Source organism: Chamaea fasciata, unplaced genomic scaffold, assembly GCF_029207755.1.
Source record: "Chamaea fasciata isolate MVZ Bird 193981 ecotype frontalis unplaced genomic scaffold, bChaFas1.0.hap1 SCAF_33, whole genome shotgun sequence".
In the NCBI taxonomy this organism is placed as follows: domain Eukaryota; kingdom Metazoa; phylum Chordata; class Aves; order Passeriformes; family Sylviidae; genus Chamaea; species Chamaea fasciata.
This window is the reverse complement of record NW_027094118.1, coordinates 2364885-2507753: the sequence shown is the minus strand read 5'-3', so window position 1 is coordinate 2507753 and position 142869 is coordinate 2364885. Positions and strand designations below refer to the sequence as shown.

The following is a 142869-nucleotide window of genomic DNA, read 5'->3' as shown; positions in this document are numbered from 1 at the left end:
CCCCTTCCAAGCTGCTGCCCCCACTGAGGACACGGCAGGATTGGCTTGGAGAGCAGACACACCCAGGTGCACGGCAGTGCCCTTTTGTGCCAACAGGTGACGGGAGACAGAGAGTCAGCTGGGCTCTCTTCTCAGCCCCACCAGCTCTTATCTGAGGGCACAGGACCGGCAGCTGCTCTGGGCAAGAAGCAGCTTCAATGACTTGTGCTGTAGAATCACAAAGGGCTTGATGTGTTTTCCTAGAGACTGATCTGAGCAGGGCTTGGGCCAGTGGGTAGCATTCTAACAGTCATGGGAATGACTGGGAATCAGGTAGGAAAAAGTGTCATGGATCTGAGGAATATACAGCAGAGGGGCTGGAGGCTCACTCCTGAGAAATGCCTACAGTGCACTTTTATCTGATCATGCCCCAGGCCTGTGTCTCTTGGAGGTATCTTTCCTAGGAACAAAACTAGGATATGAAATACAGATTATAATAAAAGGATCTGTTTTTTTCATTGGGGGCACAAAAAAACCAGCTCTTGCTCTCTGTTTCTGCTGTCACCTGATGTTCTTTCCAAAGAGTCCTCACTGACAAATATATAATATTCTCATTAAAAACCCTGCAGATGTAGTAGTGGTAAATAAGAACAGTCATCAAAATGACGCCACTGAGACTCATGGGGCAGAAGAACTCCTTCAAGATGGAGAAAAAACCTCTACCCAAAAAAAATCTGGAAAAAACCCCAAACTAAAACCACAACCAAAAGACAAAATGCCAAAACCAATCAATTTCCGTGAAGGTTTTTTTTGCTCGGATGGCAGATGAGAAGTCAGGAGTCTAAGGAGAATTTAGGAAGCTGACTATTCTATCCAGTTTGGCCACTAGCACACAGGACTTGCCCAGATCATTTGCTAGCTCACAGCCTTCTGCTGATGCAAGGACAACCCCTGCTTCTGCCTTTAGCAGCTGGGGAAGCTCAGGCAAAGCCCAGGCACGTCCAAGCTGCCCTCAGAGGCAGCGGGAACACCCAGAGCACTCTCTTGCTGCCTTGGAGCACAGCCTCTCCTGTGGGGAGCCCTAAATGCTCCTGGGACACCAAAGTGAGGAGGATCATTGGGTCCAGCTGTGCTGGCACGTGCACACAATACACTGTCCCTCAGAGAAGAAAGACACAAGACATACTCAGGAGCTCCAGGGACTCATCCTCATCATCCTCCATCGCCTGTTGCTGAGCAGAAGCCCTGTCAGTGCTGGAGATGAACGAACTGCCCGGCTTCCACTGCACAACTTGGCCAGCACTAGTGCCTTCAGGTGACACTGCTGCTCCTGCAGGTTCAACAGAAGAGCCTGTGGAGATCTGAGACAACAAAGGAATTGGTGTCAGAAAGAAAAGTGGCTGGCAGAGATTAGCCCCAGATCCCATTTCAAGTGCAAGCCCTTAGCAAGATGCTGTCAGCCACATGCAGGGCTCTGCCATGGGTTTGTTCTGATGTCCACTCCTCAAACTGGATGGCTCAAAGCCAAAGGCTGGTTTGACTGGAGTGCAAGGCCAGATTCATTGTCCATTTTCTCCAAAATGCATTTGCGTGGGTTTTCTGAAGGGTGACTGCCAAAATGACCATTCCGCTTTCTCCCAAGGACGCTTTTCCCCTTCCAAGGGCTGCAGACACACTTGCAACTCTTTGTTCAAATGTTCTACCTTCTCCCATGGAGTCCTCTTTTCTTCCGGCATCTTCTGAACGTGCCCAACCGGCAGCGCTGCTGCTTGGGACAGTTTCTGTGCCTCACAGGAATCTTGGGGCTCCTTGCTGCCAGTCACTTGATGGAAATCTTTGCGGGCTGCCAGGCGAGATGTCAACACTTCCACCTCAAGTCAAAGAGAACAAAGCAGTCAGAGAGTCCAGCTTGTCCCTGTCAGCCAAGAGTCATCGACTGTGAGGAAAGGGAGAGGACCAGATTCACAAGGGATACAGACAGCTTCTTTCCAGATCCATCTGGGTCACCGTGTTCACCTGCAAGAACACCTCAAGAAACAAGGAGAGCAGGAAGAGGCCAGCAGGAATGCATTCAGATGACTGCTGGCCAAAAGGCCAAAGCACTAGTGCCACTGTGCAGGGCAGCAGCTGAGATTCAGCAGAGCAGGGAGTGTCCTTCAGAGTGCCTGTGGCCAACACTGGAGCAGGATGGCACTCAGAGGCATCACCCCACCCCCCTGCTGCTCTGCAGGGGAAAGGCACGAAGGGCAGAAAGCACCAGGTTGGTGACTGCAGTGGCTATTGCTCATTCACTCACTTGTTTCTGTAGAGCCTCTTGCTTCTCAAGGAGGAGACCAATTTTCGCTCGGTCTTCTGCTAGAATCTCCATTTCTTCCTCCAGCCTCTTCTCCCATGCCTTGATCCTAGCCCGAGTTTTCTGCAGCTCTGCCTGCAGCTTGTCTCCAAAGTTCCGTAAAGAACAGGAGACAGAACCTTCCATCAGGGGAGTGGCTACTACTCCTCCGCTTACATGGTTTTGTTGATTGCCCCTCTCCTGATGGAGTTTCCATTGATCCTCAGTTCTTCTGATGTCTTCCCTGCTCTTCCTCCTTGCTGCCATCGTGTCACTCGGAGGTTTGGGCGGCTCTGCTTGTGCCTCTGCCTCAACGTTCTGTACAAACAAATGCAGAGCAAGTGACTGGGAGATGCCATCAGGCTCAGCTTTTTCCTTTTTCAGCGTACAAATCATATTCATTCAGCCACTTCTTTCTGCTTCCCTGCCCACCTCTGCTTCCATTGTAACCCTCCTGTCCCAGTGCTGATCTCTGCAGATGACAAGGCTCTGTGCTTTCAGTGCCTGGGGGACTCCTGGCCTCCTCAGTCCCAAGAGCTCCATTGAATTCCCCTCTCCCTGCCCTTCACTCTGTTCCATTGTGACACTAGCAGTACAATCAGCCTCCATCTGGGGCTGAAGCTCCAACAGCCTCTTTGGAAGCTGACAGGGAATGTGTCTTTTGCCACACAAGAGAAGAGTGGCCCCCCAAAGATTCATGGACAACACATCATCTCTTAGCAGCTCTTTAAAAGCCAAAAGACAGGTGGACTCCGAGTGCCTGCCAGCTCTGCTACTGACTGCTCTGCCTGAAGAGGCAAAAGAACAACCTGGCAACAAAGGCACCAAAATCCCTGTCTTCAAACAGCAACTCCACGTCCCCAGTGTGTCTCTGAAATGCTCCCGGGTAAGCACAGCCAAGAAGCTCACGGGCACGAACCACCCCAAAGAGCTTGTGTTCTCAGATCAAGACTTTTGGTGCCTGTGGGTACTTGGCACGTCTGTGGAGAGGGACAGGTGTCCCCAGACCACAGCGTCCCCTACGTATCCACCAAGGCTGAGCACAGTGCCTTTGACATGCTCCCTCCTCTGCAGACAGGGAACCTTCCTGCTCCAGGCTGGCCCCTATCAGAATCCCAGCAAGCTGGGGCCTAAACCCGGCAGCTCAAAGCCCATTTTCCAGCTGTCACTGGCTGAGGGGAATGGCTAGGTCTGGCAGGACTGCAGCACTCAGCATCCTCAGCCACCAACAGCAAGAGCTGGCTGCTCAGAAACTTGCAGCTCTGCCTCGCACTAAAGACAGCACCCTCCAGAAGTGGCACTTACTGTCTGGGAAAGTTCCGGCTGTGGTGTGACGACTGCTGGAGCCTTGTGGTCATTTGGCTCCGCATTGGCTTCTTGTCCAGGAGCAGAGGAAGCCAGAGGAGAGTCTGCTCTTGGTTCTGGGATCTGTGGACAGACAGGAGCGTGAGACACAGGCCATGACCTATCATTTAGAACCTTCTTTCTCTTCAGCTCTAGAACCAGCTCTACTAAGCACAAATCATCAACTTGCAGAGCAAGGGGATTCTAAGTCCCTCAGACTAAATTCTAATGGGCTGATTCAACTGGACACTGCAAATTGCTCGAAATTAGATATTCTCCCCTGACTACTATCAGGAAGCACCATTCTCTCTGCAAAACTGATCTTTTAGTTCTTTTAAAGCTCTGGAATGGAAAATTAGGAAATAGGCAGTGATGCCTCTGCTCTTGCTGCTGCAGACATGGAAATGGATTTTCTTGCAGCCTACTCAGCTGGCCCTCTACACTCTACTGCCACAGGCCAAGCTCACAGCTTGCTGCACAATTCTTAAACACCAGGAACATCAAATGTTCTTTCCTTACTCACCTCGGGATCAGCACCTCTGAATACCCGGCTCAGGTGACCTGCAGTGGGCAAGGGAAAATGAAGCAGATGCTTTGAGAAAACTGGAGACAACCAGAGCATTTTTAGAAGACCTTCCAAGAAGGCCTCCCAGTCTACATTTTCAAAGTTGTCCTGCTTGACCCAGCAATGGAGGAATTGGCAAACTCTGCTGCCACAGACTCTCCCACAGAGGGAACGCAACCCCTGCAGGCTCCCTTGCAAATGCTGCCCGCATGGCCGTGGCTACAGACACCCCCTTTTGAGCTGAACGTGTTGACAGGAGCTTTACCCAAGCGGCATCCCAATGGCCTTTCTGTTTCCAAATCAACTCAGTCACTAAGAAAGAGCAGGAAGACACAAAAACCAGGTTAGGTGACACCCAGGGAAAACCTCTACTTACCTGCCAGGTGAGTCAGGAAATAGCAGGAATAAGTAACTCCATAAACAGTGAAAACTGCAGCGGCGAGTTGCCCAATCATTGTGGCAACTGCTGTGCAAGTTTGCAGAGTACGCTCTAACGCTAGCTAAAAGGAGTCTCCTGTCAGTCAGCAGCTGCCCACTGACAAAAGCCTCAAGCACAGGACCAAGTTCCTGCACCGAGCAAGGCCAAGAGCTGCTCTGACACCCCTGAGGCCTTCCGGGCACCAAGGCAACCTTGCGATGTCACCATGACCACGTGGCAACCGTGCCCTGACATCACAAAGCAAAGCCCTGTGACGGTCTGTGAATCGATAGAGACGGATAGAGTGATATTTGTGTTGGTCTAGGCTGCATTTTTACCTTTCCCCCCTCAGCTGCCTGTTTCAGCTCTTGTTTCTCCCCCTGTGCCCCCTGTGTCCCCTGTGGCTGTGCTGGGTCTGAGCTGGCGGCCGGGCCGGGCGGAGCAGCAGTTCCAGCCCCGGCTGTCCCTGGAGCGCTGGGAGCTGCCGGTGGCCCCAGGCACTGTCCCCTGAGGAGCTGCTGAAGGACGGGGAGACACAGGGGGCTGAGGGGGCCGAGGAGGCGCTGACGCTGCAGGGACGGTGACCTTGAGCTGCTGGGGGACTGAGGGCTGTGGGGGAGCGGAGGGCCATGGTGGCACTGAGGTGACAGGGAAGGGGCGCAGGCTGAGGGGGGTCTAAGGGGCCGGGATGGGTCAGAAGGGATTGAGTGGGGTGAGAGGACTGGCAGGGGCTGAAGAAACCAAAGGGGACCGGGGGTTTGCCGAGGGGATGGTGGGGCTGAGGGGATGGAGGGGGCCAGCAGGGAGCACAGAGGGCACCGGGCCTGCAGCTCTGCCAGGCCTTGGAACCAATTCCAGAGGCTCCACTTTTGCCACGGCTGCCCTGCAGACCTTGAGGACAGGCAGAGAGTGACAGGAGGCAGCAGGGAGAAGCTGAAGGCCACCAGCTCCAGCAGGGACCAGGGAGCTGCTGCTGCCAGCCCCGAGCCCGGCTGAGGCCGCAGGGCCGGTGAGGCAGCTGGGGGTGAGGGTGGCCTGGGCTTTGGCCGTGGGCTTTGGCCAAATTTTTTCTTTCTCACCCTCCTGGGGAAGCGCTGAGATTTTCCCTTCCCTGACTGAAGGGCAGGTGCTGCCAAGGGAAACATCTGGATTCTTACTCAGTGTTCCCTTTGCTTTCGCACATGTGCCATCTGCTGTCCTTGTCCAGGGGCGCTGCTCTGCAGGGGAGGAAGCAAGAACAGAGTGAAAGGCTTTGAAGATGGGGCGGCGGGAATCCCTCTGCTTAGATTTCTGTTTAAAGATATATGGACTGTAGCATAGAGAGGAATAACTTCATGGATATTTACATATGCGGGTTGCTTATTGTATAGGCATATTTCTGTATGTATCTTGGTATATTTATAAATGTATGCTACCTATATATGTGTCTGTATATATGCATACATCTTTGTAATAACATATGTATATATGGATGTAAGTATATGTAGATGTAAGTATGCTGTTCTATGTGTGTTTTAATTCTATTTCCTATGAATACAGTTGTGTAGGTATTTCTGTTTATGCAGTTGGAGTTATATGGCTCTTTAAATAGGTATATTGGTATTCCTAGAAGTAAATAGATCTAGTTTTCTATTTACATCTGTGTATTGACTTCTGTATTTTGAGGTGGGTGTATCTGGGTGTATCTTTCTATTTAAACATGTTTGGAGATGTATAGTTGTGTCATTGTATCGATTGAGATCTTTGTAGACGACTGTTTAGATAGAAATACTGATATTTTTGTATTCCTAGATGGGCTTTAGGCTTGCAGTAATATGTAATAAATTAAGTTGCTAAACATGTAATTGATCTTTGTGTCTAGTGAGTTGTTGTAGATGTTGGCAATAAATTAAGGTTTTCTTAACTGAAGTGGATATTTCTATATTTTTACATAGCATTGTTGTAAAAATCGAATCAATTCCTTTTTTTAAACTTAAATTGACATCAGCATAGTTCTGTATTGTCAGCGCAGGTGTAGCGATTTGTAATAAATGACATTTTCCATGTGAAATCAATTCTGGTGTATTTGTCGATCAGCAGCGCAGCTGTAGGAATCTGCGAGAAATTACAATTGTCAACTGCGATGGGTGTTTTGTGATTTGTGCTGTCCAGAGCAATGAGCAGTTGTAAATACTGGAGGATTTTGGCCATGGAAATCTCCATCCGTGCCCAGCACATGCCCCACTTGCACTCAGGCTGGCCAAGGCAGGTGCAGATTTGGGATGGCAGCAGAGCCACACCTTGGCTGAGAACTCGCTACAAAGGCCGCTGAGAAAACTCCGGGACTCCACGGAGCCTCCAACTCCAACCAGAGGCACCCAGGGAGGGCAAATCCACCTGCCATGCCATGGGCAGCTTTTCAGGAAGCGCTCCAAGTGTCCCTCTGAAGGTCATCCTGGAGCCCAGGAGCCAACAGGGATCCTGAGCCAGCTCCGCTGCCTTTGGCAGCACTTTGCAAATGAGCTGCAGCAAGGGGGAGGCCGCAGGGCTGTGAGTGCTGCAGGCCGGCGATGAAGGAAGGGCCATGGACACCTGTGCTGACATGCTCCAGAATCCACAAGGATTCTGGGGGAGAAATGGCAAGCAACAAGGTCCCACAGCCACGACAGTGATGGAAGCCCTTGGTGTGAAGTTCCCTGGAGGAACTAACTCCCAGGGGAGCTGGTGCTATAAGAACTAGTACCAGAAGGCACAAATGTAGGAACACTAGGAGATGGCCTCTAGGACCCACAGGCAATAGCTTAGGAAAAGATCAACTCTATATTTGATATATTCTATTGATTATGGCATATCAAAATATAGAATATGCAGCATTCTATTTGATCAGTTGCATATATGATACATATAAATATGTACCATTGAGTGCATTTTCATAAATATTTTCATTTCATATAGATTTGATATATTCTTCCCACTTGGGGGAGTGAAGATGTACTGCTGTTGAGAATCTTCTGCCCACACAGCAGTCAGCCCACAGGGCTGTGCGTGCACACCCACCCACCGTCCTTGTTCTTCTCGGCATCTTGGGGCTGCTGTTGGCACAGAACTGGGATGAATTGAACTCGACACACCTGTCCATGTCCAGCCTGTCATCAACGCTGATGTGGCAGGGCACAACACAGAGCTCTCAAATCACTCACATTATCATACATGCTTTCATTCCTGCTGGGGAATGGGGAACTTAGAAACACCAAAGACACAGAAAAGAGGTGGAAAAAGTTGGGATCTTTGGGACACTGCTGGTACCCTCATGTAGGAACATTTGTTGGGTTTTTAAGGTGATAACTTTCCAAAACCTAGCAAAGCTGCTCAGCATCGGTCACCCAGTTGTGAATGGTTTTCTTGGCTTGGCAAAACTGCAGTGTTAACTGCGGACTCCGTCCTTGGTTCAAACCACCTGCCCGGACCTGCAGACAGAAGCACCAGCACCAGCAGAAACTACATCAGCCACTTTTCTCCAAAAGCTCTCTTCAATATGCCAGAGGAAAGGAAAACATGTCAGACAGTGTGGACTAATGACAAGACTCTGAGCAACAGTTAAAAAGCCAAGGGCCGCAGCTTCTCTGGGACACTCCTCGTGCTCCAAGGCAGCCAGGCCGCCCTGGCTGCCCGGGACCCTGCGCTCCACGGGCTCTGCAGAGCTGCACAGCGGGGAGGCAGCCTCGGGCACCTCAGGCCCTGGGCACCAGTGGCCTTCTTGGTCTGGACGGCTGCCTCTGGGCAAATGCAGCCTGCTGGCCCTCTGCTCTTGGCCCTAGCCCGGCCTTGCAGGGCTAATCCTGCTCCCGGTCTGAAACGTGCTCAAGCGGGATTTGTTTGTTTCCAGCTTTCCAGGGCATTGATTTGCACCACAAAATACTGAAGGACTAAGGCCTGAACAACAGGTCCTGAGCTAAATCTGCCCTCTGGATGACCCTTCCAACCAAACGTTCGATGGATCTGCTCCTTAACCAAGTGTTACTATCAATAGGATCTATGCATTCACTACTTGGTGAAACACATCTTTACCTTTCAGCATGAAGAAACCAGACAAGGCCACATCTGGCCTTGGTTCCTCTTTGAGCCCTGGACAGGCTCAGGGAGAAAACCAAGAGGAAGATGAAATCAGATCTCCTGCCCCAGAAGGTCTGTCAGATTGCTCGTTCACCACTGTCAAAGCTGGGCTACACTCACAGTGCAGTCAGAAGCCTGGTGGCCAAGAAAGGGGCAGGCAGTGTAGGATTTCCTAGTTCCTCACAGTGACTTTCCCGAGCTTTGCTGGGACAGCTTTCCCCACCTGATGAGTGGATCTGGATGAAGGATAAAGCAGAAGGGTGTCTGCTGATGTATCTTTCTTAATCACTAGAGGCAACCTTTTGTACCAGTGATGAGGTGCATTGCTTACCTTCTTCTTTTCTGATTTGTCTTTGCACTTCTGCATGATAGTAAATTACACTGTTCCTTCAGCTGGTGTCTGTGTCTGTGACTCTCCCTGCTGCAGACAGGTAAAAAATGTTATTAAAGAAAGGTCTTATGGAATATGGATGAGGCCATGCTACTTTAGCTAAGCAGCTAGCAATAGCTTGCAAGTTCCCAGTTGAAAACTGTTTAGAGAAGGTGAAGTTTGTTCACAAAACAGCCCGTTCCTAGGGAGAAAAACAAGTGCATCTGCATAAATATTAGCTCTGTTCCATCAGAACCCACCAAAGAAAAATGTAAACAACCTGAAACTTAGCACATACACACAAATGACCTTCTGACCAATAAATGCGGCAGTAAGAAAACTACCCGCCAATGGGTGTGGTGCATGAGGTCCCTGAAAAATGGACAAAAGAAGCGATGTGAATAAAGAATTGGCTTTTCCTGCATGAAGGCTATGGAGTCTCGGCTGATTCATTACAACATCTCCCCACCACCAAAACAAACACACAGCCAGTTGAGCACAAGACCTGCCTCTCTGCCAGCCCATTTCTCGGAAAACACCCCTGATTGCCATCTCTGCAAGTGCAATCCCCACTTTCCCACTACCTTTTCTGCAGCCAGGCGAGAAAAGTAGTTGCTCCCAGCTCCGGACACCTCCAGAAACCAACTGCTTTCAGCAGTCACAAGCCTGAAATATCAACTTCCTTACTGAACCAGCCCACTGGGAGCTCACACAGGGAGGCCTTTTGTCCAAGGATACCCACACAAGAGCTCGAGGCTGGAGCAGTTTGAAATGCAACAGCTCCAGAGTTTAAACCTCCCTTTATCAAATGAGCACATACCAACCTGCCCCAAAGGGAAAGCCGGGAGGAAAGAGAAGCTCTTCTCCCGCAACAGCAAGCTCTGTGCTTCTTTCTGTTCCAGCTGGAGAGTGGAGGCCATGGGCTACTCCTCAGTTTGGGAAGGAACCCTGGGAAACGGCTGGATCTGGGAGACCAGCAGACGGAAGTTCCTCAAAAGGTACGAAAAGGTTCTCTGCAGGGGAGGGGAAAAAAAAGAAAAAAAAAAGGCATTTCAAAAAGTTCTCAGACATAAATTTCTGCCCCAACATGACAACCCCAAAGTCTCTGTGGTCTTTAAGGACACAACATTTTTGTCAGTCCCCCAAAGCAAAATCAGCTCCCCAACAAGACTTCAAGACTAAAGGACAAACCTTGCCCCCTCACCTCTCCACACCAGCTCTAGGGAGTCTCTGTCCATTGCAAGATCTCCTTTGTCAGTCTGCATTGGCAAGAGCTGGCTGCAGGAGGCATTTGCATTGGAAATCTCCCCAGATGGGGGGAAAAACAGAAGAAGCGATTCCTGAGGAAAGAAAATGGCAACGTCCTTTGGGAAGACACCGGCGTGAGCGCCCTACAAGTGAAGGCCTTTCATCCCTTGCATCAAGCAACATCCATCCATGGGGCAGCACTAGCGTTTTGATGACAATGCTGACAAAACCACTGCCCCTTCCTGCTTCTGCTGCTGACTCCAAATCATGAAAGATGTTCCAACTCTGCAAAAAACAGGCAGAGATGGCGAGAAAAAAACAGTTAGTCTGCTGAAAAGGTGACCAAAAGGATGCTTTCTCATGTCCCCTTTTCATCCTTTCCCCAGCCAAGACAAAGCAATGTCCTTTTCCCCCGTCACCGACGGTGACCCAGGCACAGGATGCAGCGTGGGGACAGAGTCCACCACTGCTCCCAGAGCCCACCCTGGCCACGGGCTTCCCGTGCCCTACCGTGCCGAGCCGAGTTGTGCTGATCTGTGCCGAGCCGTGCTGTGCTTGGCCGTGCCGTGCCGAGCCGAGTCGAACCGCAAAGTGCCGAGCCGTGCTGTGCTGTGGCCGTTGCCCTCCGGCCGTTGTGGCCACTGTTGGCGATCGACGCCATGGCGGAGCTGCCGCTGCCCGCCGGGCTCAGTGCCGGCACCTTCCCCGCCAAGCTGTGGTGCCTGGCAAACAGCCCCCGCTTCCGCTCCGTGCGCTGGGACAGCCAGGCCCGGGGGCTGCTCATCGACCGCTCCCTCTTGGAGCGGGAGCTGCTCAGCCCGGGCGGCTCCCAGGGGCCGGCCCCGCACACCTTCCGGGCCACGCAGTTATGCAACTTCCTGCGCCAGCTCAACCGCTACGGCTTCCGCAAGGTGCCGGGGTGGCTTGGCGATGCCGGTGCCTGGCTCCACTACAGGAACCCCTGGTTTCGCCGCGACCGCCCCGACCTCCTGCTCCGCATCAGGTGCCGGAGCACGGCCAACAGGCAGCAGCCGGCAGCGGGGCAGGAGAGGCGCAGGCGCCCGCCCTGCGGCTCCCAGCAGCTCCCCAGGGCGCGGCTGCTGCCGGACGGGCGGGACGGGCGCGCTGGCTTCAAGCCGCTGCCCAGGGAGCGGCTGTCGCTGCCGCCCGGGCGCCCGCCCTGCGGCTTCCTTCTGCTGCACAGGGACCGGCAGCTGTCCTGTTGTCCGCGGCAGGACTTTGTCCCTGGGGAGACCTGCTGTCTGCGGTCGGACTTGGTCACTGGCTGCCTAATGCCCTGGGGTAGACCTGCTGTCCGCAGCAGGACTCGTTTCCTGGGTAGACCTGCTTTCTGCCGCCGGACTTGTTTCCTGGGTAGACCTGTTGTCCGCGGCAGGGCTCGTTTCTTGGGGTAGACCTCTTGTCCACGGCAGGCCTTTGTCCCTGGGTAGACTTTTTATCCGCCGCCAGACAGTCCCTGGGGAGACCTGCTGTCTGCGGTAGGACTTGGTCCCTGGCTGTCGAATGCCCCGGGGTAGACCTGTTTTCCGCGGCAGGACTTGGTCCCTGCGTAGACCTGTTATCCGCCACCGGACTTGGTCCCTGGCTGCATAACCCCTGCTTAGACCTGTTGCCTGCGGCAGGACTTGGTGCCGGGCTGCCCAACCCTTGGGTAGACCTGTTGTCCGCGGCCGGACTTTGTTCCTGGCTGGTGAATGCCGGGGTAGACCTGTTTCTGCCGCCACTCTAACTGGCTGCCCAAGGCCTGGGTAGACCTGTTCTCTTCGGCCAGACAGTCCCTTGCCGGCGAATGCATGGGTAGACCTGTTGTCCGCCGCCGGACTTGGTCCCTGGCTGCCGAATGCCGGGGTAGACCTCTTCCCCCGCGCCGCCCGCCAAACCTGGCTCCAAAATCCTGGCTAGACCACTCGTCCCATCCCTGGACCTCCAGGACCCTGGGTAGACCTGTTGTCCGCTGCCGTTCTGACCCAGGGCTTGGCTGGTGAATCCTGGGTACACCTGCTCTCCTGGGTCGGCCTTCGGACCTGGTTGGTGAAGCCCGGGAAGACCCATTCCCTTGTGCCAGCCCCGGCCCCAAAACCCCGCCTGCACGAGTCGTCCTCGTCCCGCCCCCGGACCGGACCGCCGCAACCCTGGCTACACCTGATCCCCCGCGCCGGGAGAGATGACAGTGAGATACAGCCATGGAAATTCCACGGCAATTCCGCCATTCCCAAGTGCCTCATTTCTCAAGCCCACATTCCCAGAGGAATTGCCCTTCCTCTCCCAAACCCACCTCTCTGCTCCACGGCTTCCTGACCATATCTGATGCCTTTTAGGGGCTCTTCCACACACGTGTGTTGCAACTAATGCTTCATCTGCTCCACCATCATCCCTTTGCATTCCCAGCACCTTGGGGTCATCCAGTTGGAACCATGGGACACTGCAAGGCTCCTGGATCCCAGCTGGAAGGAGATCAAATCCTACCCCTTGCAGCTGTACTGGGGGGATCCATGGATTCTTCATTGGAAAGGAGGTCACAGCTGGAAACCACCTGCACCGTGTGGAGACCTGGGAACAAGAAGAGAAGGGACCCACGGAGCTGTGTCCCAGCCCTGTTGGAAACCAGACAGAAATCTCCCAGGACCCCGTGCACACAGGCTAAAGGGGCAGAAAAGAATGCAGGGCTTGCTTTGAAACTCTCAGAAAAACTGAGATCCATAAAGTCACACGGGCAAGAAGTGGGAATGGAAGTTTTAGTTTTAGGTGAGTAAAAAGCTGCCTTAAGTGCCTTAAGCACATCGGACACTGTATTAGTTGATAGAAAAGCCCTGAAGTCCAGTTTAAACTTCAGTAGCATTACCTCGCGCAAAGTTCACTAAGTCCTAGACATATCATAAACATAACAGAGCATTGCTGACATTGCTAGACTGAATCGAAAGGCTGTAGGCGTAGGCCCTTGTGTAAGAAACGACCACCATTGTCCCACAACTGTGTTAGACCAGGACAGGTGCAAAAAGACAGGAAGAGCATCGTGTTTGTAGCAGATTGGATGATTTAGGAATAGAATGCATTGGATTGGGGGTGCTGCTGCTGCCGCTTCTGCTTGGCACATGGGGACTCTGTGCTAGAAGCCATTTTGCAGAATGGCACAGACTGTAACGCTCTGACCTTGGTGAGACTGGTGTAACCATGTCAAAAACTACTTCTACAACAAGCAGCAGCCTCTCTTGATCCTCGCTTGGCCCGCTCCAACTTGCCAGCTGTCCCCACCAGCAATGTGCCCGCTGCTCCTGCGCGCTGCCAGCCCTTCCCTGGTGGTGACAGCAGCAGCTGCTCCTGCCACCGGCCAGCTCCTGTGCCTGGAGTCCCTTCCCGTGCTGGCAGCACAAGCTCCTTCTTGCCTTGAGCCCAATGCCAGCCTGCAGCTTGGGCTGGCTTTGCCAGCTCTCTTTTCCCAAGCCTTTGACTCCCAGACTTCTGCCCCAGCCCAGGGACATTTGTTATTTCCATCACCTGCTAGTTTGACACCATGAACCATTCTGGTTTTACCTAAGAGGTGAATCGTGAGGATTTGGGGGCTTTTTTTTGTCCACAATGTCCTGTTAAGAGCAAGAACACACTGTTCTTACACCTGGAATTGTGGCTGTTCCTACACCAATGATTCCGCACTGCATGACTAAAGAAAAATCTCTCCTTTTCCTTACTAAGCTGAAGCTAGAGCTTAGTGCAAATAGGTGTTAAAAGAGAATGAATGCCATAATCCCCCTTTTCTATTTTGGTCGGTTGTGGATACCTCCTCGAAGGATCCAGAACAACTCCAAAACGTTTTGCATACAGTGAAGAAAAAGCAAGCCAAAATTCCCTCTGGATGACAAGGTTAGAAAACCTGTTTGAATCACCGTCACTGTTTCTCACCACATCTGCTTAAACTGACAAGAAATTCAGCTGATTTTCTCTGAGAAAAACACAGTTCAGTTTTTGTTAAAATTTTAAAAGTTTAATAATAAACAATAAGAAGAGACATAAGAAAAGCAAAACTACAGACGTCTGGGTGCCTGGTGTTTCCACCCAAAGCACAGCTTGCTAACAAAGGATCTTTCCTTTAAATACCATAGGTTATTGCGTATTCATAAATTTCGTATGTGATTTACACATTCCTTTTGACTTTAGGTGTTCCTGCTTAATTGCAACTTTTCTCTCCCACCATTCTTTCTTGCACATAAATTTTTCACGCCTCCACAAAGTCGTAAATCTCTTGATAACGAAGGCAATAAATTCTTCCCATTGGAGTCGTCGGTGTCCTTGCTATTGTGTCTATCCACATGAGATTATGTGAGGAATTTCTTCATTGCTTCTCCAATTTTTTTGTAATTTTTTTAACTAGTTACAAAAAGCATCTGCTATAGCCTAAAAACTGTATTTATCCCACTACTACAAGAGGGTATATTACTGTAGCATAACTTTCTACCATAACACATCTAAGATTCATTTTCATATTTGTAAAAAGACAAACACTTAATATGTATTTATAACAATGCTGAGGCAGTTTTGCAATGAAGCAGCAGCGTGTCATGGTGCTAAATAGGAATTTGGCATTACCTCTAATGTTCACTGCTGCAAAGTATAGTAGTACACAGCAAGGCAGACTGGGTTAACACAGTCATTCCTCCCCTCCCCTTCCTCCTGCCCATCCCATTGTCTCCTCTGCAGAAGATGCAGGCTATGAAAACAAGGCAAGGTTGTTACCCATTTTTCTTCTGCCACAGGACTGGTTAGACACTGTGTTTTTTCAAAGGACTGCATGTGCCTCTCCCCAGCTTGCTTCTTTCTCATTCTACAGAAGAAGAGAGCTGAAGGAGTTTCAGGCATGTGAGTGCCTGATCTGTCTTTCCCTCTAAAGTCTGTGCCTCCCAAAGCTCTGGTTACCTGCTGTGCTTTGGCATGAGAGCCATTCCAGCCCGAAACACAAGGGCAGTGGACTTCAACTGCAAAGCCTCTCTCTGCAATGGGATTGCTTTGAGCCTGCAGCCTCCATGGGCAAGGGCTTTGTGGGGCAGGGGCCATCACAGCCTGTGCCCTGCACACAAAGCCAGGAAAAGGAGCAGATCCTGCTGGCTTCTGCTGCTGCTGATCCGAGCAGCAACTCCCTTGGGAGTTCCCCCAGGGAACTTCACACCAAGGGCTTCCGTCACTGTCGTGGCTGTGAGAACTTGTTGCTTCCCAGTTCTTCACCATCCTTGTGGATTTCTGAGAATTTCAGCCCAAGTGTCCATGGCCCTTCCTTCATCCCCAGCCTGCAGCACAGTCCCTGCGGCCTCCCCCTTGCTGCAGCTCGTTTGCAAAGTGCTGCCAAAGGCAGCGGAGCTGGCTCAGGATCCCTGTTGGCTCCTGGGCTTCAGGATGACCTTCAGAGGGACACTTGGAGCGCTTCCTGAAGAGCTGCCCATGGCATGGCGGGTGGATTTGTCCTCCCTGGGTGCCTCTGGTTGGACTTGAAGGCTCCGTGGAGTCCCGGAGTTTTCTCAGCCGCCCTTGCAGTGAGTTCTCAGCCAAGGTGTGGCTCTGCTGCCATCCCAAATCTGTGCTTTCCTTGCGCAGCCTGAGTGCAAGTGGGGCATGTGCTGGGCACGGATGGAGATTTCCATGGCCAAAATCCTCCAGTATTTACAACTGCTCATTGCTCTGGACAGCACAAATCACAAAACACCCATTGCAGTTGACAATTGTATTTTCTTGCAGATTCCTACAGCTGCACTGCTGATCAACAAATACACCAGAATTGATTTCACATGAAAAATGTAATTTATTACAAATTGCTTCACCGGCGCTGACACTATACAACTATGTATTTAATTTAACTATATATCTCAATTTAAGTTAAAAAAGGGATTTTTAAAATTTTTACAACAATGCTATGTAAAAATATACAAATATCTACTTCAGTTAAGAAAACCTTAATTTATTGCCAACATCTACAACAACTCACTAGACACAAAGATCAATTAGGTGTTTAGCAACTTAATTTATTACATATTACTGCAAGCCTAAAGCCCATCTAGGAATACAAAAATATCAGTATTTCTATCTAAACAGTCGTCTACAAAGATCTCAATCGATACAATGACACAACTATACATCTCCAAACATGTTTAAATAGAAAGATACACCCAGATACACCCACCTCAAAATACAGAAGTCAATACACAGATGTAAATAGAAAACTAGATCTATTTACTTCTAGGAATACCAATATACCTAATTAAAGAGCCATATAACTCCAACTGCATAAATAGAAATACCTACACAACTGTATTCATGGGAAATAGAATGAAAACACAGATAGAACAGCATACTTACATATACATATACTTACATCCATATATACATATGTTATTACAAAGATGTATGCATATATACAGACACATATATATGTAGCATACATTTATAAATATACCAAGATACATACAGAAATATTCCTATACAAATAGTAACTTGCATATATAAATATCCATGAAATTATTCCTCTCTATGCTACAGTCCATATATCTTTAAACAGAAATCTAAGCAGAGGGATTCCCGCCGCCCCATCTTCAAAGCCTTTCACTCTGTTCTTGCTTCCTCCCCTGCAGAGCAGCACCCCTGGACAAGGACAGCAGATGGCACTGGCTCAGGGGACAGTGCCTGGGGCCACCGGCAGCTCCCAGCGCTCCAGGGACAGCCGAGGCTGGAACTGCTGCTCCGCCCGGCCCGGCCGCCAGCTCAGACCCAGCATAGCAACAGGGGACACAGGGGGCACAGGGGGAGAAACAAGAGCTGAAACAGGCAGCTGAGGGGGGAAAGGTAAAAATGCAGCCTAGGCCAACACAAATATCACTCTATCCATCTCTATCGATTCACAGACCGTCACGGGACTTTGCTTTGTGATGTCAGGGCACGGTTGCCACGTGGTCATGGTGACATCGCAAGGTTGCCTTGGTGCCCGGAAGGCCTCAGGGGTGTCAGAGCAGCTCTTGAGCTTGCTCAGTGCAGGAGCGTCCTGCAGCTTGAGGCGTCTGTCAGTGGGCACGTGCACACTGACAGGAGACTTGCTTTTTGATAGTGTTGGAGAACAGTTGGCAAACTTGCACAGCAGTTGCCACAATGATTGGGCAACTCGCCACTGCAGTTTTCACTGTTTATGGAGTTACTTATTCCTGCTATTTCCTGACTCACCTGGCAGGTAAGTAGAGGTTTTACCTGGGTGTCACCTAACCTGGTTTTTGTGTCTTCCTGCTCTTTCTTAGTGACTGAGTTGATTTGGAAACAGAAAGGCCATTGGGATGCCGCTTGGGTAAAGCTCCTGTCAACACGTTCAGCTCAAAAGGGGGTGTGTGTAGCCACGGCCGTGCGGGCAGCATTTGCAAGGGAGCCTGCAGGGGTTGCGTTCCCTCCGTGGGAGAGTCTGTGGCAGCAGAGTTTGCCAATTCCTCCATTGCTGGGTCGAGCAGGACAACTTTGAAAATGTAGACTGGGAGGCCTTCTTGGAAAGTCTTCTAAAAATGGTTGTCTCCAGTTTTCTCAAAGCATCTGCTTCATTTTCCCTTGCCCACTGCAGGTCACCTGAGCCGGGTATTCAGAGGTGCTGATCCTGAGGTGAGTAAGGAAAGAACATTTGATGTTCTTGGTGTTTAAAATTGTGCAGCAAGCTGTGAGCATGGCCTGTGGCAGTAGAGTGTAGAGGGCCAGCTGAGTAGGCTGCAAGAAAATCCCTTTCCATGTCTGCTGCAGCAAGAGCAAAGGCATCACTGCCTATTTCCTAATTTTCCATTCCAGAGCTTTAAAAGAACTAAAAGATCAGTTTTGCAGAGAGAATGTGCTTCCTGATAGTAGTCAGGGGGGAATATCTAATTTGGAGCAGTGTCCAGTTGAATCAGCCCATTAGAATTTAGTCAGAGTGACTTAGAATCCCATTGCTCTCCAAGTTGATGATTTGTGCTTAGTAGAGCTGGTTCTAGAGCTGAAGAGAAAGAAGGTTCTAAATGATAGGTCATGGCCTGTGTCTCACACTCCTGTCTGTCCACAGATCCCAGAACCAAGAGCAGACTCTCCTCTGGCTTCCTCTGCTCCTGGACAAGAAGCCGAAGAGGAGCCAAATGACCACAAGGCTCCAGCTGTGGTCACACCACAGCCGGAACTTTCCCAGACAGTAAGTGCCACTTCTGGAGGGTGCTGTCTTTAGTGCGAGGCAGAGCTGCAAGTTTCTGAGCAGCCAGCTCTTGCTGTTGGTGGCTGAGGATGCTGAGTGCTGCAGTCCTGCCAGACCTAGCCATTCCCCTCAGCCAGTGACAGCTGGAAAATGGGCTTTGAGCTGCTGTGTTTAGGCCCCAGCTTGCTGGGATTCTGATAGGGGCCAGCCTGGAGCAGGAAGGTTCCCTGTGTGCAGAGGAGGGAGCATGTCAAAGGCACTGTGCTCAGCCTTGGTGGATACGTAGGGGACGCTGTGGTCTGGGGACACCTGTCCCTCTCCACAGACATGCCAAGTACCCACAGGCACCAAAAGTCTTGATCTGAGAACACAAGCTCTTTGGGGTGGTTTGTGCCCGGGAGCTTCTTGGCTGTGCTTACCCGGGAGCACTTCAGAGACACACTGGGGATGTGGAGCTGCTGTTTGAAGACAGGGATTTTGGTGCCTTTGTTGCCAGGTTGTTCTTTTGCCTCTTCAGGCAGAGCAGTCAGTAGCAGAGCTGGCAGGCACTCGGAGTCCACCTGTCTTTTGGCTTTTAAAGAGCTGCTAAGAGATGATGTGTTGTCCATGAATCTTTGGGGGGCCACTCTTCTCTTGTGTGGCAAAAGACACGTTCCCTGTCAGCTTCCGAAGAGGCTGTTGGAGCTTCAGCCCCAGATGGAGGCTGATTGTACTGCTAGTGTCACAGTGGGACAGAGTGAAGGGCAGGGAGAGGGGAATTCAATGGAGCTCTTGGGACTGAGGAGGCCAGGAGTCCCCCAGGCACTGAAAGCACAGAGCCTTGTCATCTGCAGAGATCAGCACTGGGACAGGAGGGTTACAATGGAAGCAGAGGCGGGCAGGGAAGCAGAAAGAAGTGGCTGAATGAATATGATTTGTACACTGAAAAAGGAAAAAGCTGAGCCTGATGGCATCTCCCAATCACTTGCTCTGCATTTGTTTGTACAGAACGTGGAGGCAGAGGCACAAGCAGAGCCGCCCAAACCTCCGAGTGACACCATGGCAGCAAGGAGGAAGAGCAGGGAAGACATCAGAAGAACTGAGGATCAATGGAAACTCCATCAGGAGAGGGGCAATCAACAAAACCATGTAAGCGGAGGAGTAGTAGCCACTCTCCTGATGGAAGGTTCTGTCTCTTGTTCTTTACGGAACTTTGGAGACAAGTTGGAGGCAGAGCTGCAGAAAACTCGGGCTAGGATCAAGGCATGGGAGAAGAGGCTGGAGGAAGAAATGGAGATTCTAGCAGAAGACCGAGCAAAAATTGGTCTCCTCCTTGAGAAGCAAGAGGCTCTACAGAAACAAGTGAGTGAATGAGCAATAGCCACTGCAGTCACCAACCTGGTGCTTTCTGCCCTTCTTGCCTTTCCCCTGCAGAGCAGCAGGGGGGTGGGGTGATGCCTCTGAGTGCCATCCTGCTCCAGTGTGTGCCACAGGCACTCTGAAGGACACTCCCTGCTCTGCTGAATCTCAGCTGCTGCCTTGCACAGTGGCACCAGTGCTTTGGCCTTTTGGCCAGCAGTCATCTGAATGCATTCCTGCTGGCCTCTTCCTGCTCTCCTTGTTTCTTGAGGTGTTCTTGCAGGGGAACACGGTGACCCAGATGGATCTGGAAAGAAGCTGTCTGTATCCCTTGTGAATCTGGTCCTCTCCCTTTCCTCAGAGTCGATGACTCTTGGCTGACAGGGACAAGCTGGACTCTCTGACTGCTTTGTTCTCTTTGACTTGAGGTGGAAGTGTTGACATCTCGCCTGGCAGCCTGCAAAGATTTCCATCAAGTGCCTGGCAGCAAGGAGGCCCAAGATTCCTGTGAGGCACAGAAACTGTCCCAAGCAGCAGCGCTGCCGGTTGGGCACGTTCAGAAGATGCCGGAGGAAAAGAGGACTCCATGGGAGAAGGTAGAACATTTGAACAAAGAGCTGCAAGTGTGTCTGCAGCCCTTGGAAGGGGAAAAGCGTCCTTGGGAGAAAGCGGAATGGTCATTTTGGCAGTCACCCCTCAGAAAATCCATGCAAATGCATTTTGGAGAAAATGGACAATGAATCTGGCCTTGCACTCCAGTCAAACCAGCCTTTGGCTTTGAGCCATCCAGTTTGAGGAGTGGACATCAGAATAAACCCATGGCAGAGCCCTGCATGTGGCTGACAGCATCTTGCTAAGGGCTTGCACTTGAAATGGGATCTGGGGCTAATCTCTGCCAGCCACTTTTCTTTCTGACACAAACTCCTTTGTTGTCTCAGATCTCCACAGGCTCTTCTGTTGAACCTGCAGGAGCAGCAGTGTCACCTGAAGGCACTAGTGCTGGCCAAGCTGTGCAGTGGAAGCCGGGCAGTTCGTTCATCTCCAGCACTGACAGGGCTTCTGCTCAGCAACAGGAGATGGAGGATGATGAGGATGAGTCCCTGGAGCTCCTGAGTATGTCTTGTGTCTTTCTTCTCTGAGGGACAGTGTATTGTGTGCACATGCCAGCACAGCTGGACCCAATGATCCTCCTCACTTTGGTGTCCCAGGAGCATTTAGGGCTCCCCACAGGAGAGGCTGTGCTCCAAGGCAGCAAGAGAGTGCTCTGGGTGTTCCCGCTGCCTCTGAGGGCAGCTTGGACGTGCCTGGGCTTTGCCTGAGCTTCCCCAGCTGCTAAAGGCAGAAGCAGGGGTTGTCCTTGCATCAGCAGAAGGCTGTGAGCTAGCAAATGATCTGGGCAAGTCCTGTGTGCTAGTGGCCAAACTGGATAGAATAGTCAGCTTCCTAAATTCTCCTTAGACTCCTGACTTCTCATCTGCAATCAGAGCAAAAAAAACCTTCACGGAAATTGATTGGTTTTGGCATTTTGTCTTTTGGTTGTGGTTTTAGTTTGGGGTTTTTTCCAGATTTTTTTTGGGTAGAGGTTTTTTCTCCATCTTGAAGGAGCTCTTCTGCCCCATGAGTCTCAGTGGCGTCATTTTGATGACTGTTCTTATTTACCACTACTACATCTGCAGGTTTTCTAATGAGAATATTATATATTTGTCAGTGAGGACTCTTTGGAAAGAACATCAGGTGACAGCAGAAACAGAGAGCAAGAGCTGGTTTTTTTGTGCCCCCAATGAAAAAAAACAGATCTTTTTATTACAATCTGTATTTCATATCCTAGTTTTGTTCCTAGAAAGATACATCCAAGAGACACAGGCCTGGGGCATGATCAGATAAAAGTGCACTGTAGGCATTTCTCAGGAGTGAGCCTTCAGCCCCTCTGCTGTATATTCCTCAGATCCATGACACTTTTTCCTACCTGATTCCCAGTCATTCCCATGACTGTTAGAATGCTACCCACTGGCCCAAGCCCTGCTCAGATCAGTCTCTAGGAAAACACATCAAGCCCTTTGTGATTCTACAGCACAAGTCATTGAAGCTGCTTCTTGCCCAGAGCAGCTGCCGGTCCTGTGCCCTCAGATAAGAGCTGGTGGGGCTGAGAGGAGAGCCCAGCTGACTCTCTGTCTCCCGTCACCTGTTGGCACAAAAGGGCACTGACGTGCACCTGGCTGTGTCTGCTCTCCAAGCCAATCCTGCCGTGTCCTCAGTGGGGGCAGCAGCTTGGAAGGGGCTGGGTGTGGCCGTGCCTTCTTGCCATTGCTTGTCAGTGCTGGTGCCTGGGCTTTGGCAGCTTTGTGGCGGTGGCTGCCCTGGCCCTGAGGGCTGGTGTGAGCGCCGAGGCTGGAGCCTTCCTTAGCTGGGAGAGTCCCGCTGCCGGCCGGCCGCTGCAGCGCGGAGCTGCCCCGAGGCAGCAGCCCCTGCTCTGGGCCGGCTCCTGCACGGCCTGGGCTGGGCTCACAGAGGGTCAGCATCTCCTCTGGGCAGCTGTCCGTGTCCCGCCGGCACCTGAGGAGCACTGCTGTCCTTGCTGCCCTTGCCCGCTGCGGGAAGGTGGGCACATGTGCGGGGCTGAGAGGGCGAGTGCAATGGCAGGGACTGATCCCTGCTGTCAGGGGGAGGAGAAGCAGTGTGGTTCTTCACGTGGGCCACGGGCAAGGGCGTCTTCCAGCTCAGCCTGCTCCTCAAGGGTGAGGGTCCTGCTGCTGAAGGCCCCTTGGGATTGGTTAGAGCATGAGCTGCTTGGGTTTACAAAGGGAAAGGCATTCTTTTGGTAAAGTGCTGCAAGGTGGGGAAGATGCCCTCCTCTCCTGGGAATGCATCTCCCTGTGCTTTGTTTGCTGTCAAGAGATCTCTTCAAAGGACTGTAGAAATCAGTGCTGGCCTGCTTGTACTGCAGAGCTGCCTGTCTTGTTGCAATTCTTGCAGTTGTTGTTGTTACGCAGCTGGCCACAAAGGACTCAGAAGGCCAGACTGTACAGCCCCAGCAGGGCTGCCTTTTGTATCTCCTGGATAGTGGGATCTCTGCTTTCAAGTAAGCATCTTGCATTTTGTTTCCCTCAGGGCAAATGGCGAGCATGGAAAATCCCCGAAGGAAATACATTGAAGAGGAAATTGTTGGCAGAGGGTGAGTCCAACCACAGTTACTTGTACGCAATCTTGGGGCAACGATTTGCTGCTGGAATATCTGTCAAGGGTGAAGTCAGGCAAGCTGCAAACATATTCAGACACTGGGGTTAGTCTGCCCCATCTCTCAGTACCAGCCAGAATTTGGAAGTGTGGTCAGAAGGAATTGTCAGACACTTGGATTTCATTGCCAGAAACAGCAACCACCCCTTTTCGTAGCAGGCAGATAACTGTTTGAAGGAACATTTCTTCCCAAGAGTTTGCTGAAGGAAATAGTGTGATCAGGATAAAAACTGCCCAGTTTAGAAACTGAAATCCAAGACGAAAGAATCACCTGGCCTTTTGAGCTGAGGCACTAAAGCCCAATGCTTCAGAAACAGGCCCAGTGCCCATGCACTGGAGAGGAAAATGCATCATCTGCATTCTGGCAGAGCCCTCCTGCATGCTGCAGGTTGGAGGCATTTCCAGCAGACATCTCCTGTCTGGGCTGGCTTTCACTCCAAGGTCTAAATGGCTTCTCCTTTCTTTGCTGCTGTTTTGTTTCTAGGGCTTTTGGAGAGGTTTGCAGAGCCATCGACACTGCCACAGGAGGACAGGTAAATGTCAAGAGCCCCTGCAGATTCTGCTGCTCTCCAGGGCTTGCCTCTCTCGTGTCAGCTGTGGCTGCAGCTGTGGCTAGAGCTGTGCTGCAAAGGCACAAGAAGCACAGACTGGTGCCAGCCTGCCAGCTGCATTTGGGACAGTCTTTGTCCTGCTCAGCTGCCAGAAGGAAGGCAAGGGGGGCAGCGGTTCCTTTCAGAGAAGGACGCTCTCCCTGGCTCTCAATTGCTCCAACAAAGGTGGTGCCTTGGAGCATCTCAGTGCTCTCTGGGGCTACGGCTTCAGAGTCCTGAATTCTCATTTCTGGTTGCCAGCAAATTCATCTGAATGTTCCTGGCAGTTCCTTAGCCACCTGCAGTGCTGCACTTGGGAACTGCATGTAGGGGAGAGATCTGCAAGGCGTCCCTAAAAGTCCTAAGCCCTGCCTAAAGCCCGAGATGTATCCACAGAGTACCAAGGCACGCATTTCTTCCTCTGAAGTACGGACAGAGAAACAGAGAGTGTGCTCAGAGCTTTGGGGGCTGAGAGTTGAGACACCATTTTTAACAAGTGGACAAGGCAAATTGTGGTCAGTGGCCACGTGTCCTGGAACTGGCCCCCAAAGGAGCAGAGAAATGAGCTGTAGGAATGTCAGTTCCTAATTACTCCTTTGTCTAATCACAAGGCACTTTGGCAGAGCTCACCTGTGTCATTGCAAAATCACTCGCTCCATGTGTGTTGTGGTCTCATTCCACCAGCTTCTAAAGTTACTGATTTTCTGTGTCATTCTAGGTGGCCATCAAGAAAATCAATCGTCAAGGACTGAACAGGAATCAACAAGCGCTTAATGAAATCATGGTCATGAAGAAGAATAAGAGTCCCCACGTTGTGGATTATTTAGACAGGTGAGTGGTCATGGTCTCTTCCCATGAAGCTTTGTTTCCATAGTAAAAGCATGCGAGGTTAAAACCCCACTTTGGACACTGGCAGAAAATAGAGCTGTTAATAATCAGTTAATTATTATTTCTCTACTCATCTCCAATGGATGGGAAGAGAGTGTATTTTGCCTGCATGTGTCTTCCCTGGCTTTCAAACACTGAGTTGGAACATTGGCCAAAAACCTGAATCAACCCTCCCATACTAAGTCAATACCTTGTAAGCTCACTGCCTCCATGTTGTCTCAGGATTGATTTTTTCAAGTTTCTTCAATGCTGATGAAGCATGCTCGAGAGGATTTCCCTTGGATTGTTGCCCCTCTTTTCCATGACTGGTCATGCCAGGAACACTAGGTGCTCCTTTCCAGAAATACCATGCGGGACAGGTTTTTCATCTTGGCTGATACTAAACTGTACTTTTTGCTTGCTGGCCATCTAAAATATCTCCTTTCTCACAGATGTGCTGTTCTCCTTGAGACTGCACAGACTGCAAACAATGCACAGCCTGGAGGGCATGTCTATTCCTTGAATTCTGTCCTTGTCACAAAGGGACCCGGAAACAAGAATCAAGCAAAGAAACCAATGTATGCATGTTCATCTGCATGGCCTTGTTCCCTTCTTTCAGCTACCTTGTGCTCGACGAACTCTGGCTGGTGATGGAGTACATGGATGGAGGCTCTCTGGATGATGTCATCGCTGAGGTTCGCATATGTGAACACCACGTGGCAACCATCAGTCGAGAGGTGAGGGATCCCATCTGTGCGTCCCAGGGCTTGGGCAGTATTGTCTGGGAAAGGGGCTCAGGACAGGAGCGATTCCGTGAGCCAGGCTTTGTTTCTGTGTGGCTGATATGCTCTGGGCAAGCAAGAGCATCTCAAGCGAACTGCCTGCCAGTGCCCCTGCACTCACTGGACTCTGTTCTTGTCCTCTTCTCTCCCGCTGTTGCACTTTCACTCTGGCTCTTGTATTTGCTCTTCTCCATCTTGCCTCTCTAAACTTTGGCCTGTCTGCACTGCATTCCTTGCCTGTAAAAGCAAAGGTGGGGGTGGCACTGTTTGAAAGGAGCAGCAAAGAAGAAAGACTCATTTCTCTGAGTCCTCAGCTGGAAAGGTTAGCAGTGCAGCCAGAATGCTCTGTACTTCTGAGCACATGCACTGCAGCAGCAGTCGTCCTGGCTGGTTTGCAGGGCAGAGTCTACACCAGCAGTTGCTGTTGCTCTTTGGCAAGCTGACATGCCTTTCTTTAGAAAGGTGCTGCCCTGCCTGTGTTGGAGCAGCGAGCTCTTGCCCTCAATGGCACTGTCTTCTGCCATTACTCCCCATTCCCCTGCAGAGGGAATCTTGGAGAGCTCTTTCCTTTCTTGTGTGATGAAATCACATCACTGATTTTTGCCCTCCTGTTTCTGGTTTCTCTCTCAGTGCCTGCAAGGACTGCATTTTCTCCATTCCAACCACGTGATACACCGAGATGTGAAGAGCCTCAACATCCTCCTCAAAACGGATGGCTCTGTCAAGCTGGGTCAGTATATTCTTGGGCAGGTGCAGCGTTCCAGGGATATGTGGGCTGTGGGGCTGCTTTTGAGTGAGTGCCAGCCCCCCCAAAACGGTGCTGGTGGCAGTGCAGGGAGCCTGTTGTGAGCTGACCACGCGGTGGCAACGTGCACAGACCTATGGCAAGGATCGAGCAGTGCACAGTGGCATTGCTCTGTGCGTGTCCCTTCCAGAGGGAGGGGGCTACAAGTCTAAAGCTTCAGGGGAACAAAAGACACTGCTGGAGGCCGTGTAAAAAATGTGGGGATTTTTGAAGCAGCCAATGCCATATTTCCTTGGCTAAAGTCCTGAGGAAACAGAGCAGGGAGAGTTGTCCAGGAGATTCAGCAGCACATTCTCCAAATTCAACTGGGCAATTCTTTTCCTTGCTTTCCTAATTGCACAGGATTCAAATCAAAACCTTCTTTTGCTCTCTCCCCAGCTGATTTTGGCCTCTCTGCTCAACTCACCCCTGAGCAGAGTAGACGGAGCTCGGTGACCGGGACTGCTTGGTGGATGGCGCCTGAAATTGCAAAAGCTGAGTCCTATGGCCCCAAAGCAGACATCTGGTCTTTTGGAATTGTGGGCATTGAAATGGTGGAAGGAGAACCTCCTTACGGGAATAAAGGTCCTCTCATGGTAAGGTGTAAATACTCTCTGATCCCGCTGTCTTTCTCCCCCATCCCACGTTCCGTTTGCCATTGGACAAAATGCCATTGCCATCTGCTGGAACTACTTCCACCACGGTCCCTTTCTGAAAATGTCCCTGCAGCACATCAGCATCTGCTGGGGTTTTGGTTGCATCCGTGGGGGAACTCAAGCCTTAGCCCAGGCAAACAATCTCCCTTCTCAGGCAACATTGGGCTTTGGCTTAGAAGTCGTTCCAGCTCTTTTGGCCGTGTAGATGGCCCTACTAACAGGAAACAAGCATCTTAGAGCTGCTGTTATCTTTCCTGAAATGAAGGAAAGAAACCCAAACCCAACAAAGTTTCTAAAGCAGTGCTTTGGAGAGAAGTGTACCCCCATTCTTCTCACAGGGAAACTTGCCTTAACTGAGGGATTTCCTTTCTTTACTTTTAATTACCATTGTTTTCAAGAACCAAGGAAAAAGCTTGATGACATTTATAGCAGCTGTGCTTAAGGGACCAACAAGTGCTGCAGAGATGCTTTTCATGTCATACTCCTTGGAAATACTAGAGTGAGTTAGTAGAGCAAAGTCCCTCTTCCAACTAGCCTGTCAAGCTGGTCAGGTGAATCCTCAGAGAGGCAAAGGTGCTTTTGCTGATGTAGTTTCCACTAAGGAGGTCAGTCAATGAAATCAGCTGCCAGGGCAAGATCTGCTGGATGCTGGAAAAGCTGTGACTGCATCAGGCTTTGGGTTTTTTGTTGGTCCAGGAAAGTCATCTCTGCCTCTGTGCCACAGCAGAAACTGCCACTGCAGAGTGCAGCTGAAACAATGGGATCTGGGAGAGCAGTTCCAGATGTGAGAGAAGCAGCTGAGAGACTCGTCTTTCCTTTTCTCCAGGCTCGATTCCTGATAGCCACCAAAGGGATCCCAGAGCTGCAGCAGCCCAAGCTCCTCTCCCCTTTGCTGCGTGACTTCCTGAGCTGCTGCCTGCAGAGAGACGAGGAGCGGCGCTGGTCTGCCAAGGAGCTGCTGCAGGTAAAATGCCAAGGGGCTGCAGGGGAAACAGTGTCCCAGGGACGGGCTCCTCCTGCACTGAAGTGCCAGGCATCAGATGAGCCTCGTCCTCCTCACCTCCACTCTTGGTGCTGTTCAAATGAGAACAGCCAGGAATCCTAGACTGGGCTGGGCTGGCAGGGACCTGTAAGGGTCATCTGGTCCAAATGCCCTGCAATGAGCAGGGGCGTCTTTAAAGAGATCAGGATGGTCAGATCTGAAATATTTCCAGGCCTGGGGCATTTAGCAGCTCTTGCAGTAAGCTGTGCCACTGTTGTCCCACTGTTGCTCCCTAGACCTACTCTGACTCAATCCCATTTTCATTGAAAAAAAGATTACCCTGCCTTTGGGGCTCTTAGCTTGGAAAGTAATGGTTCATTCTTGGCTTTTTTGTTTTCCTTTGTGCAGCATCCATTTGTAACATCGGCCAAGCCTACATCCAGCCTGGTGCCACTCATCCTTACCTTTAAGAGGTGGAAGGAGTTGACAGGAATGGACCAGTCACTTAAAAACTTTTTCTTCCATCACCAGCATTGTAGTGGATTGTAGAGTAGGATTTTAGCCTAGGATTGTAGGGTAGTATTTTGGCCTAGGATTGTAAATAAAGTTTCTGAAACCTCAAGTCATTTTGAAGATTGTCCTCCTTCTGAGCCTGTGAGAATGCTCAACATTTCCTTCTGAACTGTCCATTTTTGCTTAGAGGTGGAAAGTGACATTGATGCCTTCTTTGGTACGGTTTGAAGGGGGAGTAGGCTCTTCTTTCGTCATGCTCTCCGGACCGCAGTGCCTTTGGAATATGGCCCAGGGGCTGGGTTTTACCCAGCTGTGGCACTTGTGTTTGAGGCAGAAAGGGCAGTGGCATTTGCAGGCAGAACCAAAGGACGAGTGGGGCAGCCCAAATACCCTGTGCAGATGCAGGCCTTGAGCTCTGACTCGAGAGCATTTGGGTTGCTGCCACTTGCATTTGTATCCCTAAGTGCAATCTCTTTGTCTGGGGGAGAGTTTTGCCCAAGTGAGACAGCAGAAAGATCAGGGAGGCTGCTGGGAAAGGCGCGGAGCTGGTGCAGAGCTGTCAGCGGCTGCAGGGTGAGCCCAGGCCCCGCCTTGCCCAGGCTGGAGCCCCAGCAGAGCCCTGGCAGAGCCCGGAGCAGCCTGAGCCTGGGCAGCGGCAGCTGCAAGGAGGCACTTGGAGCTGCAAGAGGCAGCAGCCCGGCCCTGGGTGCCTCTTGGGGGACCCGGGCGAATCCTGCGCTCTCAGAGCCCAGCTGGCAGCCGGCTGCTCCCGAGGGGAAGCGTGGCCGTGCTGGGCACAGCACAGCCCGGTGGCATCGGCCGTCCGGAGCGTGCACAGGAGCAGAGAAAGGCAAACCACAGCCGAGGGCTGCAGGCCTGGCTGAGGATTGCCACCCTTGTGCCGGCTGCCCTCTAACTCCTGGCCAAGGCGAGCAGTGTGTGCAGCGCTCTGGGCACAGGGGAGGGAGCCGGGCTGCTCCGCAGGCTCCGGCACAGGGCAGCCTCCTTCAGGCACGGCGCTTCTGCCGGGGGAACCGAGGCCAGCGGCAGGCAGGGACAGCTTGTCAGGTCACATCTGCAGGAGCCGGGGCCTCACGCGGCTCTGGGAGGAAACGCCTGCAGTGCTGGAGTTGTGCACTGAGCCAGAGCAAAGGGGTGAAATGCAGAGTGTTCTGCAGAAATATTCCGGGGTGCCAGGCCAGCCTGCTTTGAGCTCTCTGGCACACAGCAAGCACTGTGCAATGCAGCCCTGAGCTGCTGGGAGAGGGGTGTTAGAAAGGAGCCAACTCTTAGATGAAATTAAGTGGGAACAAAGTCCTCAAAGTCAAAGAGAACTGTTTCTGAGGAAGGATTCACCTGAGCTGGGTGTGTATCTCCCTCTCCCAAGAGCCAAACACACACAACACACACACAGAAAATGCTGCTTTTTACTGCCTTTCCCAGCCCAGGGTGAACCGTGTCCCCTTTCCCTTTGGCTGGGTAAAAGGAAACTTGTATTCTGTCCCCACCGCCTCCTTTTCTGTCCCCTCCCCTCTTACCCTACTTCCCTTTTGGTCTGGTCTTCAAGTTGGCCCCTCTCCCAGCTCACAGCAACACCCAACGAATTAACTAGAACAAATCCAAACCCTAAACAACAACACCTAGAACCAACAGCTTTCCTTCTTTCTTCTAATAACCCTTCAGCTGAAGCAAAATATTACCTCCTATCTCACTGAGGGAATGGGGCTTGTGCTTGAGCAGTGAACTGATTTGGAAGGGAGTAGAAAGGTTTCAGTCAGCAATTTGTGTTTTCTTTCTGAATTGCTGAAGGAAAGACACAATGTGGCTTCAGTCAGCAAAAACATTTTCAAGGTGCATTGAGGAAATGCTTGTGAGCAATTCCCAGAGAAAGAAAGGGTTGAGAAAATGCTGAACTGCAACAAATCATGGATTCCCTTCCCATTAACAGTGTTGAACCCTCTATTCCCCCAGTGCAGTGATTGATGTGTGCAAGTGGCTTCTTTAGCCTTGAGAATAGAATAGTCCTCCTAAGAATGTAGCTGGAACGCATTCAAGGCAAAAAGAGTGGTTGCAGGAGGCTCTTGAGCATCGGAGGAGAATTGCAGCAATGGGATGTTCCCCAAATGACCACCAGAGACTCTCAAGAGAGCCCTACTCTCCTATCAGTAACTTCTGAGAAGTGATTTAAATATGTCAACTAATTTGAGGGAATGCTTAACCAGCAAAGTAATGAGTAGGTCTTATTTCCATGGTTACAAATGAGTAGGTGAGATTTCTGGCTGAGCACGTGTTAGGAAAGTGATTCCCCACGCACCCAGCACTGAAATAAAGTCATGCCTCCTTTCTCACACCGAGCTGGCACCAGGGATCGAGCCCTTCTTGGTAACTTTGATTTTAGTTGCTTCTATTGAAAGGTGAAAATGAAACCGTTTCCAGCTGTTCCCCTCGGGTTTACCTTTCTGGGGGCCAAAGCTCTGTGCTGCAGGTGGCCCGCGTGTGTGCAGAGCAATGCAGCCTCCACAAAGCCCTTGGTTTCCCCACAAGTCGTCATGATTTGTTGCCAGGTGTGCCCAGCTGTGGCAGGAGAAGGAGCCCGCAGTGCAGTGGGCGCCGTGCCCTGCCCAGCCAGGGCTCTCTGGCACAGAGGAGCAGCAGCAGCACCTTTCAACCCACTCCTGCCCTGGCCTCACCTGGGACACAGAAGCCTCTGGAAATCAGCACCACCTGGCCCCTTCCCAGCCTGGAGCAGCTCCTGCTGGTGGGCACATCCTGCACTTCTACTGCTTCCGAACAGGAATCAAGGCACAGGGGGAGACGGACATACAGAGAAGCCCTGGGCTAGTGCAATAAATGGGCAAATGCATGGGGGAATGTGTTAGGAATCATTTCAGCTGTCATGCCAATCCTGCCTTCTCTCCTTTTCTCCCTTCACGTTTCCTGTTCTTTTCCCTCTCACATTTCCACCCCTTCCCCCTCTCGAGTCTCACAGTTTTCCTGTCATGTTTGCCGACCAAGTTTTACTCATTTTCCCCACCCTTTACAGCTCCCTTTCCTCACACTTTACCTCTCACATTTCCCCACCTTCCCACTTTTTCCTGCTTTTTTGTTCTCTCATGATTCTCACAATTTTTCCCTCATTAATCCTAGCATTTTCTCCCTTCATGCTTTTCTCCTTTCATCAGTCATTTTTCTCCAGGTTGTCTCCTCATGTTTCTCCCTTTTGCCCTCGTGTTTCCCAGCGTTTCCCTCTCCCATTTCTCCCACTTTTCCCCTCACATTTATCGTTCTTTCCCCCTCATGTTCCTAATACTTTTCTTGTGCATTTTGTGCCCTTTTTTCACTCTTGTTTCCTGCCACTTTTCCCATCAAACGTCCCACCCATGAAAAAATGACTGTTGGAAGTATTTTTCCACAGTGCTCAGTTGTTCTGAGACAGAAATTGTCGAGCCTACTAGGAAGGGACACCTAGAAAGTGAAAAGATTCTCTGCCTAGTTTTCTTGGGCGCTTCCTGTGATGCTTTAATCCAAGGCAGCAATAGAGCTCTGCCTTGTCCCAAGGCCACATTCTGGAGCCTGACTCACGTGTTTGGATTCTTGCAGCCGCACCGGGCCCTTCAGCCCCTCATGCTCCAGCTGGCAGGGCTGGCAGTGCAGCATCAAGGGCCTCCAGCTCAGCGCAGAATGCACCTGCGGAAGAGGAATCACCACCGCTGGATCTTGGCCTTGAAGTTGCAAAAATGATCTGGGACATCAGGAGCTCCCTGCCTGAAAGGTCTCCCTCTGCTCAGGTAACCCCATTGGATGGCAATGAAAGAGGCTGCACTGAGAGCTTTTGAATGTTGTTCCATGGCTGAGAAGCAAAGGGTTCTTCAATTTCATTCTTTTCCTTCTTAGTTAATTAGCTAACTGTTCTTGGTCAAGCAAGAGTTCCAAAAGAAGAAGGGATGAAAAAGTCTTCCCTGACAGTGAGGATGAGAGGTGTGAGCCTGTGTTGGCCACATTTGCTTGTTCCTTTTCCTTGAGAAGAATGCCTCATGCAGGGCTGTTTGTGGTGATGCTCTGTAGGTTCTAACAGGCTTTGTTTGGTGGGAAAGAAGAGAAGAGTATTGGGAGAATTGCCACTGAAGGCCAAGAGTCCCGTGCAGGGAGGGGCACGTGAGAGGTGTCTCTGTTCCAGCAGCAGATGTGGGTTCTGCCTCTTTGAGGACTTTGTCCCCATTTAATTTCATCTAAGAGTTGGCTCCTTTCTAACACCCCTCTCCCAGCAGCTCAGGGCTGCATTGCACAGTGCTTGCTGTGTGCCAGAGAGCTCAAAGCAGGCTGGCCTGGCGCCCCGGAATATTTCTGCAGAACACTCTGCATTTCACCCCTTTGCTCTGGCTCAGTGCACAACTCCAGCACTGCAGGCGCTTCCTCCCAGAGCCGCGTGAGGCCCCGGCTCCTGCAGATGTGACCTGACAAGCTGTCCCTGCCTGCCGCTGGCCTCGCTTCCCCCGGCAGAAGCGCCGTGCCTGAAGGAGGCTGCCCTGTGCCGGAGCCTGCGGAGCAGCCCGGCTCCCTCCCCTGTGCCCAGAGCGCTGCACACACTGCTCGCCTTGGCCAGGAGTTAGAGGGCAGCCGGCACAAGGGTGGCAATCCTCAGCCAGGAAATATGCAAGAGTCTGGTTTAATAGGCCAGAGCATTAACTAGAAGCGTGACATGTAAGATTTGATCTCTTCCCCTTTCCCTCCTCCTACATTTGACAGTCTGGAACTGGGAGAGTGGCAGGGTTGCCCTCTTTAAAGTTTCACTGAAATGAAGTCTACAAAACAAGCTCCCATTTTTATGAAATCACATTTCCCCACTCCAGATAAATCCTGTTTCACCAGGAAACCTCTGCTCAGCTCCTTTTGTACATCTATTCTATGGGATATCTGCTTTCTGCTCCAGAAGCACTCTGGACTGAAGAGGTAAAACAGGTGAGAGAAGAGATAACGAAGACTTAGTAAAGGAAGACCTTGCCAACCCATTTGAAGAGTTAGACATAACTAACAGCATCTCCCACGTGAGCATCAATTAAAAAGTGGTAAAGGGACAACACCTGAAAAAAAGCCTCCAGCAGACTTTGCCTGTCAGCCCCATCAGCCTCACTAACATCATTTTCATAAGGAGGACAATTTGTGTTCAAGGTTGCTTCCTGAACTCACTTCTCCAAACTGTCTGACCTGCAAAGGTGATGGCTTTGTTGTCACTGACCGCACCAACTGTCCTGATGGATCACTAAGCTCTCCAGCAGCTTCTCAGTATGTTTTAATAGGCACAGAAATGGGAAAGCAAATAAACTACAATAAAAAATTTAAAACAAACAAACAAAAAAACCACAAACAAACCATGGAGAGTCTTTGACCTTCAAAAAAAAGAAGGCAAATTGTTGTTAAAAAACCATAGCAAGCACCCAGTGCCAACCAAACTAATGCTTAGGAAAGCTTACAGAGTCTAAAACACAGTATTATTCTGGCTTCCCAATTCAGTGATACAGAGTCAAAGTTTCTATTTGACATATCTCACATAACTGCACTCAGTTGTAGCACTGCCATTCAACAGAAGCCAAGGATCCAGAAATGGAAAGAATTGCCCAATGTGGTATATTCAAGAATCTCTCCTTAATATTTAACCAGCTCCATGGCCTATGTTCTCATCACTTATGCCATGTGTTATATAATGCACTTAGGCTTAGAAAGTATTATCAGGACAGCTCTAAAAGTAGTATTTCTGAAAAGAAAGGGAAGAAGATGAAGACAAAAAGAACGTCTCTTCCAGGTGTTCCCAAACAGGGCCCAACTCTTCCGACAGACACTTCAGTTGGCTGCCTTTACCTTGGTTTGGTTTTTAAGCAGAGATACTCATTCCAAGCTCTTCACTTCCCTCTAGCTCCAAATAATTTTTTCATTAGTGAACGGGACATCATTTTTATGCAAATCAAAGGCCCAAAGGAGTTTAGTTTATCACCAATACTTCTATCTGTACAACAGGTATAAAGAGAGCAATACATCCACCCTAAACCTATCGTCAAGGTGTCCTGCTGTGCTGCTGATCAATGATGCTCTCTCCAGTTCTGCCTCTCAAACAACACAGGGAAGAGTATTCCCAACCAGTTGAACTTCTTCAGGAGTAAAGTTGTCCTATTCCTTCCAATAATGAACTCTGGATCCCTGGTGAGTAACTCACATTTAACCGGCAGCATTCTGGGCCGCTCCTATTAACTGCAACAGCCTGGACAGTTTGAACCTCAACAAAATGTGCAGTCAGCGACTGAGCTAATTTAACCTCATTAATCCTCAAACCAATAGAATAATTTGATGTCCACGCTGCAGCCTGTGCACCGCCTCCAACAGAAACATGACCCTGCAGGAAATCCACACCAACAATGTGCTGCAGCCCTGCTGCCAGAGCTACCGGGGCTGGGAGAATCACTGCACAGTCTCCGAGCCCCCTCGCCAGCTGCACGGCATGGGTCACACACTTTGTTTGTTCTTGTTAACAGTCAAGGGCTTGTTTCCAACCTGGATGTATCCTGACATCTCCCCAGTGCTGCAGTTTTATGGAGGAGGCTCCATTTTATCTGTAAACTGTTTACCTCCACTTTCGACGTGAACACAAAAAGCATTGCTAGGAGAGGCAAACACAGAAAACCAAGCAGCACTGGCACTTCTCAGGCAGGTACTTAGCTGAATTTAAGCTCCCTATTAATCATTAATTACAGCAGCATTTCAAAAATTTAGTTTTTGAAATAATTTCAGCACCGCTTAATCACAAAGGGTGTAAGGTCTCCCTCAATATTTATGAGCATCTACTTTCAGGGAGGCATTTTAAGGAATGTTCTTTATATATACTAATTGTTATTTAAATCACTGCTGAAAGCCAGGTGCTTCATTTTGTTCAATACAACACATTTAAAACAATAACATGAGATTTTGATAGCAAAATCACCTAGCCCACAAAACACTGTTCAGTGTTGACTAGGGTGGCAAAACAAGGGTAGTTTCTAAACACAGAAAAATAAATTTTAAAAAGGATTTTTTCTAAGCATGTAAATGCAGGTCTTGGTACCACATCCAAGAACTTCACTTGCAAAGGAACTTGGTCTTGCTAGAGTTTTAAGTACGGTGGTTTTTTATCAGACCTGGCCTCGCTCATGCTTTGTGCCACTTGTAAAATGGAACCGGGCATTTTAGGAAAGAAGTAACTCCCTTCAACTCCTAAATGCTGTGACTGAAGCCTGTTAAGTTTCAGTGGCATTTCAGATATACCAGGGCATCCTCAGCTTTACCTTGTTCACAGGACAAGGTCCAGAAACCCACTGGCAGTTAGAGGAGCCACATAATCAGTCTTCAGGATTTCTACCAACCAAATTATCCCTGGTAAACAGATATGACCTAGCATGAGAATTCACTTTTCCTTCAGCATATTAAAAGTTATTTATTTGAAGGATAAATATATCTTTCTTTCACAACTACATTGCAACACGGACACGAGTCCAACAACAAAACAGCAGAACAAAAATACATCCCCCTAATATAGCATATCCACTGTTTTTTCTTCATCAGCCATACAAGATTGATGGAAACAGGAGAGATTTCTCTTTCCTTCTAACACAGCAGGTTAAGCGTCTTGAGAGAAGTCAGATGTCACTATTATCTGCAAGCACACAAGAAAACAAACTCATGCCAAAAAAAGGGATAATACAACTGAAGTCTAAATGGAAGTTGAGAGAAAAAAAAGTCCTGCTCCAACAGGTTAATCTCTAGCTAATTCCTCTTGTGACAAGTAGCTTGAAATAATCATTTCACTCAAATTCTCCTACAACAAGTTTTCCTTGGAAATGAAACAATTTCTAGAACAAGCATAACTATCTTGGACCACACAAAACAGCATTACATTTTGAACTACTCTAGCAAAAAGTCAACTTTTTAAAAAAGATTTACTAAGAAGACAATTTGAAAAGTAACTTTAGTCAGAAGTGATAGAATCAGCTGTAAATACTGGATGGGAAATTCCTGAAGAGACAAGTTTTCCCTTGGAGAGAAATGAAATAATACAGCAATTTACATGTCCCAACAACAATACTGCCTTTCTTTCCAGTTCATCCAGAAAACTCGGAGTATAAACCAATGGCACAGATTTGGCTCTTACACACACCCAACTCCCAGGACATTTTGTCACGCTCATCGTGCTGCATTCACTGGCTCTCCCAAATATTAATTGCCTTCTATCTTCGATATCGACTCGTGACTTGGGGGATTTTGCTTCAGGTTTTAATGCTTGGGATTTTTTTACACAGGACTATACACCTCAATAATTGTATCCAGGAAAGACTGGGTTTGATGCCATTTTTACAGTAGAACCCAAATTTTCAGTACTTTCTACCTACTTGTCCATTAACTGTTCATAAAACAGAAGGACAATAAAAGCCATAAACCTCTTACTTTCGTAGACTTCTGGAGGAGTAATTCAATAACTTCTTGCAAAATAAAACAGCAGCTTATAAAAATCAAAAAAAAAATGTCTTCACCACAGTAATCATTACAGCAGGGCAGATGCAACAACTATGCATTTGTTTAGTCCATCTAGACGTGGAAAAGGATTAACACATGTAGACAGTAGCACAAGTCACCAGCACTTATTATCTAAGCCATAAACCTAAGCATACTTCTGTGGGAAAATTAATTACAGACATGGGGGAAATCAGATCAGTCACTATCAGGCAAAGTGAGCAGAAAATACAGCTATGTTGTCCACTCCTGATTGAGTTGCAGGATCAAACAGCACCAAGTGCAAGTGAACTGAGGGGGAATTATTATTATGCCTTTTCATCACTGGAATCATGCTGCCCCAGACAACCCCGACTCCTGTGTCTGGGCTAATTACAGCCTGTTAAACGTCACAAGGAGACTGCAGCACAGCAGCACCTCAGAGGAAGGAGAAAGACAGTTTAAGGAGGGAACAAGCCAACGAGAAAATCCTGTCCTACAGCTGAAGGAGAAGGAAACAGCCAAGCTAACAGGACACCTGCAGAACAAACAAGGGTCCACACCAGGCTGTGTGCACACACCCGCATGCACAGCCACACCAGCACTGCCTACTGGAAACACCTTCCCCTGTGAGAAAATATCAATGCCAAAGGTCAAAGGCTTTGAGAAAAAAAATATAAATTCAGTGATAAGGCAACTATTCTAAATCCATTTCTCAAATACTTGTTATTTCAAGCCTAAAGTTACAAGTGGAGCGATAATACAGCAGACTCGGAGATGTAGATTTATGCAATTTGCAGTTACTTACGAAAAGGGCTTATCTATACCTGTGTGTTTTTACCAAACCCAAGAACTGCGGGTGTCATTAAGCTACACTAAAAACTGCTCCCCCTTCAGTGAAATCACAGCCATAATATTTTCACCCCTTTGATGGGAGGCTTCTATTCATAGGTTTTTGGGGGTTTTTTTTTGTAAACGTACATGGAGTTTGCTTGTTTGGATAGGTTTTGTTATCTTTGTGTACTTAAGAGCAATTTTAAAACATTCCCATCCAAAGAAGTGTCATACAACAAAATAGGATTTGAAAGGTTACAAGATCCTCTGTTCTGACTATTACTTTCTGAAACTATTCCAGCAGTGCTTTCACTGGAATATTTCCTTAGTACTGATAGTGTTCTTGTGGCTATTGAAACAAAGCACCCAGGATACAATGCCTTCCCATCATTCATGATGTTCAGTCATGCTCTAAACATTCCTGCCCATTCACAAGGCGCTCTCACGAGCCACAGGGACATTTCCCACTGCTCCTTACTTACGCCTGATGCCTTCATGTCTTCTAAACGCTCCCAACATTTAATGCTTTTTACAGCACTTCTGTCAACATCCAAGTTCCATATTTGTATTTAAAGTCATTTTCACCTTCCTTAATATGGAGTTTTCCAACTGACACATCTGTAAGTGCGCACTCTCCTGTTTAACTACTGGTCACCACAAATGTTTAAAGGAATTCAGGCACGCTTTCTTCAGCAATCCCTTGAAAAGAAGAAACCTGGATTATCAGTCACAGGCTACAAAATGGCACTGATGATCTGGCTCAACACTGTGCCCTGAAGGCTGTTGCAGGCAGAGTAGTTCAGCAGCAAGATCATCGCCCCTTTCTACATTAGCTGGAAATATTTCTTTAGCTCAACAGGGAGACAAGCTACACCAAAAATCCACACCTTATTGCCTATTTTCATTGTTTGTCTAACAGTTCTTTTGGTGGCTCTTCCCCAGCATAACACCTAAATTCCACAAATACGGGAATTCTATTTCAAACTGCACCCACTTCTCCTCATACCACATTGCTCCATATTCAGTAAAGCAAATGAAGTTCTGATGTATTTGAAACAAGACCACTGCCTGCAGGAGCTGTACTAGGGTACTACTGGTGCCTAAGAGAATCCAAAACTCCCTCAGAATAATGTCACTGCCCAAAAATACCTGGATTCCACTCAAATCTTCCCTAACACGTTACCAAGCCCTACAAGATCAGATGCTACTTAGATGTGAATGTTCCAGGGTGTTGCTCATTGCTCAAATTGTGACTGAACTTCAATCACAATTGAATCGGAGTGTTTTCAAGCCTCAATTTCCTCACTCGTATTTCCACAGAGAAATTTCATTTCTGCTGGAGTCTACTACATTTTTTCCAAAGGCAGATAGAATACTGGTTCCAACCAACTTGGAGCTGCAGTAAAGAAAAACACTGGAAATACTTTAAGCAACTGCAGATGGCCTTCAGGACTTGTGTACAAATGCTCCTGGATCATTCAAGGAAGTACATTAATTCAAGACCTCTGGAAAAAGGTACCAGTTAAAATGTCTGCCATCTCTCCTTGCACTCACCAGGTGTATGTTTGGTGGCTACTTGCTTGACTTCAGCACAAGGAAGAGTTGGCATTTTTAATTTACAAGCTGCAGGTAAACTTTGAAGATGTTACTGGCTGTTGGCAATATTGGCTGTTCAATTTGCTCTCTTCATACCCACTTCTTTCTTCTCCACCTTGCCCCACACAGGGGAAAAAAACCAAAAAAACCTACCTAGGTGCTCTTCAGAGAGGAGAGACTAAATCACAAACACTTCAGGGCAGGAAGCTTGAACAGCTGAAGCTCTTATTTGCAAGTTCTGTAAATGCCATTTCATACAACTCGATATATTCGCCACCCCACCTTTTCCACAGGCAAACACTGCATCCATCCCTCCACCCCTGAAGCCCACCAGGGGCACTCCGGTATCTCTGCCACCATCTTGAGGAGACACAGACTCTGAAACATTATTTTTAAGGAAACTGACAATTATACACACAGCATACGCTGTTTGCCTCTGCAAGTCACAGCCAACATTTCTATTCTTTCCTCCAACAATAAATTTAAAGTGTGTACTACATTTATATAAGAAGAATATATAACCCAAGAGTGCCGGCTGCAGCCCCACAGAGCCACCAAAAGTTTATTTGGTCTCGCAAAAGAAGGCAAGCACCTTTCAGAGGCATCACCATTTCCTTCTCTCCTGGATACAGAGCCCTTCAGGCAGATTTGGCACACACGCTTGCATTAAGAGGACAAGATGGAGCAATTCTGTCAGTGCAGCAGATTAAAAAAACCTGCCACCAAGAGGCTTTATTCCAAAGGCAATTCTCCTCTGATTCACAAAAGGTCTGCCTACCATACAGCCAAGCAGAGGCTCCCAGATGGTGCTGGCAAAGCAATCTCCACTTTCTCCCAACAGCACAGCAGCATGTCGATGTCTAGTAAAAAATATTTCCCGCCCTGATCCCTTTGCTGTCAGTTCTGTAACATGCACTGCCCTGATTAAATAAATAAAAGCCTATCAACCACCAGCAGTTTCAAGACTTACATGAAGCCCTCCTACTCTTAGGGGAAAAACCCCATGAAGTCAGCATTTAAAACCAAGAGAAAGTGCTTGGAATTATATCTCTTTCTTAATGACAGTCCCACTATTCCCTAAAGTTTGGGGAAGTTCTTTAAAGCAGCAACATTTTTGGCCAAGTGATCAATAGCTTGCTCCAGTACGAGACAGGACTAACACTGGACAGGTACCTCTAAAGTCACCAGAAACCAGCAGATTGCAGTTGGCTTCTCTCACAGACACACCTCTAAGCGATCTTGGCTCCCAATTCCAGCCTCCTCCACCCTGGCATCCACACATGAACAAGTGGACTAAGCAGCATTGCTCAAATCCTGCTGCACTTGCTTAACCTCCATAAGATTTCCCAGGAGAACTTTACTTCGTGTCACTTCTGCTCTCCTTCAATCCTGCAGCTCTTCTGCAAGTTTCTGCTCAAGACTTAGCACAGACTACTAAAGAAATCAGAACACAGGAACTCAGAAATATTTCAACAATTAAGCTTTCTTCTGGAGTAGAACCAACCATATAAATCATACAATTAGAATATTTCCCTGATTTTTATTTTAAACTTTAAAAAAAATCCACACTAATAAAAGGACTTTAATACATTGATAAAGTATTCACCGGATCAATGAATAAAAAGGTTGAAGTTTCTCTCAAAGGAAAAAAAAAAAAAAAAAAAAAACAAACCAACCAAACAAGTCTAGGTGGGAGATAACAGGCACAGCACCCTGTGTCACATTTTCTGTCTTGAAGAAAAAATAATGGGGAGGTTTGGACAAGTATTTATCAGAACAAAGCCTACAGTGGTCCCTGAGGGTAAAGTCAAATTTTTTCAATGCCAGCTAGTCAGTAGCTCATTGTGACTGTTAAAAAACTGAACTCAAGGACACTGGCAAAAGCAAGATTGGAGAACTGCAGATATACTATCAAATTTCTACCATGTGAAACCTATTTTGATGGCCACAACAAGCAAGACACATTCCCTCATGAACACATTTGTCATACTCGGATTTGTTACACCAGGTGATTTAAAGTGACCCTGCAGAAAAACTGGTTTGCAAAGACAGCAGACAAGAAAAACTTAGAGGCCATGAAGAGCAGAAGAGGAAAAACTGAACTTGCTAATGATAGTTCAGTTCAGGCACTTGTGTATGCAGACCCAGCCAAGCCACCAGAAGGTGAATGAAAAATCTGAAAGCACAATTGAGCAAACCTTCAAAAAATATCTATCACTTAAGAGGCCAATTTGTTATGCACATCATGCTGAAAATTTAGAAGAATCAAAATAATTGAATACTGAAGCAGGAGGATAAGAGTCCATACCATTGACACAAGATCATTTTTTCCTCTTAAAACAATGGGAGAAATGTCTTGTATTAAAACACTTGCTTTCTTTAGGACTTCTAAATTGCACTAAATATTAACCTTCCTAAAACTGCACAACGGCAAACCCAAATTAAAAAAAAAAAAAAAAAAAAAACTTGGGACAAGAAGAAACAGTGATATATATGAACACAGTTCAACAGATCTCCATAGACACTCCTACGTTTCAGAATTGAGTTCATCTTGACTATCCACACACATTAATCTGAAATTCCAGCTTTAGTCTTTCATACAAGTTCTACTTCTCAGTACTTTTAATGAGGAACTAAGATCTTGATAAAGCCATTCATTTCATTGTATCCGAAAGTCCTTTGCCTGCTGTACATTTTCTCTGCAGCTGTAGGCATGCATGAGGATGCCTAGCATGTGCATCTGCGTATTTCTATTTACACTAGGAGTGCTTAAATATTCATCTGCAGTTATGTATTTATGTACACAGCTAAAACCACACAGCTATGTCAGATCTGATGTATTTTAATGGGGTCAAATCTTCAGTCCATGCTGGGATTTTCTGCTATTTAAGAGAAACAGGCTGTGGAGCATTTGACCTTTTTCTCCAAGAGCAAGATAAAATGTCCCAGATGTGCCAAATTCTCAAATGCATTGTTTGTATCTCTTGTAAGAACAAGTCTCCAGGCACCTGAGCAAAGGTAACCCACCTTACATGGATACCTCACAGACCGGCAGCAAAGTGCTGTCATCTTACCAACCAATTTTAAAAGCAGGCTACTGCATGAGGCTGCCAGAGAGGCTTAGGTAGTGCTGTTACAGCTCACATTTCCCACTCGGTTTGCTACAAGAAGCAGCAAAAAACAGTTTCTTTGGCTCACCAATATCAACAGGAAAAGACCAAGTGCTTTCCATAAAGAAGGATTCTCACCTGACACCAGGAGCCCCCTGGAATCTTGGATACAATCAAGCTCTATGAAATACACTGCTGATATACCTTGCAGATAAGACAGAATTTTACACCAATCTCAGTTTCCCATCTTAATATTTTCTCTTTGCTGTGACAGGTAATTATGCAGAGCAGGACAGCCCTCTGAATCGCTGTCTTGGAAAACAAACATCACTTTAATTAACATAACCAGTACAACAAAACATTTTCTAAACTTGCACTCAAGACGAAAGATGCCCTTCACAAAGACAGCAGCTTGAGGGCATTGAGAGGATTTTTTGGACTTGGGGACAGGGACAGAGCAACATTACTTGTTTGTTTTCAGTTTTGCGCAGCTCCTCATCTGGTTCACCGGCTATTGAGAACTGACAGAAATGCCACCTATCTTATCTAAACAGTTCTTATCTGACCTTTTTTGCCTTCTCTTGAGACAGACAGCAGGACTCTGGTACTGCTAAAGGAAAAAGTACTGCCTGGTATCTCTAAAAACACAGATTCTCAGAAAGAAAAGAACAGTCGAATGCATCAAACAAGAACACTTTATTCCTTCAATAATGCTTACGTATTTTCACTATTTCAAAGTCTCCAAATAAAGCTTAGAAATTAAACACGTCAATGCTACATTCAAATATTTCTCTCTTCTAACCTAAGCCAGAAAAAAAAAAGAAAACCAAATCAGGAAAAGAAATCCTTATTTTTACTACAAGAAGTCTCGGTTTTCCACATGAGAAGCCACATTCTCAACAAACCGATGCCAGAAGAGTCAACATTATTGAAGAGGGTTAAAGTGAGCTGTCAAATTACCTTCCATCCTCTGAGGATGTGCACTACACTGCCAGCATGTTTCCAGCTCTCACATTCTGAGTAGGAGAGCCAGGACTAAAACATCTGCTGGGCCTAACAAGGTCCCTGTCACATCTCTGTGATAACACGTTGCTCATGTCTATCACGTAACACAGGCAGAACATATTCTCCTGGTTTTAGCCCCTTAGATTCCTCGGTCTAAGCAAGAAATTGGCAGCCTGCCAGGCTTCCTATGGACCATTCTGGGGTGGGACCACCAGGTAAATCTCCCCGAGACAGGGCATGATATCCTAAAGAGAGACACTGCCCTCCTTCCCCACGGATAAATGGGATGATGAGCAGTACAGCAGGAGCAGGAAGCTCTGCCAAGTTTCCACCACTGCCATGCATTTTCTCTTCACTAAACATCCATTTACTTGCAGGAAGAAAGGCTCCCCTAATAGAACCTGTTCTTTTGATGGCAACCAAGAGGGAAATGGGCAAAAAATAGCTTGAAACTATACCAGTTTCAAGCTATTATTAACTGGCAGGCATACACTGAAAGTAGGAGAGATGAGCTGGCAAGAGGGCTTTCAATAGCCAAAGAGCCCTTTCATCATCTGACCAGCTTCATCTATTGTATTCAAATAAGTGTTAAAATACAGAGAAATCACACATATCTAGTGCCTTTACAACGAGTATCCAGGTGCAGATTTCTTTCTGCACGTGACTAAATTTAATGCATCCTTGCCGTGTACAAAAAAAAAGCCTTGTGAAATGAGAGGTGCTAACATTTTCTAACAGATGGGATGACATTACAGAACAGGATCCTTTTTGTTACTCATGAAAACAACATGCTCTTGGTGCAATTGATTTCACACGTAAACGGCAACAGTTTCAAAGCCCAACATTGCTATTTTGGGCCAGTTAGTAGAAACCCATTTCTAAAGCTGAGAGCAGCTCTGACAATTAATTACAAGCTCAAGATCAAGCATGTCAAATCCTTGGGAAATCCCTAGACATCAATCAGAATGACTCCTGAGGGCCTCCACAGAGTTCAGAGCAAGTATTCTCTCCTTTGGCAGATCATCTTTCAGTGCCTCTGAGCTGCACAGATTATCAGCATGAAGATTTTATGGAATAAGATCAAGGTAAATAGGGCCAGGAGGTGTACAATTTCCTGAGTTTAGGTACAACAGACTTGCCACAGGTAAATAACTGCTCACTTGGGCACTTATACATGTTACAGCCTGGTGAGGGGTGGGGAAACACTCACAAAGGAGACTAAAATACACTGCAGGGCAAACTGCAATTCCACCAGTCCACACCTGCAAAACTCATTTACCACAACCCTGCTCAGCACTCCACAAAGACTCCTAATGAATTTATGCAGCAGCAGTACAAGTTGACAAATACATGAAAAACATTTAAAAAAAATAACTATAATGTCATGATGTTCCTCATGCTGATCTGAGTCAGGGTAAGAGCTGAAGGGCATTTCCTTGTGAGCTGACAGGCCCACAGCAATAACCCAGCCACGACTGTCCCCAAGGACAACAAATGGGGCAGACCCCACTCTTCCAACAGGCTGAGCTAATCAACAGATCTGCACATCTACTGCAGAATCTGCAGAAGAAATCGATTGAAACCATTGGTTGGTATGGATTCATTCTGCCAAAAAATTAACTGTGACGGGTTGGCACGGTAATGATTTGAACTTTTCCACAATACCATGAAGTACTGATGCTTCTGGAAAAACAAAGTAGGTTCTGATGTACCATTTAACCTTCCTAGAAAGAAACCACGCCAACAAGATGAGGTAATCTTGAAATTGCCATCTCCAAGCTTCCTAAAACTGGAGAGAAGGTTCGTAATCTATTCGGACTCTGATTAAACTCAGCAAGCAACACGGTAAAAAATATATTAAATAGAGCTTTCAAATAGACAAACTGCAACAGTATTTACTTATTTTCTTCTATTTCTCCTCCCGGGAATCCAGTACTCAGGCAAACTTCTCACTTCTACAACAGCATATTGACTTTTTGACACTATGATCATTAAAGTCAACGTGGAAAATACATGCCCAAATACAAAATCTAGATGCTGAAAGGAATATCAACAAAGTCAAATCCAACTTCTAAAAATAAAATCCTCAAGAAGTGAGTCACCCACCCCCAAAACTGTACCACTTATAGCTACTTTAGAACAGAAATACAGGAAATATCAAAGGCCTTTTTCCACTTTGGAGGTTTATGCACAAAGCAGAAGTCCAGCACATGTTTGTTTGTTAATGGTTGAGACCTCAAGCAGAAAAAACCCCACAAATAATCCCCAGCCAACAGTATAAATCAACATAAAGAAAGCTCATCATTTCCTGAGTATCATGACCATAAAGCTGCCCAACAATGAGAGCGCAAGACAAACTTCATACTTGTATAGGAATCTAAACTGAAAAGCATCAAAATATACCACGTGGAATCACTGGTGCGACAGCCAAGCCAAAAACAATCTCTGCTATCAATCTTCAGCAGCCAGCTCCCACTTTTTTACCCTGTTTTAGAAACCATTTCTTCTTACAGAGTCACTGCCAGGCCCTCACTTTGAGTCTACTGTGTTTGACAGATCAGCTACAACATTTTTCTTCTGTAAAACAACAGAACTTAGACCAGATTTTACTCACCCACAGACTCTGCAAGCTCAGGTGTCGTTGCTTTACACTCACTGTGTCAGGTTCTCCTACCACCAAGCCCGAAGGTGCCACAGTGAAGGAGCTCTGGAACTTGCTGCTCTGATGAAGGCACTTGGTCCAACTGCAGAGTTTCCACTCTGTCTAACTGAAACCTTGACTGATGCCAGCTGCACCTCATTTGTTCCATCACCAGGTTTTCCTGAAGAGCAGCACTCATCCTCCAAATTTTAGCCCTGTAGGGGACAAAATTAAATTATATAAAAATATACAATGAACATCTATATTATTTATAAACTGAAGCATTTATGATTTATTTAATGAAACTGTAAAGTTTAGGCCTCTAGGGGCTAAAATTAAGGGGACAACAAGTAGAAAGACAAGAGAAGCACGGTCTGCCCAAGAAGTAAAAATCACTCAAGGCCCATCAGGAGTTTGAAAGTTTCCCTCAAATAGTAAAGATCACACAAGCAAAACAGAAGTCTCCAAAGTATCTAACAGAATCATTTTGTAGAGATTACATCAGTACATCCACCATTTAATTAATTCATTAACAGGTGCTAAAACCCCTCCTTTATCTGTCCAAAGACCAATCATGCACAGAAAAGAGGAACATATGGAAATGAAATAGAGTCTTGCAACATGCAGGCATGTGGGAGACAGACCTTTTGGGGATCCCCAAGGTGGCAGCACAATTACTAAATTACCTAAGCAAGAGTCAGCCGCCAAAAACTCCTGGGGAAGCACCACGGCCCAGAGCTGCCCCTGCCAGTGTCACATGGGACAGCTGCAGCTTGTTTGGAGGAATACCTAAAGGTGATCCACCCAGAAGGAAAGGGATCCTGCTTTAAGAGAAGTCTCCAGTTCTTAAAGGATTGCTGAAAGTAAGAGTATGTTTATTTGTATGTTTTACGCTTAATACTTGCTTGAATACCCCTCCAAAAATGTTGTTAATCTGATAACTAAGAACGTGCCATTAAAAAAATGGCATGTTTTTGTCTCTTTCTTTCAAAAGTCAAATATTCCTTGTTGTTTAATGGAACAGCTGGCTCCTCTCCAAACACATCCTGTGAGGCCTTTTCCAGTGAAGCAGTGTGCATAATGATAAATGAAAAAGGGAAAGGTTCTTGCAAGTATTTTTATCTGTAGTATGCAGGGGTTGATCTGTTACACCCAAAAATTATTTTCAACTTAAACAATTCACCTTTGCCAAATCCCTAACTCACTCTAAAACTCTAATAGGTACACACAACATTTCTTGTGAATAAGTTTGCAACAAATCCTACAAGTTCACCCTCAGGAAAGGTGGCAAACACCCCAAGGGAGTATACAACGCACAATATACACTCCTTGGAAGCGGAGGGAGTGAGATTTGTCCTTCCTCCTTGTCTTGGTTTGGGAAGACAGGTGTCTGCCAGGTAAAATTACAATCAGAGGCTCTTTGGCAAAGATTTGGGAAATAGGAATAGCAGTTCTTTACTAGTATGTAATACAAAGCAAACAAACACAAAAAACTCCCCCCCCACCAAACAACTACAGCATTAATAACAAACGACAACAGTACCAAGAACCTTGAGGGCTTTGTTTCACAAAACCCAGGGCAGTTTGGTTTCGCTGTCCCTGCAGGATCCTCAGAGCACCAAGCTGAAACAGTGGAAAAGTCCCGGGCTGGTCGCTGGGATGGCAGGGTGTCCCGGCAGGCAGGGGCAGGATGTCCCGGCAGGCAGGGGGTGCAGGGTCACGCTGGAGCAAGAGGAGCAGCGCCGAAGGAGCCGAAGGCGAGGCAGGGCCTGGACCAGCTCCCGCAGGTGGCAGGGAAAACTCAGGATTCAGGCTGAACTGGTGATAGTAGATTTCCCAGGACTGGATCCCTTTGGCCACAGTGAAACTCCTCCAGCCAGCAACAGCCGTTCTCTGCTCGGCGTGCTCTGCGGCGGCTGAGATCCTCGAGGAGCGGCAGACACGCGTCTCCCCGAACGCCGGAGAAAGAAAAGCACGCAGCTGCCTCAAGCTTTGTCTTTTACCTGCGTTATCTCCCCCTTCCACCTTTGTCCACTTCTTTGTTTCGGTTAAGTAAACCTTTGTTTCCCGATGTTGTCCTGCCACACGTACAGATGTTACCCCAGCACCACGGGGATCAGCTGGATGAAGGGGGATGAAATCCGGGATCATTCCCAACAGTGACGGCGCCTTCCCCCCCCGGGCCAGGATCGAGGCGCTGCCGGAGGAGCAGGAGCAGCACCGGTGCCGGGTGGAGCATCCCGGAATGCCGGAGCCTGGCATCTTCTCCTGGGCTGAGGCGGGGAATGTGGAATGTGGTACCTGGGAGTTTGGGAATGTGGCGCAGTGGGATGGAGGTTCCCCTGCCCCTCCTCACCATCCCGTGCTTCCCAGAGCCGGAATCCAGCAGGAATCTCACCCTGGTGGTCGTTGTGTCCGTCATCGCTGCCATCGTGGTCATTCTCCTCATCGGATTCAGCGTCTGGAAGCTCCAATCCGGTTCTGCCCAAACCCATCCTGGGGGCTCACCCTGTTCTTCCCCCCCTCCCAAGACTCCTGGAAATCCCCCCATGACCCCACCAGTCCGCCCCCAAATCCTCCTGGGTCCCCCCTAAGCCCCTCACGGGGATTCCTGGGATTGTCCCCATGTCCCCTCCTCCAGGACTCTGGGGTTCCACCCTGACCTGTCTGTGCCCCCCTGGTTTCTTCCACAGCCCCCCCATGATAGTGGGGGCAGGGGCCGAGTGCTGGTGTCCCCCTGCCTGCAGCAGATCCAGGGGTGAGGGAGTTCAGGGGAGCCCTTCGTATTTTGGGTCCCCTGGGAATTGAGGTGACCCTCGGGGTCCCCCAGGATCTCCCTGAACACGCTGACGCTGCCCAGTGAGAAGGTTCGGACCCGGCACGGGGTCCCAGCTCTGTCACCTGCCCTGCCCAGGTACCCCCCAGCCCCTCCCTGGGAACCTCCAATCTCCCCGTGACACCCCAACCTCCCCTGGAACCCCAAAAACATCCCTGGGGCCCTCCAAAAACTCCCCAAGATTGCAAACGCCCCGTACGAACCCCCTAAACCCTCTCAGGACATCAGAATTCCCATGGGACCTCCCAACACGCCCCCAAGCCCCCTTGAGAAGGTTTATACCTGGCACGGGGTCCTCATCACCACCATCGGCATCACCCAGGTAGCCCCAGACCCCCCCGGGACCCCCAAACCCTCCCGGGACCCCCAAGCCCCCCATGGGGGCTCCACTACCGGAATCAACGGGAGTGGTGTCGCCCTGCCAAGGGGAGTTAAAGCGGCGCCTGACTGTCGGGGGTTCTTAAAGCCGTGATGGTGGGGAGACCCCCAAAACTCCACCCTGGGGGGCACTCTCCCATTTGCTGCACTCGAGGGAGCCCCAGACAATGACGGGTCCTGGGCTGAGCCCCCCACTCAGCCGGGGCTGTGGAGGGAACTGTGGGCGCTGGGACAGGGCTTGGGAGTCCTGGGGTTTACTGGGGGACCCCTACTGGGAACTCCCTTCCCGCTGTCCCACCTCCCCCTATCCCCCCCCTCTCACCCCTTTCCCATTGTTCCCCCAAACCTCCGCTGCCCCCAGCTCGGTTTGGGGGTGACCCACCCCTTTCCCATCGTGTCCCGGCCCGGCCCCGCTCACCCGAGAGCTCCCGGCCCGCGGCCGCACGGACGGAGGAGGAGGAGGAGGAGGAGGAGGGACAGAGGAGGACGAATAGGAGGGATGGAGGAGCTGGAGCCGGCAGAGGAGGCACTGCGTGACTTCACTGCTCTCTGGATCTGCAGCTCCTTCGCCCCGGGACCATCGCCCCCGTATCCTGCGGGTGACCGGGGAGGGGGAGCGCGCCCCAAATATCCTGGGCGGTTTTTTTGAAGTGGGGAGGGATGTTTGGAGCTCACAGAAAATATATTTATGGCTCCCGGGGCTTTTTTCTGTCGGGGCCGGGCAGCTTGATGTTTGGATCTGGCAGGGCTCCAGAGCTGAGGCGCAGATGCCCCTCAAGGGGACATGGGGGGTCCCCGGGAGGTGTTTTTGGGGGGTCCCGGTGGCGGTGCCGGCAGAGCCCCGGCGGGAGGCGGGTCCCCCCGCGGTGGGGTTGGGCTTCCTTAAGTTGGTGCGTGTCTCTTTGGTGCTGACCCTGCCCGCCAGCTAAACCCTGCGGGCCCCATAGAACCAAAGGTGCCCTGGGAGCCTGCAGGGCCTTGTGGAGCCAGGGGACCGCAGTGACACTGTGGATCTCCTCTCTGCACAACTGTTTTTCAAACTGCAATATCAGTAATTGCTGCCACGCCATAGGCTTAAATAATCCACTCTGTTCACTATTGTTTCAAAGGATGACTTTGATTTCTCCTTGACAATCTGCATCAATTCCTTCTCCCATGACATCAACGCTTTTCAAGGCCAAGCTCCAGTGAGCAGTTCTCAAACCTCCAGTGTCCTGGAGAAATCTGAGTTCCTATTCCTGTATTGATAACTCTCATTTGCTTCTGATTTGTCCTAATTAATTCTAACGCATGAAGGTCCAGCCCTGCAGCCTCTGGGGTGGCCCTGTCAGGGGCCATCACACCCAGAACAATTTCCCCAGAAATCAAAGTCTCACTGTGCACGGTTGTATTCGCAAACTGGGCGCAGCTGTGCACATCCAGGGGTTTCCATTTCCCCACTGGGTCCATTGTTAAGGGTATGGAGAACATCTGTGGGATGGGTTCTCCATCAGGACAGGTTCCCATCTCCTCATTTTTTCACCTGCTCCTTCAACTGCCCCTTTGTCTGTTTGATGATCCTGCAGCTTGTGAATAGTCTGGTACATGAAAACACCAGCAGTCCAAATCACTGTATTTTCACAGTAACAGACAAAGCATTCCACACCACAGTATCAGCAAACCCCATAAAAATCGCCAATTTCATCCCTTCCTCCTTTATTCCTTGCAAGCAGTCTCACAAAGTTTAGCACTGACATTTGAGTCGTGGCCAATGCTTTTCTGTAGGGTATTTAGTGTCACATCCCTGAGCAGCCAAAGGTGGCAAATCAGTATTGTCAGCATTACTGCACATTATTATTATTGTTTCACATATAAAGATAGAGATATAGATAGAAACATAGATTTAGACATAGTGGAACACGAGGCTGGTGGGTTGGAGACAGACACACCACACAGTATCTTCTTGAGTTCTGACCAACAGCCACAATTTATTGTTCCAAGCTCCCTTTTATGGTGAGTTTGAATTTCCCGGGCTTGGAAAGCCAACTGGTTGGGAATCTCTGCACTGCCCACATCTCTGGCCAGGGGTGTGTCTGCAGCCAGGGCTTGGATGGGCTTGGCTGAGCTCTTTGTTCCCCCGGGGACTTCTAGAACAAGCCAGGTCAGCCCAGTTGGGTCTGTTATGATCAGACTCATTGTGCCCAGCTGTGAACCAGCTGGACCCTGCTACATCTCCTGCCTTTGCTTTTATTAAAATGCAGATTGTTTTCCGTTATCCCATTTGCAAGGGCCCTTTTGCAGACAGGGTAACACAAGACAGCATGGGTTTAATTTGAAGGAGGTTTTGACAAACTTAATTCTGCTCAGCCAGTGATGTGTCCCATGTACCACTGGAGCTGCAGCACTCACTCCCAGGAGCTGTCAGGCGAGATCACAATCTTCCGGGCTGGCATGTTACAGGTTAACTGCTTATGGTTCCAAACTACAACTTAACACTAAAACAAGAAAACGTTCAACTTTTAAAACCCTGAGAAAAACCAATTAACAGAATTAACAAGATTAACAATTAACAGAAAAACAATTTGTAAACAGAAAAAACCACTCTGTAAACAGAAAACCAGTTTGTAAACAAACAGAATCCTTAAATGCACCGTCACTCTAAGAGTCCCAGCTCTCCACGAGGTCGGTGAACAAGCTGTTTCCAGCACTGTTCCACACACGGCTCCACACCGTCTGTGGAGGGGCCACCAGGAGAATGCTGCTGGTGGTCTTGGACAGGACGTAAGGTAGGACAGACATGTCGGGCAGGTGCCCAAAGCGTTCCAGTGTCCTTGCAAAGCACTTTGCAAGGCTGTACTGTTAGCAAAACACCATTAGAATTGCTCTTGTGTCACGGAGACAAGACAACTTTTGAAGCATCCGTAGCATTCAACTGTAAACACCTGCGACAACATTTGATAATTAACTGTGCAGTTAGTTCAAAGACGGTGGGTGCCGTCTTTTTTGCTTGATGAGGTGGAAGCATTCATTCTGGAATGTGCAAAGGATCAGGCCAGCGTGGATTCCACTGCCCAAGAACACCAGTAGGATGAAAACTAACAATGAGAATAAACACAGTGATCCACACCTCTGGGCATATCCGGTGGACTTGTCTGTTGGTGATAGCTTGCTCTGCTGTTTCAACAGCAGCTTTTGCCTCTAGGATTAATTTTCTGGGGGAAGTTAATTCAGAGTCACCCTTTAGGAGGTCAAATAAAGGTGCTAGTTGAGAGTCAGTCAGTCCTAGGTAAGGTGTGACCCAGTTGATGGTACCCAAGAGTTTTTGTGCATCGTTTAGAGTCAGAATTTTGATTGGAAACGGAATTGTTTGTGGCTGTATGGTCTGGTTCATTATTTTGAGTCCCAAATATTTCCAGGGTGGTTGCTGCTGCACTTTCTCTGGTGCTACTTGCAGCCCAAGTGGTTTGAACGCTTGCAACAGGCTTGGCTGAATCAGTGAGAGTTCTTTTCTGGTTTGGGGTGCAATCAAAATGTCATCCAGGCCATGGTAACAGTGTGCCCCTGGAAACTGTTCTCTCACTGATCAGAGTACCTGAGCAACACCCCACTGACACATCGTGGGGCTGTTTCCCACGCCTTGGGAAAGTTCTTTCCACTGGTAACGTTGCACTGGTGCAGTGTTATTAATAGAAGGCACGGTCAAGGCAAACTTTGGGGTATCATCTGGGGGTAATGGAAGAGTGAAAAAACAGCCCTTTAAGTCCACAATCAGGATGTCCCAGGAGGCAGGCAGCATTGTGGGACATCGATGGCACACCAGGCTGCAATGTGCCCATTCTCTCCATCGTGGAATTGGTTTTTCTCAGGTCATGGAGTAACCTCCACTGAGCAGATTTCTTTTTTATAACAAATACTGGGGTGTTCCAAGGGCTCATAGATGGCTCTATGTGTCCTTGAGCCAGTTGTTCCTGTACCAGGGTTTTCAGGGCATCTAAGTCTCTCCTTTTCAAGAGACCACTGTGGTACCCACTCAGGCTGAGTAGTGAGCCATTTCAGAGCCAGTGTGGGGTACTTTACACCCTCTAATACAGTGGCCCCTGTCAAAAATCTGTTCCCACCTCAGCCCACTCCAGAGCCAGAGAACTCTAGGGAAGGGCTTCCCATCCGGGAATTTCGGATAGGACTGATTCCTCACCTTTAGATTTAAAAAGTGTCATTTTGTGCTGATCCGGCCAAGCTATGCCAATTTTGTTTTCGCAGTGGGCAGGCTCAGCACCAAGGACACAGACACCACCTGAAGGAATCAGTGAAATTTACTACAGTTCAAAGCAGCAAAGGAGCACAGAAGGAGCAGCTCAGCAATGCAGCCAGCCGTCACTACCACGGATTGCCCGCAGTGATTGAGAAAGATCCATCACCAGTTACCCTCAGCCTTTCCCATCACCCACACCCACACAGCAGCTGGGGAAGCTGTCACAGCCAAGGACTGCAGAGCCTCTCCCGGACACTGGGAATTCCTGCAGCTGCCTCCAGCCACAGCTGAGGCTCCAGCCTGGCTGGGAGAGGGCCCAGCTTTGATAGTGCTGAATAAACAAACTGCCAGCAGCACTCCTAGTGCAGGAACATCTGGTTGCATCCTCCTCTTGCGTTTCTCCCAAAGCCTGGCCAGGGCCCAAGGAGGAACCAGGGGAGTTGCCTTTGACCCTACAGCCCCGAACAAGGCCAGTTGTCAGACTTCATGGCCTTGTCTGGCTTCTAAATACAGAAAGGTCAATACATGTTTCACGGAGGAGAGGATGCATCTATTACAACGCTAATGACGGTGCCTATTTTGTTAACGAGCAGATACAAAGATAACCTTTGGCTGGAAGGTTCATCGAGAGGTCACCTTTGGCTCAGGGCCGCTTGTTCAGGCCTCAGTCAGGCCTCTTGTCCAGGCCTTGGCACTTCAGGCTTTAGTGCTGGGCTTGACACTGCTGGCTTAACACTGGGACTTGATGAGCTCCCAGGTCTTTCCCAACAGAAAGGATTCTGTATTTCCATGATTTTATCTGCTGGATTCAGTCAGGTCCATGTTAGCAGCATTACTTTGGTCAAAAAGTTCCCTCTTGGTCAGCTCTTGTGGCCTAAGGCTTCAGCTCCTTCAGCTCCTGGTGCTAAGCTGCTCACGCTGAACGAGACGACTCAGAGAGAAGAATACAGTTCATCCAGTTCCTTCTGGGACACTGAGAGGGGAGGGTGTGCAAACAGGAGCATTGTTTGGTGTCCCCTCCTCTCTGCCCTTCACGCCTTTCAGCGCTTAGAAACAGCCGAGAGCTTTCTCCAAGAGTGCGATGAAGCAGCTGCTCCTGCTCCCAGGTCTGGCTCTCTCCAGTCTCTGACCTTGCCTGCTTTTGTCCCTCTTGCTGTGCCCTCTGTTCCCCCGGGGCTCGGTGGCTGCTGCCCAGGACTGTGGAAGTGGCACAGATCCAGGGGTCGAGACCCTCCTTCCTCTGCCCTTGCAGCTGCCTGCTCACAGCAGCCTTTTCCATCTGGAAGCTCCACGTGGAGAGGGAGTCCTCACCTCTGTCCCTTGCACAACCCCCAGGAGCCCAGGGCTGCCATCTCAAGTCCCTGCGGGCCCTGAGGGCTCCCGGGTGCCTCAGGCTGCTGTGACACCGCTGCCCACGGGGAGGGAACAGTGGCGGGGGCTGTGCTCAAAGCCAGCTCCATGTGCTGCTGCTGCTGCTGCTGTGGGGGTCGTTTGTCCAGCCCTGCCCCAGACTGAGGGATCGGATCCAGGCCCTGCTGCTGCTCCCTGGGGATCAGGCACAGTTTGGTTGTCGCCGTCAGGGCCAGCAGAAGCCGTGGCCGGAGCAGCGGGTGCTGACAGTGCCCCGAGGCGCGGGGCCGGAGGTGTTCCTGTGCTGGGGGCTGGCCGGAGCTGCCCCTTGTTCTCCCTCTGCCTCCCGCAGAGCTGGGCCGGGCACAAGTGGGGCAGCACAGCAAACAGGGAGCCTGCCAGTCTCTTCCAGCCCTGTCTGCTCAGAGTTTGGGCCTTGGAGCTGCAGCTGGACACAGGCAGCTGCTCCTGCACCCTCTGCGTGTCCCCGTGTTCAGCAGTGCTGCTCCATCAGTCTGTGCCCAGCAACGGGGAAAAGCCTCAGCCCTGCAGGGCCAGGAGCTGCCGGGCTCTGCCTGGGGAGCTGCTCCACACGGGAACCAGCAGCAAAGGACATTCCTTCCCTAGGACAAGTTTTCTATTAAGGAAAGAAAAAAAAAAAGAAAATTAAAAACAACACAGAAAAAAAGTGGAAGATAAAAACAAAACCCAAGTGCAGCGTAGTAAAAATACTTTATAGCTTTGGATAAAGAGATAACTGAACTTTTTCAAATGAGATCTCCGTTATTTACTCCATAAATGTGCTGATGGCATGGATCCATCCTGCTGACCTCAGCAGCCTTTCAAAAAAGATTTTGTGGTTTGTTTCCAGTATTATTTTAAATTGTGATTGAAGCAATAGGAAATTGCTTTGTGCCCCGCCAGCTCCAAGCAGGACTGGGAATCTAAACTTTGCCAAACCCCAAATCCTTTACAAGACGACCTTCCTTCTCACCCTGTGAATGAGCTGCACATTCCCTTTGAAATTGTCAGGGGTTTCTCAAAGACGCAAAGTCCCACTTACAGCTTTTTGCTCTGCTTGCGAAGTGCAGAAGGGCAATTCTTCATCCATCCGCTCCAGACTGCACTGCCTTAGGAACGCCGTCCACTCGCCAGGTTTTGCTCACTTGTGGCACTTCTGGAGGAGGAAGAAAGGGCAGTTGCACGATTCCAGCCAAAAAAGGAAGGAAGAGCGGGACAGACAAAACATCCTGTGGAGATCCAGGCGTTCAGCTGGAACTGTGGAGTGCTTGGGTTCTTGCCAATTGGATGTGGATCCCTCACTGCAATCTCCTGGCCTGCAGGAGAGTCTCACTCACCTGCAAAAGCAGAAAGCTCACTCGGTGGGCTCAGAATGGGCTCGTCTGATGCAAAGCTGTCAGAGCAATGTGAGGGCAGAGCCGGCCCAGCCGTGCCTGGGGCTGAGCCCAGCAGAGCCCTGGCAGAGCCCAGAGCAGCCTCAGCACCCGCAGAGCCCGGCTGGAAGGAGAGAAACCAGGAAGTGCCCGTCAGCTGAAGGCTCCTGTCCCCTCGTCCCGAGCGCCCGCAGTGCCCAGGCCACGCTGGCCGTGCTCAGAGCTGGGCCCAAAGCTGCCCATCACTGCTGCCTTTGGGGGCAGAGCAGGAGGGCAGGACACGTGCCCAGCCTGCAGCCGGCCACGGCACATCCAGCCCTCAGCAGCTGCGCAGAGCCAAAAGGCAGCTTGACGGCCGAGTGAAGAATCTGTGGCGTCTGCCCCAGCAAAGGGAGGAACCTTTGGTGCCCGGCCAGGCCGTGCCATGCCCACATCTGGGAGCATCCCCCCAGCTGTGGACTCACCTGCAAATTGGGCCCCAGGGAGCGTGTCTGAAGAAGGTGCCAGAATCCAAGTCAATCATCTTCAGCTGCCGGTGGCCAGGTCGAGGAAGAGCTTGGCATCCTTGGGGTTGTCCTTGGTGTCTCCAGCAGCAGCCCCACCTGATACAGCTTCTCCAGGGGCTCCTCCTTCCCTGGGGGCCAGACCAGGCTGTCAGTGCTCTGCCCAGGGCCCCAGCCACCAACGAACCAGGACAAGCATAACTAGGGTGGATGGTGGCCACCAGTGCTTGCTACACCAGGTCTCCAGCTCCGCCCCAGCACAGATGTTCCCATCTGGTCATCCCTGCTCAGAGCTACAGGCAGGACAAAAACACTCTGGTTTTCTTTAGCACTGATTGCCATGAGATGTGTGGAGCTCTTACCTGTCAGGTCTTTGGATCAAACTGTGCACATGGACCTCTCCCATCTTCTAGGGCAGATGAACACCCTGCAGCCAAGGATCACTGAAGAGGTCTTCTAAGGATGGCCTGTCCAAGGGTTGCATGGACAAACACCTCCTGATAACATTTTGGCACTCTGAAGAGAGAAACCAGAAACCAGCAGTCAGTTGGAGAAGGATCCCGTCTGCTTTGCCCCTCCATTCCCGTGCCCAGGCCATGCTGGGTGTGCCCAGAGCTGTGCCTAAACTTCCCCATGGATTCTCTGTTTGGAGGAGAGCAGGACATGTGCCACCTCCTCAGCAGCTGCCAGAGCAGGCTGCTCATCAGCCTGCTGCTGTCTCCCAGCACCGGGATTCCCCTGTGCCCAGAGATGAGGACCCACCTTGAGAGAGCCATCGTGGGAACAAGATGCGCCCCCAGATGAACTGCTGGCCCCTCCTGAACGGGTGCTTCCCCATGACCAGGTGGTACAGCAGGAGGCCCAGGGACCAGATGGTCGCTGCCTCGCCGTGGTAGCGTTGGTGGTGGATCCACTCTGGTGGGCTGTAGGGCAGGGTTCCTATGGAACACAGACGGAGTTCATCAGGGGATGCTGCAACTCCTAAAGCCTCGCCCCGGCATCCCTGGGCGTGTGGGGGCTGGCCCCCTCCCGCCCCCACCCAAAAGCAACTTGGCTCAAGAAATAACGCCGCTCCTAGCAGCGAGAGGGGGAAGCCGCGGTGCTACAGCCAGGCTGGGCCGTGAGATGCCCAGGAACATCCCCTGAGAGGGCTCACCTGCAAATTGCCTGTAGGCTGTGTCTTGGAGGAAGGCGCCACAGCCAAAGTCGATCAGTTTGAGCTGCCCGGTGGCCAGGTCGAGCAGGACGTTCTCGGGCTTGATGTCGCGGTGCAGGACCCCGCAGCTGGTGCAGTGCCGCACGGCCTCCAGCACCTGGCGGAACAGCCCCCGCGCCTCCTCCTCCGGCAGGAACCTCCGCTCCGCCAGGAAACCCGAGAGGTCCTGGCACCGCTCCGGACGCTCCAGCACCAACAGGAAGCTGTTGGGGAGCTCAAGCCACTCCAGCAGCTGAATGATGCCACCACATCCAGAGGACAGCCTGTCCAGCAGCACGATTTCCAGGGGCGCACGGGCGCCGTTGGGCTGCCGAAGGACCACGATGCCGTCAGTGGGGCTGAGGCTGTGCCAGGGCTCGGGAACCCCTCACCCAGCCCCGGATGCTCTGGGCCCCCCGCTCAGCCCACGCCCGCTCTCCCTGCAGGGCTCCCGCCGGCTCTTCCCCTGCCGGGCCCCAGCTTCTCCCGCCGGCCCCGCTCACTCACCAGCTCGCCCCAGTGCTGGACGCGGGCCCGGGGCACGCATTTGATGGCCACCTGCGAGCAAAGGCCAGCAGCGGGCTCAGCTCGCCGCCTGCCCCGCCGCGCCCCGATCTTCTCCTCCTCCTCCTCCGCCCTCCTCCTCCTCCTCCGCCCGCCGCCAGCCCCGCCGCTCACCGGGGCGCCGTCCGAGAGCCGCGTCCCCGAGTAGACGCTGCCGAAGCCTCCGCGCCCCAGCAGCGAACCCAGCCGGTACCGGTCCTGCAGGGCCTCCCGCGCCTCCCCTGCGGGCGACACGCGGCCCTCAGCGCTCGGCCCGGGGCCAGACACGGCCCCCGAGCGCCCCCCGAGCGCCCCGGGCCGGGCATCCCCACCCGCCCCGGGCCCCGGCGGCTCGAGGCCGGCGGCTGCGCTGCCGAGCGGCGGAGCTCGGGCCGGGGAAGCCGCGGCGGAGGCGGCGGGAGCGGCCGCGCCGCGTGTGTCCTTAGCGGGGCCCGGGAGGAGCCGGGGCCGGGGCCGGGGCCGGGGCCGGGGCCGGGGCCGGGGTCGGGGCCGGGGCCGGGGCCGGGATCGGGGCCGGGGTCGGGGTCGGGGCCGGGGTCGGGGCCGGGGCCGAGGCCGGGGCCGGGGTCGGGGCCGGGGCCGGGGCCGGGGCCGGGGCCGGGCTCGGGACAGGCGCAGCCAAAGCGCAGCGATGCCGCCCCGGCCCCAGGCACTGATGCCCGCCCAGCACCGCCACAGCCAGCACCGCCAGAGCCGGGCGGAGCCCAGACCGCGGCGGGACGCCCGGGGCCGGGGGCGGGCCCGGGGCATGGCCCAGCCCTGCGGGGGGAGAGGGAGAGGCCGGGACGGGGACGCCGAGAGGGGCCGGGGAGGTCGGGAAAGGGATACCGGGAGAGGCTGCGGGACACCGAGACAGAGTGCGGGACAGCGGGAGAGGGAGAGGAGGAACAAGAGAGGGACGGGGACGGGTCGTAGACGCCGTAGACGCCGTAGACTCGCTGCTGCCGCTGCTGCTGCCGCTGCCGCCGCTGCAACTGGAGCCCTGGGGCCGTTTGTCCGCGTGTCCGTTCCACGCTCCAGCCCCGCGCTCCCCGGGGGCAGCCCCCGAGCCGCTCCAAACACGGCAACTTGGCCGTGCTGAGCCCACATCCAGAGGCCTGACTCCTGCGCCGCGGCAGAGGATTTCCCTCGGTCGCTGCTGTGCATTGTCCCTGCTGAGGCTCAGACACTGTCAGGACACATTCCCTGGTTGTAGGATTCGTGCCCGACCCAAGCACTACGCTTATGTCTCCAGCGTTACTTTGCAGCAAAAACAGGGGAAGGCAAACTCTGTGTACGGCTCATGGTATTTTCGAGGGTCTAAAACTCACTAAGTCATCTATCTGAGAGGTGAGATCCATTTGGAATTAATGGCACGGAGAAGTAGTGCAACACGGAAAAGGGAAGCATAGAAATAAATAGAGGAAAACCTCTTGGTTTATTTCTTGCGTTTTCATTTCACTTCTGGAAAGCTGTTGCAGTTTTCCAGCAACCTTCACCACAGTCCCAGCTGCTCTTTTCAAGAACCTTTGGTGGAGAACGAGGTCGAGCTTCTGGCACAAGATGTTCCACCAACTGCAGCTTCTCCTGGATTTCCATACTGAGTGCAGCACAACTTTTGCAGCAAAGCAGGACAAATGTTTGGAAAACTTTACGATTTGTCCTTTCTTTTTTCCTTGTGGGCTGGGGAGTTGTGCCATTGGTAAGGTTTTCCTTGTTACTGTTTTAATCCAAGAAAACAGGAGGTGGCACCAGCACTTGTTGGGGAATGCAACCCTGACTGAATCCAGAGACAGAATCTCCCTGACACTGTGTGAGCTCCCCGGGCTGGGCTCAGGTTCCTGCTGGGACTCTGCAGAGAGCTCCAGCTGGGATCAGCAGCAGCTGGAAATACCTCTGGGCATCTCCCTTTTCTGCTGCTCGCAGGAAGCAATGAAGTGAGTCAAGAAGTTCTGGTTTTTCTTTCTCCGGGTGCATTTTTGCATTGTGTTTGACACCCCAGTGGCAATTTTTGTGATGGCCTCTCTAAGTTGATTCTATTTCAGCAGCACCAGCAGCAGGGCTGTGTTGGAGCGCTGCAAATGTGGCCTGTGTGGCTTTAATTCCCCTCGACTTAGTGCCCGGGGACTTGGGAGCATTTCAATCTCTTCTTTGCACGGTGCCGGCAACAGAAAGACTGAGTTCACTGTCACAAAAGCACAGCGGGTAGCAAGGATGGAAAAAGGCAATTGCAGTTGTCCTGATAAAATCCAGTCGGCAGCCAGAGGGGTGCAGCAGCCGCCGCGATCTCCAATTGCCAAGGCAAAGGCAGCAGCAGCCTCCTGCCGTCACCTCGGGCTGAGTGAAACAGTGCTGAAAACAGCGCTGGAAGCCGACCCTTCCTTTCTCTGGAGGCTGGGTCGGGGCAGCACAGGCGGGCCCTGAGCAGTCTGGGCTGTTGGCGGGTGAGCGTTGCTCCAGTCCGCAGTGGAGCCGGACAAAGGCCTTGGAAGGCGAGGCAGGAGCAGGTGGGAAGGGGCCGGCGCTGCTGCTGCTCCTGCCCGGGAGCCCCGGCCGGGCCGGGCCGGCGCCCGCTGCGCTGCGGCTCCTGCTGCTGCCAGAGCCGGGCGGGCCTCGGGGACAGGGAATGGACACGGGGGGACAGCAAAGGCCGGCGGGGCTGCGGGGATGCTGGTGCTGGGGCCAGCGCCGGCACGGAGCTTCGGCCGCAGTTGACCCGGAGGGAACCGCTGGGCAAAGGCTCCATTTCAGCCTTTCTTTCCTCACGGCTGCGAAACGACCGAAATAAAAGGAGAACCAGCAGGGCCCGGCCCCTTCTCCTTCAGGAGGAGCTCCACGCCTGGGGCCGGGAGTGGCCCTGAGGGGCCGGGAGGGGCAATGAAGGGCCATGAAGGGCTGTCGGGGGCCAGGAGAGGTTCTGTGTAGCCAGGAGGGGTTTGAGGGGCCGTGAGGAGCCTCAGCCCCGGCAGCAGCGGGGTCCCACCGTGTCCCCAGGGCAGGGCAGCCGTGAGGGGCCGCGAGTGCAGACGTGGCAGCAGAGCGGGCTTGGGGCACCTCCGGGAGGGGGTGAGAGCCTTCCCCAGCTCCAAACCACACCAAACCCACCACTAACAGGATTTCCCATCTTTAGAATCCACTGGCAACTTGGAGTCGACTGAACCGTTTAATCCCAGTGGAAAATGCAAGGGAATTTTCCTAATGACTTACATCCAGCCTTGGTTCATCGTGTCTAAGATTTAAAAATCTGACCAGTGAAAAGTAACACTAATAAATAATAAGAACAATAGCAAGAAATAAACTCCCAAGTCCCAACTCAGCACCACACCAAAATGACCAACCTCATTTTTCTTTACTAGCACAAGGTTCATGAAAACAAATGCTGTTAACTTTCTCCACCTCACATCTTCCCCGCCAGACAAATGAGGCCGTTTGCAGTGTTTAATACAAGTCACAATGGAGGGCTGGAGGGAAGAACGGGGAGACACTACCAATTTACATGTCAAACCCAGCGGTCCAGCTTCAAAGTGGAGAGAATAAAATGGAATGGGGGCAGGGGCTGGTCAGATGTTCCTCTAAAGGATGGCAAAATCACCTCCAAGTGAACAGGAGGGGAAAATCAATCCCTATAAACCACCCAGTGTGTTCAGGGACTCAGCTGTGAGGAGCTGGACATGGACAGAGGCATCTGGAACAGTTCTTTCCTCAGGCTGAGCTCTCCAGCCTGGCCCTGAAGTCAATCAAGTGCTTTCCCAGAGCATTCCATGGTTGCCAACCACCCTTCAAGATGTGGCTCACAGGAGCAGAGAACCTTTCTCAAGGTTCTGAGCAGAAAAAGTGGCAAGAGATGCCCAATTCAGAGCTCTGTTTAAAAACCTGGAAAATAGAAATCAGTTGAACTCTGAAGCCCAGCGGTGGCTCCCAGAATCTCAGAGCCAAGGGAAAACGGGAAAGGCTTTTTACAAGAACCAACGCTGAAGAGCTCCCAGATGAATGTGTGTGACATTTTGAGAGGCTTCCAATTTTCCACAGTTTTCCTTGAATTGTTGAAATTGATTTTGCCTTTGCCTCCTCTTGCACTAAAGGAGCCTCATTTCAGCAGCCAGGAAGGCAAAGCTCATTCCTGGCCCTGGCTGCTGCTGTCCGTGCAGCATTTCCATCCCTCCCGTGGCCTCTTCCCTCAGGGTCCCCAGCAGCAGCAGCAGCAGCTGCCGGAGCAGCACATGGAAGCTGCAGATGGAAGTGCTGCCCACCCCAGCCTGAAGCTGCACAAGGATCCTGCTGCCAGGAACCCCAATATTCCCTCCCAGGGGCCCTGCAAACAGTCACCAATTTTCAGAAGAGCAGTGTGGACAGCAGCTGCACCTGGCCGTTATCCTCTATGAAAGGAAGAAAAAAAGACCTCAGCATCGGCTGCTCGGGGCTCAGCTGGGCGTGAGCCTGCAAACCCACAGGGCACCAAGTGTTTGGTGGGCACACAGTGGCCGTGGCTGGGGGCACAGAGCCTTGCATGGTCAGAGAGTGGCAGGAGCACCGCAACCAGCTGCAGGGCGACAGGGCTGGGTCTCAGCATGTCCTTGTCCAAAACTGCAAAGCTGAGCATCACGGCCGTCATCCTGACTGACTGTTCATCTGTGTCCCGCAGGAGCTCCACAAAATGTTCAGTCAGGGGCCACACTTTTTTGGCCTGTGAGGAACACAAGTCATGAAACGCCACCCTGGTGCCAACAGGGCCCAGAGGCCAAAGGCCTGTCCCGAGGTACTCGGGCAGCCGTGCCAGGAGGCAGGAGAGCTGGGAGCAGCTGCCTGAGCTCTCGAAGCCCAGCCAAGCCCAAGCGACTGCATTCCCCAGCTCAGCTCCAGCCACTGCCCCCTTGTCACCATTGAGGGAGGGATCCTCAGTGAGCTCGAGAAGGGCCCTGAGCGCAAGGTTACACCTTTCCCTGCACTCACTCCGCAGGTACTTTGGGGGAGCGCCAGAGCAGCCGGCTGGCAGGAACATGGCAGCTCCCCGGGGGCTGCTTGTGGCCTCTGACACCCAATTCCTCAGGGCTTCCCACCAGCCCAGCCCCTCAGAGTCTCCCCCAGCCCGGCCAGCCTGCCCGGCAGCAGAGGCGCAGCCCCACAGCAGCTCCAGAGGAGCCCGATCAAGAGGCACCGCGGAGCCCTCAGCAATCCGGCCAGCAGCACACGGGCAGGAGGACACAGACGGCGGTTCCTGGCTGGCACAGGGCTTGTGGCCATCTCCAGGCTCCGGCCTCGCAGGGATGCCCACAGCTCCGGCCCCCGCCCACGCGCTCTCTCGGCAGTGCAAAGGCTTCTGCAGGACCACCGAGGGCCGAGGGGCTTCTGGCCATTTTCTCTGCAAGGCTGCACGCCTGGGCAGCTTGCTGAGCACAAAGCACCCTTTTCCCCCTCTTCCCCTGTGCACCCAGGGCAGCAAAAGAAAAATCCTGGGAGTCCGTGTATTGTAACACATATCCTATATTTATATACTGAAGAAAAAAAAGAAGAAAAGAAGAATCCTTTAGAAGAAGAAAATCCCCGCTGGCTCAGTTGGCCCCAGCAGGCAGAGTGTCCCAGATCAGCTCTCCGCAGAGCTCCAGCAGCGCAGCCAGCCCAGGCCCGACAGTCGAGGCCGTGTCTTCCGTGCCCTGCGGAGCTGATCTCGCAGCTTCCGCAGGATGGAGTACGGAGCTCTCTGGACTGCCCGGAGGACCAAGGCTGTTTCAATGGCCAGGTTTCTGATGGCAGGGCTGCTGTCATCTGCCGTGTCTTCAAGGGCTGCAAGACAGAGGAACACGGGGCCATAGCCCTGATCAGCAGGGACCCGAGGAGAGCCCCCTGCCAGGGCCAGCCCAGCCCGCTCTTGCCATGGCCACGAGGGAGCAGGGACCAAGGGGATTGAAACATTAATTTTGAAGAATTACAGACTTTAACTGGATATTGCTGAAGTAAGACAGATAGACTTCCCTTTTGATAAGCAGAAGCCGGATTTAAGGAACTGATAAATCATGGGGCCTGTCAACTTATGTTTGTGTGTTCTGACTAATCAATAGGCTTCAAGAAGGACAATGAATTCAGAAATCAAATACTCCTGGGAAAACGGGATTCAGTCGTCACCTTCGGGCTTGGTGGTAGGAGAACCTGACACAGTGAGTGTAAAGCAACGACACCTGGGCTTGCAGAGTCTGTGGGTGAGTAAAATCTGGTCTAAGTTCTGTTGTTTTACAGAAGAAAAATGTTGTAGCTGATCTGTCAAACACAGTGGACTCAAAGTGAGGGCCTGGCAGTGACTCTGTAAGAAGAAATGGTTTATAAAACAGGGTAAAAAAGTGGGAGCTGGCTGCTGAAGATTGATAGCAGAGATTGTTTTTGGCTTGGTTGTCGCACTAGTGATTCCACGTGGTATATTTTGATGCTTTTCAGTTTAGATTGCTGTACAAGTATGAAGTTAAGGCATTAAAAAAAACCCCTCAAATCTGTCTCTTCAACGGGCTCTAGTACAATTACGTGGTAGTAAATGCATCAACAAATATTGGTTTTAGTTATTTTTTGAAATAGCTCTTAAAAAGCATCCCACATCTTGAGAATTCATTGGAGCCTTCCTTAATTGTTTGGCATTTCAGTGTGTGTAGGCAGTAGAGCATGTGAGCAGCTGTAACCACGTTCGTGCGGTCAGTTTTGCAAATACATGAAAAAACTTGCTCATGGGAGAGTCACAGCCCACTTGTGTTTACAACCTGAGACTGGTACAGTGAGTAAAAACAAGCTGGGATACTTGTAGGAACAACAAAAACCCAGGAAACCTTGAGAAATATTTGGAATCAAAATTATTGTGTGTTTATGGCCAATGCAGTGCTAAGAGAGCCAGGACATGTGGCACGTTAATGTTTGGGTTTGGTTTTTTAGTGTCCACTTAAAATTAGTAACATGGCTCAGATTTTTCAATACAGATCTCTTAGGTACTGGAGGTAGTTAAGTGTGTCATACTAAACACTCTTGGAGTTGAAAATGTTGCTTTGTGTGAGTATTTATATTTTCTGAAACTCAGCTGTGCATGCTTTTTGTTGGCCGTTGAAATGCTGTAACCACAGCTGAATTGAAATTGGTCGGTTCAAAGGAGCTGATACAATTTTATCTGTTTGCTCATCTAACTTAGAGCAAGAAATAGGCACAGACTCTGGACTGAGGGATGTTCACTGGTATGTTTGAAAATTTGTGTTTGATAATTGAAGTTAAATATCATGAGAAAACCTCATAAACAGGGGTGAAATTCAACATGTAAAGTGCTTGTTTTCCTTTGTGGCCTTGTGTGAACTGTCTTGCAGATCAAACTTCTAACTCCTTCTATGTGAGTTAGCATTAGCAATAAGTGGCAAAGTCCATCCTGTTGTTAAGAATTTGGATGCTGTGTAGGGTAAATCCACCTTTTCCCCCTATTGTTTGGCCTCTCTTCTTACCATTTCTGTAATCATCAATGATTGAGTAAATCCCCAAGAGCATTTTGTGGTAGTGATGCAACCACACTTGCCATTTTGTGAGTGTGTGATAAATACGTATTAAATGGTACCAAATGAGCTCAGCAGAGATAATAGGTTGTGTGCTTTTCTCTAGAGGCAAGAACACCAGGTGTGGCCTGGTGTTGGGATCGTGGCTCACAGGAATCAGTCGATGACCTCAGTTTTAAAACACCAGGCTGGCTGCATTTGGTCTGCTCTGCTCTCATCTGGAATCTCTGCTGTATGTGCAACTACAAACCCTTGGTTTATAAATTTGCTTAAAACATTACAAATCTCATACTGATGTAAGACTGCTCCTGCGAGGAAAGGTTTATTAAAGAAACAAATCTTACGTGAGAAGAGTGCAGAGAAGAGATGCATTTTGCCATAGCTGTATGGCTGAACCTATGGGGGTGGACAGAAATTCTGAATCTTTTCTTCCGGCCCCTGTGTTGGAGGAAGGGTTAGGTTGGAATCCTGCAGTTTTCTAAAGTAGTGTCTTGGAAGAGAGAGGAATGAGTCCCAGGCTGAGCCTTCCTTTAGGAGAGGAACTGCAGGTATCCCGTCATTCCCTGTGGCGCTTTGCGCCTCGTTGTATCCCGTCATTCCCTGCGGTGCCGCTCTGCGCCCCGGTGTATCCCGTCATGCCCCGCGGCGCCGCTTTGCTCCTCTGCGTACAAATGACGTCACCGGCGTTTATTTCGCCTCTCATTTGCATAAGTTTACATAAGGCTGGCGCCTCGGTGAGGTGGGCGGGGTCTGAGTCACGCCCAGGCCCCTCCCAGTACAAACCAGTAACTCCCAGTCCCCGTGGTCAGTGACGTCATTCGCGTTTATTTGTGCTCTCATTTACATAAGTTTGCATATCGGCGCGGTGGGCGGGGTCAGAGCCGCATTGGCCCCTCCCACTCCCTCCCAGTAGAACCCAGTAACCCCCAGGCCCCGCCCAGTTTGCCCCGCCCTTGTTGTCGATCTATATAAGGTAAGGGGGCGTGGCCTGATGAGGGGCGTGATCGGTTCACATGTGGGGGAGGGGCAAAGGTTAAACCATGCCCAGAAACCCCGAAACCAGTTTAAACCAGTATAAACCAGTAACCCCCAAACCCACTCCCAGTCTATCCCAGTAGAAACCAGCGACCCCCAAACCCACTCCCAGTCCATCCCAGTAGAAACCAGTGACCCCAAACCCACTCCCAGTCCATCCCAGTATAAACCAGTGACCTGAAACCCACTCCCAGTCCATCCCAGTATAAACCAGTGACCCCAAACCCACTCCCAGTCCATCCCAGTAGAAACCAGTGACCCCAAACCCACTCCCAGTCCATCCCAGTAGAAACCAGTGACCCCAAACCCACTCCCAGTCCATCCCAGTACAAACCAGTGACCCCAAACCCACTCCCAGTCCATCCCAGTATAAACCAGTGCCCTCCAGTCCTCATTCCAGTGCCCTCACCTGTCCGTACTGGTTTGAACTGGGATCTCTCGATGCTCGGCGACCTCTAGGGGGCGGCTCAGGGCCAGGGCCCAGCGCTGGGGGATACTGGGAGTTACTGGTTTATACTGGTTTGTACTGGGTTATACTGGTTTGTACTGGTTTGGTGGTTTTCCTTACTGGTTTGTACTGGGAGGGGCTTTAGGGGTCACTGGGACGAACTGGGATGAACTGGGAAGGGATTTGGGGTGACTGGTTTGTACTGGTTTATACTGGTTTATACTGGTTTGGGGTTTTTCTTTACTGGTTTGTACTGGTTTGTACTGGGAGGGGGTTTGGGGGGTTTTTTGGGATTTTTGGGGAGAATTTGGGGGATTTTGGGAATCTAAAAATTCCAATTTTTCGTGGGAATTTTGGGGTCATTTTCTGGGATTTTGGGGCTCTGAAATCCTGATTTTTAATGGGAATTTTTGGGGTGAATTTTTGGCGTTTTGGGTGGGAATTTTGGGGAGAATTTGAGGGATTTTGGGGCTTCAAAAAACCCCATTTTTCAGTCGGAATTTCGGGGTCATTTTTTGGCATTTTGGGGCTCTGAAATCCTGATTTTTAGTGGGAATTTTTGGGTCATTTTTAGGGCATTTTCGGTGAATTTTGGGGGATTTCGGGGCTCTAAAAGTTCCAATTTTTAGTGGGAATTTTGGGGTGAATTTTGGGGCTTTAAAAATCTCAATTTTGGGAGGGAATTTTGGAGTAAATTTTTGGGATTTTGGGTGGAAATTTTGGGGTGAATTTTTGGGGATTTTGGGGCTCTGAAAATCCCAATTTTTAGTGGGAATTTTGGGGTTTTTTGAGGGATTTTAGGTGGGAGTTTTGGGGTGAATTTTTGGGATTTTGGGTGGAAATTTTGGGGCTTTTGGAACTTCAAAAATTCCAATTTTGGGGTGAATTTTGGGGATTTTTGAGGCTCTAAAAATCCCAATTTTTAGCGGGAATTTTGGGGTAAAATTGAGGGATTTTGAGGCTTAAAAATTTTCAGTTTTCAGTGGAAATTTTCGGGTCATTTTTTGGGATTTTGGGTGGAAATTTTGGGGTGAATTTTTGGGATTTTTTGGGATCGAAAAATTTTAATTAAAATAATCAAATAATTAATTATTTAATTATTTTAATTAAAATTAAATTAAATTAAATTTCAATAAATTTTCAGCTCGCCGGTTTTTGTTGTTGTTGTTTTGCTGTCGCCGCGGTTTTCTTTTTCTTTTTTTTTTTTTTTTTTGTTTGTTTGTTTGTTTGTTTGTGGGAGTTTGAGGTGGTTTTTGGGAAAATTTTTCCCCTCAGGTTTTGCCGATTTGGGGATTTTTTTTCTTTTTAAAGCGATTTTTTCCCCAAAAAATTTCGTTTTTCCCTCTAAAATCCCCATTTTCCCCCCTAAAATCTCCCTTTTTTCCCAGAAATCTCCATTTTCCCCCCAAATTTCCGTTTTATCCGGCAAAACCCCCCGCGCGCCGCCATCTTGTACGGCAACCCCGAGCGGCCAAACCACCCCAAACCCGACAAATTTTCCCGTTTCCCAACCAAAATCTCCATTATTCTCTCTAAAATTTCCTTTTTTTCCCTTAAATCCCACTTTTTTCCCCCAAATCTCCATTTTCTTCGTTTTTGTACGGCAAAACAAACCCCGCGCGCCGCCATCTTGTACGGCAAGATCCTCAGGGCGCCGCCATTTTGCCGCCCGCTCCTCACCCCTCACACCGCGCCGCCATTTTGTACGGCAACCCCCAGCGGTCAAACCACCCCAAAACTCCCTAAATTTTGCCCTTTCCCCCCCAAATTTAGAGTCGGAGATTTCCATTTTTATCTCTAAAATCCACTTTTTCCCCCAAATCCCCTTTTTCCACCCAAATCTCCGTTTTCTCCATTTTGTACGGCACGATCCTCAAGACGCCGCCATTCTGTCGCCCTCACGTCTCCCTCAAACAGCGCCGCCATTTTGTACGGCAACCCCCAGCGGCCAAACCGCCCCAAAACCTCCCAATTTTATCCGTTTTTTCTCCAAATTTAGAATCGGAAAATCCAATATTTATCTATAAAATCCCCTTTTCCCCCGAAATCCCCTTTTTTCCTCCCAAATCCCTGTTTTCTCTATTCTGTACGGCGAAATCTCCGAGCCGCCATTTTGTCGCCCTCACACCGCGCCGCCTTTTTGTACGGCAAGCCCCGGAGGCCAAACCGCCCCAAAACCTCCCGATTTTATCCGTTTTTTGCCCCAAAAAACGAGTCGGATATTTCCGGTTTTTAATTCTTTTGAATTTTTCAGGATCCCCCCTCAGCCCAACGTGTCTTTCCAGGGTCTTTTCGGGGTGTCTGAGGGCACGGCCGGAGCGGCCCCGGGGGAGCTCAGCGGGTTTTGAGCGAAGGTTTGCCGGAGAGGGCCTGATTAAACAAACAAAAAAACCCCGAAATAAATAAAAAGGTAAAAATATCATTCTGGGGAGGGATTCCCCCTCCCCCCAAATTTTTTGGGGTTTTTTTTGGGGGGGTTTTTTTGGTCACCTTTGGCCGCCAGCTGCAGGTGGTTCCGGAGGCGCCGGCGGCGCTGATCGGCCTCGTGCGTGGCCTTGGCAAATGAGGAGACGGGGGAAGGAGGCAGCTCTTAGGAACAGAATTATTCCTTTTATCCTCTCTATGCCTGTTTAAGTACTGCCTTCCCTTAGGGGGATAACTCAAGCAAACACCTGTTGGATGCCATTGTGTTTTCAGGGATGATTTAGGGATGGCTGCCCATTTCTAGTGATCCTGTTCAGAAGTGGTTTAAAATGTACAGTAGTGTAGGCAGAAAGTCAAGCTAGAGCTGCTGTGACAGTGCTTCCATCATCTGTCAGCATCCTGAGTGTTGTGAGCTAAACCTGAAATTTGATTTGAACTGCCTGATATCTGCCAAGGGGCAGGATATCATTGCTGGAGAGAAATCCTCTCATCTTCCGCGACTCCATCCCCAGTCAGATGGAAGAACAGGTTGGTATCCAGAGGTGAATGGCACTGGACCTTTACGGGGCACAGAAATCATCCATATCCCCGTGCTTTTAAGGAAAAGGATTCTGAGCAGAGGGCCCTTTGGCTCTGCGGCAGAAACTGTTTGGAAAAACTTGCTTTAATAATAAGATTCTGACTGAAGAGTTTTGCAGAGCATGGTTTGCTTATGGAAATGGTCAAGCGGTCGTTCTGGTATTTGGACACCAGGTTACAAAAAGAGGAAAACTACTGTATCGGTATACACGAAGTGAATGAAAAAGTAGATTAAAGGAAAAGTTCAGAAGCCAAAGCTGGAGAGAGGTTCAGAGTAACCCAAAATTGCCATCCGAGATCTTGGGGAGGAGGGTTGTAACCTTTCTGAGGTATTACTGTGCGTGTACTCCCTAACGAATACATTGGGTGTGTTAGACCAAACCAGACAATTAATTTTTAACACAGAAGGACTTTGAGGACAACTCTGACACCCAGAGGAAAGAAAAGGCTTTATGGAAAGTTTCCATCTTCGAATCACTGCTAAAGTAGAAGTGCTGTTTTGTTAGTGGAAAATGTCAGTGACATTTCAAATAATTGTGTATTCCTGAGAGGTGTCACTACAGTAAATCCCCTTTGTGGAATAGTTAAGTCACAATTGAAATTTGGTGCTGTGCAGTAGTCCATTGTTCTGGTCCTGAAACTCTTTAGGGAACAGTCCCCATAAGGGGTAGTGATTTGCTGGTGGCCAAGAAATGTATTTTCTGTATGATCCAGGTGGAGAAGTAAAGGAAGAAATGCTGTGAAATGGACACATTTTTTGTACACCTGAAAAGAGACTTGGATGTGATATGCAGGCAGATATCAGCTTTAAATTCGATGTAGTCAATGTTAATGGTATTAACATACAGATCTTTATCAGCAGAGGTGTATTCAGGCTTCTTCTATTTTCCTGTCCATTTGCTTCAGTGTAGCAGTGTGAGATGAAAGCCCAAGGCTTTGCAGACTGGCTCCTCATTTGTGCCCCTGTTTGAGGCAGGGAACAGGTAGACCTGAGAAACAGTGAGAATGCCAGCACAGGGGCTCCTGCTGCATGTGCTGATGCGTCCCTTGTGTGGGATGGAGACTGCCCACTTGGTTTGAGGATTTGCTTCCAGGCACCTGATTTCTCTGAGATGGTGTCATTTTCTCTGTAAATGTGCCTCTATGGCTGTAGCTGCCAACAGTTTAGTCTGAACAGTATTCATCGGTTTGATTGTTTCCTGCTCCCTCTGACTTTGTGGTGCACAAGTCGACCTAAATGTCTCAATAATGAATTATTGCTGGGTAATTAATCAGCTTCCCCTGCTTTAGACAGTTGCCTCCTAGAACTTACCATTATTCACCTCCATCAGCCAAGACATACAGACATTAATTGCCTCCTAATATTGTCAGGAAGATGTCAGGTAGTACTGACAGGGTGTGAGTGCATCTCTTTGATCTAAGCAAATTTTGTTAGTGTTTTGCCCCTAATCTCATTCTACACATTTATCTTGCCAGTGCCACGAGCTGGACTGAGGACACATCATCAGGGTGCAGTCAGGAGCAATCTGTCCAAATGAACAGTGATTTCAGATTTGCAATGGGAAGTGAGTAATTCCCCAGCAGGTAAGTCACAAAACCGGTTACTGACAGCTGGGACAGTGGAAATTCTCCTTGCAGTGGCCTTGTTTTAAACACCAAGACGAAAATATAATGCATGCTTAGAAGGTGCAAACAATGTCTAGTCTCATTTCACTCAGTGAAATTTGCTCAGCTTCATCTTGGAGCACTGGAGATATTTTAGTATTTCAAAGTGTATCAAACTATTTGCCCAGTATTTGGAAAAGCTACTCAGATTTAGTGGAAATGTTTCTATTTCAGACCCAAACCACTTTGATATTTGTTAATTTTATTAGTGTATTGAAGTTCATTGACACTGGGAAAAGTGATCCTGTTTCTTCAATTGATAACACCACAGGAATTGCCTTTTTATTAATCTTTATTTGGATGCCTCCCTGTCCCTATGGAACAATGGGGTTGAAGATGCAGTCAGGTAGAACACTGGAAGGAAAAGGCCAGGCTAAATATTCCTTGAAATAAATAGGTCTCTTTCCCTTGACTTCAAAGGAAAAAAAAACCAACCTAATTAAATAAAATTGAGGGGAAGAGGAAAAAAATGAGAACCTTTGATTTGAACACACTTTGGAGCAGAGCATGGAGAGATAGGAGAATGATCTCTGTGAGATGAATAAGTTGCCTCTCCTGCTGCATTTGTTTTGGGGTGGGTGAATCATTTCTTGAGGATTCTGTTTTTAAAAGTTGGATTTGACTTGGCTGATATTCCTTTCAGCATCTAGATTTTCTATTTTGGCTTGTATTTTTCATACAAGAACCATGTTGTTAGAGCAGATAGCTGGTCCTGCAGTACAGGCAGATCTCATAAGGGTAGGAGGATAAGGAAATACACCGGAAAGGACAATATTGAAGATTTTATCAAGTTTGACCTCCCGGCAGTTGAAGCAAGTTGTCCCTCAAGGTCTTGTGGGAGCTGTTTCAAGTGAAGAGAGCACGAGTCACAAACACAGTGAAGTTCTCTGACTGATTCTGAGCAGGGTAAAGAATTAGCCCCTTCACCATCACGCCTGGATTTTTACCTGGGGAGAATGTCTATGGAAAAAGATTGTGGCTGTTGTGAAGGAATAATGTCCAAGGCAGCCGAAAATCTGCGTTGGCTGATGTGTTGTGTGTCCTCCCTCCTCCCAGTGTTTTCAGTCAGTGTGTCAGAGCCTTTCCTGGCATGTGAGACATTCCTTGAAGTGTTGAAATGGTTCCTTGGGACTCCCTCACTCTTGGCAAAAAAAGTAGGAGGAGGAAGGACAAATCTCACTCCCTCCACTTCCAAGGAGTGTATATTGTGTGTTGTATACTCCCTTGGGGTGTTTGCCACCTTTTCTGAGGGTGAACTTGTAGGATTTTTTGCAAACTTATTCACAAGAAATGTTGTGTGTACCTATTAGAGTTTTAGAGTGAGTTAGGGATTTGGCAAAGGTGAATTGTTTAAGTTGAAAATAATTTTTGGGTGTAACAGATCAACCCCTGCATACTACAGATAAAAATACTTGCAAGAACCTTTCCCTTTTTCATTTATCATTATGCACACTGCTTCACTGGAAAAGGCCTCACAGGATGTATTTGGAGAGGAGCCTGCTTTTCCATGAAACAACAAGGAATATTTGACTTTTGAAAGAAAGAGACAAAAACATGCCATTTTTTTAAATGGCACGTTCTTAGTTATCAGATTAACAACATTTTTGGAGGGGTATTCAAGCAAGTATTAAGCGTAAAACATACAAATAAACGTACTCTTACTTTCAGCAATCCTTTAAGAACGAGAGACTTCTCTTAAAGCAGGATCCCTTTCCTTCTGGGTGGATCACCTTTAGGTATTCCTCCAAACAAGCTGCAGCTGTCCCATGTGACACTGGCAGGGGCAGCTCTGGGCCGTGGTGCTTCCCCAGGAGTTTTTGGCGGCTGACTCTTGCTTAGGTAATTTAGTAATTGTGCTGCCACCTTCGGGATCCCCAAAAGGTCTGTCTCCCACATGCCTGCATGTTGCAAGACTCTATTTCATTTCCATATGTTCCTCTTTTCTGTGCATGATTGGTCTTTGGACAGATAAAGGAGGGGTTTTAGCACCTGTTAATGAATCAATTAAATGGTGGATGTACTGATGTAATCTCTACAAAATGATTCTGTTAGATACTTTCGATACTTCTGTTTTGCTTGTGTGATCTTTACTATTTGAGGGAAACTTTGAAACTCCTGATGGGCCTTGAGTGATTTTTACTTCTTGGACAGACCGTGCTTCTCTTGTCTTTCTACCTGTTGTCCCCTTAATTTTAGCCCCTAGAGGGCTAAACTTTACAGTTTCATTAAATAAATCATAAATGCTTCAGTTTATAAATAATATAGATGTTCATTGTATATTTTTATATAATTTAATTTTGTCCCCTACAGGGCTAAAATTTGGAGGGTGAGTGCTGCTCTTCAGGAAAACCTGGTGATGGAACAAATGAGGCGCAGCTGGCATCAGTCAAGGTTTCAGTTAGACAGAGTGGAAACTCTGCAGTTGGACCAAGTGCCTTCATCAGAGCAGCAAGTTCCAGAGCTCCTTCACTGTGGCACCTTCGGGCTTGGTGGTAGGAGAACCTGACACAGTGAGTGTAAAGCAACGACACCTGAGCTTGCAGAGTCTGTGGGTGAGTAAAATCTGGTCTAAGTTCTGTTGTTTTACAGAAGAAAAATGTTGTAGCTGATCTGTCAAACACAGTGGACTCAAAGTGAGAGCCTGGCAGTGACTCTGTAAGAAGAAATGGTTTATAAAACAGGGTAAAAAAGTGGGAGCTGGCTGCTGAAGATTGATAGCAGAGATTTTTTTTGGCTTGGTTGTTGCACTAGTGATTCCACGTGGTATATTTTGATGCTTTTCAGTTTAGATTCCTATACAAGTATGAAGTTTGTCTTGCCCTCTCTTTGTTGGGCAGCTGTATGGCCATGATACTCAGTAAATGATGAGCTTTCTTTATGTTGATTTATACTGTTGGCTGGGGTTTATTTGTGGGGTTTTTTCTGCTTGTGGTCTCAACCATTAACAAACAAACATGTGCTGGACTTCTGCTTTGTGCATAAACCTCCAAAGTGGAAAAAGGCCTTTGATATTTCCTGTATTTCTGTTATAAAGTAGCTATAAGTGGTACAGTTTTGGGGGTGGGTGACTCACTTCTTGAGGATTTTATTTTTAGAAGTTGGATTTGACGTGATTGATATTCCTTTCAGCATCTAGATTTTGTATTTGGGCATGTATTTTCCACGTTGACTTTAATGATCATAGTGTCAAAAAGTCAATATGCTGTTGTAGAAGTGAGAAGTCTGCCTGAGTACTGGATTCCCGGGAGGAGAAATAGAAGAAAATAAGTAAATACTGTTGCAGTTTGTCTATTTGAAAGCTCTATTTAATATATTTTTTACCGTGTTGCTTGCTGAGTTTAATCAGAGTCCGAATAGATTACGAACCTTCTCTCCAGTTTTAGGAAGCTTGGAGATGGCAATTTCAAGATTACCTCATCTTGTTGGCGTGGTTTCTTTCTAGGAAGGCTAAATGGTACCTCAGAATCTACTTTGTTTTTCCAGAAGCATCAGTACTTCATGGTATTGTGGAAAAGTTCAAGTCATTACCGTGCCAACCCGTCACAGTTAATTTTTTGGCAGAATGAATCCATACCAACAAATGGTTTCAATCGATTTCTTATGCAGATTCTGCAGTAGATGTGCAGATCTGTTGATTAGCTCAGCCTGTTGGAAGAGTGGGGTCTGCCCCATTTGTTGTCCTTGGGGACAGTCATGGCTGGGTTATTGCTGTGGGCCTGTCAGCTCACAAGGAAATGCCCTTCAGCTCTTACCCTGACTCAGATCAGCATGAGGAACATCATGACATTATAGTTATTTTTTAAAAATGTTTTTAATGTATTTGTCAACTTGTACTGCTGCTGCATAAATTCATTAGGAGTCTTTGTGGAGTGCTGAGCAGGGTTGTGGTAAATGAGTTTTGCAGGTGTGGACTGGTGGAATTGCAGTTTGCCCTGCAGTGTGTTTTAGTCTCCTTTGTGAGTGTTTCCCCACCCCTCACCAGGCTGTAACATGTATAAGTGCCCAAGTGAGCAGTTATTTACCTGTGGCAAGTCTGTTGTACCTAAACTCAGGAAATTGTACACCTCCTGGCCCTATTTCCCTTGATCTTATTCCATAAAATCTTCATGCTGATAATCTGTGCAGCTCAGAGGCACTGAAAGATGATCTGCCAAAAGAGAGAATACTTACTCTGAACTCTGTGGAGGCCCTCAGGAGTCATTCTGATTGATGTCTAGGGATTTCCCAAGGATTTGACATGCTTGATCTTGAGCTTGTAATTAATTGTCAGAGCTGCTCTCAGCTTTAGAAATGGGTTTCTACTAACTGGCCCAAAATAGCGATGTTGGGCTTTGAAACTCTTGCCGTTTATGTGTGAAATCAGTTGCACCAAGAGCATGTTGTTTTCATGAGTAACAAAAAGGATCCTGTTCTGTAATGTCATCCCATCTGTTAGAAAATGTTAGCACCTCTCATTTCACAAGGCTTTTTTTTTTGTACACGGCAAGGATGCATTAAATTTAGTCACGTGCAGAAAGAAATCTGCACCTGGATACTCGTTGTAAAGGCACTAGATATGTGTGATTTCTCTGTATTTTAACACTTATTTGAATACAATAGATGAAGCTGGTCAGATGATGAAAGGGCTCTTGGGCTATTGAAAGCCCTCTTGCCACCTCATCTCTCCTACTGTCAGTGTATGCCTGCCAGTTAATAATAGCTTGAAACTGGTATAGTTTCAAGCTATTTTTTGCCCATTTCCCTCTTGGTTGCCATCAAAAGAACAGGTTCTATTAGGGGAGCCTTTCTTCCTGCAAGTAAATGGATGTTTAGTGAAGAGAAAATGCATGGCAGTGGTGGAAACTTGGCAGAGCTTCCTGCTCCTGCTGTACTGCTCATCATCCCATTTATCCGTGGGGAAGGAGGGCAGTGTCTCTCTTTAGGATATCATGCCCTGACTCGGGGAGATTTACCTGGTGGTCCCACCCCAGAATGGTCCATAGGAAGCCTGGCAGGCTGCCAATTTCTTGCTTAGACCGAGGAATCTAAGGGACTAAAACCAGGAGAATATGTTCTGCCTGTGTTACGTGATAGACATGAGCAACGTGTTATCACAGAGATGTGACAGGGACCTTGTTAGGCTCAGCAGATGTTTTAGTCCTGGCTCTCCTACTCTGAATGTGAGAGCTGGAAACATGCTGGCAGTGTAGTGCACATCCTCAGAGGATGGAAGGTAATTTGACAGCTCACTTCAACCCTCTTCAATAATGTTGACTCTTCTGGCATCGGTTTGTTGAGAATGTGGCTTCTCATGTGGAAAACCGAGACTTCTTGTAGTAAAAATAAGGATTTCTTTTCCTGATTTGGTTTTCTTTTTTTTCTGGCTTAGGTTAGAAGAGAGAAATATTTGAATGTAGCATTGACGTGTTTAATTTCTAAGCTTTATTTGGAGACTTTGAAATAGTGAAAATATGTAAGCATTATTGAGGTAAGAAAGTGTTCTTGTTTGATGCATTCGACTGTTCTTTTCTTTCTGAGAATCTGTGTTTTTAGAGATACCAGGCAGTACTTTCTCCTTTAGCAGTACCAGAGTCCTGCTGTCTGTCTCAAGAGAAGGCAGAAAAGGTCAGATAAGAACTGTTTAGATAAGATAGGTGGCATTTCTGTCAGTTCTCAATAGCCGGTGAACCAGATGAGGAGCTGCACAAAACTGAAAACAAACAAGTAATGTTGCTCTGTCCCTGTCCCCCAAGTCCAAAAAATCCTCTCAATGCCCTCAAGCTGCTGTCTTAGTGAAGGGCATCTTTTCTCTTGAGTGCAAGTTTAGAAAGAGTTTTGTTGTACTGGTTATGTTAATTAAGGCGATCTTTGTTTCACAAGACAGGAATTCAGAGGGCTGTCCTGCTCTGCATAATTACCTGTCACAGCAAAGAGAAAATATTAAGATGGGAAACTGAGATTGGTGTAAAATTCTGTCTTATCTGCAAGGTGTATCAGCAGTGTATTTCATAGAGCTTGATTGTATCCAAGATTCCAGGGGGCTCCTGGTGTCAGGTGAGAATCCTTCTTTACGGAAAGCACTTGGTCTTTTCCTGTTGATATTGGTGAGCCAAAGAAACAGTTTTTTGCTGCTTCTTGTAGCAAACCAAGTGCGAAATGTGAGATGTAGCAGCACTGCCTAAGCCTCTCTGGCAGCCTCATGCAGTAGCCTGCTTTTAAAATTGGTTGGTAAGATGACAGCACTTTGCTGCCAGTCTGTGAGGTATCCATGTAAGGTGGGTTACCTTTGCTCAGGTGCCTGGAGACTTGTTCTTACAAGAGATACAAACAATGCATTCGAGAATTTGGGACATCTGGGACATTTTCTCTTGCTCTTGGAGAAAAAGGTCAAATGCTCCACAGCCTGTTTCTCTTAAATAGCAGAAAATCCCAGCATGGATTGAAGGTTTGACCCCCATTAAAATACATCAGATCTAACATAGCTGTGTGGTTTTAGCTGTGTACATAAATACATAACTGCAGATGAATATTTAAGCACTCCTAGTGTAAATAGAAATATGCAGATGCACATGCTAGGCATCCTCATGCATGCCTACAGCTGCAGAGAAAATGTACAGCAGGCAAAGGACTTTCGGATACAATGAAATGAATGGCTTTATTAAGATCTTAGTTCCTCATTAAAAATACTGAGAAGTAGAACTTGTATGAAAGACTAAAGCTGGGATTTCAGATTAATGTGTGTGGATAGTCAAGATGAACTCAATTCTGAAACGTAGGAGTGTCTATGGAGATCTGTTGAACTGTGTTCATATATATCACTGTTTCTTCTTGTCCCAAGTTTGTTTTTTTTTTTTTTTTTAATTTGGGTTTGCCATTGTGCAGTTTTAGGAAGGTTAATATTTAGTGCAATTTAGAAGTCCTAAAGAAAGCACGTGTTTTAATCCAAGACATTTCTCCCATTGTTTTAAGAGGAAAAAATGATCTTGTGTCAATGGTATGGACTCTTATCCTCCTGCTTCAGTATTCAATTATTTTGATTCTTCTAAATTTTCAGCATGATGTGCATAACAAATTGGCCTCTTAAGTGATAGATATTTTTTGAAGGTTCGCTCAATTGTGCTTTCAGATTTTTCATTCACCTTCTGGTGGCTTGGCTGGGTCTGCATACACAAGTGCATGAACTGAACTATCATCAGCAAGTGGTGGTTCAGTTTTTCCTCTTCTACTCTTTGTGGCCTCTAAGTTTTTCTTGTCTGCTGTCTTTGCAAACCAGTTTTTCTGCAGGGTCACTTTAAATCACCTGGTGTAACAAATCTGAGTGTGACAAATGTGTTCATGAGGGAATGTGTCTTGCTGGTTGTGGCCATCAAAATAGGTTTCACATGGTAGAAATTTGATAGTATATCTACAGTTCTCCAATCTTGCTTTTGCCAGTGTCCTTGAGTTCAGTTTTTTAACAGTCACAATGAGTTACTGACTAGCTGGCATTGAAAAATTTTGACTTTACCCTCAGGGGCCACTGTAGGCTTTGTTCTGATAAATACTTGTCCAAACATCCCCATTATTTTTTCTTCAAGACAGAAAAATGTGACACAGGGTGCTGTGCCTGTTATCTCCCACCTAGACTTGTTTGGTTGTTTGTTTTTTTGTTTTTTGTTTTTTTTCCTTTGAGAGAAACTTCAACCTTTTTATTCATTGACCTGGTGAATACTTTATCAATGTATTAAGGTCCTTTTATTAGTGTGGATTTTTTTTAAAGTTTAAAATAAAAATCAGGGAAATATTCTAATTGTATGATTTATATGGTTGGTTCTTCTCCAGAAGAAAGCTTAATTGTTGAAATATTTCTAAGTTCCTGTGTTCTGATTACTTGAGTAGTCTGTGCTAAGTGTTGAGCAGAAGCTTGCAGAAGAGCTGCAGGATTGAAGGAGAGCAGAAGTGACACGAAGTAAAGTTCTCTTGGGAAATCTTATGGAGGTTAAGCAAGTGCAGCAGGATTTGAGCAATTCTGCTTCGTCCATTTGTTCATGTGTGGATGCCAGGGTGGAGGAGGCTGGAACTGGGAGCCAAGATCGCTTAGAGGTGTGTCTGTGAGAGAAGCCAACTGCAATCTGCTGGTTTCTGGTGACTTTAGAGGTACCTGTCTAGTATTAGTCCTGTCTCGTACTGGAGCAAACTATTGATCATCTGGCCTAAACTGTTGCTGCTTTAAAGAACTTCCCCAAACTTTAGGGAACAGTGGGACTGTCATTAAGAAAGAGATATAATTCCAAGCACTTTCTCTTGGTTTTAAATGCTGACTTCATGGGGTTTTTCCCCTAAGAGTAGGAGGGCTTCATGTAAGTCTTGAAACTGCTGGTGGTTGATAGGCTTTTATTTATTTAATCAGGGCAGTGCATGTTACACAACTGACAGCAAAGGGATCAGGGCTGGAAATATTTTTTACTAGACATCAACATGCTGCTGTGCTGTTGGGAGAAAGTGGAGATTGCTTTGCCAGCACCATCTGGGAGCCTCTGCTTGGCTGTATGGTAGGCAGACCTTTTGTGAATCAGAGGAGAATTGCCTTTGGAATAAAGCCTCTTGGTGGCAGGTTTTTTAATCTGCTGCACTGACAGAATTGCTCCATCTTGTCCTCTTAATGCAAGCGAGTGTGCCAAATCTGCCTGAAGGGCTCTGTATCCAGGAGAGAAGGAAATGGTGATGCCTCTGAAAGGTGCTTGCCTTCTTTTGAGAGACCAAATAAACTTTTGGTGGCTTTGTGGGGCTGCAGCCAGCACTCTTGGGTTATATATTCTTCTTATATAAAAGTAGTACACACTTTAAATTTATTGTTGGAGGAAAGAATAGAAGTGTTGGCTGTGACTTGCAGAGGCAAACAGCGTATGCTGTGTGTATAATTGTCAGTTTCCTTAAAAATAATGTTTCAGAGTCTGTTGCTCCTCAAGATGGTGGCAGAGATACCGGAGTGCCCCTGGTGGGCTTCAGGGGTGGAGGGATGGATGCAGTGTTTGCCTGTGGAAAAGGTGGGGTGGCGAATATATCGAGTTGTATGAAATGGCATTTACAGAACTTGCAAATAAGAGCTTCAGCTGTTCAAGCTTCCTGCCCTGAAGTGTTTGTGATTTAGTCTCTCCTCTCTGAAGAGCACCTAGGTAGGTTTTTTTGGGTTTTTTCCCCTGTGTGGGGCAAGGTGGAGAAGAAAGAAGCAGGTATGAAGAGAGCAAATTGAACAGCCAATATTGCCAACAGCAAGTAACATCTTCAAAGTTTACCTGCAGCTTGTAAATTAAAAATGCCAACTCTTCCTTGTGCTGAAGTCAAGCAAGCAGCCACCAAACATACACCTGGTGAGTGCAAGGAGAGATGGCAGACATTTTGACTGGTACCTTTTTCCAGAGGTCTTGAATTAATGTACTTCCTTGAATGATCCAGGAGTATTTGTCCACAAGTCCTGAAGGCCATCTGCAGTTGCTTAAAGTATTTCCAGTGTTTTTCTTTACTGCAGCTCCAAGTTGGTTGGAACCAGTATTCTATCTGCCTTTGGAAAAAATGTAGTAGACTCCAGCAGAAATGAAATTTCTCTGTGGAAATACGAGTGAGGAAATTGAGGCTTGAAAACACTCCGATTCAATTGTGATTGAAGTTCAGTCACAATTTGAGCAATGAGCAACACCCTGGAACATTCACATCTAAGTAGCATCTGATCTTGTAGGGCTTGGTAACGTGTTAGGGAAGATTTGAGTGGAATCCAGGTATTTTTGGGCAGTGACATTATTCTGAGGGAGTTTTGGATTCTCTTAGGCACCAGTAGTACCCTAGTACAGCTCCTGCAGGCAGTGGTCTTGTTTCAAATACATCAGAACTTCATTTGCTTTACTGAATATGGAGCAATGTGGTATGAGGAGAAGTGGGTGCAGTTTGAAATAGAATTCCCGTATTTGTGGAATTTAGGTGTTATGCTGGGGAAGAGCCACCAAAAGAACTGTTAGACAAACAATGAAAATAGGCAATAAGGTGTGGATTTTTGGTGTAGCTTGTCTCCCTGTTGAGCCGAAGAAATATTTCCAGCTAATGTAGAAAGGGGCGATGATCTTGCTGCTGAACTACTCTGCCTGCAACAGCCTTCAGGGCACAGTGCTGAGCCAGATCATCAGTGCCATTTTGTAGCCTGTGACTGATAATCCAGGTTTCTTCTTTTCAAGGGATTGCTGAAGAAAGCGTGCCTGAATTCCTTTAAACATTTGTGGTGACCAGTAGTTAAACAGGAGAGTGCGCACTTACAGATGTGTCAGTTGGAAAACTCCATATTAAGGAAGGTGAAAATGACTTTAAATACAAATATGGAACTTGGATGTTGACAGAAGTGCTGTAAAAAGCATTAAATGTTGGGAGCGTTTAGAAGACATGAAGTCATCAGGGGTAAGTAAGGAGCAGTGGGAAATGTCCCTGTGGCTCGTGAGAGCGCCTTGTGAATGGGCAGGAATGTTTAGAGCATGACTGAACATCATGAATGATGGGAAGGCATTGTATCCTGGGTGCTTTGTTTTAATAGCCACAAGAACACTATCAGTACTAAGGAAATATTCCAGTGAAAGCACTGCTGGAATAGTTTCAGAAAGTAATAGTCAGAACAGAGGATCTTGTAACCTTTCAAATCCTATTTTGTTGTATGACACTTCTTTGGATGGGAATGTTTTAAAATTGCTCTTAAGTACACAAAGATAACAAAACCTATCCAAACAAGCAAACTCCATGTACGTTTACAAAAAAAAACCCCCAAAAACCTATGAATAGAAGCCTCCCATCAAAGGGGTGAAAATATTATGGCTGTGATTTCACTGAAGGGGGAGCAGTTTTTAGTGTAGCTTAATGACACCCGCAGTTCTTGGGTTTGGTAAAAACACACAGGTACAGATAAGCCCTTTTCATAAGTAACTGCAAATTGCATAAATCTACATCTCCGAGTCTGCTGTATTATCGCTCCACTTGTAACTTTAGGCTTGAAATAACAAGTATTTGAGAAATGGATTTAGAAAAGTTGCCTTATCACTGAATTTATATTTTTTTTCTCAAAGCCTTTGACCTTTGGCATTGATATTTTGTCACAGGGGAAGGTGTTTCCAGTAGGCAGTGCTGGTGTGGCTGTGCATGCGGGTGTGTGCACACAGCCTGGTGTGGACCCTTGTTTGTTCTGCAGGTGTCCTGTTAGCTTGGCTGTTTCCTTCTCCTTCAGCTGTAGGACAGAAGTTTCTCGTTGGCTTGTTCCCTCCTTAAACTGTCTTTCTCCCTCCTCTGAGGTGCTGCTGTGCTGCAGTCTCCTTGTGATGTTTAACAGGCTGTAATTAGCCCAGACACAGGAGTCGGGGTTGTCTGGGGCAGCATGATTCCAGTGATGAAAAGGCATAATAATAATTCCCCCTCAGTTCACTTGCACTTGGTGCTGTTTGATCCTGCGACTCAATCAGGAGTGGACAACATAGCTGTATTTTCTGCTCACTTTGCCTGATAGTGACTGATCTGATTTCCCCCATGTCTGTAATTAATTTTCCCACAGAAGTATGCTTAGGTTTATGGCTTAGATAATAAGTGCTGGTGACTTGTGCTACTGTCTACATGTGTTAATCCTTTTCCACGTCTAGATGGACTAAACAAATGCATAGTTGTTGCATCTGCCCTGCTGTAATGATTACTGTGGTGAAGACTTTTTTTTTTTAAATTTTTATAAGCTGCTGTTTTATTTTGCAAGAAGTTATTGAATTACTCCTCCAGAAGGCTACTAAAGTAAGAGGTTTATGGCTTTTATTGTCCTTCTGTTTTATGAACAGTTAATGGACAAGTAGGTAGAAAGTACTGAAAATTTGGGTTCTACTGTAAAAATGGCATCAAACCCAGTCTTTCCTGGATACAATTATTGAGGTGTATAGTCCTGTGTAAAAAAATCCCAAGCATTAAAACCTGAAGCAAAATCCCCCAAGTCACGAGTCGATATCGAAGATAGAAGGCAATTAATATTTGGGAGAGCCAGTGAATGCAGCACGATGAGCGTGACAAAATGTCCTGGGAGTTGGGTGTGTGTAAGAGCCAAATCTGTGCCATTGGTTTATACTCCGAGTTTTCTGGATGAACTGGAAAGAAAGGCAGTATTGTTGTTGGGACATGTAAATTGCTGTATTATTTCATTTCTCTCCAAGGGAAAACTTGTCTCTTCAGGAATTTCCCATCCGGTATTTACAGCTGATTCTATCACTTCTGACTAAAGTTACTTTTCCAATTGTCTTCTTAGTAAATCTTTTTTAAAAAGTTGACTTTTTGCTAGAGTAGTTCAAAATGTAATGCTGTTTTGTGTGGTCAAAGATAGTTATGCTTGTTCTAGAAATTGTTGCATTTCCAAGGAAAACTTCTTGTAGGAGAATTTGAGTGAAATGACTATTTCAAGCTACTTGTCACGAGAGGAATTAGCTAGAGATTAACCTGTTGGAGCAGGACTTTTTTTTCTCTCAACTTCCATTTAGACTTCAATTTTATTATCCCTTTTTTGGCATGAGTTTGTTTTCTTGTGTGCTTGCAGATAATAGTGACATCTGACTTCTCTCAAGACGCTTAACCTGCTGTGTTAGAAGGAAAGAGAAATCTCTCCTGTTTCCATCAATCTTGTATGGCTGATGAAGAAAAAAGAGTGGCTATGCTATATTAGGGGGATGTATTTTTGTTCTGCTGTTTCATTGCTGGACTCATGTCCGTGTTGCAGTGTAGTTGTGAAAGAAAGATATATTTATCCCTAAAATAAATAACTTTTAATATGCTGAAGGAAAAGTGAATTCTCATGCTAGGTCATATCTGTTTACCAGGGATAATTTGGTTGGTAGAAATCCTGAAGACTGATTATGTGGCTCCTCTAACTGCCAGTGGGTTTCTGGACCTTGTCCTGTGAACAAGGTAAAGCTGAGGATGCCCTGGTATATCTGAAATGCCACTGAAACTTAACAGGCTTCAGTCACAGCATTTAGGAGTTGAAGGGAGTTACTTCTTTCCTAAAATGCCCTGTTCCATTTTACAAGTGGCACAAAGCATGAGCGAGGCCAGGTCTGCTAAAAAACCACCATACTTAAAACTCTAGCAAGACCAAGCTCCTTTGCAAGTGAAGTTCTTGTATGTGGTACCAAGACCTGCATTTACATGCTTAGAAAAAATCCTTTTTTAAAATTTATTTTTCTGTGTTTAGAAACTACCCTTGTTTTGTCACCCTAGTCAACGTAGAACAGTGTTTTGTGGGCTAGGTGATTTTGCTATCAAAATCTCATGTTATTGTTTTAAATGTGTTGTATTGAACAAAATGAAGCACCTGGCTTTCAGCAGTAATTTGAATAACAAGTAGTATATATAAAGAACATTTCTTAAAATGCCTCCCTGAAAGTAGATGCTCATAAATATTCAGGGAGACCTTACACCCTTTGTGATTAAGTGGTGCTGAAATTATTTCAAAAACTAAATTTTTGAAATGCTGCTGTAATTAATGATTAATAGGGAGCTTAAATTCAGCTAAGTACCTGCCTGAGAAGTGCCAGTGCTGCTTGGTTTTCTGTGTTTGCCTCTCCTAGCAATGCTTTTTGTGTTCACGTCGAAAGTGGAGGTAAACAGTTTACAGATAAAATGGAGCGTCCTCCATAAAACTGCAGCACTGGGGAGATGTCAGGATACATCCAGGTTGGAAACAACCCCTTGACTGTTAACAGGAACAAACAAAGTGTGTGACCCATGCCGTGCAGCTGGCGAGGGGGCTCGGAGACTGTGCAGTGATTCTCCCAGCCCCGGTAGCTCTGGCAGCAGGGCTGCAGCACATTGTTGGTGTGGATTTCCTGCAGGGCCGTGTTTCTGTTGGAGGCGGTGCACAGGCTGCTGTGTGGGCATCAAATTATTCTATTGGTTTGAGGATTAATGAGGTTAAATTAGCTCAGTCGTTTACTGCACGTTTTGTTGAGGTTCAAGCTGTCCAGGCTGTTGCAGTTAATAGGAGCAGCCCAGAATGCTGCCGGTTAAATGTGAGTTACTCACCAGGGATCCAGAGTTCATTATTGGAAGGAATAGGACAACTTTACTCCTGAAGAAGTTCAGCTGGTTGGGAATACTCTTCCCTGTGTTGTTTGAGAGGCAGAACTGGAGAGAGCATCATTGATCAGCAGCACAGCAGGATACCTTGACGATAGGTTTAGGGTGGATATATTGCTCTCTTTATACCTGTTGTACAGATAGAAGTATTGGTGATGAACTAAACTCCTTTGGGCCTTTGATTTGCATAAAAATGATGTCCCGTTCACTAATGAAAAAATTATTTGCAGCTAGAGGGAAGTGAAGAGCTTGGAATGAGTATCTCTGCTTAAAAACCAAACCAAGGTAAAGGCAGCCAACTGAAGTGTCTGTCAGAAGAGCTGGGCCCTGTTTGGAAACACCTGGAAGAGACGTTCTTTTTGTCTTCATCTTCTTCCCTTTCTTTTCAGAAATACTACTTTTAGAGCTGTCCTGATAATACTTCCTAAGCCTAAGTGCATTGTATAACACATGGCATATGTGATGAGAACATAGGCCATGGAGCTGGTTCAATATTAAGGAGAGATTCTTGAATATACCACATTGGGCAATTCTTTCCATTTCTGGATCCTTGGCTTCTGTTGAATGGCAGTGCTACAATTGAGTGCAATTATGTGGGATATGTCAAATAGAAACTTTGACTCTGTATCACTCAATTAGGAAGCCAGAATAATACTGCGTTTTAGACTCTGTAAGCTTTCCTAAGCATTAATTTGGTTGGCACTGGGTGCTTGCTATGGTTTTTTAACAACAATTTGCCTTCTTTTTTTTGAAGTTCAAAGACTCTCCACGGTTTGTTTGTGGTTTTTTTGTTTGTTTTAAATTTTTTATTGTAGTTTATTTGCTTTGCCATTTCTGTGCCTATTAAAAAATACTGAGAAGCTGCTGGAGAGCTTAGTGATCCATCAGGACAGTTGGTGCAGTCAGTGACAACAAAGCCATCACCTTTGCAGGTCAGACAGTTTGGAGAAGTGAGTTCAGGAAGCAACCTTGAACACAAATTGTCCTCCTTATGGAAATGATGTTAGTGAGGCTGATGGGGCTGACAGGCAAAGTCTGCTGGAGGCTTTTTTTCAGGTGTCGTCCCTTTGTCACTTCTTAATTGATGCTCACGTGGGAGATGCTGTTAGTTATGTCTAACTCTTCAAATGGGTTGGGAAGGTCTTCCTTTACTACGTCTTTGTGATCTCTTCTCTTACCTGTTTTACCTCATCAGTCCAGAGTGCTTCTGGACCAGAAAGCAGATATCCCATAGAATGGATGTACAAAAGGAGCTGACCAGAGGTTTTCTGGTGAAACAGGATTGATCTGGAGTGGGGAAATGTGATTTCATAAAAATGGGAGCTTGTTTTGTAGACTTCATTTCAGTGAAACTTTAAAGAGGGCAACCCTGCCACTCTCCCAGTTCCAGACTGTCAAATGTAGGAGGAGGGAAAGGGGAAGAGATCAAATCTTACATGTCATGCTTCTAGTTAATGCTCTGGCTTATTAAACCAGACTCTTGCATATTTCCTGGGTGTACATGAGAAGCAACCTAAAAACTCTGCACTCCTTTGGGAATAGTGGCCTTTCTGTGACTCGTGTAACAACTTCTGATCCTCCTGAATTTCATTCCATGTGAATGAAGGCAAGATAAAATCTCGGGCAAAAACTTATGGAATGTTGGAACAGCTCTGTTAAAAGCTCAGTAATAAAAAGTAATAAAACCTTGGGAGCTTTAGTTACAGGTTTTCAAAAGTTGCTCAACACTGTTATATTTTAATTTATATTGACTTGGAAGGAAATGTTTTCTGAACAAAATTTAGCATATTCTTAAGATTTGCAAAAGTCTGTTGGCCTTCGTAGCCACGAGGGCACAATGCTGGATCATGTTCAGCTGCTGTAACAAGCACCCCCATGTCCCGTTTTGACTGGGCACTGTCCAGCAATTCTGCCCTTTTCCTGTAGCACTCCAGGAGGCTGTTGGGGAAAAAAAAAAAAAAAAGAATAAAAAAAAAAGGAAAAAAAAAAGAAGAGAAAAAAAAGAAAAACAAACAAACAAAAAACCAGTGGCCCATGCAGCAACCCACTTGGATGTGCCTGCAGTCCTGGAAGCTTGAGTACCCTTTTTTCTCCTATGAATACACCTTGAGCTTGTTTGGGAGTGGTCTCACTTCCATGTGTCTGCAGTCCTGAAGGTTTGACTACCCTTTTATCTCCTACAAATGGACCTTGAGCTTCTTTTTGGCAGTCTAACTTCCATTTGTCTGCAGTCCTGGAAGCTTAACCACCATTTTTTCTCTAAAAATTGCACCTGCAGCTTCTTAGAGGGGTGGCACTTTCATGTGTCTGCTGTCAACAAGCTTATGGTCAATTTACAAATGGAAAAATGGTAGTCAAGCTTCCAGGACTGCAGACACATGGAGGTGAGACCACCCCAAACAAGCTCAAGGTCCAATTTTTGGAGAAAAAAAAGGATAGTCAAACCTCCTGAACTGCAGACGCAACAAAGTGAGAACACCCTGGAAGTTCGCCGAGATCGCCGTGCAGATGGAGCTGTGGAAAGCCAAATGAAAGATTTTCATGTAAGCACACTGGGCTTAATCAAATCTGTTTAATTTGTTTTCCTCCCAGCCCCTGTTTTCAACAACTTGAATTCCTCAGATATTCAAAGTTATTTTGGAAGTGTTTAACACAGGAAGTGAAAATGCAGCCTGAACAAAAGGATTGTTATTTTAAGAGAGGAATATTTTGGAAGCGGTGGGAACAAACAAAGGTACAAGTTCATTATGACATGAATTTAGTCTCAGACTAAATGGTTTTCTTCTGTGTCCATGCTAGGACAAAGAGATTGCTTCCCCCAGTTTGTCCTCCCCTTGCTGCATGAGGAAACTTCAGTTACCAAATACAGGATCTTGTGCATCTTCATCCGTCTTGGTACATAATGGCAGTTTAAACACTTTGCTTTGTGTAATTTTGTCAGCGGATGGGATAGGGAGAAAAATCTGATTCGGATGATTCCTGGATATTTTTATCAGGTCAGGGCTGTAATATTGGCCACTGGTGAGTGGTAATTTGTGTTAGGGGAGATTTCTTGTGTTTCATAGCTCCCCTAGATTAGTGTACAGAGGATATTGAGAAAATGCTTGGGCTGAGGTTGGCCAGAGTCTCATGGTCAGTCACTAGGTATTTCTAAGGCTTTTCTGAGCTTCTGTGTCTATCTGTGCATCATCCTGTTGCCCCAGTGCAAGGAATTAATTGATCCAGTCAGGATAATAAACTGCCAAGAACAGCAATCCTTTGGTAGATAGACGTACAAAATTCATTTTATCTGTCCAAGCACTGATGAAAAGCAGGACCTGGGCTGATGATTTGCCGGTGTAAACCAATTCTTGTGTTCGGTAAAGATACTTTCTTAAGGCATTAAAAAAAACCCTCAAATTTGTCTCTTCAACGGGCTCTAGTACAATTACGTGGTAGTAAATGCATCAACAAATATTGGTTTTAGTTATTTTTTGAAATAGCTCTTAAAAAGCATCCCAAATCTTGAGAATTCATTGGAGCCTTCCTTAATTGTTTGGCATTTCAGTGTGTGTAGGCAGTAGAGCATGTGAGCAGCTGTAACCACGTTCGTGCGGTCAGTTTTGCAAATACATGAAGAAACTTGCTCATGGGAGAGTCACAGCCCACTTGTGTTTACAACCTGAGACTGGTACAGTGAGTAAAAACAAGCTGGGATACTTGTAGGAACAGCAAAAACCCAGGAAACCTTGAGAAATCTTTGGAATCAAAATTATTGTGTGTTTATGGCCAATGCAGTGCTAAGAGAGCCAGGACATGTGGCATGTTAATGTTTGGGTTTGGTTTTTTAGTGTCCACTTAAAATTAGTAACGTGGCTCAGATTTTTCAATACAGATCTCTTAGGTGCTGGAGGTAGTTAAGTGTGTCATACTAAACACTCTTGGAGTTGAAAATGTTGCTTTGTGTGAGTATTTATATTTTCTGAAACTCAGCTGTGCATGCTTTTTGTTCGCCGTTGAAATGCTGTAACCACAGCTGAATTGAAATTGGTCGGTTCAAAGGAGCTGATACAATTTTATCTGTTTGCTCATCTAACTTAGAGCAAGAAATAGGCACAGACTATGGACTGAGGGATGTTCACTGGTATGTTTGAAAATTTGTGTTTGATAATTGAAGTTAAATATCATGAGAAAACCTCATAAACAGGGGTGAAATTCAACATGTAAAGTGCTTGTTTTCCTTTGTGGCCTTGTGTGAACTGTCTTGCAGATCAAACTTCTAACTCCTTCTATGTGAGTTAGCATTAGCAATAAGTGGCAAAGTCCATCCTGTTGTTAAGAATTTGGATGCTGTGTAGGGCAAATCCACCTTTTCCCCCTATTGTTTGGCCTCTCTTCTTACCATTTCTGTAATCATCAATGATTGAGTAAATTCCCAAGAGCATTTTGTGCTAGTGATGCAACCACACTTGCCATTTTGTGAGTGTGTGATAAATACGTATTAAATGGTACCAAATGAGCTTAGCAGAGATAATAGGTTGTGTGCTTTTCTCTGGAGGCAAGAACACCAGGTGTGGCCTGGTGTTGGGATCGTGGATCACAGGAATCAGTCGATGACCTCAGTTTTAAAACACCAGTCTGGCTGCATTTGGTCTGCTCTGCTGTCCTCTGGAATCTCTGCTGTATGTGCAACTACAAACCCTTGGTTTATAAATTTGCTTAAAACATTACAAATCTCATACTGATGTAAGACTGCTCCTGCGAGGAAAGGTTTATTAAAGAAACAAATCTTACGTGAGAAGAGTGCAGAGAAGAGATGCATTTTGCCATAGCTGTATGGCTGAACCTATGGGGGTGGACAGAAATTCTGAATCTTTTCTTCCGGCCCCTGTGTTGGAGGAAGGGTTAGGTTGGAATCCTGCAGTTTTCTAAAGTAGTGTCTTGGAAGAGAGAGGAATGAGTCCCAGGCTGAGCCTTCCTTTAGGAGAGGAAGTGCAGGTCCTGAGGTGGATATCTGCAAGGAGTTTTAGTAGTGTTTCTAGACAGAATATGTATATTTTAAAACAAAGATAACTGTGTTCTGATGGATTCCCTGTATAATACTTCCCAGGTGTTGATGGTACAGTTCATAATCTGGACCTGTGCAACTGTAGTTGCTTTTCTTGACAGTCTCAGTTCCAATTCTGCGTTATTGGCTTTTATAGCAACTGGAGAGAGCCAAGTGGCAGAGCAGTTTCCTGTGGATGGATGCTGCAAATGTCTGAGAAGAGATTGCTAGTTGGGTTTGAGTTGTTCTTTCAGTTATTCTGTAGAAGATGTCTCCTTTGAAAAATGCAGCTGGGTGAGTGGAGTTTCTCCAGGGTGATCTGGCCTGGGCTGTGGCTGTGGGTCACTGCTTATACTGGCTCCAGCTGCTCAGAGCACCGAGGAGAATTTGGGGTTCAGGCTGGCAGCACACAGGTCCTGCAGGGAGGGCAGGAGTAAGATTCCTGGTGTTTTCTGATCTTCTGCCTGATAGCTGGGCAGGGTGAGTTTTCAGGCCTCTCCTGCTTGGAATACAAGCTTGGGGTATAAGATATTGTTAAGTAGGGCACTCCACAAGCCACCATGCTTGTCTGCTTCTCTGCTTTCTTGCAGGGAGCAAATACAGCTGTTCTTTACAGATGGCTTTGCTACTACCCTTCATATTGGGCCGTGATCTGTTCATTCATTGACATTGGTAGAGGTTTGGTTGTGGGTGAGTTCTTTGGAGAACAATTACTATCCCCAATTACAGACAAAACCAAAATAATTAATTCTCCCACAAAATTGTGCCTCTACAAACATAACTATAAAATGCAGTGATTACTGCTGCTGCTGCTCACTCGGTGACTTGTGTGAAAGCTGGATGTTGGCTCATGGGGCACAGTTTTATTAAAAGTGTATTGGGAGTTGTGGGAAGGTTCCAGGGGGTTAAATGTGGATTTTATTTTGTTTGTCTGTTTGTTTTCCAGTAATGGCGATTTTAGTCTTTGTAGTATCTGGGAAGCATTAAGTTGTCAGGTGCCTTGAACTGTGTTAATCCTCTCTGGCTGGAACAATTAGGCACTGAGAATCCCAAATGGCGAATGGTTTTGGTTACTGTGCTTCTCAAGTACTCATAACAGAGCTTCAGGTGCACAGTCAGGAAAAACAGGAATTGCAAAGTTTAAAGTTTTCATTCTTCTCTCTCCGTTGCTGATGTTTTTGCAGATTTGACAGTGTTTTGAAGAGGCCAGAAAGGTGAACACGCACACCCTCCTCACTGTGTTTGGTTGTGTCTTGTTATCCAATTAGATATTGAAGTCAGTATTTGGGTTATTAATTGTTTAGCCAGGAGCAGAACCCATAATATATGAATTCCCTTCTTTGTATAAATGTTTTTCTAAAGATGTTTGCTGGATAAATATTGTGTTTTATTTTAATTAAGATGAGATTATGGAATCAAATTTAGAAGGAGGAAGATAATTTGCTCAGGGTAGCCCCATTTTCTTCTTAAAATGGTACTTGGGCATTATTTGTAATGGTATTTTTCAAGTACTGTCTGGATAAAATGTACTAAGGAAACAGCATGGCGCTGTCTGTAGCAGTGCCTCAAACTCATTAAAAATCTACACGTAAGGGAAAGAAATAGGAAACAATAGGCAAGCTGAGATCAGAAGTTATTGATCCCTTTGATCTCACCAAAAATGAGTGGGGGTTTTGACTTGTATGTTATTAGTAGCAGGAACTGACTTTAGCTAAATAAAATTAGCTGGTTTTGGGGAAAAAACCCCAAACCAAGTGGTGGTGAAAAGTGGCCAAGTGAAGAAAAAAGTGTAAGTTATTCTGGCCTAAAGAAAGAGGGTTTGTGGTCAGTGGGAACAAGGAAATAACCTTCACTTTTTCGTTTTGAAAAGTGCCTTTTTCAATACTAGTGCAAGTGCTTTACCTTGAGATGTGACCTTTGCGGTGAGCAGTTTTCTGAAACATCTTCCATGTGATGTGCCCTGTGGCACTGGCAATGAAAACGCAGTGTATTTTTAAATACTCTTAAAATAGGGATTGCTAAACTACTTCTCTGAAAGCATCTTCCCTTCAGTTCACCAGAAATTACCAACTTGAGCAGTCAGGTGTACTGTATTACTGTTTCTGCTTAGTGTTCTTAGTTCTCAAAACTGAAATGCCATTTGAAGGGATTGTGTGTTGCTCAGTAATGTCAGTGTTGTTCTAATGTCATAATCTCTGTGTGGAAAGCGAGAAATGTCAGAACTGGAGATAAGTGGTCTAACAGACAGCAGAAGATCAACCTCTCAACTCAGTATGTGCCTTTCACATATTTGGCTTATTTTTGCTCCTATTGTGCAGCCACTGCTTAAAGTTGTGTCAGGCTGCTGTGGTCAAGTTCCTTTTTTGTTTAGGGTTCACCTGGTTACCTGACATCAAAGCAATTTCATTCTAGGATGTTGGATGTTGGTTTTTTAGTATGTGGAATACCAGGCTCGGCATGAGCTGCAGAAGTGAGCTGCCTTGGAGCAGAGCATTGAGTCCCAATCTTGCAGATGTGCAAGTTGCACTCACAATTTCGGCTCCTTAGGTTCAGAAACGATTCTGTGGAAAGTTCTGCCCAGTGTTCTGCTATTTAGAGTATCTGTGTGGAGAACTCTAAGGAGCCCTGGTCTTGGAATGGGTTATTCAGTTATCCTTTAAGTATTGCTGGAGTGCTGCTTGAAGAGCTGGCTGTGCTAGAAATGGCACTCTGCAACAGCGCAAAAGTGATCCATAACACAAGTAACCCTTTGAGACAATGTGATAAAGGAAAATACTGAATCTGTGTGTTCAAGATCATTCAGTTGTAGAGTTTAGTGGAGTTCTCACGTCTGCAGTGCTGATTTATAGGCATCGTCTGTGGCGAAAGGCAAAGTCATCACAGACGTTAAGTGCAGCATATGGTTCTGTATAATAAAATTCAACTCGTGCTCTCCGCTTTAGCCTCTACCATATGGTTTTGACTTAATTTGTAGCCATTTGTTATGCCAGGTAAGTTTAAGAAAAAGTTACACAGTGATTTATCATTCAAAGAAAACCTCCTTGTTTCCTACCCTGTCATTAATGAACTCGGATCAATTATTTGATCAGTCTACCAAAGTTGTTTGGGTTTACCTATTAAACAGTTAAACAGCTATTAAATAGCTATTAAACAGTTCTGTTAAAGGTGTTAATAGCACAAATAAGCATATGGTTTAGCTCGTCAGAGACAATCTGATATAGAAAACTTTGTATGTGATTCTCGTGACAGGATGAAAGAGTAACTTGGAGTTTGTTTGGTAGTAAAAGTACGTAATATTTTTTTAGAATAACTGTGTGGGGGTTGAGCGTGTGTGTTTAAATACTTGTACATGTCTACTCTGAGAAATGAGGGGTCAGACGTGTCTCTCCAGGGCTTTGAACATAATTCAGGTAATAGTTCCATGTTGTACCCCATCTTAATTTGAATGCCGAGGTCCAAGTGAATCTTTCAGTTCTGTAATGTAAATGGTGACGTTTGAGTATTTTTGTTAACTATTGTACATGAAAATATAATGCTGAAGAAGTAAGAGTTGCCTCATTAGGCTGAAATATGGGCGTCCGTTGGTCTAGCAAAGTTTCTGTGCTTATGAAATACACGAAATGTATTTTTCTTTTTCTCCTGTTAGCAAGAGATTCTGTTAGTGATTCCTTTCTGGATCTTTAGGGGGGTGCAGGTCGTCCTGACTGCTCTGCTTTCTGACAAATTAATTTGGTGTGCTTTACCTTTGGTGGAAGATTAAAGGGGAAAATACTCTGGTATATCAGATTTTCCTTGGAGGCAACTCGTGACTTAGTAGTTTGGAACAAATGCTTTCCATGTGGAATAGGCAGTAAAGGGCTCCTCTGTAAGTGTGAGTGATAGTGAAAGAGTGCTTGTCACCTGATGCTTTGTTCCTTTAAGTATTGTGCATTTAGGGTATTTTATATTCTGTGTAAATGTGTACAGAAATGCTTTTAGAGCAACAAGTTTGTGTTAATATGAGCCTAAAAGAAAAGTCCTTACCTGGTGTAAATTTGATGTTTGTTGGTGGCTGTAAGGTAACACAGCTAGATGCGGTGTAATACAGGACGAACACGCTTTCACAGGTGCTGGTTAGATTCTCCTTTATTTCATTTAGAATCTTCCTGACTGACAAGACAGGATTTCTTCACCGTGGCTTTTTATTTAGCATTTATTACATATTGACTGGCACTTTTCACTTAAAACAGCAGTGTTAGCTGGCCCCTTGTAACTGTATGAACATCTCAAACGTGAGGAGGTGAATCCAGTGCTTTGAACAGATAGCCAGAGCACGGAGTGCCAGAGGTGGTGCTAATGTGGGCAATGGCTTCCTGTATGCCTGGAGCCAGATTTTATCTTTATACTTTGTATTGGGATTTATAAAATGTGGCTGAGCAGTGTTTTTCTGGATTTCATGCATTTGGAAGGCAATTTTTCTTCTGAGCACGTCCCCGTGTGTTGTTTTTGGAATTTTAAGATGCCTGTCCTGGTGGGAAGTCAGTAATAAGCATAATGAGAAAAACCCAACCCTGTTCTTCAAATTAATTCATAAGCCCACTGGAACTCCTTGAGTTTGATGAAAAAGTGACATTAGTCAACAAAAATTACCTTCTAGTCTCACAGCTCATGTATCTTTTGGCACACTGCCATGTGCATCCTGCCTGCTGCACAGCAATATTGGGAACATCTGGAAATAAATTCGTGGGTAAAGGTGAAAATTAATTATGTGCCTAACTCATCTCTACATGCAGTAAATGATGATATGAAAGTATTCTCTCTGTTAAATGCTAGGCAGGTACTGGATTAGGTGAAGACAAAATTGACGGGAATTGAATGTTTTGGTACTACCAAGGAGCTCGAGCTCAAAGGCTTGCCAGTCCTGGGAAAGAATAAACATCAGCAGTGGGGCTGCTCCAGTGCATAAGTGCTTCCCAGGAGTAGAAATACTGAAAACTGTACTTGGAACCTTGAAAAGGAATAATATCACCCTGATGCGAGTCCTGTTCTTAGTTTGTAGATGAATATGCCTGAGTAGCTCAAGGGGTAATTCAAATTGGATGACTGAAGGATGGGGTTGCATGGAGGAGCTCTTGGGGTAACATTCAAATGCTGTGGTTAGCTCTGGCTCGTGTTTATCTGTATTTTCTTCCTTCACTCCCTTGAAATACCAAATATTCCCTGTGGTCTAATGAGATGCTGCGGTCCTAACTTCCCTATGTTTGCTGTTGAGTAATATTTTGATTGTCATCATTTCAACAAAGAAAGATGTAGAGGCAAAGAAAGGCCCTCAAAATGAATAATGAGCTGTCTTTCCATTAAGTTCATGTTGAACACTTAATATTATTCATTCTCTATGCTCCAACTGTGCTTGTAATGTTGTCTGATAGTGAAGTATGAGCTTCATACGTAAGAACATGAGACTCTTGCAGTGTGGGAGCACAAGCTCTCCTGGGACCAGATCAGGGTGTGGAGGTTCTGGTGGCTTTTTTTTTAGAGCTTTTTTTGATATGTGGAGTTTCAGAGACGTTTTCAGTGACTTTTTTGAGCTCTGACAGAAGAGGGAGTATCTGGCTTTACTTTTCAAGACAAAGCAATAAGCTCAAAATGTGCATGTGTACTTTGTTAACAATACCTACTGAAATTTCCCCAAGTGCTTTGATTGAACATCCCGTGTAGCAAACTACAGAAAGAGAATGATTCATTACTTTTATTGCTTTTGACTAAAAAGGGGAGATAGAAAAGGGTGTGTTTTATTCATTGATCATTGAGAATTGTATTGGCATGGGTAGAACCATTTTTAATCTTTTGTCTCTGTTCCTTTATTAGGCAACAGCTGCAGTCGTTTGAAGTAAATTGTCCATTAAAGCACTCTTTTGGCTTTTGACAAATTGCATCAAACTGCCTCCTTCGGGGAGACACAGCCCTGAGTAGTTGTGCAAGTTTATTCTTGTTGCCAGAGGCAGAAATTGCCTGAATTTCAGAAGCTGCATGCACAGAGGGCAGCAGAAATAAGCAAAGGGAAGCTTTATTTCTGGTCAAGTGCAAGTAGAGACATAAGAAGCCTGTCCTTGTTTGGTTTGATGGCACAAAATTGCATTTTCACTCATATTTGTTTCCAACACTTGTCAATCTGTAATAATCTGAGTAACTGTTAGAACCATGGAAACATTCTTGGATGAGTATCAGCCCCGTGCTTGTGTGTCTCTCCCCTGGGATAGTCCCCCTTACCTGGAAAATGAGGAACTCAAACAGGGGCAGCAGTGGGAGGAAAGTTGAGATGAGAAATTTAGAGATAGAACAGAGGCAGTCAGTTCTTTAAGCTTACAGTTATCAAAAGTCACTGCTGACTTTAAAGTGTCCACCTTGGACACCTACTGTAGAGTACATGTGAAATATTCACATTGCTCAAGCAATTAATTTACTATCAAATGGATATGTCTTATAAGCTCAGAATGTAACCTTAATTAGCACAGGAAATTTAGTCAAAATGTTCTATTCTTATGAAAATTTTATTGCCTGATCTCATTAGTCTGTTTTGTCTCATTTGTATGTTCATTTAATGGATTGGAAGCCTGTGTTTTCCCTAGATATGCTTTTAAGAGAAGCAATATCAGTTCAGCTCTTGTTCTTCCTGCAGTTTGTGCACGGGCAAGGACACTGACCAGGGCATCTCAGCTCTGCAGAATGACTGAGTAGGAATTTCATGAGTGTTGACAAGTAGTCAATCTACAAGAGGTCAGCTGTGATTAGGGCTGTGAGGAAAAACTGCAGAGGGGAGGAAAGACAACTTGAGCATGTGGCACAGGGAGAGTTTGAGCTGAGAACAAACTGCCAAATGAACAAGCCAGAACGAGTAAAATTGTAGGTTTTGGAGGAGAGCAGAGTCATGTCTGTACCTTGTGCATTTGCCAGTCATTGCTGGTAGTAGGATCTCTGCTGCCATAAAACAGTGGGTATATTCTTTCCGGAAAAGTGTCTTTCTTTGATATTTAAATTTTTTTTGTGCTTGGGGAAGAAGGTTGCTCCACCATTTTGCAGGTAGTATCTTGTGTGCAGGTGTGTGTCCAAAGCAATAAAAACAACCTGAGTAACCCTTTTAGGAGGCAGAGATGCAAACAGAGCTTGACAGAGTTATGTGCCTCAGGCTTTCTTAGCAAAGAAAATCTCCCTCAGGGGGCCCTAGGGGCAATTAACAGGAGAAAAAAAAAATACCCCAAACCAAACAAAATTAAAAAAAAAAACAGGATCCGGATGTAATTCATTCTCACAACAAATATTTACAAAATCCTCAGCCTCAAAAAGGTGTTTAGACAGTGGAATGTTTTCTTATTTACGTTGAAAAAACTGCATGCAGAAGAGAAAAAGCCTTACTGGCCCTTAATAGACTTCCTTAAGAAATATTTGATCATGTGAGACAAGATGGGACAGTCTTTGTTGGTTTTTGTCGGATTTCTGTGAAAAACAGAAAAACTCATGGGGTTTTTTGAAATGGACTCTAATGAAAAAGTGTACTATTGTCCACAGAGTCTGTCCAAAAGCTGAAGGCAGCTGCATCGTGGGGATGGTTGTGGTTGGAAGGCACTTCTGGAGGTGGCTGAGTCCAACTGCTCTGCTTGGAGCAAGTTAACTGGGGCAGGTTGCTCAATGCTGTGTCCAGCTGGGTTTTGAATATATCTATACTTTGAATATAGCAGCAAGTTTGGGACTTGACAATCGTCCTGATGCTTAAGGAAGTTCTGTCTCTGATACAGTCTGTCTGACCCCTTCTCCAGCCTGGAGAGGTGTCTTTGAAAGTCAGCACCACCAGCTTTTCTATCAGCCAGTCTTCCTAGTTTGGTATCTCCAAAGTGGTGAAGGCCCATGTGATGCCATCATCAAGGTGGTTAGTGAAGGACGGCAGTATTTGCCCCAGTATTTGCCCCTGGGCTCTACCACTGCTGGCCTTTGTGCTGCTGACAACAACCCTTTGAACCCAGCAGCTGAGCCAGTTTTCAATCCAGCTTACCCAGTCTGAACTTCAGCCGTTTGTTTGTCCTCTTTGCACATTTTACCTTGGCAGTAGAGATTGTTGTTGTGTAACTTCCCTGTCGGCATCAAATTACAGAGGTTGAAATGCATCCTCTACTTTTAGCAAGTTTAGAGGTAGGTGCCATTGTGTAACAGGATTTCTTCAGCCCCTCTGGAAAGGAATTTTAATGAATGCTTTAGGTGATATTTAAGGAGTGTGAACTTTGGCAACTTCTTGAATATTTTCAAGTGGTTTAAACACATCCATACTGACTTGTGTTTTCGGAACTCGCCCTTGAAATGTACTAAAATATAACAGCCTGAGAAGCACAAGTTGAGGATCAATAGTGATGAAATAATTTTAATAGGCAGGAGTATTTATTTAGCAGCAAACCTAAGGGCTCAGCAGTTACACTAATGTGTAGTGAAAAACCTCAGTTCCTAAAATATCCGATGATGTTCAGAAGTTGACTGTCCTGAAATCATTTCTGGAGTGCAGAAGCACAAAGCTGTTGAATACTCTCTTGTTCATGTAGAAGATATAGTTTTTAAAGTTTACAGTAGTCACAAATGCGGTGTTAAAGTATTTTTTCTTCATACTTTCCAACAAATATTATCTTAAATGACTTGAAACCGCAACTGAAGAGCAAAAGGGAAATTAGGAGGCTGGGAAAGAGAGGCCCACCTTTTCAAGTGTTTCTTTTTTTGTTTCTTTCAGTCACTTTTGAAGCATTAGTCGATAGCTCCATAATCTTCTCATTTATTGTAGCAGCAGTATTTTTTAGGCCAAGGAACAAGTTAAATACAGATGAAACTCTCAGCTAGAGGGCTTGGGTTGGGCAGCTGAAAGCTATTGGAAAGGAGGGTTGTTTGGTTGTTCATCTTCTGGAATAGAAAATGGATTAGGGAAGGCCTGAGATGCGGCGTACTGAATTTCCATGAAGGAGCAAAGGTAGGGAAGATCTAAACCAGGGACAATTCTGCACAGGAAGGAAGGGGATAAATCACGGTAGTTTAATTGCTGCTTCAGTGTTGGTTGTTCTCTCTCTGTTAGCAGAAGCAGGGGTGGGTTTTCCAGTTGACTTGCTTTGACTGACTGAGAGCCACTCACACTGTGGCTAAGTGCCACTGCTGATTAAAGATGGGTCTGCAGTTCCTGAAGGAGTGAGGAGTGTTGCACTTAAGTCAATGTTGTCACTTACCTATAACTCATTTTTAAATGTTCTTGCTAGTAGTAAAGAGCAAAAACGGTGAACAGAAGGCTGGTGAGGTATTTTCAAGACATTCAGGTGCTCAGTCTGACACAGACTAGCCTTGATTTGGTCTCTGTCCTTTTACTTTGGGCTGTTGCTTTTGGGTTTTATTTTACTACTCCTCTGATCAAGTGAAAAAGTATCCCATCTCTGCTGGTAAACACTTCCACATCTCCATTAGACCTCCTGTAACGTGGTTTCCAAACTGCAGGGCTGTATTTTAGTCTCCTCACTTAAAAGTTAAGGTTATTATCATAGAAATATTTTATTCCTGAGGGGTTCTGGAATGAAGGGGGTTTTTTTTGCAAAACTCTTCTCGTTAGTAAGCATTGATGTTGATATGATATTTTATGAAATTGATCATGATAATGATTGGTAATGTAAAACTAACCAGGTATTGTTTCATGTGGGTCCACTAGTATTTTTGTATAAACCCTTAACTGTTGTGTTTGGCATAAAAGCACCTTCACCCTTCTCTTTCTTTCAAGTCCACTCTGGCAAAGGTTTATTATCAGAGAGTCTGCAGTGCTTAAGAACACAAGGAAAAATTTCGGTCTTCTGGAAGAAACAGCCTGTTAGCAATCCAGATTTTTGGACAAGTTGAGGTAAATATGAAGATCAATTTTTGAAGTCTTTCAAATTATAGCCATCGGATAACATCTTCTTTCTTGTGCTCTTGAGTATATTTTTACACTGAGTAGAATTCAAATCATATTCTTAATTTGGCAAAGGCAGGCATGGCTGGGACAGTAACTGGCTGCTGGAATAGTAAGAAGAATACATACAGTAGAAATACTGCTTCTCTGACTAGAGGGTTGCTTTATTAAACCTTTTCTTAAGTATCTCCTTTAATTAAAATTGTTCTAGCAGAGTGTTTACTTAGATTTGGTACCTAATTATGCTGTAATTGTTAATTTCTATGAAAATTTTGAAAACATATGTTTAAATCCGACCAAATAAAACAATTGTAATTATTCTTATACAACCATCAGCTGATGATGATCTTAACTTCCAGAGATGGGATCATAAGCCTATTGTGCCGCAGTTTGTCTGCTTCCATCTTTGTCTCCTTTTGTATAGAACACTAGGGCACAGGAAAAAGATTAAAGACATGGAAATAACTCCATGAAGTTGTGCTTTCCTGAATGTAGTGATGTGCTGCTTATTCATGGAGTGGAAGGTTGAGCCAGATGTGGGTATCTGAAGTGTCTGGGTTGTTTGTGCAAATAGCTAGAATGGCATTTGTTGAAGTGCCCCCATCAAGGTTCAGAGAAATTCTGTACTTGAAGTAAGCCATTTATTTGGTCTCTTAATACCTGGCTTGAAAACCCTTAGAAATATTTAATATAAAAACTTAAGGTCCTACATGTGATAACTTGAAAACCATCTGCCATCTATATAGCTGGGACAAGAAACTTTAATGCTTCATTTTCGTGGTCATAGTTGCAAACCAGGCAGAGAATGCACAGTCACTGCCCTTTTTGGTTAACAATGCTAATTTCAGGCGTCTTGATGTATTCTGTGACGGCGTCAAGAAAATTATCCTTAAAAAGGCAGTTACTGCCAAGTTAATGGTGAATATTCAGGAATCAGTATGCTCCTTTCTTGATATTCCTTTGATTAGGTACCATGGTCAAAATTTTTTCATTTGTTTTCATACTCAATTTGGGAAATTGTTCAATTGCCCAAATTTCTGGGGGGCTGAAATATATATTGCAGTGAAAGGTACTTTGTGAAAGTTGCAAAATGTAGAAGAAGCTGGTCATTTTGGGCATGGAGTACGAAACTGAAGACTTAGGGCGTCTGCCTTCCCCTTTATTTGCTGCTGTTAAGGCTTTTGGTGGGGTTTTAGTCTCAGGGTAGGGAGGCGGCAGCTGACTGGGAATAACACAAACCCAGGCAAAGAACTTCTCAGAGCGGTGCTGCAGCTGAGCCTGTCTATCCATGGAATAACAGAATAATATTTCTGTCCATCCACAGAAATAACAAAGTGTGCATTTTTCTTATTAGAGAGTCAGGTTACTGTAAAGACTGATCATCATAGTAGTTTTAAATTTGAGCTTTTATGAGATTAATTTGTTAATTTATGTCCTCTGTAAGTATCCAGTAGCACTGAGCTGAGGTCGTACAGACAGCACTGATGACTCTGGTCCTCATTAGTCCTTAGCCTGTGAGGTCAAAGCAATGAAGCTTGGTAGCAATTTTGCAAGAGAAGTTTGAGATGAAAGAGTTGTTTTCAGCTTTGGGCAGGAAGAGCCAGTCCTGTGCTCTTGCATCCCCCAATGCTCACTGTGAAAGTAAACACTGTGCAGTGGAAGATAACTTTTTTCAGAGTGCTTAGTGCAGTTGGAAATACTTCTGAAAGATGTTTTCTGAGCTAAGAGTGGAAGCAGGGTTTTACTTATATGAAGATTATTAGTGCTCTGTTATATCATCACAAAATAGAGTGATGCTGCCCTGCAGGCCAGAGCTTTTCCAAACTGTGCTGTGTCCATGCTGCAGGGCTGCTTAGATAGGAGTAGTATTTAGCAGTAAATGTGTTGTGGATTTCTGTATATGAAAATCTATTTCATGTGCCTTCATTCTACTCTTTACAGGTGCTAGTACTGAATCTGAAACAAACACAATACCCAAATGAACCAAAAAATCAACCAAACAAAAAAACCAACAACAAAAAAATCCCCCAAACCAACCAACTAAAAACCAACCAAAAGAAAAAAAATCCCTCAAATCAACCAACCAAAAAACCAACCAAACAAAAAGCCAACCAAATGAAAAAAACAACCAAAAAAAGAAAAAAATCCCCCAAACCAACCAAATGAAAGAACAACCAAAAAAAGAAAAAAATCCCCCAAACCAACCAAATGAAAAAACAACCAAAAAAGGAAAAAAAATCCCCCAAACCAACCAAATGAAAAAACAACCAACCGCAATCCCCAAATCAACCAAAAAACCCCCCAACAAAACAAAACAAAAATAGTCCCCAACCAATCATAAAACCAAGAAACCAAAACCCACCCAAATAAAATCCACAAACCAAAAAATACCCCAACCAAAATCCCCAAAACGAGCAAATGAAAAACCAACCAAAGAAAATCCCAAACCAACGAAACAAAATCCCAACCGTACAAAAAAGCCACCAGACAAATCCCGCCCCCACAAAAAACAAACAAGATGAAAAATTCCAGTTAAGAAATTACCTTAAGGGATGAAGACTTTTCTGTTAGCTCATCTTCCTTTGTGTAATGTTCCTCAAATAGATGATTTGTAATGAAGTAAACAGGTGGTGCTTGACCCTCCCTTTTTGGACCGAGTTGAGAATATTCAAGCATTTACATTTTTATTCACTAGAACTAAACCTGAAATAAGGCACATCACTCCTTGATAAGAATTTCACGTTAAGAGTCAACATTGGATGAGATCCTAGTGGTGAAACTGAATGTGGAACTCTGCTTTTTCTAGTTTGTAAAGGCCGGTACCCTGCAAAGGCTTTCAAGAAAGGAGAAGTTATACTTATAAAATGCCTAATCGATTAAAGGCTCAAAGGCCGTATGGCAATTTCCATGTAGAGAGGAGCAAATTTTACTTTGATAAAAATGATAGTGCTAATGAACAGTAACCCATGAATAACAGCAAAGATAAGTCCCTTTTAATCAACCCAGTAAACACTGGAATTGGACACTCCCAGACTCAGTTCAAAGATGAGTGGCTCTCCTATATCTTGCTGTCATCTCATTTAAAAAAAGGCATTTTGTAGCTTGCAGGGAAGATGGATTTGAGGATTCATGCCTATTGTTTATTGCAAATATAATCTGTATGCACGTATCGGCCGTTGTACCTAATGCTGGTGCGTGATGCCCTGTGGTTATTCCCTAGTGGATTCCTCTGCTGAGATTAAGGTTTAGAGAGAATATTCCAGCAATTTGTGGTCCCCTGCCAGGTTAGTAATTTAAGGAGTGAGCTTCCTGAGCTCGTTGTAGGAGAGGAGTCGTCTTATTCCTTCCAAAACGAACCAAATAGCTATCTGCCTAGTAGTAGTCTATTTGTATCTTTGGCAGCTCCGTTTTTTAATTTCAAGCATTTGTTCAGCTCTTATTTAAGATGATCTTCAGGAGTGAAGTGATTGTTTAGTTAACTTCATGATATTGTGGATGAAGACTTTGGAAGACAGTTGTCTCAGTCTGAGAACAGATAAAAGCTTCTCAATAATGAGGAGAAATAACAAGGCTCAGCATGCTGGAGTGCCTCGTATCAACAGCAGCTGATGTATTATGAAACAATTTACCGTCTGTAATGTCTCTGGAGGGCCGTTTTGTGCTGTGACTGACAACTGGGGAGCCCTCTTGGTAAAGCTTTCAAAGAATGCCCTGGATGGCGTAGGACTTTTGTCTCCTGTGCAGAGAAACGATTCATTTATTCCGGTGGGAGTATCATCTTCCCTCTGACCTCAGTGCATTCTGCATTAAACAGAATGATTTTTCTGGGGGAGCTGGAGCTGATTGCTTTCTATGAGGTTTGGAATGAACCTTTGCCAGCACCGTGTAGCTTATTACTGCTGCATCTGTGACTTTGGAAAGGCTGGGGAAGAAAGGAAAGGGAGAGAAGTGGTTTTGAGTATATCAAATGAGTGTTTTATTGTTTTTCTAAGAAGGAGTCATGAAGTTGTTAGCAAATCATTGTTCAAGCACTTGTGCAGTGTGGTTTCCCTGATATGCTGTGTTTTCTGTAGCAGAATCACAGGAGTCCTAAGTATATTCAATGACAAAATTACATTCATTATCAAGAAAACACTGTAAATTGTATTCTGCAGCCCTCGAGCCAAAAAAAAACAGGTATGAACAAGGGTGTTATTCAAAAAGGCTGCTAAATAAAGAGATGAGAGTAATTAAATAGTTAAGTCTTAAACATACAGGCATTAAAAGAAATGCATTGCTGTTTTACTTAGAGGGGGGAAAAGCAAACATGAGGAACTTTAAAACTGAGGTAGAGGCGACATCTAAGACACAAAAATCCTTGAAAATTTTGAACAGATTTTGGTAGATAGCACAAGTTATGTACACAAAGTGGTAAGAGGTAATTCAAAGGTCACATATAGGCCTGGCTTTCAACTTCATTTGTGGTTAAACTTTGCTAATTTTGTGTACTTGGTAAAAGCAGGGGTGGAATGACAGACTGCAGAAATAGCCTGGGAGATCAGAGTGGGCAACCACCCTAAACTGATATCATGTGGAAAGAAACACCTGGATTTTCTGTTCAGAACAGTCACAAACAATTATGTTTCGTGTCAATGTTGATGGAGGAGGTGAACAATCTGGTTCTGGTCCTCTGGACTCACACTAAATGAATTTTTGATTTACTTTTCTTAGCTTTCAGTGTAAATGTAGGGTTTTTGAATATTTATGAGATACTTATCAAGTTTGTGTTGTGGAAGATGCTCTAAAAACTCTATTATTGTTTCATCAAATCATTAAACTATTTGCAGGTGATAGTAAGGATTAACCGAATGATTGACTTATCCCTGTTTTACAGGCACAGCACCTAATATTTACTTCATTTTTTTTTTTTTAATCAAGAGCCAAAATAGGAGGGGAAGGAGGAGAAGAAAAATAATCCCCGCCTGATCCTTTGCAGTCAGTAATTCCATGTTCATTTTTCAGCCCTGATTTCTTTGCCCCACCCCATTATTTGGTTCATTGTTTCAATGTATCCTATTTCCTTCTATTTTCTCCTTGATGCAAACTGCCAGGCTGAAATAATAACTAGACAAGTAGATTACACTATAAAAATATTCTCATTACGAGATTATGGTTAACTCCCAACCACAGTTCACATCACGGAAACATCACCAAGAACAGGAATTGATTCAGTCTCTGGGACAAGCCATCATATAAAATGCCACGGGCTTTTCTCAGCCCATAAAGTAAAGCAGAAAGAATGCAGAGACAGAAATGATTTGTCTGGAGGGTTTAGGATGATGGAAACAGTTCCAACAGCTCTTAGGGTGTGGTTGTTTTCCAGTTTACTGGTCACCTTTTCCTCACACTTAGGACATGTAATTTTGGTTCTTGTCCACTAAAGACAGCGCCTGGTTTGGTGTTCTGAGTTCTGGGATATGTGCATGCACTGAACCTAAGTGTTATGGGGCTTGCCTGCCTTTGCTCTGTCTGGGGGATAGTTTATATTGCCTTTGTAGCCCAGTTTCCTGTTTCTTCAAAGTTTTATTTTGCTTTATTTATCTGTTAATAATACTTGACCATAAGTATTTGATCACTTAAGTGCACTATCAAGGCTGGCAAAAGCAAATTGGATCTAGGGCACAAATAACCTGCGTTTCATTTGCGTACTCTCAGTGTAAAAAACAGTTCTCTTGTCCCCAACTTCCCTTTCACATGTTCAAGGCACTTTGTAGCTCTGTGGACCAAAAGGGTATGGCACCGTGTCAGGGTCCGCAAACATATGCGGGGAACCTGATGGTTCGTTTTAGGGATCTCAGGGCGCAAAAGTCACAGCGGGGGACAACTCAGTTTGCTCCATCCAAAATGCACCTTTATTTAGTGCCAACAAATGCGATAGAGGGAGTTTGAAGGGAAATAAAGGATAGCGAGAAAAGAGAAAGAGGGAGTGGGTTATAGCTACCAACGGAGAGACGAAATCCTCATGGTCCAGCCAATAGATCCGTCTTCTTCTGTGGGGAGATCCCAAAGTCTGTGCTTGACTCAGGGGTCCTTATAGTCCTCTTTGAAGCGACAGGCAGTTGGCCAAACAGGTGGGGGAAATCACTGCAGTGTGTTCATTTAGAGAACTCAGAGCAGGTCAGCCGTCAGCAGGTACAGTGTCAACCAGAACGAGTCAGCAGGCACGGTCACTTCACCGCGACTTGCCCGTTGTTTCTGCTCAGGTTCTGATGTTCCCATGTGGGTGCTGGGTTTTTCCATCAAACACACCTGCAGGCAGCACTCGGCCAACATCCCACCAACCTCAGCCAGGCCAGAACTCCTGTGTTGAGATTTTAGAGTCCCTTTTAGTGGTTTCAGTCTCTGTCCTTGGCGATGGTCGTGAGGCAGATGAGGGATCTTTGGACCGTCTCTTACACACCAGCACCTCCCGTGTCAGTGTTGTTGTGCTTCAACTCCTGTGCCAGTGTAAATATGTATTTTAATGTGTCATAACTATATAAATACATTTTAGTAGAGGTGGGGAGAGAGGCAAGGGAAGCAGCAGTTGGAGCAAAAGCTAGTGTCCTCCCGGTATTTTGAGGAGGAAGTTGGAGAATAATGTGTTTTCATAGAGCTTGGACACAAAATATTTGGTAGTTCACATGTGGAGGGTCTTGGCTGTCGCCATGCTTTTCACTTTTCCCTGTGGCCTTTTTAAAGTTTGACTTAGCTAAACTGAATTTAGGATTGGGAAAAACACACTCCCATCCCAAAAAGACATCTTTTCCCAGATGAGAATTAGACTAAGTTCTTTGTTTGTATCCCAGAATTGCATTTGTTGTCATACCTAACAGAATTTATAATCATGGCTCTTGCTTTCAAGGGTGCACTGGTGTATGTGCAGGTGGGGAAATTATTACCTAGAAATATCAGAAGTAATTGGTGAAAATTTGAACCTCTAAGCTTAAAGAATTTTAAGACTTTTTTTCTTGTAGATGAAAAGAAAAAAGGTTTTCATTTCAGTTCGGTGAAAATATTGAATTTTGTGGAGTTTGGGACTCAGAGAAAATCTTGGTTCACTTAATTTTCGTTACATTTGGTATTTGTGTTAGCAGCTATGCTTGTGATGTTAGGAATAAGACATAATTTTTATTATGCACTGGAAATTTCTTTGAAATATATCTGTAGTGAAAATTGTTGCTGAAACCAAGAATGAATAAGCAACTTATTGCATTTGTCTGAAATTAATTCTTGGCTGTTGTAATCATGCAGATTAATAGATATGTTTGAGAGTGTTATGACAACATAATGAACCTAAGATCCCAGTAGCAATAAAACAGTAGTTCTGTTTAAAGAATAATTTCATGGTTTCTAGAGAGAGCCTGTTAATTTGAAAGCTTGCATTTAGCTGTGTTCATTTCCCTGCTGGCTGAATCCAAACTGTGAGCATGAATTAGTCATCAATGTTTTGAAAGGGAAGAGTAATACTTAGTTTATTACTGAATGCTTTTGAATGTAGAATTAGATCTTCAAGCAGAGTGCCAAATTTTCAATCTAATGTGAAGTTATTACTTGTAAAATCATATTTTGAAATAAGCTTGAGGAGCTTTGTTACTGTCACAGGCTCCACCAGAGCGCCAGGTTTTCTTGACTCAAACTTATTAAAGGACTGAGGACTATCTCTGTAGGATTTAGAGATCTGCTCAGTTTTTCCATGTCCATCTTAATGTGTCTGTGAACCATTCTCTAATTGAGAGAATGGTTTGGAAAACTGGAGAATATACACAGTAGTAGAGTGTTGAAGGTGAATGAAATCAAATTTTAATAACTGCACTGAAAATCCTTTCCTTTTCGTAACCAGTGTGTTGACTGCTTTGCACACTGAAAAAAGATTTTTCATTTTTAGCTCACAGATGTTTTTTCATAAGTGCCCTGCCCACAAGCATCTAGACTAATATTCAATTACTGCTGTACTTATCTGGTGCTGGAATATTCAGTGTTCTGTAACCTAGAGGAAAATGTCATAGAGAACCAAAAAACCACAAAATTAACTTAAAAATAACATGATGACTCCTTAAATAGAGTAGAGCTGTTTATATTCACAATTATGGAGTTTCAAAATAAAATAGGAATGGTTGAGATAAAAACTAAAGAGTGTAAAAGGGCCAAATTAAGATGAAATAACTTCTTTTATTGAATCAAAAAGCAGGGTTTTGTAGCTGAAAACTGGAAGCAGTTTAAAACCCTGTGATTTCAACATAATAAGCGATAGCCTACAAATACTGGGAATGTATTTCCAAAGATTTTGTAATACTTCTCATTCCTGCTTAAAACATTGAACAAAACTTGTGTGGCCTCAGGAATGGTCTCCCATGTCAGTGTCAGCAGATGTTTTCATCCTCACACGACCCGTCCGAGTTTCAGTTGTCTATAAAACAGACTTAAAACAACCCTGGTGTGTCAGGATGCCCTTGGCCCTTCCTGTGACAGGGACAGCTTTGCTTCTGCAGCCCAGAAGAAAATGTGGTTGGCTGAAGGAGACGCTGGGTCTGTGTTTGCTTATGAGTGCAAAAGTGATGAAATTAAAGGTAATGTGGGTATTAATATACTTAGTACATGTTTCTCACTTAAATAATGTGAAATGACAGCCATGTGATAGGAATTTATTTTCTGATGCGTAATGATATTTCCAGCATATAAACCTTAGCAGGACGAGATTCGACAGAATTTGATTTTTCTTTTCCATAAAACCAGTTTCTCAGGATTTTCAGGATCTCTGTTGGTCCTGCTCGGTGTGACATTGAGTCACTTGGATGTGGTGACCAATTGGACAGATGCTCTTTCCTGCTGTGCTGGCCTCTGGTCTCTGTTTTGATGCATTAGACTGAGGGGGAGAGAATTAACTGAGTGCCAGAAGTTTTATTTTGCATTTCTGATCACGGGGTTTTTTGAAATTTAGGGAAATCACCTGTACTTGGATTGTATCAGTGATTTTAGACTTAAGTATAGGTGACTTGTTTCTACTGGGACCAAGAGCTGTTTCCTGTCTGCAGCAATTTTCCTTTAATTACACTTTCATACACTGTCTAAATAGAACCTACCGTCCTTCTAATCTATATTTGGTTCAAGGCTTATATAATGAAAGGGTGTTTGACATCAAATACTGATGTGTGAAAATACCAAAACACAATGAATGCATGCCTTCCTATGCCTAAAAACCCCCAAAATCTAGCATGTAAACGTTAAATTCAAAAATTCTTTGGAGTCTTATCTGATCATACATTTGTTGCTATTGTATTGACATATATTTTGTGAAAGCTGGTGCTGGATATGTGGTATGCATGGGCTTTCCCATGGGTCTTTTCTAAATGTTTAGGTTTTGCAATAACTTTTCAAAACTTCATTCCTATGACAATGTCATTAGTACATACTGTTGGGGGTGAAAAACAGCAAGGATCCAAATGTAGGGGGGAAAATATGGAAACTGCAGCTACAAAAAGATTTCTGCATCCAACAGTTAATGTGATTGCAGTGTTCTAGCCGGGCTTGTGCTCCACTTGCCACATACAGCTGTCTGCCTTTGAAAGGGAAATGTTCTGTCAGGTTTTTCCTTTATAGTAAGTTAAGCTACTCTGTGATCTTCTCTGCATTCAACAATTTTCTTATGAACCCTCCTGAAAAGCCCAGTAAATCAGACCTGTAACTTGATATCTCTTTTTCCTCTTGTTCTACTAATTCCCCCTGTGAGCCATTCTAGGGTTCTTAATGCCTGTGGAACAATTTCTTATTGAATGGTGGCTATCATCCTGCAACTGACACCCTTTTAACTTGATCTGACTTTGATGTTTTTATTGTTCAAGCATTTTGCTGCAGCTCTGCAGTGCCTGTTGCTTGGAGCCAGTGATGTGGCTTGTGATGATTGTACAAAGGGGCCAGTGGGAGTGACATGGATGCTACAGTAAAGGGAGAGACAGTATTCTGCACGTGTTGGAGCAACTGAGACTTTTCTAGTTTGTGATGAGCTGTTAATCACGTTTTCTACGATGAAAAAAGCACTCAAGGTCATTTTCTTGATGACCCTGATGTCACAAGCCATATCAGTCACGCATTAGATGCAAATACAGTAGTATGATACCTTTGCTCTAGTTTAGTTAATCTGTCTTCAGCTGGAATCTGCCAGAAATGTCATCTGCATAGTGTAACTCGGGTCAAATATTGAAAATTGCAGTAGTGGCACCTGGGCTCTGCATCCAGCTCTGATATTGTGCAAAGCACTTGTGAGGACCTGCTCTGAATGCAACTGTGTTCCTTGCTGCTGCAAATTGCAATTCCATTAGCTCTCCTGAGAAGTCTTTTCCCTCTCTGTAATAGGAGATATCTCTGGCAAGTATTTATAACTGATTTGAGGTAACTAACTGGAGTGCTGGGATTCTTTTGATGTGGATGTCTACTTCTGTCTTTAACTGTTTTATAAATTACATAAAAGAGCGAAATTACATAAGCGGCTGCGCACCTGTGATGTGTGTCCCTCAGGGTACCTATTTCTTTAGAACACTAGGAAGACTAGAGAGAATTGAAATAAAACCAGACCTGAAGCAGGAAGTCCACTGCAGTTTAGGTTGTTCTTCACGAGATTGTTCAAGTCGAGCACAGCCATTCTGTTCAGCAGACCCATGGGCAGGGGCTTCTTGGAGCGCTGCTCTGGCACCCATTCTTCGGAGTAGGCGATTGCAGGAAAAAAGAAGAGAAGCCCATCAGCTACTGAAGAGGAAGAGTCACTGACAGGAAGCAGTGGGTTAAGAAATGTGAGGGGGAAAAAAGGCAGAAAACATGAGGTGACAAATGTGAGAAATGGGAGTGAAAAAAGGAGGGAAGAAAAGGGTAGGAAACCTGTGTGGGAAAGGCTGAGAAAACTGAGGGGAAAATGGTGAAGATGTGAGTGAAAATAGGAGAGGAAGGGGAGAGGAGGAAAAGGCAGCAAATATGATGGGAAAATTCTAAGAAAGGTGAGTGGAGAAGGGTGAGACACATAGGGGAAAAAATGGAGGGAAATGTGCAGGGAAGAGAGTGAGAAAGTTTGCTGGCAAAGAGAGAGAAACAGGCAGCAAATGTGAGGGGAACATTGTGAGAATCCTGAGGGGAGCATTGTGAGAAACCAGAGGGCAGAAAAAGGCAGAAAACATGAAGGGAAAAAAAGGGTGGGACGTTTGATGGGAAAAGTGGCAGGAAACAAGAGTGAAAAAAGGGCACAAAATGCACAAGAAAAGTATTAGGGACATGAGGGGGAAAGAACGATAAATGTGAGGGGAAAAGTGGGAGAAATGGGAGAGGGAAACGCTGGGAAACACGAGGGCAAAAGTGAGAAACATGAGGAGACAACTTGGAGAAAAATGACTGAGGAAAGGAGAAAAGCATGAAGGGAGAAAAGGGCAGGGTAAGTGAGGGAAAAATTGTGAGAATCATGAGAGAACAAAAAAGGAGGTAAGAGTGGGAAGGTGGGGAAATGTGAGAGGTAAAGCGTGAGGAAAGGGAGCTGAAAAGGGTGGGGAAAATGAGTAAAACTTGGGCGGCAAACATGAGAGGAAAACTGTGAGACTCGAGAGGGGGAAGGGGTGGAAATGTGAGAGGGAAAAGAACAGGAAATGTGAAGGGAGAAAAGGAGAGAAGGCAGTATTGGCATGACAGCTGAAATGATTCCTAACACATTCCCCCATGCATTTGCCCATTTATTGCACTAGCCCAGGGCTTCTCTGTATGTCCGTCTCCCCCTGTGCCTTGATTCCTGTTCGGAAGCAGCAGAAGTGCAGGATGTGCCCACCAGCAGGAGCTGCTCCAAGCTGGGAAGGCGCCAGGTGGTGCTGATTTCCAGAGGCTTCTGTGTCCCAGGTGAGGCCAAGGCAGGAGTGGGTTGAAAGGTGCTGCTGCTGCTCCTCTGTGCCAGAGAGCCCTGGCTGGGCAGGGCACGGCGCCCACTGCACTGCGGGCTCCTTCTCCTGCCACAGCTGGGCACACCTGGCAACAAATCATGACGACTTGTGGGGAAACCAAGGGCTTTGTGGAGGCTGCATTGCTCTGCACACACGCGGGCCACCTGCAGCACAGAGCTTTGGCCCCCAGAAATGTAAACCCGAGGGGAACAGCTGGAAAAGGTTTCATTTTCACCTTTCAATAGAAGTGACTAAAATCAAAGTTACCAAGAAGGGCTCGATCCCTGGTGCCAGCTCGGTGTGAGAAAGGAGGCATGACTTTATTTCAGTGCTGGGTGCGTGGGGAATCACTTTCCTAACACGTGCTCAGCCAGAAATCCCACCTACTCATGTGTCACCATGGAAACAAGACCTACTCATTACTGTGCTGAAACTCACAGGCTAAACATTCCCTCAAATTAGTTGACATATTTAAACCACTTCTCAGAAGTTACTGACAGGAGAGTAGGGCTCTCTTGAGAGTCTCGGGTGGTCATTTGGGGAACATCCCATTCCTGCAATTCTCCTCCGATGCTCAAGAGCCTCCTGCAACCACTCTTTTCCCCTTGAATGCATTCCAGCTACATTCTTAGGAGGACTATTCTATTCTCAAGGCTAAGGAAGCCACTTGCACACATCAATCACTGCACTGGGGGAATAGAGGGTTCAACACTGTTAATGGGAAGGGAATCCATGATTTGTTGCAGTTCAGCATTTTCTCAACCCTTTCTTTCTCTGGGAATTGCTCACAAGCATTTCCTCAATGCACCTTGAAAATGTTTTTGCTGACTGAAGCCACACTGTGTCTTTCCTTCAGCAATTCAGAAAGAAAACACAAATTGCCTACTGAAACCTTTCTACTCCCTTCCAAATCAGTTCACTGCTCAAGCACAAGCCCCATTCCCTCAGTGAGATAGGAGGTAATATTTTGCTTCAGCTGAAGGGTTATTAGAAGAAAGAAGGAAAGCTGTTGGTTCTAGATGTTGTTATTTAGGGTTTGGATTTGTTCTAGTTAATTCGTTGGGTGTTGCTGGGAGCTGGGAGAGGGGCCAACTTGAAGACCAGACCAAAAGGGAAGTAGGGTAAGAGGGGAGGGGACAGAAAAGGAGGCGGTGGGGACAGAATACAAGTTTCCTATTTCCCGGCCAAAGGGAAAGGGGACACGGTTCACCCTGGGCTGGGAAAGGCAGTAAAAAGCAGCATTTTCTGTGTGTAGGTTGTGTGTGTGTTTGGCTCTTGGGAGAGGGAGATACACACCCAGCTCAGGTGAATCCTTCCTCAGAAACAGTTCTCTTTGACTTTGAGGACTTTGTCCCCATTTAATTTCATCTAAGAGTTGACTCCTTTCTAACACCCCTCTCCCAGCTGCTCAGGGCTGCATTGCACAGTGCTTGCTGTGTGCCAGAGAGCTCAAAGCAGGCTGGCCTGGCGCCCCGGAATATTTCTGCAGAACTCTCTGCATTTCATCCCTTTGCTCTGGCTCAGTGCACAACTCCAGCACTGCAGGCGTTTCCTCCCAGAGCCGTGTGAGGCCCCGGCTCCTGCAGATGTGACCTGACAAGCTGTCCCTGCCTGCCGCTGGCCTCGCTTCCCCCGGCAGAAGCGCCGTGCCTGAAGGAGGCTGCCCTGTGCCGGAGCCTGCGGAGCAGCCCGGCTCACTCCCCTGTGCCCAGAGCGCTGCACACACTGCTCGCCTTGGCCAGGAGTTAGAGGGCAGCCGGCACAAGGGTGGCAATCCTCAGCCAGGCCTGCAGCCCTCGGCTGTGGTTTGCCTTTCTCTGCTCCTGTGCACACTCCGGACGGCCGATGCCACCGGGCTGTGCTGTGCCCAGCACGGCCACGCTTCCCCTCGGGAGCAGCCGGCTGCCAGCTGGGCTCTGAGAGCGCAGGATTCGCCCGGGGCCCCCAAGAGGCACCCAGGGCCGGGCTGCTGCCTCTTGCAGCTCCAAGGGCCTCCTTGCAGCTGCCTCTGCCCCGGCTCAGGCTGCTCCGGGCTCTGCCAGGGCTCTGCTGGGGCTCCAGCCTGGGCAAGGCGGGGCCTGGGCTCACCCTGCAGCCGCTGACAGCTCTGCACCAGCTCTGCGCCTTTCCCAGCAGCCTCCCTGATCTTTCTGCTGTCTCACTTGGGCAAAACTCTCCCCCAGACAAAGAGATTGCACTTAGGGATATAAATGCAAGTGGCAGCAACCCAAATGCTCTCGAGTCAGAGCTCAAGGCCTGCATCTGCACAGGGTATTTGGGCTGCCCCACTCGTCCTTTGGTTCTGCCTGCAAATGCCACTGCCCTTTCTGCCTCAAACACAAGTGCCACAGCTGGGTAAAACCCAGCCCCTGGGCCATATTCCAAAGGCACTGCGGTCCGGAGAGCATGACGAAAGAAGAGCCTACTCCCCCTTCAAACCGTACCAAAGAAGGCATCAATGTCACTTTCCACCTCTAAGCAAAAATGGACAGTTCAGAAGGAAATGTTGAGCATTCTCACAGGCTCAGAAGGAGGACAATCTTCAAAATGACTTGAGGTTTCAGAAACTTTATTTACAGTCCTAGGCCAAAATACTACCCTACAATCCTAGGCTAAAATCCTACTCTACAATCCACTACAATGCTGGTGATGGAAGAAAAAGTTTTTAAGTGACTGGTCCATTCCTGTCAACTCCTTCCACCTCTTAAAGGTAAGGATGAGTGGCACCAGGCTGGATGTAGGCTTGGCCGATGTTACAAATGGATGCTGCACAAAGGAAAACAAAAAAGCCAAGAATGAACCATTACTTTCCAAGCTAAGAGCCCCAAAGGCAGGGTAATCTTTTTTTCAATGAAAAGGGGATTGAGTCAGAGTAGGTCTAAGGAGCAACAGTGGGACAACAGTGGCACAGCTTACTGCAAGAGCTGCTAAATGCCCCAGGCCTGGAAATACTTCAGGTCTGAGCATCCTGATCTCTTGAAAGACGCCCCTGCTCATTGCAGGGCACTTGGACCAGATGACCCTTACAGGTCCCTGCCAGCCCAGCCCAGTCTAGGATTCCTGGCTGTTCTCATTTGAACAGCACCAAGAGTGGAGGTGAGGAGGAGGAGGCTCATCTGATGCCTGGCACTTCAGTGCAGGAGGAGCCCGTCCCTGGGACACTGTTTCCCCTGCAGCCCCTTGGCATTTTACCTGCAGCAGCTCCTTGGCAGACCAGCGCCGCTCCTCGTCTCTCTGCAGGCAGCAGCTCAGGAAGTCACGCAGCAAAGGGGAGAGGAGCTTGGGCTGCCGCAGCTCTGGGATCCCTTTGGTGGCTATCAGGAATCGAGCCTGGAGAAAAAGGAAAGACGAGTCTCTCAGCTGCTTCTCTCACATCTGGAACTGCTCTCCCAGATCCCATTGTTTCAGCTGCACTCTGCAGTGGCTGTTTCTGCCGTGGCACAGAGGAAGAGATGACTTTCCCGGACCAACAAAACACCCAAAGCCCAATGTAGCCACAGCTTTTCCAGCATCCAGCAGATCTTGCCCTGGCAGCTGATTTCATTGACTGACCTCCTTAGTGGAAACTACATCAGCAAAAGCACCTTTGCTTCTCTGAGGATTCACCTGACCAGCTTGACAGGCTAGTTGGAAGAGGGACTTTGCTCTACTAACTCACTCTAGTATTTCCAAGGAGTATGACATGAAAAGAATCTCTGCAGCACTTGCTGGTCCCTTAAGCACAGCTGCTATAAAAGTCATCAAGCTTTTTCCTTGGTTCTTGAAAACAATGGTAATTAAAAGTAAAGAAAGGAAATCCCTCAGTTAAGGCAAGTTTCCCTGTGAGAAGAATGGGGGTACACTTCTCTCCAAAGCACTGTTTTAGAAACTTGGTTGGGTTTGGGTTTCTTTCCTTCATTTCAGGAAAGATAACAGCAGCTCTGAGATGCTTGTTTCCTGTTAGTAGGGCCATCTACACGGCCAAAAGAGCTGGAAGGACTTCTAAGCCGAAGCCAAATGTTGCCTGAGAAGGGAGATTGTTTGCCTGGGCTAAGGCTTGAGTTCCCCCATGGATGCAACCAAAACCCCAGCAGATGCTGATGTGCTGCAGGGACATTTTCAGAAAGGGACCGTGGTGGAAGTAGTTCCAGCAGATGGCAATGGCATTTTGTCCAATGGCACACAGAACGTGGGATGGGGGAGAAAGACAGCGGGATCAGAGAGTATTTACACCTTACCATGAGAGGACCTTTATTCCCGTAAGGAGGTTCTCCTTCCACCATTTCAATGCCCACAATTCCAAAAGACCAGATGTCTGCTTTGGGGCCATAGGACTCAGCTTTTGCAATTTCAGGCGCCATCCACCAAGCAGTCCCGGTCACCGATCTCCGTCTACTCTGCTCAGGGGTGAGTTGAGCAGAGAGGCCAAAATCAGCTGGGGAGAGAGCAAAAGAAGGTTTTGATTTGAATCCTGTGCAATTAGGAAAGCAAGAAAAAGAATTGCCCAGCTGAATTTGGAGAATGTGCTGCTGAATCTCCTGGACAACTCTCCCTGCTCTGTTTCCTCAGGACTTTAGCCAAGGAAATATGGCATTGGCTGCTTTAAAAATCCCCACATTTTTTACACAGCCTCCAGCAGTGTCTTTTGTTCCCCTGAAGCTTTAGACTTGTAGCCCCCTCCCTCTGGAAGGGACACACACAGAGCAATGCCACTGTGCACTGCTCGATCCTTGCCATAGGTCTGTGCACGTTGCCACCGCGTGGTCAGCTCACAACAGGCTCCCTGCACTGCCACCAGCACCGTTTTGGGGGGGCTGGCACTCACTCAAAAGCAGCCCCACAGCCCACATATCCCTGGAACGCTGCACCTGACCAAGAATATACTGACCCAGCTTGACAGAGCCATCCGTTTTGAGGAGGATGTTGAGGCTCTTCACATCTCGGTGTATCACGTGGTTGGAATGGAGAAAATCCAGTCCTTGCAGGCACTGAGAGAGAAACCAGAAACAGGAGGGCAAAAATCAGTGATGTGATTTCATCACACAACAAAGGAAAGAGCTCTCCAAGATTCCCTCTGCAGGGGAATGGGGAGTAATGGCAGAAGACAGTGCCATTGAGGGCAAGAGCACGCTGCTACAAAACAGGCAGGGCAGCACCTTTCTAAAGAAAGGCATATCAGCTTGCCAAAGAGCAACAGCAACGGCTGGTGTAGACTCTGCCCTGCAAACCAGCCAGGATGACTGCTGCTGCAGTGCATGTGCTCAGAAGTACAGAGCACTCTGGCTGCACTGCTAACCTTTCCAGCTGAGGACTCAGAGAAATGAGTCTCTCTTCTTTGCTGCTCCTTTCAAACAGTGCCACCCCCACCTTTGCTTTTACAGGCAAGGAATGCAGTGCAGACAGGCCAAAGTTTAGAGAGGCAAGATGGAGAAGAGCAAATACAAGAGCCTGAGTGAAAGTGCAACAGCAGGAGAGAAGAGGACAAGAACAGAGTCCAGTGAGTGCAGGGGCACTGGCAGGCAGTTCGCTTGAGATGCTCTTGCTTGCCCAGAGCATATCAGCCACACAGAAACAAAGCCTGGCTCACGGAATCGCTCCTGTCCTGAGCCCCTTTCCCAGACAATACTGCCCAAGCCCTGGGACGCACAGATGGGATCCCTCACCTCTCGACTGATGGTTGCAACGTGGTGTTCACATATGCGAACCTCAGCGATGACATCATCCAGAGAGCCTCCATCCATGTACTCCATCACCAGCCAGAGTTCGTTGAGCACAAGGTAGCTGAAAGAAGGGAACAAGGCCATGCAGATGAACATGCATACATTGGTTTCTTTGCTTGATTCTTGTTTCCGGGTCCCTTTGTGACAAGGACAGAATTCAAGGAATAGACATGCCCTCCAGGCTGTGCATTGTTTGCAGTCTGTGCAGTCTCAAGGAGAACAGCACATCTGTGAGAAAGGAGATATTTTAGATGGCCAGCAAGCAAAAAGTACAGTTTAGTATCAGCCAAGATGAAAAGCCTGTCCCGCATGGTATTTCTGGAAAGGAGCACCTAGTGTTCCTGGCATGGCCAGCCCTGGAAAAGAGGGGCAACAATCCAAGGGAAATCCTCTCTAGCATGCTTCATCAGCATTGAAGAAACTTGAAAAAATCAATCCTGAGACAACATGGAGGCAGTGAGCTTACAAGGTATTGACTTAGTATGGGAGGGTTGATTCAGGTTTTTGGCCAATGTTCCAACTCAGTGTTTGAAAGCCAGGGAAGACACATGCAGGCAAAATACACTCTCTTCCCACCCATTGGAGATGAGTAGAGAAATAATAATTAACTGATTATTAACAGCTCTATTTTCTGCCAGTGTCCAAAGTGGGGTTTTAACCTCGCATGCTTTTACTATGGAAACAAACCTTCATGGGAAGAGACCATGACCACTCACCTGTCTAAATAATCCACAACGTGGGGACTCTTATTCTTCTTCATGACCATGATTTCATTAAGCGCTTGTTGATTCCTGTTCAGTCCTTGAAGATTGATTTTCTTGATGGCCACCTAGAATGACACAGAAAATCAGTAACTTTAGAAGCTGGTGGAATGAGACCACAACACACATGGAGCGAGTGATTTTGCAATGACACAGGTGAGCTCTGCCAAAGTGCCTTGCGATTAGACAAAGGAGTAATTAGGAACTGACATTCCTACAGCTCATTTCTCTGCTCCTTTGGGGGCCAGTTCCAGGACACGTGGCCACTGACCACAATTTGCCTTGTCCACTTGTTAAAAATGGTGTCTCAACTCTCAGCCCCCAAAGCTCTGAGCACACTCTCTGTTTCTCTGTCCGTACTTCAGAGGAAGAAATGCATGCCTTGGTACTCTGTGGATACATCTCGGGCTATAGGCAGGGCTTGGGGCTTTTAGGGACGCCTTGCAGATCTCTCCCCTACATGCAGTTCCCAAGTGCAGCACTGCAGGTGCCTAAGGAACTGCCAGGAACATTCTGATGAATTTGCTGGCAGCCAGAAATGAGAATTCAGGACTCTGAAGCCGTAGCCCCAGAGAGCAGTGAGATGCCCCTTTGTTGGAGCAATTGAGAGCCAGGGAGAGCGTCCTTCTCTGAAAGGAACCGCTGCCCCCCTTGCCTTCCTTCTGGCAGCTGAGCAGGACAAAGACTGTCCCAAATGCAGCTGGCAGCCTGGCACCAGTCTGTGCTTCTTGTGCCTTTGCAGCACAGCACTAGCCACAGCTGCAGCCACAGCTGACACGAGAGAGGAAAGCCCTGGAGAGCAGCAGAATCTGCAGGGGCTCTTGACATTTACCTGTCCTCCTGTGGCAGTGTCGATCGCTCTGCAAACCTCTCCAAAAGCCCTAGAAACAAAACAGCAGCAAAGAAAGGAGAAGCCATTTAGACCTTGGAGTGAAAGCCAGCCCAGACAGGAGATGTCTGCTGGAAATGCCTCCAACGTGCAGCATGCAGGAGGGCTCTGCCAGAAGGCAGATGATGCATTTTCCTCTCCAGTGCATGGGCACTGGGCCTGTTTCTGAAGCACTGGGCTTTAGTGCCTCAGCTCCAAAGGCCAGGTGATTCTTTCGTCTTGGATTTCAGTTTCTAAACTGGGCAGTTTTTATCCTGATCACACTATTTCCTTCAGCAAACTCTTGGGAAGAAATGTTCCTTCAAACAGTTATCTGCCTGCTACAAAAAGGGGTGCTTGCTGTTTCTGGCAATGAAATCCAAGTGTCTTTGACAATTCCTTCTGACCACACTTCCAAATTCTGGCTGGTACTGAGAGATGGGGCAGACTAACCCCAGTGTCTGAATATGTTTGCAGCTTGCCTGACTTCACCCTTGACAGATATTCCAGCAGCAAATCGTTGCCCCATGATTGTGTACAAGTAACTGTGGTTGGACTCACCCTCTGCCAACAATTTCCTCTTCAATGTATTTCCTTCGGGGATTTTCCATGCTCGCCATTTGCCCTGAGGGAAACAAAATGCAAGATGCTTACTTGAAAGCAGAGATCCCACTATCCAGGAGATACAAAAGGCAGCCCTGCTGGGGCTGTACAGTCTGGCCTTCTGAGTCCTTTGTGGCCAGCTGCGTAACAACAACAACTGCAAGAATTGCAACAAGACAGGCAGCTCTGCAGTACAAGCAGGCCAGCACTGATTTCTACAGTCCTTTGAAGAGATCTCTTGACAGCAAACAAAGCACAGGGAGATGCATTCCCAGGAGAGGAGGGCATCTTCCCCACCTTGCAGCACTTTACCAAAAGAATGCCTTTCCCTTTGTAAACCCAAGCAGCTCATGCTCTAACCAATCCCAAGGGGCCTTCAGCAGCAGGACCCTCACCCTTGAGGAGCAGGCTGAGCTGGAAGACGCCCTTGCCCGTGGCCCACGTGAAGAACCACACTGCTTCTCCTCCCCCTGACAGCAGGGATCAGTCCCTGCCATTGCACTCGCCCTCTCAGCCCCGCACACGTGCCCACCTTCCCGCAGCGGGCAAGGGCAGCAGGGACAGCAGTGCTCCTCAGGTGCCGGCGGGACACGGACAGCTGCCCAGAGGAGATGCTGACCCTCTGTGAGCCCAGCCCAGGCCGTGCAGGAGCCGGCCCAGAGCAGGGGCTGCTGCCTCGGGGCAGCTCCGCGCTGCAGCGGCCGGCCGGCAGCGGGACTCTCCCAGCTAAGGAAGGCTCCAGCCTCGGCGCTCACACCAGCCCTCAGGGCCAGGGCAGCCACCGCCACAAAGCTGCCAAAGCCCAGGCACCAGCACTGACAAGCAATGGCAAGAAGGCACGGCCACACCCAGCCCCTTCCAAGCTGCTGCCCCCACTGAGGACACGGCAGGATTGGCTTGGAGAGCAGACACAGCCAGGTGCACGTCAGTGCCCTTTTGTGCCAACAGGTGACGGGAGACAGAGAGTCAGCTGGGCTCTCCTCTCAGCCCCACCAGCTCTTATCTGAGGGCACAGGACCGGCAGCTGCTCTGGGCAAGAAGCAGCTTCAATGACTTGTGCTGTAGAATCACAAAGGGCTTGATTTGTTTTCCTAGAGACTGATCTGAGCAGGGCTTGGGCCAGTGGGTAGCATTCTAACAGTCATGGGAATGACTGGGAATCAGGTAGGAAAAAGTGCCATGGATCTGAGGAATATACAGCAGAGGGGCTGGAGGCTCACTCCTGAGAAATGCCTACAGTGCACTTTTATCTGATCATGCCCCAGGCCTGTGTCTCTTGGACTTATCTTTCTAGGAACAAAACTAGGATATTAAATACAGATTGTAATAAAAGGATCTGTTTTTTTCATTGGGGGCACAAAAAAACCAGCTCTTGCTCTCTGTTTCTGCTGTCACCTGATGTTCTTTCCAAAGAGTCCTCACTGACAAATATATAATCTTCTCATTAAAAAACCTGCAGATGTAGTAGTGGTAAATAGGAACAGTCATCAAAATGACGCCACTGAGACTCATGGGGCAGAAGAGCTCCTTCAAGATGGAGAAAAAACCTCTACCCAAAAAAATCCGGAAAAAAACCCAAACTAAAACCACAACCAAAAGACAAAATGCCAAAACCAATCACTTTCTGTGAAGGTTTTTTTTGCTCTGATGGCGGATGAGAAGTCAGGAGTCTAAGGAGAATTTAGGAAGCTAACTATTCTATCCAGTTTGGTCACTAGCACACAGGACTTGCCCAGATCATTTGCTAGCTCACAGCCTTCTGCTGATGCAAGGACAACCCCTGCTTCTGCCTTTAGCAGCTGGGGAAGCTCAGGCAAACCCCAGGCACGTCCAAGCTGCCCTCAGAGGCAGCGGGAACACCCAGAGCACTCTCTTGCTGCCTTGGAGCACAGCCTCTCCTGTGGGGAGCCCTAAATGCTCCTGGAACCCCAAAGTGAGGAGAATCATTGGGTCCAGCTGTGCTGGCACGTGCACACAATACACTGTCCCTCAGAGAAGAAAGACACAAGACATACTCAGGAGCTCCAGGGACTCATCCTCATCATCCTCCATCTCCTGTTGCTGAGCAGAAGCCCTGTCAGTGCTGGAGATGAACGAACTGCCCGGCTTCCACTGCACAGCTTGGCCAGCACAGGTGCCTTCAGGTGACACTGCTGCTCCTGCAGGTTCAACAGAAGAGCCTGTGGAGATCTGAGACAACAAAGGAGTTGGTGTCAGAAAGAAAAGTGGCTGGCAGAGATAAGCCCCAGATCCCATTTCAAATGCAAGCCCTTAGCAAGATGCTGTCAGCCACATGCAGGGCTCTGCCATGGGTTTGTTCTGATGTCCACTCCTCAAACTGGATGGCTCAAAGCCAAAGGCTGGTTTGACTGGAGTGCAAGGCCAGATTCATTGTCCATTTTCTCCAGAATGCATTTGCATGGATTTTCTGAAGGGTGACTGCCAAAATGACCATTCCGCTTTCTCCCAAGGACGCTTTTCCCCTTCCAAGGGCTACAGACACACTTGCAGCTCTTTGTTCAAATGTTCTACCTTCTCCCATGGAGTCCTCTTTTCCTCCGGCATCTTCTGAACGTGTCCAACCGGCAGCGCTGCTGCTTGGGACACTTTCTGTGCCTCACAGGAATCTTGGGGCTCCTTGCTGCCAGTCACTTGATGGAAATCTTTGCAGGCTGCCAGGCGAGATGTCAACACTTCCACCTCAAGTCAAAGAGAACAAAGCAGTCAGAGAGTCCAGCTTGTCCCTGTCAGCCAAGAGTCATCGACTCTGAGGAAAGGGAGAGGACCAGATTCACAAGGGATACAGACAGCTTCTTTCCAGATCCATCTGGGTCACCGTGTTCCCCTGCAAGAACACCTCAAGAAACAAGGAGAGCAGGAAGAGGCCAGCAGGAATGCATTCAGATGACTGCTGGCCAAAAGGCCAAAGCACTAGTGCCACTGTGCAGGGCAGCAGCTGAGATTCAGCAGAGCAGGGAGTGTCCTTCAGAGTGCCTGTGGCACACACTGGAGCAGGATGGCACTCAGAGGCATCACCCCACCCCCCTGCTGCTCTGCAGGGGAAAGGCAAGAAGGGCAGAAAGCACCAGGTTGGTGACTGCAGTGGCTATTGCTCATTCACTCACTTGTTTCTGTAGAGCCTCTCGCTTCTCAAGGAGGAGACCAATTTTCGCTCGGTCTTCTGCTAGAATCTCCATTTCTTCCTCCAGCCTCTTCTCCCATGCCTTGATCCTAGCCCGAGTTTTCTGCAGCTCTGCCTCCAACTTGTCTCCAAAGTTCCGTAAAGAGCAAGAGACAGAAGCTTCCATCAGGGGAGTGGCTACTACTCCTCCGCTTACATGGTTTTGTTGATTGCCCCTCTCCTGATGGAGTTTCCATTGATCCTCAGTTCTTCTGATGTCTTCCCTGCTCTTCCTCCTTGCTGCCATCGTGTCACTCGGAGGTTTGGGCGGTTCTGCTTGTGCCTCTGCCTCCACGTTCTGTACAAACAAATGCAGAGCAAGTGACTGGGAGATGCCATCAGGCTCAGCTTTTTCCTTTTTCAGCGTACAAATCATATTCATTCAGCCACTTCTTTCTGCTTCCCTGCCCACCTCTGCTTCCATTGTAACCCTCCTGTCCCAGTGCTGATCTCTGCAGATGACAAGGCTCTGTGCTTTCAGTGCCTGGGGGACTCCTGGCCTCCTCAGTCCCAAGAGCTCCATTGAATTCCCCTCTTCCTGCCCTTCACTCTGTCCCACTGTGACACTAGCAGTACAATCAGCCTCCATCTGGGGCTGAAGCTCCAACAGCCTCTTTGGAAGCTGACAGGGAACGGGTCTTTTGCCACACAAGAGAAGAGTGGCCCCCCAAAGATTCATGGACAACACATCATCTCTTAGCAGCTCTTTATAAGCCAAAAGACAGGTGGACTCCGAGTGCCTGTCAGCTCTGCTACTGACTGCTCTGCCTGAAGAGGCAAAAGAACAACCTGGCAACAAAGGCACCAAAATCCCTGTCTTCAAACAGCAACTCCACGTCCCCAGTGTGTCTCTGAAATGCTCCCGGGTAAGCACAGCCAAGAAGCTCCCAGGGACAAACCACCCCAAAGAGCTTGTGTTCTCAGATCAAGACTTTTGGTGCCTGTGGGTACTTGGCACGTCTGTGGAGAGGGACAGGTGTCCCCAGACCACAGCGTCCCCTACGTATCCACCAAGGCTGAGCACAGTGCCTTTGACATGCTCCCTCCTCTGCACACAGGGAGCCTTCCTGCTCCAGGCTGGCCCCTATCAGAATCCCAGCAAGCTGGGGCCTAAACCCGGCAGCTCAAAGCCCATTTTCCAGCTGTCACTGGCTGAGGGGAATGGCTAGGTCTGGCAGGACTGCAGCACTCAGCATCCTCAGCCACCAACAGCAAGAGCTGGCTGCTCAGAAACTTGCAGCTCTGCCTCGCACTAAAGACAGCACCCTCCAGAAGTGGCACTTACTGTCTGGGAAAGTTCCGGCTGTGGTGTGACAACAGCTGGAGCCTTGTGGTCATTTGGCTCCTCTTTGCCTTCTTGTCCAGGAGCAGAGGAAGCCAGAGGAGAGTCTGCTCTTGGTTCTGGGATCTGTGGACAGACAGGAGCGTGAGACACAGGCCATGACCTATCATTTAGAACCTTCTTTCTCTTCAGCTCTAGAACCAGCTCTACTAAGCACAAATCATCAACTTGGAGAGCAAGGGGATTCTAAGTCCCTCAGACTAAATTCTAATGGGCTGATTCAACTGGACACTGCTCCAAATTAGATATTCCCCCCTGACTACTATCAGGAAGCACATTCTCTCTGCAAAACTGATCTTTTAGTTCTTTTAAAGCTCTGGAATGGAAAATTAGGAAATAGGCAGTGATGCCTTTGCTCTTGCTGCAGCAGACATGGAAAGGGATTTTCTTGCAGCCTACTCAGCTGGCCCTCTACACTCTACTGCCACAGGCCAAGCTCACAGCTTGCTGCACAATTTTAAACACCAAGAACATCAAATGTTCTTTCCTTACTCACCTCAGGATCAGCACCTCTGAATACCCGGCTCAGGTGACCTGCAGTGGGCAAGGGAAAATGAAGCAGATGCTTTGAGAAAACTGGAGACAACCATTTTTAGAAGACTTTCCAAGAAGGCCTCCCAGTCTACATTTTCAAAGTTGTCCTGCTCGACCCAGCAATGGAGGAATTGGCAAACTCTGCTGCCACAGATTCTCCCACGGAGGGAACGCAACCCCTGCAGGCTCCCTTGCAAATGCTGCCCGCACGGCCGTGGCTACAGACACCCCCTTTTGAGCTGAACGTGTTGACAGGAGCTTTACCCAAGGGGCATCCCAATGACCTTTCTGTTTCCAAATCAACTCAGTCACTAAGAAAGAGCAGGAAGACACAAAACCAGGTTAGGTGACACCCAGGGAAAACCTCTGCTTACCTGCCAGGTGAGTCAGGAAATAGCAGGAATAAGTAACTCCATAAACAGTGAAAACTGCAGCGGCGAGTTGCCCAATCATTGTGGCAACTGCTGTGCAAGTTTGCCAACTGTTCTCCAACACTATCAAAAAGCAAGTCTCCTGTCAGTGTGCACGTGCCCACTAACAGACGCCTCAAGCTGCAGGACGCTCCTGCACTGAGCAAGCTCAAGAGCTGCTCTGACACCCCTGAGGCCTTCCGGGCACCAAGGCAACCTTGCGATGTCACCATGACCATGTGGCAACCGTGCCCTGACATCACAAAACAAAGCCCCGTGATGGTCTGTGAATCGATAGAGACGGATAGAGTGATGTTTGTGTAGGCCTAGGCTGCATTTTTACCTTTCCCCCCTCAGCTGCCTGTTTCAGCTCTTGTTTCTCCCCCTGTGCCCCCTGTGTCCCCTGTTGCTGTGCTGGGTCTGAGCTGGTGGCCGGGCCAGGCGGAGCAGCAGTTCCAGCCTCGGCTGTCCCTGGAGCGCTGGGAGCTGCCGGTGGCCCCAGGCACTGTCCCCTGAGCCAGTGCCATCTGCTGTCCTTGTCCAGGGGTGCTGCTCTGCAGGGGAGGAAGCAAGAACAGAGTGAAAGGCTTTGAAGATGGGGTGGTGGGAATCCTTCTGCTTAGATTTCTGTTTAAAGATATATGGACTGTAGCATAGAGAGGAATATTTTCATGGATATTTATATATGCAAGTTACTATTTGTATAGGAATATTTCTGTATGTATCTTGGTATATTTATAAATGTATGCTACATATATATGTGTCTGTATATATGCATACATCTTTGTAATAACATATGTATATATGGATGTAAGTATATGTATATGTAAGTATGCTGTTCTATCTGTGTTTTCATTCTATTTCCCATGAATACAGTTGTGTAGGTATTTCTATTTATGCAGTTGGAGTTATATGGCTCTTTAATTAGGTATATTGGTATTCCTAGAAGTAAATAGATCTAGTTTTCTATTTACATCTGTGTATTGACTTCTGTATTTTGAGGTGGGTGTATCTGGGTGTATCTTTCTATTTAAACATGTTTGGAGAAGTATAGTTGTGTCATTGTATCGATTGAGATCTTTGTAGACGACTGTTTAGATAGAAATACTGATATTTTTGTATTCCTAGATGGGCTTTAGGCTTGCAGTAATATGTAATAAATTAAGTTGCTAAACACCTAATTGATCTGTGTGTCTAGTGAGTTGTTGTAGATGTTGGCAATAAATTAAGGTTTTCTTAACTGAAGTAGATATTTGTATATTTTTACATAGCATTGTTGTAAAAATTTAAAAAATCCCTTTTTTAATTTAAATTGAGATATATAGTTAAATTAAATACATAGTTGTATAGTGTCAGCGCCGGTGAAGCAATTTGTAATAAATGACATTTTTCATGTGAAATCAGTTCTGGTGTATTTGTCGATCAGCAGTGCAGCTGTAGGAATCTGCAAGAAAATACAATTGTCAACTGCAATGGGTGTTTTGTGATTTGTGCTGTCCAGAGCAATGAGCAGTTGTAAATACTGGAGGATTTTGGCCATGGAAATCTCCATCCATGCCCAGCACATGCCCCACTTGCACTCAGGCTGCGCAAGGAAAGCACAGATTTGGGATGGCAGCAGAGCCACACCTTGGCTGAGAACTCACTGCAAGGGCGGCTGAGAAAACTCCGGGACTCCACGGAGCCTTCAAGTCCAACCAGAGCCACCCAGGGAGGACAAATCCACCCACCATGCCATGGGCAGCTCTTCAGGAAGCGCTCCAAGTGTCCCTCTGAAGGTCATCCTGGAGCCCAGGAGCAGAAGAAAAATGGGTCACAACCTTGCCTTGTTTTCATAGCCTGCATCTTCTGCAGAGGAGACAATGGGATGGACAGGAGGAAGGGGAGGGGAGGAATAATTGTGTTAACCCAGTCTGCCTTGCTGTGTAGTACTATACTTTGCAGCAGTGAACATTAGAGGTAATGCCAAATTCCTATTTAGCACCATGACACGCTGCTGCTTCATTGCAAAACTGCCTCAGCATTGTTATAAATACATATTAAGTGTTTGTCTTTTTACAAATATGAAAATGAATCTTAGATGTGTTATGGTAGAAAGTTATGCTACAGTAATATACCCTCTTGTAGTAGTGGGATAAATACAGTTTTTAGGCTATAGCAGATGCTTTTTGTAACTAGTTAAAAAAATTACAAAAAAATTGGAGAAGCAATGAAGAAATTCCTCACATAATCTCATGTGGATAGACACAATAGCAAGGACACCGACGACTCCAATGGGAAGAATTTATTGCCTTCGTTATCAAGAGATTTACGACTTTGTGGAGGCATGAAAAATTTATGTGCAAGAAAGAATGGTGGGAGAGAAAAGTTGCAATTAAGCAGGAACACCTAAAGTCAAAAGGAATGTGTAAATCACATACGAAATTTATGAATACGCAATCACCTATGGTATTTAAAGGAAAGATCCTTTGTTAGCAAGCTGTGCTTTGGGTGGAAACACCAGGCACCCAGACGTCTGTAGTTTTGCTTTTCTTATGTCTCTTCTTATTGTTTATTATTAAACTTTTAAAATTTTAACAAAAACTGAACTGTGTTTTTCTCAGAGAAAATCAGCTGAATTTCTTGTCAGTTTAAGCAGATGTGGTGAGAAACAGTGACAGTGATTCAAACAGGTTTTCCAACCTTGTCATCCAGAGGGAATTTTGGCTTGCTTTTTCTTCACTGTATGCAAAACATTTTGGAGTTGTTCTGGATCCTTCGAGGAGGTATCCACAACCGACCAAAATAGAAAAGGGGGATTATGGCATTCATTCTCTTTTAACACCTATTTGTACTAAGCTCTAGCTTCAGCTTAGTAAGGAAAAGGAGAGATTTTTCTTTAGTCATGCAGTGCGGAATCATTGGTGTAGGAACAGCCACAATTCCGGGTGTAAGAACAGTGTGTTCTTGCTCTTAACAGGACATTGTGGACAAAAAAAAGCCCCCAAATCCTCACGATTCACCTCTTAGGTAAAACCAGAATGGTTCATGGTGTCAAACTAGCAGGTGATGGAAATAACAAATGTCCCTGGGCTGGGGCAGAAGTCTGGGAGTCAAAGGCTTGGGAAAAGAGAGCTGGCAAAGCCAGCCCAAGCTGCAGGCTGGCATTGGGCTCAAGGCAAGAAGGAGCTTGTGCTGCCAGCACGGGAAGGGACTCCAGGCACAGGAGCTGGCCGGTGGCAGGAGCAGCTGCTGCTGTCACCACCAGGGAAGGGCTGGCAGCGCGCAGGAGCAGCGGGCACATTGCTGGTGGGGACAGCTGGCAAGTTGGAGCGGGCCAAGCGAGGATCAAGAGAGGCTGCTGCTTGTTGTAGAAGTAGTTTTTGACATGGTTACACCAGTCTCACCAAGGTCAGAGCGTTACAGTCTGTGCCAGTCTGCAAAATGGCTTCTAGCACAGAGTCCCCATGTGCCAAGCAGAAGCGGCAGCAGCTGCACCCCCAATCCAATGCATTCTATTCCTAAATCATCCAATCTGCTACATACACGATGCTCTTCCTGTCTTTTTGCACCTGTCCTGGTCTAACACAGTTGTGGGACAATGGTGGTCGTTTCTTACACAAGGGCCTACGCCTACAGCCTTTCGATTCAGTCTAGCAATGTCAGCAATGCTCTGTTATGTTTATGATATGTCTAGGACTTAGTGAACTTTGCGCGAGGTAATGCTACTGAAGTTTAAACTGGACTTCAGGGCTTTTCGATCAACTAATACAGTGTCCGATGTGCTTAAGGCACTTAAGGCAGCTTTTTACTCACCTAAAACTAAAACTTCCATTCCCACTTCTTGCCCGTGTGACTTTATGGATCTCAGTTTTTCCGAGAGTTTCAAAGCAAGCCCTGCATTCTTTTCTGCCTCTTAGCCTGTGTGCACGGGGTCCTGGGAGATTTCTATCTGGTTTCCAACAGGGCTGGGACACAGCTCCATGGGTCCCTTCTCTTCTTGTTCCCAGGTCTCCACACGGTGCAGGTGGTTTCCAGCTGTGACCTCCTTTCCAATGAAGAATCCATGGATCCCCCCAGTACAGCTGCAAGGGGTAGGATTTGATCTCCTTCCAGCTGGGATCCAGGAGCCTTGCAGTGTCCCATGGTTCCAACTGGATGACCCCAAGGTGCTGGGAATGCAAAGGGATGATGGTGGAGCAGATGAAGCATTAGTTGCAACACACATGTGTGGAAGAGCCCCTAAAAGGCATCAGATATGGTCAGGAAGCCGTGGAGCAGAGAGGTGGGTTTGGGAGAGGAAGGGCAATTCCTCTGGGAATGTGGGCTTGAGAAATGAGGCACTTGGGAATGGCGGAATTGCCGTGGAATTTCCATGGCTGTATCTCACTGTCATCTCTCCCGGCGCGGGGGATCAGGTGTAGCCAGGGTTGCGGCGGTCCGGTCCGGGGGCGGGACGAGGACGACTCGTGCAGGCGGGGTTTTGGGGCCGGGGCTGGCGCAAGGGAATGGGTCTTCCCGGGCTTCACCAACCAGGTCCGAAGACCGACCCGGGAGAGCAGGTGTACCCAGGATTCACCAGCCAAGTCCTGGGTCAGAACGGCAGCGGACAACAGGTCTACCCAGGCTCCTGGAGGTCCAGGGACGGGACGAGCGGTCTAGCCAGGATTTTGGAGCCAGGTTTGGCGGGCGGCGCGGGGGAACAGGTCTACCCCGGCATTCGGCAACCAGGGACCAAGTCCGGCGGCGGACAACAGGTCTACCCATGCATTCGCCGGCAAGGGACTGTCTGGCCGAAGAGAACAGGTCTACCCAGGCCTTGGGCAGCCAGTTAAAGAGTCTGGCGGCAGAAACAGGTCTACCCCGGCATTCACCAGCCAGGAACAAAGTCCGGCCGCGGACAACAGGTCTACCCAAGGGTTGGGCAGCCCGGCAGCAAGTCCTGCCGCAGGCAACAGGTCTAAGCAGGGGTTGTGCAGCAAGGGACTAAGTCCGGCGGCGGATACCAGGTCTACCTAGGGGTTGGAGAGCCATGGACCAAGTCCTGCCGCGGAAAACAGGTCTACCCCGGGGCATTCGACAGCCAGGGACCAAGTCCTACCGCAGACAGCAGGTCTCCCCAGGGACTGTCTGGCGGCGGATAAAAAGTCTACCCAGGGACAAAGGCCTGCCGTGGACAGGAGGTCTACCCCAAGAAACGAGCCCTGCCGCGGACAACAGGTCTACCCAGGAAACAAGTCCGGCGGCGGAAAGCAGGTCTACCCAGGAAACGAGTCCTGCTGCGGACAGCAGGTCTACCCCGGGGCATTCGGCAGCCAGGGACCAAGTCCGACCGCAGACAGCAGGTCTCCCCAGGGACAAAGTCCTGCCGCGGACAACAGGACAGCTGCCAGTCCCTGTGCAGCAGAAGGAAGCCGCAGGGCGGGCGCCCGGGCGGCAGCGACAGCCGCTCCCTGGGCAGCGACTTGAAGCCAGCGCGCCCGTCCCGCCTGTCCGGCAGCAGCCGCGCCCTGGGGAGCTGCTGGGAGTCGCAGGGCGGGCGCCTGCGCCCCTCCCGCCCCGCCGCCGGCCGCTGCCTGTTGGCCGTGCTCCGGCGCCTGATGCGGAGCAGGAGGTCGGGGCGGTCGCGGCGAAACCAGGGGTTCCTGTAGTGGAGCCAGGCGCCGGCATCGCCAAGCCAGCCCGGCACCTTGCGGAAGCCGTAGCAGTTGAGCTGGTGCAGGAAGTTGCATAACTGCGTGGCCCGGAAGGTGTGCGGGGCCGGCCCCTGGGAGCCGCCCGGGCTGAGCAGCTCCCGCTCCAAGAGGGAGCGGTCGATGAGCAGCCCCCGGGCCTGGCTGTCCCAGCGCACGGAGCGGACGCAGGGGCTGTTTGCCAGGCACCACAGCTTGGCGGGGAAGGTGCCGGCACTGAGCCCGGCGGGCAGCGGCAGCTCCGCCATGGCGTCGATCGCCAACAGTGGCCACAACGGCCGGAGGGCAACGGCCACAGCACAGCACGGCTCGGCACTTTGCGGTTCGGCTCGGCTCGGCACGGCACGGCCAAGCACAGCACGGCTCGGCACAGATCAGCACAACTCGGCTTGGCACGGTAGGGCACGGGAAGCCCGTGGCCAGGGTGGGCTCTGGGAGCAGTGGTGGACTCTGTCCCCACGCTGCATCCTGTGCCTGGGTCACCGTCGGTGACGGGGGAAAAGGACATTGCTTTGTCTTGGCTGGGGAAGGGATGAAAAGGGGACATGAGAAAGCATCATTTTGGTCACCTTTTCAGCAGACTAACTGTTTTTTTCTCGCCATCTCTGCCTGTTTTTTGCAGAGTTGGAACATCTTTCATGATTTGGAGTCAGCAGCAGAAGCAGGAAGGGGCAGTGGTTTTGTCAGCATTGTCATCAAAACGCTAGTGCTGCCCCATGGATGGATGTTGCTTGATGCAAGGGATGAAAGGCCTTCACTTGTAGGGCGCTCACGCCGGTGTCTTCCCAAAGGACGTTGCCATTTTCTTTCCTCAGGAATCGCTTCTTCTGTTTTTCCCCCCATCTGGGGAGATTTCCAATGCAAATGCCTCCTGCAGCCAGCTCTTGCCAATGCAGACTGACAAAGGAGATCTTGCAATGGACAGAGACTCCCTAGAGCTGGTGTGGAGAGGTGAGGGGGCAAGGTTTGTCCTTTAGTCTTGAAATCTTGTTGGGGAGCTGATTGTGCTTTGGGGGACTGACAAAAATATTGTGTCCTGAAAGACCACAGAGACTTTGGGGTTGTCATGTTGGGGCAGAAATTTATGTCTGAGAACTTTTTGAAATGCCTTTTTTTTTTTTTTCCCCCTCCCCTGCAGAGAACCTTTTCCTACCTTTTGGGGAACTTCCGTCTGCTGGTCTCCCAGATCCAGCCGTTTCCCAGGGTTCCTTCCCAAACTGAGGAGTAGCCCATGGCCTCCACTCTCCAGCTGGAACAGAAAGAAGCACAGAGCTTGCTGTTGCGGGAGAAGAGGTTCTCTTTCCTGCCGGCTTTCCCTTTGGGGCAGGTTGGTATGTGCTCATTTAATAAAGAGAGGTTTAAACTCTGGAGGTGTTGCATTTCAAACTGCTCCAGCCTCGAGCTCTTGTGTGGGTATCCTTGGACAAAAGGCCTCCCTGTGTGAGCTCCCAGTGGGCTGATTCAGTAAGGAAGTTGATATTTCAGGCTTGTGACTGCTGAAAGCAGTTGGTTTCTGGAGGTGTCCGGAGCTGGGAGCAACTATTTTTCTCGCCTGCCTGCAGAAAAGGTAGTGGGAAAGTGGGGATTGCACTTGCAGAGATGGCAATCAGGGGTGTTTTCTGAGAAATGGGCTGGCAGAGAGGCAGGTCTTGTGCTCAACTGGCTGTGTGTTTGTTTTGGTGGTGGGGAGATGTTGTAATGAATCAGCCGAGACTCCATATCCTTCATGCAGATAAAGCCAATTCTTTATTCACATCACTTATTTTATCCAGTTTTCAGGGACCTCATGCACCACACCCATTGGCTGGTAGTTTTCTTACTGCCTCATTTATTGGTCAGAAGGTCATTTGTGTGGATGTGCTAAGTTTCAGGTTGTTTACATTTTTCCTTGGTGGGTTCTGATGGAACAGAGCTAATATTTATGCAGATGCACTTGTTTTTCTCCCTAGGAACGAGCTGTTTTGTGAACAAACTTCACCTTCTCTAAACAGTTTTCAACTGGGAACTTGCAAGCTATTGCTAGCTGCTTAGCTAAAGTAGCATGGCCTCATCCATATTCCATAAGACCTTTCTTTAATAACATTTTTTACCTGTCTGCAGCAGGGAGAGTCACAGACACAGACACCAGCTGAAGGAACAGTGTAATTTACTATCATGCAGAAGTGCAAAGACAAATCAGAAAAGAAGAAGGTAAGCAATGCACCTCATCACTGGTACTAAAGGTTGCCTCTAGTGATTAAGAAAGATACATCAGCAGACACCCTTCTGCTTTATCCTTCATCCAGATCCACTCATCAGGTGGGGAAAGCTGTCCCAGCAAAGCTCTGGAAAGTCCCTGCCAGGAACCAGGAAATCCTACACTGCCTCCCCCTTTCTTGGCCACCAGGCTTCTGCCTGCACTGTGAGTGTAGCCCAGCTTTGACAGTGGTGAACGAGCAATCTGACAGACCTTCTGGGGCAGCAGATCTGATTTCATCTTCCTCTTGGTTTTCTCCCTGAGCCTGTCCAGGGCTCAAAGAGGAACCAAGGCCAGATGTGGCCTTGTCTGGTTTCTTCATGCTGAAAGGTAAAGATGTGTTTCACCAAGTAGTGAATGCATAGATCCTATTGATAGTAATACTTGGTTAAGGAGCAGATCCATCGAACGTTTGGTTGGAAGGGTCATCCAGAGGGCAGATTTAGCTCAGGACCTGTTGTTCAGGCCTTAGTCCTTCAGTATTTTGTGGTGCAAATCAATGCCCTGGAAAGCTGGAAACAAACAAATCCCGCTTGAGCACGTTTCAGAGCGGGAGCAGGATTAGCCCTGCAAGGCCGGGCTAGGGCCAAGAGCAGAGGGCCAGCAGGCTGCATTTGCCCAGAGGCAGCCGTCCAGACCAAGAAGGCCACTGGTGCCCAGGGCCTGAGGTGCCCGAGGCTGCCTCCCCGCTGTGCAGCTCTGCAGAGCCCGTGGAGTGCAGGGTCCCGGGCAGCCAGGGCGGCCTGGCTGCCTTGGAGCACGAGGGGTGTCCCAGAATGCTGCGGCCCTTGGCTTTTTAACTGTTGCTCAGAGTCTTGTCATTAGTCCACACTGTCTGACATGTTTTCCTTTCCTCTGGCATATTGAAGAGAGCTTTTGGAGAAAAGTGGCTGATGTAGTTTCTGCTGGTGCTGGTGCTTTAGTCTGCAGGTCAGGGCAGGTGGTTTGAACCAAGGACGGAGTCCGCAGTTAACACTGCAGTTTTGCCAAGCCAAGAAAACCATTCACAACTGGGTGACCGATGCTGAGCAGCTTTGCTAGGTTTTGGAAAGTTATCACCTTAAAAACCCAACAAATGTTCCTACATGAGGGTACCAGCAGTGTCCCAAAGATCCCAACTTTTTCCACCTCTTTTCTGTGTCTTTGGTGTTTCTAAGTTCCCCATTCCCCAGCAGGAATGAAAGCATGTATGATAATGTGAGTGATTTGAGAGCTGTGTGTTGTGCCCTGCCACATCAGCGTTGATGACAGGCTGGACATGGACAGGTGTGTTGAGTTCAATTCATCCCAGTTCTGTGCCAACAGCAGCCCCAAGATGCCGAGAAGAACAAGGACGGTGGGTGGGTGTGCACGCACAGCCCTGTGGCCTGACTGCTGTGTGGGCAGAAGGTTCTCAACAGCAGTACATCTTCACTCCCCCAAGTGGGAAGAATCTATCAAATCTATATGAAATGAAAATATTTATGAAAATGCACTCAATGGTACATATTTATATGTATCATATATGCAACTGATCAAATAGAATGCTGCATATTCTATATTTTGATATGCCATAATCAATAGAATATATCAAATATAGAGTTGATCTTTTCCTAAGCTATTGCCTGTGGGTCCTAGAGGCCATCTCCTAGTGTTACTACATTTGTGCCTTCTGGTACTAGTTCTTATAGCAGCAACTCCCCTGGGAGTTCCTCCAGGGAACTTCACACCAAGGGCTTCCATCACTGTCGTGGCTGTGGGAACTTGTTGCTTGCCAGTTCTCCCCCAGAATCCTTGTGGATTCTGGAGCATGTCAGCACAGGTGTCCATGGCCCTTCCTTCATCCCCAGCCTGCAGCACTCACAGCCCTGCGGCCTCCCCCTTGCTGCAGCTCGTTTGCAAAGTGCTGCCAAAGGCAGCGGAGCTGGCTCAGGATCCCTGTTGGCTCCTGGGCTCCAGGATGACCTTCAGAGGGACACTTGAAGCGCTTCCTGAAGAGCTGCCCGTGGCATGGCGGGTGGATTTGTCCTCCCTGGGTGCCTCTGGTTGGAGTTGGAGGCTCCGTGGAGTCCCGGAGTTTTCTCGGCGGCCTTTGTAGCGAGTTCTCAGCCAAGGTGTGGCTCTGCTTCCATCCCAAATCTGCACCTGCCTTGGCCAGCCTGAGTGCAAGTGGGGCATGTGCTGGGCACGGATGGAGATTTCCATGGCCAAAATCCTCCAGTATTTACAACTGCTCATTGCTCTGGACTGCACAAATCACAGAACACCCATCGCAGTTGACAATTGTAATTTCTCGCAGATTCCTACAGCTGCACTGCTGATCGACAAATACACCAGAATTGATTTCACATGAAAAATGTCATTTATTACAAATTGCTTCACCGGCGCTGACACTATACAACTATGTATTTAATTTAACTATATATCTCAATTTAAGGTAAAAAAGGGATTTTTTAAATTTTTACAACAATGCTATGTAAAAATATACAATATGCATAAACAGAAATACCTACACAACTGTATTCATAGGAAATAGAATTAAAACACACATAGAACAGCATACTTATATATACATATACTTACATCCATATATACATATGTTATTACAAAGATGTATGCATATATACAGACACATATATAGGTAGCATACATTTATAAATATACCAAGATACATACAGAAATATGCCTATACAATAAGCAACCCGCATATGTAAATATCCATGAAGTTATTCCTCTCTATGCTACAGTCCATATATCTTTAAACAGAAATCTAAGCAGAGGGATTCCCGCCGCCCCATCTTCAAAGCCTTTCACTCTGTTCTTGCTTCCTCCCCTGCAGAGCAGCACCCCTGGACAAGGACAGCAGATGGCACATGTGCGAAAGCAAAGGGAACACTGAGTAAGAATCCAGATGTTTCCCTTGGCAGCACCTGCCCTTCAGTCAGGGAAGGGAAAATCTCAGCGCTTCCCCAGGAGGGTGAGAAAGAAAAAATTTGGCCAAAGCCCACGGCCAAAGCCCAGGCCACCCTCACCCCCAGCTGCCTCACCGGCCCTGCGGCCTCAGCCGGGCTCGGGGCTGGCAGCAGCAGCTCCCTGGTCCCTGCTGGAGCTGGTGGCCTTCAGCTTCTCCCTGCTGCCTCCTGTCACTCTCTGCCTGTCCTCAAGGTCTGCAGGGCAGCCGTGGCAAAAGTGGAGCCTCTGGAATTGGTTCCAAGGCCTGGCAGAGCTGCAGGCCCGGTGCCCTCTGTGCTCCCTGCTGGCCCCCTCCATCCCCTCAGCCCCACCATCCCCTCGGCAAACCCCCGGCCCCCTTTGGTTTCTTCAGCCCCTGCCAGTCCTCTCACCCCACTCAATCCCTTCTGACCCATCCCGGCCCCTTAGACCCCCCTCAGCCTGCGCCCCTTCCCTGTCACCTCAGTGCCACCATGGCCCTCCGCTCCCCCACAGCCCTCAGTCCCCCAGCAGCTCAAGGTCACCGTCCCTGCAGCGTCAGCGCCTCCTCGGCCCCCTCAGCCCCCTGTGTCTCCCCGTCCTTCAGCAGCTCCTCAGGGGACAGTGCCTGGGGCCACCGGCAGCTCCCAGCGCTCCAGGGACAGCCGGGGCTGGAACTGCTGCTCCGCCCGGCCCGGCCGCCAGCTCAGACCCAGCACAGCAACAGGGGACACAGGGGGCACAGGGGGAGAAACAAGAGCTGAAACAGGCAGCTGAGGGGGGGAAAAGGTGAAAATGCAGCCTAGACCAACACAAATATCACTCTATCCGTCTCTATCGATTCACAGACCATCACGGGGCTTTGCTTTGTGATGTCAGGGCACGGTTGCCACGTGGTCATGGTGACATCGCAAGGTTGCCTTGGTGCCCGGAAGGCCTCAGGGGTGTCAGAGCAGCTCTTGGCCTTGCTCGGTGCAGGAACTTGGTCCTGTGCTTGAGGCTTTTGTCAGGGGGCAGCTGCTGACTGACAGGAGACTTCTTTTAGCTAGCGTTAGAGCGCAGTCTGCAAACTTGCACAGCAGTTGCCACAATGATTGGGCAACTCGCCGCTGCAGTTTTCACTGTTTATGGAGTTACTTATTCCTGCTATTTCCTGACTCACCTGGCAGGTAAGTAGAGGTTTTCCCTGGGTGTCACCTAACCTGGTTTTTGTGTCTTCCTGCTCTTTCTTAGTGACTGAGTTGATTTGGAAACAGAAAGGCCATTGGGATGCCGCTTGGGTAAAGCTCCTGTCAACACGTTCAGCTCAAAAGGGGGTGTCTGTAGCCACGGCCGTGCGGGCAGCATTTGCAAGGGAGCCTGCAGGGGTTGTGTTCCCTCCGTCCGAGAGTCTGTGGCAGCAGAGTTTGCCAATTCCTCCATTGCTGGGTCAAGCAGGACAACTTTGAAAATGTAGACTGGGAGGCCTTCTTGGAAGGTCTTCTGAAAATGCTCTGGTTGTCTCCAGTTTTCTCAAAGCATCTGCTTCATTTTCCCTTGCCCACTGCAGGTCACCTGAGCCGGGTATTCAGAGGTGCTGATCCCGAGGTGAGTAAGGAAAGAACATTTGATGTTCCTGGTGTTTAAGAATTGTGCAGCAAGCTGTGAGCTTGGCCTGTGGCAGTAGAGTGTAGAGGGCCAGCTGAGTAGGCTGCAAGAAAATCCCTTTCCATGTCTGCTGCAGCAAGAGCAAAGGCATCACTGCCTATTTCCTAATTTTCCATTCCAGAGCTTTAAAAGAACTAAAAGATCAGTTTTGCAGAGAGAATGTGCTTCCTGATAGTAGTCAGGGGGGAATATCTAATTTGGAGCAGTGTCCAGTTGAATCAGCCCATTAGAATTTAGTCTGAGGGACTTAGAATCCCCTTGCTCTCCAAGTTGATGATTTGTGCTTAGTAGAGCTGGTTCTAGAGCTGAAGAGAAAGAAGGTTCTAAATGATAGGTCATGGCCTGTGTCTCACGCTCCTGTCTGTCCACAGATCCCAGAACCAAGAGCAGACTCTCCTCTGGCTTCCTCTGCTCCTGGACAAGAAGCTAACGCGGAGCCAAATGACCACAAGGCTCCAGCTGTGGTCACACCACAGCCGGAACTTTCCCAGCCAGTAAGTGCCACTTCTGGAGGGTGCTGTCTTTAGTGCGAGGCAGAGCTGCAAGTTTCTGAGCAGCCAGCTCTTGCTGTTGGTGGCTGAGGATGCTGAGTGCTGCAGTCCTGCCAGACCTAGCCATTCCCCTCAGCCAGTGACAGCTGGAAAATGGGCTTTGAGCTGCCGTGTTTAGGCCCCAGCTTGCTGGGATTCTGATAGGGGCCAGCCTGGAGCAGGAAGGTTCCCTGTCTGCAGAGGAGGGAGCATGTCAAAGGCACTGTGCTCAGCCTTGGTGGATACGTAGGGGACGCTGTGGTCTGGGGACACCTGTCCCTCTCCACAGACGTGCCAAGTACCCACAGGCACCAAAAGTCTTGATCTGAGAACACAAGCTCTTTGGGGTGGTTCGTGCCCATGAGCTTCTTGGCTGTGCTTACCCGGGAGCATTTCAGAGACACACTGGGGACGTGGAGTTGCTGTTTGAAGACAGGGATCTTGGTGCCTTTGTTGCCAGGTTGTTCTTTTGCCTCTTCAGGCAGAGCAGTCAGTAGCAGAGCTGACAGGCACTCGGAGTCCACCCGTCTTTTGGCTTTTAATAAGCTGCTAAGAGATGATGTGTTGTCCGTGAATCTTTGGAGGGCATCTCTTCTCTTGTGTGGCAAAAGACACGTTCCCTGTCAGCTTCCAAAGAGGCTGTTGGAGCTTCAGCCCCAGATGGAGGCTGATTGTACTGCTAGTGTCACAGTGGGACAGAGTGAAGGGCAGGGAGAGGGGAATTCAATGGAGCTCTTGGGACTGAGGAGGCCAGGAGTCCCCCAGGCACTGAAAGCACAGAGCCTTGTCATCTGCAGAGATCAGCACTGGGACAGGAGGGTTACAATGGAAGCAGAGGTGGGCAGGGAAGCAGAAAGAAGTGGCTGAATGAATATGATTTGTACGCTGAAAAAGGAAAAAGCTGAGCCTGATGGCATCTCCCAGTCACTTGCTCTGCATTTGTTTGTACAGAACGTGGAGGCAGAGGCACAAGCAGAGCCGCCCAAACCTCCGAGTGACACCATGGCAGCAAGGAGGAAGAGCAGGGAAGACATCAGAAGAACTGAGGATCAATGGAAACTCCATCAGGAGAGGGGCAATCAACAAAACCATGTAAGCGGAGGAGTAGTAGCCACTCCCCTGATGGAAGGTTCTGTCTCTTGTTCTTTACGGAACTTTGGAGACAAGTTGGAGGCAGAGCTGCAGAAAACTCGGGCTAGGATCAAGGCATGGGAGAAGAGGCTGGAGGAAGAAATGGAGATTCTAGCAGAAGACCGAGCAAAAATTGGTCTCCTCCTTGAGAAGCAAGAGGCTCTACAGAAACAAGTGAGTGAATGAGCAATAGCCACTGCAGTCACCAACCTGGTGCTTTCTGCCCTTCTTGCCTTTCCCCTGCAGAGCAGCAGGGGGGTGGGGTGATGCCTCTGAGTGCCATCCTGCTCCAGTGTGTGCCACAGGCACTCTGAAGGACACTCCCTGCTCTGCTGAATCTCAGCTGCTGCCCTGCACAGTGGCACTAGTGCTTTGGCCTTTTGGCCAGCAGTCATCTGAATGCATTCCTGCTGGCCTCTTCCTGCTCTCCTTGTTTCTTGAGGTGTTCTTGCAGGGGAACACGGTGACCCAGATGGATCTGGAAAGAAGCTGTCTGTATCCCTTGTGAATCTGGTCCTCTCCCTTTCCTCAGAGTCGATGACTCTTGGCTGACAGGGACAAGCTGGACTCTCTGACTGCTTTGTTCTCTTTGACTGTAGGTGGAAGTGTTGACATCTCGCCTGGCAGCCTGCAAAGATTTCCATCAAGTGACTGGCAGCAAGGAGCCCCAAGATTCCTGTGAGGCACAGAAACTGTCCCAAGCAGCAGCGCTGCCGGTTGGGCATGTTCAGAAGATGCCGGAGGAAAAGAGGACTCCATGGGAGAAGGTAGAACATTTGAACAAAGAGCTGCAAGTGTGTCTGCAGCCCTTGGAAGGGGAAAAGCGTCCTTGGGAGAAAGCGGAATGGTCATTTTGGCAGTCACCCTTCAGAAAATCCATGCAAATGCATTTTGGAGAAAATGGACAATGAATCTGGCCTTGCACTCCAGTCAAACCAGCCTTTGGCTTTGAGCCATCCAGTTTGAGGAGTGGACATCAGAACAAACCCATGGCAGAGCCCTGCATGTGGCTGACAGCATCTTGCTAAGGGCTTGCACTTGAAATGGGATCTGGGGCTAATCTCTGCCAGCCACTTTTCTTTCTGACACCAACTCCTTTGTTGTCTCAGATCTCCACAGGCTCTTCTGTTGAACCTGCAGCAGCAGCAGTGTTACCTGAAGGCACTAGTGCTGGCCAAGTTGTGCAGTGGAAGCCGGGCAGTTCGTTCATCTCCAGCACTGACAGGGCTTCTGCTCAGCAACAGGAGATGGAGGATGATGAGGATGAGTCCCTGGAGCTCCTGAGTATGTCTTGTGTCTTTCTTCTCTGAGGGACAGTGTATTGTGTGCACGTGCCAGCACAGCTGGACCCAATGATCCTCCTCACTTTGGTGTCCCAGGAGCATTTAGGGCTCCCCACAGGAGAGGCTGTGCTCCAAGGCAGCAAGAGAGTGCTCTGGGTGTTCCCGCTGCCTCTGAGGGCAGCTTGGACGTGCCTGGGGTTTGCCTGAGCTTCCCCAGCTGCTAAAGGCAGAAGCAGGGGTTGTCCTTGCATCAGCAGAAGGCTGTGAGCTAGCAAATGATCTGGGCAAGTCCTGTGTGCTAGTGGCCAAACTGGATAGAATAGTCAGCTTCCTAAATTCTCCTTAGACTCCTGACTTCTCATCCGCCATCAGAGCAAAAAAAAACTTCACAGAAAGTGATTGGTTTTGGCATTTTGTCTTTTGGTTGTGGTTTTAGTTTGGGTTTTTTTCCGGATTTTTTTGGGTAGAGGTTTTTTCTCCATCTTGAAGGAGCTCTTCTGCCCCATGAGTCTCAGTGGCGTAATTTTGATGACTGTTCCTATTTACCACTACTACATCTGCAGGTTTTTTAATGAGAAGATTATATATTTGTCAGTGAGGACTCTTTGGAAAGAACATCAGGTGACAGCAGAAACAGAGAGCAAGAGCTGGTTTTTTTGTGCCCCCAATGAAAAAAACAGATCCTTTTATTACAATCTGTATTTAATATCCTAGTTTTGTTCCTAGAAAGATAAGTCCAAGAGACACAGGCCTGGGGCATGATCAGATAAAAGTGCACTGTAGGCATTTCTCAGGAGTGAGCCTCCAGCCCCTCTGCTGTATATTCCTCAGATCCATGGCACTTTTTCCTACCTGATTCCCAGTCATTCCCATGACTGTTAGAATGCTACCCACTGGCCCAAGCCCTGCTCAGATCAGTCTCTAGGAAAACAAATCAAGCCCTTTGTGATTCTACAGCACAAGTCATTGAAGCTGCTTCTTGCCCAGAGCAGCTGCCGGTCCTGTGCCCTCAGATA

General features: G+C 47.5%; 1 protein-coding gene across 1 annotated transcript; it reads right to left on the bottom strand.

Annotated features, from left to right (window-relative positions):
* Positions 1-55905: 55905 nt before the first annotated feature.
* Positions 55906-132364, bottom strand: LOC136303413 (serine/threonine-protein kinase pim-1-like). Its single transcript, XM_066207087.1, has 7 exons — positions 132299-132364; positions 132113-132220; positions 58545-58637; positions 58374-58424; positions 57828-58194; positions 57496-57610; positions 55906-55951 (listed from the first exon to the last, which is right to left on the bottom strand). Exons 1-7 carry the CDS (start codon positions 132362-132364, stop codon positions 55906-55908), a joined length of 846 nt encoding a protein of 281 aa, XP_066063184.1.
* Positions 132365-142869: the final 10505 nt, after the last annotated feature.

Bases quoted from the DNA above. Each gene is read 5' to 3' on its own strand.
- LOC136303413 (XM_066207087.1), bottom strand. From the start codon at position 132,364: ATGGCGGAGCTGCCGCTGCCCGCCGGGCTCAGTGCCGGCACCTTCCCC. The intron at 58,638-132,112 runs GTGCCGGGCTGG...GAGGCGCGGGAG, and splicing joins ACTGCTACGGCTTCCGCAAG to GCCCTGCAGGACCGGTACCG. The intron at 57,611-57,827 runs GTGAGCCCTCTC...TGTGTTCCATAG, and splicing joins AGCCTACAGGCAATTTGCAG to GAACCCTGCCCTACAGCCCA.